Genomic DNA, 144,179 nt, shown 5'->3' with positions numbered 1-144,179 from the left:
TGGATGCTTCTTCTTAATCTGTGAGCCAGAGATGTATCCTAGGCAGCCTCTACAGGGGGCCCAAGTCAAAATTTGCAAAAGAGAAGGGGGACCTCACTGCACACTATCAGCGCTAAAATGCCAGCATTCTCAGGGGAAGCCTGGGCCCTCAGGACTCGGACTCTGCCGGTGCTGCAAGCTCATTTCATTCTAAGCCACGGCGAGCAGGCACCATATGCAATTAGGCCATGCACAGATACTTGTGTAATTAGCTTAGGACCACGTTTTTGTGGTTTTTATATGTTTTTATTACTTTCACTGTGCTAAGGCAGTCAATGTGTAGTAATATAGCTATATGAATGCTTGTGCCTATAATATGGGGAAAATAACTGTTAGTGCTTTGCTTGTAAGGATGCTTGTTTGCAGATTAACAGCCTCACATGCAATAAAAGAAGGTCCCAGTGCTGCAAACAATACTCTTGCTTGTGATTTTGAGGCATCAGTGATGAACTCTGAGCATGTATACTTCTATTTCAGTTATAAGTATTGCAGTTGCATGTATGCACACCTAGCACATGCTTGGAAGCTTAAGGAATGAGATGTCGCACTCTTTGCATTGTTACTGTTAAGGTGGCAAATGCTTAGCATGGGTCATTAAACGATTTCCAAGGATCGATCTGTCCAAGATCTGGCAACAATGCTCTTAACATGCATTGTGAATGGCAGTCTGCATGTTGGCCATGTAAATAGCTCAGAGTATTTGACATGCCATATACTACAGTGTGGCAACAGGGTTCAGAATCTGAGTGAATGTTAGCATGAGGCTACTAAGTGGCGCACTTGACTCGGGATGCAGAGGTTGAGGGAGTAGAAGGGAGGTGGGGCGGGGTCGGGGCTTTGCCAGCCACATACAGACATCTTGGGGAAGGGGGGATGTGTCCTTCGTGCCCCCCCTCTGTATATGCCACTGGCGTTGCTACAGGAGTTGAGCACTTGGGGCACATTTCTTAGTCAGCTTTAGGTGATCCCTAAGCCCAAGTGATGGATTGTCTAAGGGCTGCTCCAGGACAAAATCTCTGAAGAGATATCTCCTGTGTCCGGGTAAGGTCACAGGCAAGGAGCAGACTTATCGGGGAAGTAAGGCACATATATACGTGTCCCTCCAGAGGCAAGATTCCTGTGCGTGGTGAAGAGCATGGGGATTACAGTTAGGTTAGGTGGAGGAATACAGTTAGGTGTCACAAATGAGGCAGTTGATTGAGCCAATTGGTCTGCCCAAATGGTTGAACTAATTCCATCTGTGCCCTTGTACTCAGTGCACCTCAATACTGAGATGTAAGGAAGTGTCGAGTCTGAATTTATTGACAGATTTGTAGCATTCCTAACTGTAACTTGTTTGAGCGGCTTCACTGCAGTAAGTGACTGAATCTTTTATCGTAAGTGATAGAGAGGGACTTGCACTATTATGATGTGGGGTGCTAGATGGACTAGATGGCATCATGAGAGGCTTTCAATGCAATTCAAGTAGTATGGTGAGTTGGGTGTTTCTGCCTTGTACGTGACGAAAAAACCAATAGCGGGGTGAGATGGGCTCACATAGTTTTGTTATGCTCAGCATGTCACAGATGCTTATTTCAGGTAAGCCTCACAAGATTCCATAGCACCATGTTGTGTAACAAGATTTTTTTATATCTGGAAATATGTAGTTAGAAAGAACCTGATGGGCTCAGTGTATACCGATTGTCATTGATCGTCAACTTGCCCTCCCTAAAGCCGCATTGATACGACTTATTTAGCTTTCTAGAAAGTGTAGGAGATGATGCGATCTATCATTTTGCATAGACAGCTACAGTAAGTATCACAGACCTGTTGCTAGCTGCCATAGATGGATCCTAATCTTGCTCCATGAGAAGAGGAATTACAATGGCTTTCTTTTTTATGCAGAACAAAGATGCCTGAAATGACAGATTTTGTTTTATAATTTAAAGAATCATTAGTGTTTCAGGATGCAAGTGTTTTAATATCTTGTGTATCTACAATTCCATCAAGTGCCAGGGGCAGACTTATTACAGAAATTTAAGGAGGCTTTAAGTTCAGAATGATAATAGCTATAATGTGGAGCATATTTGAAGTTTACTTGTTTTCGTTCAGCAATTTCACATAAAAGAATCTTAATAATATGCATCGCTATAGGAAATAGGTTCAAAATGTGAAGCTCCCACCCTCCCCAGGTGCATTCTTCCCATTGGACCACGAATATCCTCTGGACATCCCGATAAGATCCGAACGTCCAAGTCCCGGTCAGGATGTCCAGTGGATAACATGTGGACATTAATTTCGGGATGTCCTATTTAAGACATCCTTCAGACATCCATACGATTAAACTTCTGGGATCTAAACAAAATCCCAAAACTTTAATCCTATGGATGTCCGAAGGATGTGTTCAACGGGATGTCCCGTATCGGCCTTATGTGGGACCAACACACAGTCCAACACGTACTATGTGATCATATCGCGGCATATAAATCTCTACCACGGCTGCCTTCAGCGCACGCTCTTCCGAAAAGACATGTCAGCCAGCAATATGAAGTTGCTGCACTCATAATCAAACTTCCAATGCAGACGATAAATGGAGAAGTTGAAATGAACGACCGAAACTGCACAAGCATATCGGGAGGAAACGTCACAAAGCGGCAGGTAGAACGCCGGAACAGCTGCGCATTACCACCTACCGCAAAGCGTAACCCGCGTAACCGAATCAATCGTGTCCTATGCTCCCACGCTCTCCGAACATGTCGAGAAAGAGGAGTACGGCAAGCTCTGCAACGCCTGCAACCCCTGCCGTTGTACAGAGCAGTGACTGTCTTTACCCAGTCGAATCACCACTGTCTGTTGCATGCACACGCACGCTTTGCGCTGATTTGCGCGTAGTCGGTCACATGACTTAACGACGTGGTCTTATTGGATCTGTTCACCCTTCTTTGCAAGCTCGGAATGCCTGAAGGCTTGCAAAGGTTGCTGGGTTGGTGTGCTCCGCTCTCTCACAAGCTCAGTTCGCGCGCTCTCTTTGAACGTGGCGGTTGTATCGTTGTGCCATGTGCTCATGAGTTCCGGGGTGAGCGTTGGTCAGCTCCAGGTGAACGTTTTTGTCATGCGCTTTGGAGCTCCATTTCTGCGGCTCCTGTACGTCTTACGCCTATCAAGAGGTAAGTGACAGTTCATGAAATCAATGTTTTTCTATTAGCAGCCCCGCAAGTGTCGTGTCTGCGCATAATCGAAGGACGGGCATTGTAGTACATCCCCATCTTTTCATCAATCAGCGATTGACCATGCGTTGTGTCGCGTTTGATCGCATCGTACTACTTTTCCGCAAACTTCTGAGCTTACTTTGTCCTATATTTCTGCGCAGCGCTGATATCCGCTAAAAAAAATTCTGAATTCGAAACTTTAGATACGTTAACTCCCCTGTAGCACACAAGATGAGCCCACGAAAGTTATCGTTGTTTTTACTGAACATGCAGTGGCGAATAATAAGAAAATGAATATTAATTATAATAGCTTCCCGACACACACTGTCCAGAATAGCCTTGTTTCAGCTTCGTTTGCGTTTTCTTTGCGCAACCGTGATTGCGATAGCAATCAATCGTACAACTGCGTAAGCTTGAAATAGCTGAAATTTTGTACGCATTTGTATCGCGGTCGGGGTACATTTCTGCACGTTATGGCCGGCAGCGCTGATGAATTTTAAAACGCCTGTCTTTAGGGCTGCTATATTCTTACTAACAGTGCATGCACTTTTCTTGGAATAACTAAACTTTAGGGCGACTTGTTAGACTGTTAGACTTAATGGCTTGTTCGCAAGAGGTCGTATTTTTTAGTACGTAACAGTGAAACTTTTTCTTACTTGACTGATTCCTTCGCGTGCTCGTAGTGATAACCGTGTCGCTTAAACTTCAGTACGTGTGCTGTTGGCGTTTTGTTTGCGTAACAGGGATTTCCAAAGTAATAGTAAAACTGCGTTCGTTCGGGATAATAGAACTTTGTTGTCGTTTGTATCGCGATTTCAGAATTTGCAGCCCGTGATGGCCGGTCGCGCTGCTGATAACAGCTCGTGTATTTACGGCTGGTATTGTTTTTTGGCTAACAGTGTCGTGCACGTTGTCGCGATAACGAGACACCTGGGCGACTTGTTAGGTTTCTGCTTATTTACACGTGAACGGATGCATGCTAGTATGGTGTTACGGTCAAATTCACGTCTCAGCTCTGTAACGACGAAACGTGCGCGCTGATGAGCTCGTTCGCACGTGGTCGCTATTTCTTTATTATAAGAGTTAGTGAGGGTTGACTCCATCACACGCTCGTAGTGAGTAACCGTGTTGCTTAAGCTTCGTCTGCCATTGCTGTTTTGTTTGCTTAACGATCGCGATAGCAATCGTAAAAACTGCGTAAAGATGGATCAACTGAATTTACTTACTTCAATACTCTTAATGTCACGCAGGGCATTATAAAGAAGGGTGGGATCCTACACAATAAGTGGAAATCGTGGTTTTGAAGTATGATGGGACAGCTTGTCGCTGACCTCAGAAGAAGGCATAACCGTGCACGTTTGTACGTGAACTTGGGACGTGGAATACAGATGTAGGCATCTGTATCACGATTGGAGCACTTGCTGCGCGTGATGGCTAATTGGGCCGGCCGCACTGCTGAACTTTACCACGCTTGTCCTTACGGCTGGTATACCAACCGTAAAGACAAGCGTGATAAAGTTCAGCAGTGCGGCCGGCCACTTCACCATTACGTACAGCATACATATATGTGCCAAACAGTGACATGCACATTTTTCGAAATAACGAAACTTTGGGACAACTTGTTAGGCTGCTGCCTATTTGCATGTGGTCGGATGCATGCTATTATTAGGGTAATAAGATCAAGCTTAGGCCTCAGCTTCCTGTAACGATTGACACATTTATGCTACTTATACTATAGCTCGTTCGCACGTGGTCGTATTGTTTCGTATTAATAATGGGGAACGTTTGTCGATCTTCGTTAACTGCTAAATTTGCGTCACGCTACCGCCCTCACTGATTCACCGTGTCGCCAATTGAGCTTCGTCTGCCATTTGAGTTTTCTTTGCGTAACTGCGACTAATTGATTGATGACTAATTGACTAATTGAAAATAATTGACGATGGTCTATTTGCAGGCTCAGTTTTCATTGATCTAACAAAGGCATTCGACTGCTTAAACCACATTATCCTTTTTACTAAACTTGAGGCTATCGGTGTTCGTGGTCCTGCGCTCTCATTATTAAAAAGTTACTTATCAAATAGGGTTCAAATAGTGTCTGTATCTAACGTCTACTCCAGAGAACAAACCACTAACATTGGCGTCCCTCAAGGATCTATCTTAGGACCACTTCTGTTTTTGATTTATATTAATGACCTACCTAACTGTTTGTCCTCTACTAAGTGCATTCTATACGCTGATGATACTACCATATTTTCCTCTGATAAACACATGTCACTTCTTATTAACAAGCTAAATACTGATCTACAAAATGTTTTAAGTTGGTGTAATGCCAACCTATTATCCATTAATGCCACTAAGACTAAATTTGTTGTATTTTCCTCACATCAACAACATTCTGCATTCTCCCCTTCTTTAACTTTCGGCTCACACTCCATCTCTCCCAGTCCATGTTCATCTTTTCTTGGGATTTCTCTTGACTGCAGCTTGAAATATAAAGATCACATTTCTCACATCAAAAAGAAAATAGCATACGGTATTCGCGTTCTAATTAAAACTCGTCCCTACTTTACACATAATACATTAATCTCGCTATACTACTCATTCATTCACTCTCATATTAACTACGGCATACTATGCTGGGGTAACACTTATAACACTCACTTGGCATCCCTCCAGGTAATCCAGAACCAATCCATAAGAATAATTACAAGCAGTTCACGCTTTGCTAATGGAAAATCCTTACTACATGAAAACAACATCCTAACCATTTCAGAACTGACCAAATATAATCTAGGAATTTTATTCTACAAATATATGACCAAGGAACTACCATCAATCTGCTTCTCACCTTGTGACCTAATAGCTCATAGTCACACTAGATTTGCACTCAATAATAATTTTCTTCTACCTAAAGTGCGAACTAACTATGGTAAACAGACTGCGGAATTTTCCGCAATATCGCTTTGGAACACTTTACCCCCTATCATCAAAAATGCAAAAACTTTATACCAATTTAAAAAAGAACTAAAATCATTCATAATAAACACCTACTGAAACTCTCCTCATTTTTTTATTCCGTTTTTTTATATTGTCCTGCTGTTAACAAGTGTTCTTATTACTCATATGCTATAATCATGTTTCGATATTACTCTTAGTTCTCATCTATACTACTGTTTCTTTAAACTTTGTATAACATCATAAGTGTCTTTAGCAGGAGGTCCCGATACAGTCTCTGACTTTGGGACCTCCTTATGTATACTACGCACATGCAATTCTCTGTATTTTTACTAATAAATAAATAAATTGTGAAATTGTGAAAATTGCGAGAGCGATCGTAAAATAGCATGCGGTTGAAATAACTACACATTTGTGGGCATTTTTACCGCGATCCCAGCACTTGTTGCACGTGGTGGTTGGCCTGCCGCGCTGCTGAATTTTCCCACGCGTTTCTGTCATGCAATGCCCTACACGTTCGCTTCTGGGAATAGCGAAATTTTGGGCGACATCTTTTACACGTTCTCAGGTGCATGCTAGTATGCTGGTGAGGTCAAGATTACGTCTCAGATGTCTGTAACGATCGAATCGTTTACGCCTATTAGGCTATCGCTCCGAATTCGCACGTTGTCCTATTTTTAGTAGTGGAGTCCCGGCCGCGGCGCCCGCATTTTGATGAGGGCGATATGCGAAAACACCCGTGTACTTAGATTTAGGTGCATGTTAAGAACCTCAGGTGGTCGAAATTTCCGGAGTCCTCCACTACGGCGTGCCTCATAATCAGAAAGTGGTTTTGGCACGTAAAAACCCCATAATTTAATTTGACTGTTAATAAAATTTCTGTCGGGTGCGCGTTTTATCGCGTTTTGCTGGACACGTACATTAAGAGTTTGTTCACTCACTCTGTCAGGTGATTTACCGTGTCGCCTAAGTTTTGTCTATTGTTGGAGTTTTATTCGCATAATCGCGTTTGCAAGACCAATACAATCGTGGAAGTTCCAAATAACGGAACTATATTGTAGGCATTTGTAATTCAATGGCAGCACCTCGCACACAGGGCGGTTGACCAACCGTGCTGCTTCAGTTTTCTCGCATTTGCTATCATTTGGGCCAGCGTTTGTGCTGACATGCGTGCGCGACGCGCTGGACAAGATTACGAGCCTGTTGCATCCCCATGTTGTCATTGTATATTTACTGGAGTTATATAGTCGACAATCGCCTAATTTTTGTGTTATTATTGTGATAGGAATTGTACGGACACTCCTGATGAAATTCCGCTGACGCGGACGTGCGCCGCGATGGGTAGTGGCTTCGTGGGCGTTGTTCCCGCGCAGCTTAGTGTCGAAGTTCGCGTAAATTTGGCTCTGGAAAGGCATTGTGGCTGGAAGCAGCAGGAAGCGATCGCGTGTTGCTTCACACCAGCGTTCATACAGCGTGTTTACCGTCAGGGAGATGTGTTCATGCTTGGCTTTGCGCACGACAATGTTTGTTAATTTAACAAGGAAGCGAAGGTTTACTGTAACTTAAAGTGGCGATAACACGTACAGCTGCTTAAGTATAGCCGTTTGGTAATTTGCTGTTCCAATCGCTGCTTCGCTTTTCGGACGAAACTATGCTATGCTGACGTAGTGACTAGGAGAATTCCTTTTATCTTTGTACAGAAATGAAATCATTACTTTTCTGATAACTGTTCGCTCAACGAGTTTGTATTAAGCCACAAAGAAGCAAAGTTGCTGTCAGAACCTGTTAAATGTGCAGGTTGTTAAATAGCAATTTTCGTAAACATTTCTAACACGTTTTTATTGCATACTTTACAGCCATGCTGTGTTCCTGCCAAGAGCCTGGTGTCACTTTGAGTCGACATAATTCTTCGTTGATGACCAGCACAGAAACAAGCCCACGGAAATCTGCTAACCTTCTTAGTACCTCTGGTCTCAGCAATGTATTTTCTTGTTTGCGACCACTGGAACCGATCCTTCAGGATTACTAGTAAATTGTGTAGCGTACCCCGGATCTCTTCTGTTCTGCATCTGAAACTATGGACGAAAGACTTCACCCAGCGTGTGGCGACTTCCTTATGGGCTGATATACCTGTGAACTCTGGGTTACTTTTTGTCTCTGGGACTGTTCAAGCAAGCCCACAGAAATGCCCCACTAAATTTCTTAGTACACGTGAACTGCAATGTAGTTGTCTTCGACCGCTGAGCCAGCCTGCAGTGAGCCTTAGTAAAATGTTTAGTCGCCAAGATACCTGCAATCTTTTCACAAGTATTTGTATCTGCTGCCATGGAAGAACAGCCACGCTCTGCCTCTGGTAACTTCCATCGAGGCTGTCTGACACCCGTGAATTTTTAGGATTAAATTGTGTTTTTGTGTGGCCGCTGAAGCAAGCCCACACAAATCCTCTATTAGCTTTTCATATGAGTGAATTCATATAATGCTGAAGCGATCATGCTGCAAGCTTTTAGTTAATTGTGTAGTCGCCAGGGTACCTGTGACGTTTCAGCAATATTTGGCTGTGGCCACGGAGAGGTCACAGTCAGCTTCTGTTTACTTGCTTAGAGGCCTTCAAGCCTCTAAGCAAGTAAACAGAAGCAGAAGAAACAAACACAAATTCACTTATGGTGAATTTATGTTTGTGACCACTCAAGTGCAGCAAGTGTCTTGTAACTCTAGTACTTGTGACATCAGTTTGGTATTGTGTTGAAGCAAGTGCCTTGTAACTGCTTTTGTATCTGTGAACTCTCCAGTAATGTTCGTGTTTGCAACTGCTTAAGTGATCCTTGAGTAATTTTTTTAATGCCCAGTGTGTCTATAAAATATGTAGTACTTCTACTGTGTGCAACCGCTGAAGGAGGCCTGCAGAAAGTGGAGTAGCTTCCGTCATGGCTAAGACACCTCTGAACTTTCCAGTAAATATTGTACTTATGGGCCCGCGACCGTTGGAGTGAGCCAGCCCACAGTAGCCCTCCTACTAACTTCCTTTGTACACCCCACCCTTGCATAGGGCTTTTGAAGTTCTTTTACTGGCCGAGGTGCATCTGCGAATTATTAGCTCAACTGAAATGGTCTTGTCACTACACACGAAAGTGTCGATGTTTGCTCTGGTTACCTTTGCCAGAACTTGTTATGGATGCACAGTGCATTTGCTCTACACTCTAAGAACAGTTGCACCCTTTGGGGTGTAAATTTGCGACAGAACAATAATTGTCATCTGTCTTGCCTTTCCTTTCTTGAAAACCCTGCGCTCATTACTTTCCTGTCGAGAATGCTCTGTCATGCTGATAATGCGCACGCCGTTCGTGACATGGAAGTACTGGGCTTGCAGCGTTAAAGAAAGGAAATGCAGGCAAGTCAGATGACGATTATTGTTCTGTGGAAAATATACACCCCAAAGGGTGCAACTGTTTTTAGAGTGTAAATGGATGATCATACAGCAGCTGTTTGACTATATATGACCACTGAACTAGCCTCGAGTAATTTTGTTAATTGCCTAATGTAGTTGTGACATATTAATTTAGCATACCTCGTGTTTGTGTATGTAACTACTGAATATGGCTTAGGGAAAGGCTCTGGCAACATAAAGTGGCTAACATATCTAAACATTTCAGCAAATTTTTCATTGATGTGCCCGCGACCACGACAGTGAGCCCACAGCAAGCCTAGTGATAAGTTCCATAGTGGCCCCACTGCGAATTCTTAAATTTTCTTGCTACCCAAACTGCATTTGTAAAGAGTTTGAATAATGTGCACGTTTACTAACCATGGTGCGGTATAAATAACTCCTAATAGCTGAACTTGTATGATGAAATTATCGAGTTTTATTTGCATTGATGGGTTTTACTAAAAACTGTTAGTGCATTTTAGAGTTCAACGAGTGATCTTCCTGCAACTGTTCTATTGAAATAAATGCTGTATTTTTAATGAGATTGTCAAATGATTCAGCAGCCTGCAGAGCTTAAGTTCTGTAGCTTCGTCCCTGTTAGCACAAAGAAGTATAGGTTGCATGTCTATATGTTTTGAATTAATGCATTTTTATCAAGTTGTATGTAATGTATTTGCTTAGCGTAGCAGGGAACCATGTGCACAATGCTTAGTTGCACTGCAGCCTTCATTTAACGTGCTTTGAGATGCGGTGGGCTGCATTCAGTACTTCAGCTTTTGCATGACAAAAATATTTGGTTGACTTATTGGCTTCCTGGATTTTTTGTGTTGCTCTGGTATACACTGACGCCATGAATGCTTAACCAATTTTCTCTGCTTTCATATAGCTTACTATTTATAGGTGTGAATTTCAAGGCTGTATTATTTGTATCATTTTATACTATTCACTGTCTGTAATATAATTTCTTGCAGCATTCTATTGTTCATTTTTTACCCTTATGCATTTCTGTTATACAATGTTCACTAATGTTCACCTTTTTTTTCTCGTTCATCCATTATGTTATGTTTGTGTTCTCTTTATTGTGCACGGTGCCATTTCTGTAGGGGGTACAGACCTTGTCAAGCCGAATTCCTTTGGCTTTTTGTCTGTACTCCTGTCATCTGTACATGTATAGATGCAAAATAAACTTGAATTGAAATTCACCGCTGGGATGGATCTTCAAGAGCCATGCAGTTCCTTTTCATCATTGCCTACAAGTCATCACAAAACCAGCTTACTTTGTTAATGGTATGTAAATTGCAGCAGGCTTGCTGCACTGTAGGGCCCATTCTGAGGAAAGTCCCAATTATGGTAATTTGTAATCAATATGGACGCCCTGTGGATATTCTCAATCCCCAACCAAATGTCCCAGAAGCGTACTACATCCTCGCAAAAATGTCCTTGGGATGTACTCCGGGTTATGCAATAAGAATAATCCATATTTAAACATCTCTTGGACGTCCGAATATCCCATTATGACGTTCGGGGGACGTTTCTATGAACGTCAATCCCAGGGACGTCCGAATGTCCCGTTTTCGATCTCTGCTGGGCATCTGTAGGACGCTGGTGCTCCAATGGAATTATCTTCAAAGGTCCTGCGGACGTCCGAAAATTTGATTTTGATGTACGATGGACGTTCGTGGGATGTGCAATTCTCTTGCGTCGGACGATCCTATGGACATCCGTAGTACATCATCGGGACTTCTAGGGATGTCCGACGGACATCAAAATATCCTTTGTAGGACGTCCTTTGGACATTCACTGGAGATCTGTGATCCAGTGGGTTTGCCTGACCTCGTAATGTGTTCCCTTAATTGATAATTGGCCAATGGCAAAGCATGGGTTTGCTTCTGTTTAAGCCTTCCAAACTCAACAAGCAACCACGACTGGGTCACCGTACCTTTCATTATACATTATCTTGAATACATATTCAAGGTCTTCGGGACCGGCCCAGTTTACTATTACTCTTTCAAGGATCCGCTCAACTTACTCGAGGATAAGCACGAGGACGCGGCTAATCCCGGGAACGCAAGAAAAGAAAGCTTCTGTTTATAATCGAGCACAATTGTGGCGGCCACATCGGTTTCTCCGCGATCCGAGTCAGTAATATTTGCGCAGCTATGATGACATTAATACGCACGGCGCTGCCGGAAAAGGGGTGTCAAAACTGGTTCACTGGTTGCTCCGATCTCGAAAACGAATCGTAGTGACCGACTTTTGTGGTAGACAGCTAGCAAAGAACTCGTATGGGCCCGACCCTTTGAGGAAACGTTCGAGTGACAGTGCGAAGACTGCAGTTTCACGCATCTGTCACACTGTATATAAATCCACATTGCGGCGTTCGGAGATTGCTGTAAACACAGCGTGTGGCGACGTAAACGTGGGCATGTACGCTTGCAGCGCTTGTCGTCTGCTGCTCCAGAGAGGAAGCGGGGGAGAAGCGTGCGTGTGCTTGTGGCCCCAAGACATTCCTCGGGCTCTCGGGTGACGCACGAGACGCTCAAAAAAATTGCTTTCCATCTCTGCAGGCACCTGATAGATAGCATAATATTTTTCTGCCTTGTAATATTGAACGCTGACTATTATTATAGCGAAACGCATGACAGTATAGTTGAAATAATTTTGCGTTGATGTCTTTAGTCAAAATGTGTACATTAATGAACGCATAAGACAATTTTCTTTCATATCTTTGTAAGTTAAACGCATTGTTTAGTAAGATTTGATATATTTCAATTGTTTTTAGTTTAATTTATTAAAGTGACGTCACTTCCGTGCGTTGCAGGAGTCGATTGTGCGTGGAGTCGTCTGGGGAGCACCGCGTTACACGAGTCGCTGCCCACTATTTTGAGGTATAGTAGCGGTGCCTGGTGGCGGCTCGGGAAACGAAATCTGGGTCGTACCAGCTTGGGTCGTATTGAGCCCTGGCTGCGGCGAAGCACGTTTGTGGCCGAGTTTTGCGTCGATTCGCACTTTTTTTCTGCCCTGTTGCGAGTACGAAAAGGCTCGTCACTTCTCACAGACCACGCCGACCACGCTGCGAGCTCGTCGCAGCCTATAGTTTAACGAAAACGGACTCTCCATGAGACGTAATGCTGGAAGCAGAAGGAATCGGCGACGCCGATCCGGAGAGACCTAGCTCAGCCTCGAAAAAGCGTCACCGTCGTTACTTCTGCGTCGTCGGCTGCCATGAACAAGAAGGCCTGAATTCCAACATCAGATTCTGCCGTTTTCCTTCAAGGCCTCACGAAGCGGAGCGTCGGGCGCGCTGGTTTGCTGCAGTTCGTCGCGCCATGCTGACAGCTTCGCCTGTCTTGAACCTTGCTTATCTGCGTTCTAAAATTCGGTCTTTTGCACCTACAGTCCTGACGGCAGACCGACATAACAGCAGGCATGGCTGGTGATTCACGATTGGAGACCCGGCCACAGCGACAATTAACAATTCGACCCGTACGAAGTGGTGCGTGCAAATGAGAACAAATGGTCGGGCTGATATTCGGTGACAATTCACCACCCCACTACGAGCAGCAAAGGTTAGTTAAATGTGCTTATCCTTGACCTCAAGCCAGCACGTTGAGGCAGCGCAGCAAGGTAGTATTGATTGCAGCACATCGATGTTCGAGCGCTGTCATTAAAATCTACATCAAGCGAGGAGCGCACGAGCTCGCGCGATTCGCACGTACGTTACTGCGAGCTCATAGCATTGTATCAGTTATTTATCAATTGCTAAAGGCACAGATGGCCGCTACTACAGTGCAGCAGGCATAACTACTTGTCTAGCGGCATGCAGTCAACAAATATTGCAGGAGGCCCGCCGTATCGCGGCATGTCGAAAGACCGCTGCCGTCGCGGCGCGTACGATCGTGCGCTCGAACAGTTCCGTACACATGATGGCAGCTTACGCTGCTGTGAATTCATTTATAGCAAGCATTTCCTCGCGTTTGTGCGCCTGAATCTATCAGCGTGCAAACCTTACCTGAAGTTCAACTTCGTACGCAACTCGCTTCACTTGCGATTGACACCGCGCTAAAACTTCGCCGCTTATTTCTTGAACGGCGTACACGTATTCGGCGTTGCATAAGTTATTGCCTTTACGCAGCGTGCCATCCCTGAAAAAATCTTCAGCGCCCGATATTCGCTGCAAGCCGCAGTACAAAAAAAACCGAAAGTGGCGGGTCCATATATTGTAAACGTGCTTTCTGAAGCGGACGACCGAGCTTGGTACTACCCAGTTGAGGACAGAAGGCGCTTTTTGGATGGATGGATGGATGGATGGATGGATGGATGGATGGATGGATGATTTAGGCTCAACCCTTTGAATCGGGCGGCGGCGGCGCGCGCCTACTAGCCTTTAATGGTTCTATATGCATGCATACCTGTGTATTTACTCATTTACTTTTGCGTTGATATTATCCACCAATCAGATAGTCTCCGTTTAGTTATTTCTACCTGTTCAAAGTCTATTCTACTTTCACTGTCTTTAAAATCCAAAGCTTTGAATAGTTCCCCGTTAGATTCAACTGCAGGGTGAAGTTGTTTACAAGCAAGTATCAGGTGTTCAACCGTTTCCTCCTCCTCTCCACACGCCTCGCACACCAAATCTATCTCCTGGTATCTGGCTCGGTACGTTTTAGTCCGCAGTACACCTGTCCTGGCTTCAAACAACAATGAGCTTCCCTTAGAGTTATCGTAAATATTTTCTTTGGCTATTTCTTGCTTAAACGTCCTGTATGCCTCCCATGGCGGACAGGCCGCCATTGGAATCTGAACCTGGCAACGTTTAACGTTAGAACGTTATCTAGTGAGGCGAGTCTAGCAGTGTTATTGGAAGAATTAGAGGGTAGTAAATGGGATATAATAGGGCTCAGTGAGGTTAGGAGGAAAAAAGAAGCATATACAGTGCTAAAAAGCGGGCACGTACTGTGCTACCGGGGCTTAGCGGAGAGACGAGAACTAGGAGTCGGATTCCTGATTAATAAGGAAATAGCTGGTAACATACAGGAATTCTATAGCATTAACGAGAGGGTGGCAAGTCTTGTTGCGAAACTTAATAAGAGGTACAAATTGAAGGTGGTACAAGTCTATGCCCCGACATGCAGTCATGATGACCAGGAAGTCGAAAGCTTTTATGAAGACGTGGAATCGGCGATGGGTAAAGTCAAAACAATATACACCGTACTGATGGGCGACTTCAATGCCAAGGTAGGCAAGAAGCAGGCTTGAGACAAGTCAGTGGGGGAATATGGCATAGGCTCTAGGAATAGCAGAGGAGAGTTATTAGTAGAGTTTGCAGAACAGAATAATATGCGGATAATGAATACCTTTTTCCGCAAGCGGGTTAGCCGAAAGTGGACGTGGAGGAGCCCGAATGGTGAGACTAGAAATGAAATCGACTTCTTACTCTGCGCGAACCCTGGCATCATACAAGATGTAGACGTGCTCGGCAAGGTACGCTGCAGAGACCATAGGATGGTAAGAACTCGAATTAGCCTAGACTTGAGGAGGGAACGGAAGAAACTGGTACACAAGAAGCCAATCAATGAGTTAGCGTTAAGAGGGAAACTAGAGGAATTCCGGATCAAGCTACAAAACAGGTATTCGGCTTTAACTCAGGAAAAAGACCTTAGTGTTGAAGCAATGAACGACAATCTCATGGGCATCATTAAGGAGTGCGCAATAGAAGTCGGTGGTAACGCCGTTAGACAGGAAACCAGTAAGCTATCGCAGGAGACGAAAGATCTGATCAAGAAACGCCAATGTATGAAAGCCTCTAACCCTACAGCTGGAATAGAACTGGCAGAACTTTCTAAGTTAATCAACAAGCGTAAGACAGCGGACATCAGCAACTATAATATGGATGGAATTGAACAGGCTCTCAGGAACGGAGGAAGCCTAAAAACAGTGAAGAAGAAACTAGGAATAGGCAAGAATCAGATGTGTGCGTTAAGAGACAAAGTCGGCAATATCGTTACTAATATGGATGAGATAGTTCAAGTGGCTGAGGAGTTCTATAGAGATTTATACAGTACCAGTGGCACCCACGACGATAGTGGAAGAGAGAATAGCCTAGAGGAATTCGAAATCCCACAGGTAACGCCAGAAGAAGTAAAGAAAGCCTTAGGAGCTATGCAAAGGGGGAAGGCAGCTGGGGAGGATCAGGTATCAGCATATTTGTTGAAGGATGGTGGTCAGATTGTTCTAGAGAAACTGGCCAGCCTGTATACGCAATGCCTGATAACCTCGAGCGTACCGGAATCTTGGAAGAACGCTAACATAATCCTAATCCATAAGAAAGGGGACGACAAAGACTTGAAAAATTATAGACCGGTCAGCTTACTGTCCGTTGCCTACAAAGTATTTACTAAGGTAATCGCAAATAGAATCAGGAACACCTTAGACTTCTGTCAACCAAAGGACCAGGCAGGATTCCGTAAAGGCTATTCAACAATAGACCATATTCACACTATCAATCGAGTGATAGAGAAATGTGCAGAATATAACCAACCCTTATATATAGCTTTCATTGATTACGAGAAAGCGTTTGATTCAGTCGAAACCTCAGCAGTCATGGAGGCATTACGGAATTAGGGTGTAGATGGGCCATATGTAAAAATACTGGAAGATATCTATAGCGGCTCCACAGCCACCCTAGTCCTCCACAAAGAAAGCAACAAAATACCAATAAAGAAAGGCGTCAGACAGGGAGATACGATCTCTCCAATGCTATTCACAGCATGTTTACAGGAGGTATTCAGAGATCTGGAGTGGGAAGAATTGGGGATAAAAGTTGATGGAGAATACCTTAGCAACTTGCGATTCGCTAATGATATTGCCTTGCTTAGCAACTGAGGAGACCAAATGCAATGCATGCATGCTCACTGACCTGGAGAGGCAAAGCAGAAGGGTGGGTCTAAAAATTAATCTGCAGAAAACTAAAGTAATGTTTAACAGTCTCGGAAGAGAACAGCAGTTTACGATAGGTAGCGAGGCACTGGAAGTGGTAAGGGAATACATCTACTTAGGGCAGGTAGTGACCACGGATCCGGATCATGAGACTGAAATAACCAGCAGAATAAGAATGGGCTGGAGTGCGTTTGGCAGGCATTCTCAAATCATGAACAGCAGGTTGCCACTATCCCTCATAAGGAAAGTGTATAACAGCTGTGTGTTACCAGTACTCACATATGGGGCAGACACCTGGAGGCTTACGAAAAGGGTTCTGCTGAAATTGAGGACGACGCAAGGAGCTATGTAAAGAAGAATGGTGGGTGTAACGTTAAGGGATAAGAAAAGAGCAGATTGGGTGAGGCAACAAACGCGGGTAAATGACATCTTAGTTGAAATCAAGAAAAAGAAATGGGCATGGGCCGGAAATGTTATGAGGAGGGAAGATAACCGATGGTCATTAAGGGTTACCGACTGGATTCCAAGGGAAGGGAAGCGTAGCAGGGGGCGGCAGAAAGTTAGGTGGGCGGATGACATTAAGACGTTTGCAGTGACAACATGGCCACAATTAGTACATGACCGGGGTAGTTGGAGAAGTATGGGAGAGGCCTTTGCCCTGCAGTGGGCTTAACTAGGCTGATGATGATGATGATGTCTCCAATGCTGATTTCGTTTCCATCTCTGTACTCCACATACCCCTCTCTGTCTCCTTAACCTTTTTCTTGACAGATGATTCCTTACTTGTCCCCCCGGTACGGCCCATGTATTTGCTTGTCAATTTTCTAGTTCGCTTCCTCCACCTCGTGTCAACATTCCTCGTGTATAAGTAACTGAAAACCTTCCTATCCCACCGAATTTCCCCCATTTTTATCAATCGCTCCTCAAATGCTACCTTGCTACTAGCCTCTCTGCCCTCGAAAGAAGACCATACCAGATCCCCCTGCACTCCAAGATTTGGTGTCTTGCCATGTGCTCCCAGAGCGAGCCTACCCACACCACGTTGCCGAATTTCCAACTGTTGCCGGATCTCTGTTCTAATACATGGAACTGCATTGGCAAAAGCCAGGCCTGGTACCATTACCCCCTTCCATAGAGTTTCCTACAAAAATTACTAGAGGGAACTCCGCGCTAGTCGTTGTCCTGCCATGGGAATGATGGGAAGTACATGGATTTGTCTGATCTTCGTGCTTGTGGATTCAGACGTTCTTGTGGCTTTGTATATTACGCTATATTAATCTTATTGTCGTACATTTCAGCGCAATATATATTCTTCGAAGTGCAAAAGACGCCGAGAACGCGTACAATTGCTGTTAACTGCAACGATTGAGCTTGTCCAGGTGGCCAAATCGAAACGCGCCAAGCGTCTCAAGGCACTGGCATGCCCGCGACAAATTCCTAAGGGCGTTTCATTCGCTTGTCGATACATGCGTCCGTGGCTTAATGGTTTCAATATCAGGCTTCTGTGCTAGAGTCTCTGTGTTCGAATTCTACCGTCGGGCAATTTTAATGATGTTTATATAATTATTTATTACACAATACACTATTGAACATGACGAGTTTACAAATTCACAAAGCCGTTTGAAGGCAAAAAGGCGAAGTTTAGGCAAATCCATGTACTTCCAATAATTCCCATGCTGAGACAACTGCTCCCATTGCAGCTCCCGTAGACGCTAGCGTCAGAGTTCCCTCTAGTAATTTTTGTAGGAAACTCTATGCCCCCTTCCATATCCCTCGTACTACCTCGTACCTATTGTAGTTCCACAGTGCCCTACTCTTCATAATCGCTGCACTTCTGTTACCTTTAATCGTTAGATATTTTTCGTACTCTGTCAGATACTCAATGCCATTATTTATCCACACCCCAAGGTCCTTGTATTTATCGACTATCTCCAGCGTGGCCTCCTGTATCTTATGCTCGCCGCAAATGTTTTCATTAAAAATCATGACTTCTGATTTTTCTTTGCTAAACTTCAAGCCTAATCTGTCTCCTTCTGTACCACATATTTCCATTAATTCCTGCAGATCTTCTGCATTGTCAGCCATTAATACAATATCATCCGCGTACATCAGTCCTGGTAATGACTGTTCAATCAATTTTCCTTGTTTGCAAAATGATAGGTTGAAGCCGAGTCCGCTTTGCTGTATTTTGGCCTCTAAACCTTGTAGGTACAGCATAAACATCAGAGGTGACAATGGGCACCCCTGCGTAAGTCCCCGCCGAATCAGTACAGGCTCCGAAACCTGCTTTTCCCATTGTATAATCACCGGGTTACCTTTATAGATATCTTTTAAGAAATTGGTTACTCCATCTTGCACTCCTAAAGTTTCCTGAATGCCCCACAAGCCCTCTTGAAGTACACTGTCATAGGCTCCCTTTATGTCCAAAAAAGCCAGCCATAGGGGTCTGTGTTCCTTTTCGGCTATTTCAATGCACTGTGTTAACGAGAACAGATTGTCTTCTAGCCTCCTATGCTTCCGGAACCCATTTTGTAGCTCTCCAAGTCCCTCTTTCTCTACCCATGCCTGCAGTCTGTCCTTTATAATCTGCATAACCACCCTGTAAACCACTGACGTCACTGTTATAAGCCGGCAGTTATTTATGTCAGCTTTGTACCCCTTTCCCTTATATATCATTCTCATCCTACTTAGCCTCCATTCGTCAGGTACTTTACCATCCACTAGCATTTTGCTCACCACCTTCCTCAATGCTTTCTTAGATTTCGGGCCCAATTTCTTTATTAACGTAATTGGAATACCATCGGGGCCTGCCGATGTGCTACTTGGTACCCTCTTCTCAGCCCTTTCCCACTCTTTTTGTCCAAGCGAAAGCAGTGGGTTGACCGGGCTATCCCTCTCCGACGTACTGCATGTACCATTTCTCTGTTTTGTAAATTTTTCCCTCATCATTGTTCCTATACGCTCCATTGCCTCCTCTCCTTCTAACCGAGTACCTTCAGCTGTTACTATATACCTCTGCTCTAGGCTTGTCCTATTACCCAAGGAGTTCAGATGTTGCCAGAATTTTCTAGCTACCTGTTTTTCTTTTTTTTTTTGCTTATTTTTGACAGCCATTGGGACCCTTTTGTTTTGATTTTCTCGTTGATCAAATAGGATGCTTCCCTTTTGCATTTTATGTAGTTTACCCATTTCCTCTCCACTTATGCTTCAGGTTCTCCCTTACTTTTGGAATACCTGTGTTCCCTGGAGGCTTCCTGACGGTTCTCTATGGCCTTAACCTCTTCATCCCACCAGCTCTTGAGTTTTCGTATCCCTTGCCTTGTTTTCCTGACTCAGCACCATTTTCGCAGCGCCCCCAGGGCAATGCAAGAACCCCTATGCGGCTTTATGCGACTGGCGGCCGCGCATCGTTACGTAACTTCCCAAGTAACAATACGAGTCGGGTGTGGCGCTTAACTTGTTAGAGCAGTAACGTGCTAGAGCAGTTAGAGCAGGGTTTTTGGGAAGCGGTGTTGGGTGGATGCCGCGGACGCTCCTGTGTCGAGGCTTCACGACTTCGTTCGTAGCTAAGTACTCTTTTTTCTTTTTATTAGCCGATGTTTTTGAAGTGTTTTCTTTTTCATGGAGCAGGAGCGCAAATTTTGAGTTCGTGGTAAGCGTGGTAAACGTACCGGCTTTGTCTAGGTCTGGCGGTTTCCCTCGTTAGGCCTAGGTGCTAGACGGGACCTATTTGGTAGGCTTATTTAACTATCTCAGCTAGCTCTTCGATGTGATTTGGCGGACGTGCTCGTTGAGCCTAAGGACATAGGCCTAGCGATGAAACCAAAGAAAGGGAAGGCCGCGGGGGACGCGGAGCAAGTGCAGTGCGACGAGTGCCTGCGCTGCTGCTCCCTCGACGAGACCAGTTTGGTAACACTGAGCTTATGTCGTTTTTTACTGGTCGATTCGGAGCAGGATTTCTTGCTCCGTGGCAACGAATCCGAATTTCACTGGTCGATCTCGAGCGGGTTCGCGCGTTCCACTGGTCGTTTCGGATCAACTCGCTCCGCGCCGGATCGCTCTCACTTGCTCCGCCGCCGAGGCGCGGATTCGGGCGGAAATAGCTCGCGTCACTTCCGTCTTCAAGCAAAATCGGTTGGTACGCACAACATTGGTAGCACAACATTGTGTTGCTTCGCAAAATGGCTGCGTTCGGTGCTGCCGCAGCGCTCGCGTTTAGCGATGAGAGCGCGGACGACAGCGATTACGAAGCGACGGACGCGCTGTACGAAGACTTTTATGCACGTTGTCCATGCACAATCCTTGCGGGCGCGACATGGAAATGACGGACTATGCGGCTGCCACGGTCAAATTACACAAGGGGGACGGCGAGTTTGGTTGCCGTGGAAACGTAAAGAACGGAAGTAGGGCATGGTTACAGTGGCCACTGTAGCCTGGTTTTCGGAACCGGTTCGTGCGACGTGTACGCAGACTTCCTGTCTGATCCACCGCGGAGCGTTTTTGCGCTCCGCTGGGCGATTCGGATTTGTGAAACCCGAGCGCTCGCTCGAGGATTTCGGGGCCGCCGTTCTTGCGACCCGGTCGCAGGAGTGGAAAGGGGGGGTAACCGTTATAGTGCCCTGGTCGTTCGAACGCTTAGGGCCCGAAAGCGTTAGGTTCACCCAAATAGACGCTAAATAATGGTTTGGCTTGGCTCCGTATATTATATTTAAATAGGTGGTGCTAAAGCGATGAACGCGACGATCGAGCCCTGAATCGGTGCTTCCGTTCTGCCCATGCGGTCTTCACCTGTGTCAGTGGCTGTGGAGAAGTGATTGTAGCTGTTTGATGTCGTTAAATGTGAGAGCTTGTGGCGAAGTGATTGAGTATGTCCGTAGTAGTTCTGCCCATGTAGTGTTTTGCGGACTTCACCTGTGCCTGTGACTGATCGTGTTGCCCAATAGCTTTGTGGAAAGCGACGTGGTTTGTGTGGATGTCATCGCAGCGTTTGCCAGCTCCTGGGTGGCCCGTGTGCCAGTTATTGATGGCGTTGCCCAGTAGCTTTGCGGAAGTTGATGTACCTTGTGCGGATTTCGTTGCTGCTTATGACTGCCTTAATTATAGGTGGTCCGCTGCCTTTTGAAGCGCGTCCGAGCGCGAGAAACTTCACCGATGTTTTTTGTAAACAACGTGGACGTCTCGAAATGTTAGCTAGAAATCAACCAGCAGCAAGCCAAGTCTTTATTTTGTGGTTTTTCGAGCTTATGCTCATGCGAGCAGCAGAAGAACAAAAGATCCGTTACATAATGTCAGTTCCATAAAATTAGCTTTGCCGCAATATAGTCATGTTATGCGGTGAAGCATACGTAATGTATTGCGGTAAAGTATATGAAAAAGTAGGCAGGGACCACTGCGTTACTGGGGCGATTTTCTTGTATTATGGTCATGGCCGTGCGCGAACAAGGAAAAATCACGGTCGAAGCGCATGGCACAAACATTGCCAATGCTTCAATTGGAAAAAGAAAGAAAACGAATTGGAGTGGGTGATGCCAAAAACAAAGCCTTGACTTTTGTATTATCAAAGCAGTTCCGAGAATAGCCAATCATATTCCAAGCTCCTGCATTATTTATGATTGTTTAAAGTATATGCATATATTGTGCACCAGCCTTAGCACCAATTCTAACTTACTTTAATGATGTAAGTTTAATAACACGTGGCAAATATATAATTTGTGCTGTATTGTGTTGTACTGTTTGTAAGCTGCTGCTTTCGTGTGGTAATATGTACATTGGCTGGAAGAGTTGATGCATCCTCCTTATAGAACTCATTGAAAGGTAAAGCACCTGTCAAGCCATCATTGTTCTTGCAGTTTTACACCAGATTTCACAAACATGGGGACAGTTATGATATAGAAAGAGTAGCTGAGGCTTAACATATCCACATGCATGCACAGGAGTGCGGGAGTCGACCATCTGTCTCTCTAACTCAGGTTGAATGTGCATACTTGAGTAACATGTAACACTTGCTGGGTGTCAGGTTTCTTTTATTGTTAGCCTAGTTTGTGTTTTTTCTCCCATTTGTAGGTTTTAGTGTGTGTTGCTGTGTATGTATATAATTGCTTCCAGAGTGGCTTTCTTGTTGCTAATAAATTTAGAGAAGGCAGCGTTCTTCATTTTGTGCATCAGACAGCAAGTGAGCATGTTTCAAAGGATGTTGGATTTTGTTGCCATAAACAACAGAAAGGCATAAGCATATAGACTGCTTGCTGGAGGTACTCATTATAGCATTAAGGATGTTATCATGCTGATAACTCTGTGCACAATAATTAGAAAGATCACATCAGGTCCAACATGTCCTCTTGCCACCATGAAATCTTGTCAGATGCATAACACGGGACATACACCACAGATCTTGGCCAGCCATTCTCATTTGTGGTCTCGACCTCCTACCACTGAGCAGACTGGTCCAAGAGACAAAACATGCAACTTTTATCTGACTAAATGTAGTGCATGTTGCACAAAATTAGATGTCAGGTGTTATTGTTGACACAGATACATATCTGTGAGCCTCACAAACTAATGTCACAAGAAAGAGAGTAATACCCATGAAATGCACTCTTGGTAGGATGGCAGGACCATTCTCTTGCAGAGTTAAATAACAACCATGCAGCAGTATCATGATATCAAGCTGAACAATAATTCACTCCAATAATAGGTTTCTTCATGCAACATTGCACTGATAGTTTTGAAATACAATACCCATTGCTAACAGAAGGCCTTCCAAATTATGCATGACAGGAGGGCATATTTTAGGAAAAAAGTATGAAAACGGAGCCAGTTAACTATGAAAGTTGTGAATGCAACTCTGCAGAAGTTAGAAAAATGAACCAAACGGAATAGTTTGAAAGTAAGTGGTTTAGGGACAAAAGGTCGTTTTATTCCATGCCAGAAAAGCAAGCAGAGGTTGAAATGCTTTCCACATACATACCTTCAAAGTGCATGTACAGGGTCTGTCCTGAGAGTAATGTCAGTGGGGCGATTAAAAATCATTTATTGAATTTGTTGTTACAAAAAATTTTAAAATCTTCAAAATACTCTCCTTTTGCGTCAATACATCGGCTCCAGCGAGACTTCCAGCTCTCGAATGCGTTGCGGTAGTCCTCCTCCGGAATGGCCTTTAATGCTGTGGTGCTAGCTGCTTTAATCACGTCTGCTGTCCCAAAATGATTGCCTTTCAGGGGTGTTTTGAGGCATGGAAACAGAAAAAAGTCAGGGGGGAGCCAAGCCCAGGCTGTACGGGGGCTGGGGGATCGTTGGCCCCACTGCATTAACCAGGTAGTCCGTGACGATGAAGGCACTGTGGGCCAGCACATTATCGTGGTGCAACTTCCAGTTGTGTGCAATGTCCGGCCGGATATGTTGAACCCTGCGTTTCAGTCTTTCAAGGACATCCACATAAAATTTGGAGTTCACAGTGGTTCCAGGCTCTTCAAACTCATGATGAACCAGACCGTCGATGTTAAAAAAAACAATGAGCATGATCTTGATCTTTGATTTGCTCACCCTGGCTTTCTTCAGGGGAGGGGACAAGTGTGTGTGCCACTCAGATGATTGCCTTTTGGTCTCCAGGTCATATTCAAATACCCAAGTCTCGTCTTTTGTAATGACGTTGTTCAAACATTTTCGCTCACGTTTGCACATGTTGAGATTTTCTTGGCATGTTTCAACGCGGCGTGACTTTTCGTTGTCAGTGAGCACTTTTTGAACCATTTTTGTGCACGCCTTCCGCATGCCGATATTGTTTGTAACAATTTCATGAACTTGAGTTTTCGAAACGTTTAACATGTCGGCCATTAAACGAACACTTAATCGTTGGTCTGAGTTCAACAGTTCTCTTGCTCGTGTCACATTGTCAGTCGTAGTGGTCGTGGATGGCCATCCAGCGCAGTCCTTGTCGTCGCCCCCTTTCCGGCCTTCCAAAAGGCCTTGTGCCACCGAAACACTTGCCGATCTGACCAGGCATGTTCTTTATAAGCAGTCTTGAGCATAGTAACAGTTTCCGCAGCGGTATTGCCAAGTTTCACACAAAACTTGATCGCAAATCTTTGTTCTAATGAGCGCTGCATTTTCACTTGCACAAGAATAAAAAGCAGCTCACGGATGGGCCCATCCGACACTCTCCGATGTTCGGAGCACACTGACTGACGGAGCGCTGCTTAGCTGGATTCCGTCACCACTAGTTTCAACCAGTTAGACCGCTCTGACATACAGTCACATCACAATAAATTTACTGACATTACTTTCAGGACAGACCCTGTATGTGATGATAGACAAGCGTTTTAGATATAAATGTTGGGAACCTGGATGGAGGTGAAGGACATGTACAGTAAAAACAAGATGTATAAGGTCAAAAATTAATTCTTTTAGTCAAAAATTGGTCATTGGTGTCTGGCTTCTCTTGTTCCCTGGCCCTGGATGGTGAATACAAAGTTATATATATATATATATATATATATATATATATATATATATATATATATATATATATATATATATATATATATATATATATATATAATTTTGTACAATCAAGCATAGAATCATTGCCTTAATTCTACCTGAGCTAACGTATGGGGCAGAAACTTGGAGGTTTCTTGGAGACAAAAAAGGGCATTGTGTTGTCATGTTGGAAAGCACTCTTCCGTAGGAGGGTGTGTCAGCCACTGACATCAATTTTAATGAAATTTATACCAATATAGCTGACATAAAATGTTGAGCTGTCACGAAGTTGAATCAGTTTGGTTTGACAACAGTCTCAAATGATGTTAAGGTGGAAAAAAGTTTTCTTTTATGCGCCTTCTTCAGTGCAAAACACACAAGCTTAAGGAATCCATTTCAGAACCATTGTGTCGGAATATAAATCATAGCTTCATGTTTCAGAATTTCTGCAGACACACCTTGACAGGCTGGGAATCAACGACCAATTCCTTGCTGCCAGCTCTCAGACTGTTGTACACTTCCTGCAGGAGCATAATCTGGGAAAATGGGCAGGCTTTAGTAGAGATGCAGAAGATTTATACAATTCTTTGCCGCAGGTGCGTCTCTTGCAGTTTGTTAAGGACTGCATACACAAGCAAACAGGTTAGCTGGAATTTGCTGAAAGGTGTAAAATTCTTGCTGCAAACTTTCTGGAGCTTCTTGATTTCTATTTAAGGTCAATTTTGGTCTGGTGGGAAAGTAAAATATTTGTCCAGAATGCTGGCATCTGCATAGGTTCCGGTGTTGCACCAGTGCTCAGTAATATTTTAAGTTATGTTGACCAGAAGATAATCAAAACCTGAGTGGGCTTGCTCTTAAAATTTTCAGATACGTGGATGATTATTTGTTTTTCATGAGCAAATGATAACTTTCACAGAGCTGTCATCGAAGTACTGAAGCTATATAGAGAACAATAGCAAGGTTTCAACTTCACTTTAGAAGTTCCAGAAAAAAAATGTGCTGCAACTTCTTATGTCGGGCTTACTTTTATGTGGGATCACGTATGCTGGGGATATCAGTTGAGAACTTCTAAGCTCCTTCTTGATTATAGGTCTAGCCATTCAAAACTTATTAGGTACAGTATTGCCACTCACGCAATTACAGATCCCCCAACCAAGAGCTATCCTCACCTTATCCTTGAAAGTGTAAGGAATCTGGTGACAAGGCTTAATGAGGCAGGTTATTCAGTTTCAGTGGTTTTTTTATCTTGAAGCACGTTAATTAAGGAACTTAAGGTGCGACCAGGGTGGAAGAAGCTTAAGGAGCAAGAGCGGAACAAAGTTGCCATTATCCCCTCTATTAATTGTCGCACAGGCAGAAAAAGGTGGCTTCTAAGTTCCAGGAGAGGATTGGGTTTTCATTTAAAGATAAGCTGAAGGGAATATGTGAAGCAATAAACAAGCACATTCTTCACAACGGGTGTCTGAGCAGAGAGGAGTGCAAAGTGAAATATAGCATACAGTTTGTCTCTTGCACACGAAATAATGTTTATTCGGTTCCTTTTTCTTGAAGCCTACAAAATATATATCAGTCAGACTGGAAGGTGCTTAAACATTCGACTAAGGAAGTACCATAGTTTTTTTAAGGGTTTTTGCGCATCCACACCTTTCTGTGCATTGTTGCAGCATTGGGCGTCATCCAGTTTTTGAAAGTACTATTCTGCTGTTCACACACTGTGAAAAGCTCTCACATGAATTAATGGAGGCTTATCACATTAGAAAGAAAGGCCCACTATGTGTTAGCCAGCCATCCATCTCGCTGTAAGATAGCGAGGTTGCCGTGTTAGATCTTAAGTAAAGCCACTGAGTTGCATTGTGCCTTAGTAATTGTTTTTTTACATTGATTAATCAGCCGTGACATGTGTGTTGCCGTCAAAACATGTGCATTCAGTGATGTGAAGGTTGTTTTGGTATGTATCTGCATATGCTAGGGGGCCGGGTGTTGGTCACGTGATGTGTGTTATATATTGGTTGTTTTCTTTCAATAAACATCATATGATAGTGCTGTATCCTGTCCCATGTTATTACTTTTGTCGGCATCTGTCATGCAGTAGCTGCCATGAAGCTTCAACAACTTGCCCAATTTTCTATCGTATTTTCTATCGTATGGGGCATTAGAGTTACGGAATGGATGCCATGGTATATATATATATATATATATATATATATATATATATATATATATATATATATATATATATATATATATATATATATATATATATATATATATATTTGTGTGTGTGTGTGTGTGTAAAGGTAAAATGGTGGTAAGGTGGGGTGGTAAAAGTAACATGAAGAGATTTTCACATCATGACTGGTCCTTTTAACACATTTACCTACAAAATTAAACACTCTGTTCTTATTAAGCACCTTGTACATAGGTAATCATATTACTAATAATCTTTCAATGCAAATGCATATCAACTTTCTAAGTAATGCTAATAACTGAACACATGGCTTTTTGTGCTGCAAGTTTTCTTGGGACTCTGGCTTCCCTTAAACTTATACTGTATAATATGCTTGTAAGATCAAAACTGGAGTATGCTTCAGCAATCCGGGATATACCTACAAAAAACACAACTCTCATATTTAGTTAAAGCCATACAAAACCAACCTGTACATTTTATTGTAGCTGCTTATTCCCATGCCGCAAGCATATCAACAATTAAAAGTTGCCTTGATTGGCTAGGCAACAAGAAAACTTGCCTGTTTATTTCACAAATTCTCAATTGAAACATGTTTTTATTACCTCCTTGTAGCTCATTGATATATATGTGTGTGCGTGTGTGTGTTCTGAGGCTGCCTTTTACAGGAATAGTAAAGATTGATTTGGCAAGTTGGCACCTATACCTTGAGGTTGTAGTTCATTCTCAATGAGATACAAGGAGGTAATAACATATGTTTCAATTGAGAATTTGTGAAATAAATGGGTAGGTTTTTTTGTTGACAAGCCTGGCCAATCAAGGCAAGTTGTAATTGTTGATATGCTTGCGGTATTGGAATAAGCAGCTACAATGAAATGTACAGGTTGGTTTTGTATGGCTTCAACTAAATATGAGAGTTGTGTTTTTTGTCCGTGTATCCCGGATTGATGAAGCCTACTCCAGTTTTGATCTTGCAAGCATATTATACAGTATAAGTTTAAGGGAAGCAGGAGTCCAAGAAAACTTGCAGCAAAAAAAGCCATGTGTTCAGGTATTAGCATTAGTCAAAAAGTTGATATGCATTTACACTGAAAGATCACTAGCGAAAAATCTGATAGGGCAACCTAATAAAAATTATATCAGTTTGATTCTATTGCATTATGAAACGATACAACTGATACACTGATAAAATTACGTTTAGTTCTATTCTGGACGTATCTGTGCTATTCTGCTTGTACAAGTCTACTAGTGTATTCTTTTTATTAGTGTAATAGTGTATTCATATTAGTTTGCCAGATCTATAGTCTATCAGTATCTATGTGTGTTGTATAGGTGTAATGTGCCTCAAGGAGAAGCAAGCTTCCTCATTTGCCCAAAAAATGAGTCAGAAATAATGCATTTATATTATCAGAAAAGACAATACATATAAATCAAATATGAAGCCCAGGATTCAGAAAGGAAAGATTGTTGGAACAAATATACACCATACAACAGCTTAAAAAGAATAAAAATGTGATCACATTTAAAAGAGAAAAGACGTTTAGATTGGTTCACAACAAAGTTTAGCCTCTTTAAACAGGAGGTAATTGGCAATCAAGCCACCGAATTGGTTCACACGTACACCACAAAGATTATTAGACTTCACAATCTGGAAAGCTAGTGAATGGAAGTGGTAGGTTCTTCATTATTCATTACCATGCCTTCATGGCTTTTTGCCAGATAAGTAAGTCAGACATTCCAGTTTGCTTGTGGAGGGTGTCTATATACTTCTACTAGACACCGTCACTTCAGATGACCATAATGAGATCATCTGATCTTCTCTCGGAGTTTGTTGTGAGAGCACAGTCTTTGTTTGGATTGGGTGCAATGACATACAATGTACACCAAATCCTGCATCTTCCTAAATGTGCGGCTAAACCAGGACTATTTGAAGGCGGAAATGAACTTCTTGTGAAATCGGTCAGCGGAGCTAATGATGTTCCTTTACAAATATTGGAATATTATGTACTTGCTCTAAAGTTACAGGCAGCTAAAGCTAGTTTAAATATTTCACCAGGAGCAGTGAGTTTTTTTGGTGTACAGTAGAGGAGAGCTGGTCAGCAGACAGTTTTGTTAGGCACTGGAAAGCTGTGCCTGAACTTGGATGAAAGTGAAAAACAGGCTGTAGTCCACAACCGTGGCTGTGACTCAACAAGTGTCACCGAATATTAGCGAATGGTCATCAACCAACAAACATTCCACTTCCTCCAGTACACTTGAACTATAAAGACTAAAAACAGTCCATTTGTCAGCTTCTCAAGTGCGTTTTCTTTCATTTGTAGATTCTTACCAGAGTGAATTCTTGTATAATTCTGAAATGCAAGAAACTATTTCCTGTTGAAATTCTCCATGCAAAGCACCTTTCAGTCTGCGTCAGAATTAAGAGAGGAGCCACTAGTTAACGTAACACCCAGCGAAGTTATGCGCCTTTATGTGTTTATAGAAAAAGACAACAATATTTTTGAATGGATAATACGAAACCTTTATGAAAGAGACTAATTCCCATGCTCAAGACATGGCAACGATGAACAGTATGTCTTCAGCCATGGTACATGAATGTCTGGTAATAACAGGTTATAGCTTTAAAAAAAAACAGTTGGTAACAGTGCACCACACTTTATGGCATTCTGTAATAATCAGCTTTTTGAAGTTTGAATATATTAACCAAGCCAGAGCCATCAAAATTCTAGAGTGTTTATTTTTTCTTGCGTTAGCTTCTTGTTTTCCTAATGAACCAGCTAGCCCAATTTGCCACTCTTCATTATTGTACTCTTGTTGATTAAGTGCTTGGGGAATTGCATGGTCTGCATGTTGGCAGTATATAGTGATGCAGCTGCTGATGAACAGCTGCAGTAGCCAAAAAATGACAATATTTTACAGGACTTATGCACAGTTTCGGGTCGGTGTCCTTACATGTAGCGAAGGGCCCTACTTAACCACGTGACTGCCTTGAGTGGGTGATCACAGTGAACAAACAGTGCTTCACTAGCAGATGGTGAAGAGGTAAAGCTTCTCAGTCTGTATGCAGAGCATTGGAAAGCAGCTGAATGTTAAGTGAGCAGTTATGCCACTTGATACAACAGCATCATTTTCACACCATGCATCTGTCTGCCTCACTTTATTTTCTCCTTTGCCTCAATGTAGCTGGTGCAAGTTATCCATTAACTGTGGCGGCATGACTAAGACACTGTCTTTTTTCTGAATGAAACAAGCAAACTCTGAAATTGTATTTTAACAGTGTATTACGGTTTGAATTAAAGACTCCAAACACTATATATGAAGCCTGTTCTGATAGTCTTCTTTGCTTTCGCATGCTGAAGGCTACACAGGTTAAACTACTTTTACACATTTCGAGGTGCGGTGGTTGAACTAGCACCCAGTGAAGAATTGTGTCTTCTGATTTTTCAATATGTGCACTGATGTTTAGCTGTTTTTGTTCATGATTATGTGGTTTTAAAAATGGTAAATCCATGTTCTTACTTGAATAAGTTCTCAGATCTGTACTCACTTTTGCTTAAATAATATTGCTGTATTGTCATGTTCTGATATATTGCTGTAGATCTTGTACCAATAGCGATGCTTGTCCTGTTTCCTTGCTTCCTGTCAGTGTGCCATGACAGTTTGTTCTTTTTGCACAAGCTCACTTGTGTTCTGTCACATATCACAACACTTTTGGGATGAATGCTGTGGGGATGCGCGACCCTCGCGCCTCCCCTGATAGCTTGTTTTCCCGCATAGCCCCGTCTCCGTGCGGCGTCGCCGCGTGGGCCGCGGCGTTGGAGTGGTACAAGCGTGGTGCGAGAGATGGCGCGAGCGCCGCGCCGCTGCGCGGTTACTTGCGTTCGGGAAAGACAAGGCGCTCTCCCTATGCGCTCTCTCTTAGGGTTCGGGAAGCGAGCGGGTCGAACGTGCCGACCTGCGCGCCGACCGATGCTTCGGCGAGACCGTCTCGCCGAAGCATCGGCGAGACGGCCGCCTTCGAACGCGCCACGATTCGCGTGACTATACACGCGAACGACCAGGCGTTGGGATCCAGCATGGGGCGAACATATTCGCTCGCTTCCGGTCGCGGTGAGTCGGACTTCTAGATTTGTCGCGCGCCCATCGGCATGTTTTGTGGATAGCAACTCGGCTAGCAGGCATTGATCATGATGTATGAAAGGTGCAATAAATGCCCTTGTGATTGTTTGCACTACTGTGTTGTCGTTCCTTTGTCCCAAGAGTACGGTGTGAGATATCCCACTTGAGACCCCACAATGCAAAAATGCATAGTCTAGAGAAAATAGCTTCATATGAAGTTGTAATATTATAGAAGCATATGCCAATTAGACTTGGTGTTCTATACAGCATCTGTGAGCACAAATGGGCATGGTGAAGTTGGTACTTCAGTCTGTGTTCTTCCTCTTATGTGTTTGTTTATATGTGGCTAAAGTTGCTTGCTTATTCTTTAGATAGTGGAGCGTAAAATAAACCCTAGTCATGTTTGTAGTCATGTTGCTTGTGTCTTGCCCTTGTTCCTTTGTGGATGGATGCATTAGCGTTGTTTTAATTTTCAAATCAAGTATGCACAAACTAGCCCAGAAAGTAGCTTTAATGAAATCACGTTGGTAGTGTCTAATTTATGGCATTCACAAACTCAGCCGGACATGTTAGAGCTACAGTTAGTATCCACAGTCTTGAAAGTGCTTTCTTTTGCTTTTGTATATAAACTTTATTACAACAGTAGGAAGATACCTATGAACAAAGGAGTCAGACAAGTAGACACAATCTCTCCAGTGCTATTCACTGCGTGCTTGGAAGAAGTATTCGAGCTATTAAACTGGGAAGGTTTAGGAGTAGGGATTGACGGCGAATACCTCAGCAACATTCAGTTTGCCGATGACATTGTTCTATTCAGGAACACTGCGGATGAGTTACAACAAATAATTGAGGACCTTAACAGGGAGAGTGTAAGAGTGGAGCTGAAGATTAATATGCAGAAGACAAAGATAATGATAAATAACCGGGCAAAGGAACAAGAGTTCAAGATCGCTAGTCAGCCTCTAGAGTCTGTGCTTTGAAAACGTGTGCTTTAATTTATAATTTATTTAGTCTACCCAGGTCAACTAATCACAGGAAACCCTGACCATGAGAAGGAAATTCACAGAAGAATAAAAATAGGCTGGATCGCATACTGCAGACATTGTGAGCTCCTGAATGGGCGCTTACCATTATCATTGAAAAGTAAAGTATACAATCAGTGCATTTTATGGGTGCTGACATATGGCGCAGAGATTTGGAGACTGACAAAGAAGCTTGAGAACAAGTTAAGGGCCGTGCAAAGAGGGATGGAACGAAGAATGCTAAGTATAACTTTAAGAGACAGAAAGAGAGCAGTTTGGACAAGAGAGCAAACGGGTATAGATTATATTCTAATAGACGTTAAGAGAAAAAAATGGCGCTGGGCAGGTCATGTAATGCGCAGATTAGATAAGTGTTGGACCATTAGGGTGACAGAATGGGTACCAAGAGAAGGGAAGTGCAGTAGAGGATGGCAGAAGACTAGGTGGTGCGCCAAAATTAGGAAATTTGCGGGTGCTAGTTGGAATCGGTTGGCGCAGGACAGGGGTAATTAGAGATTGCAGGGAGAGGCTTTCGTCCTGCAGTGGACATAAATATAATGATGATGATGATGACAGTTATCCTGTTTTGGATATGCATTAAATGTTGCACATCCATCTCGCAAAATTTGTAAACGTAATTTTGTATTAAAAGAACTGGAGCACACCTGCTACAAAGATGGACTGATACCTTTCTCATGCAACTTCCCCAATGTAGTTTCATAGGCTAAGTAACGCTGCTGTGCTTTGAAAACGTGTGCTTTAATTTATGTTGAAACATGTTTAGGATAATATATCTGCATACAAGCTGTAAAAAGTTTTGATAATTGCACAGTTTACACACTTCATTTTTATTTGATACTCCAATATCCCAACTGTGTTTGTTAATCAGTTCACGTGACAGGCAATGCATTCAGGGTTGTATATACAGTTTATTTTAAAAACGTCTCTTCAGGCGTGTGGGCACCGGCATGGGTGCTATTTCTAACATGCTTTATCAGTGCCTCAATCAGATTTCTGTATGTCATATGATGATCTCTATCTGGGTTTTAAAAGACTGATACGTACATCATGCTATTTGGGCTTGTAGGCAGCACAGTGAGATCTATCTGCTGCCTGCCAGTCTGGTAAAGAGTTCTATGGGTCAGGTAGGAATATATATCACTCTTAGAAGGACCTGTACAACCTATACATATTCCTAAGGGACTATAGAAATTTCTATCAGTTTTTTTGCGAGGGTACTGATGTTAGGTTTTTAACTAGTGATGGCACTCCGGAGAGACATTAGTGGAGACATTGCCCCACTGGGAACGTGCAGCAGCTAAGCCCAGTGGAGGGGGGGGGGGGAGATATGGACTTTGCGCCCGCTTGCGAGAGCAAGGATGACGTGGCATTGCGGCGGCGCCCTCTCCCCTCACGCAACACCGGGTGCGCTAAAGCGACTGCAGATGTACCCTTTCACCCACTCTGCTCCGTAGAGGCACGCTCGCAATGTGGTCACAACCAATGGGATTTGAGGTTGCATTTCGCTGAGACGACAGACGCTGCCTTTTTTACTCAGGGGGCCATTTGTTTAGTCTGTTTGAACAGAAACGGACCTGCCAGAGTTTGGTTGTTTCACGACAAAACACACAGTCATCAACAGAAAGTTTAGTTTTCTACGTTAAGTTCTTTGCGAGATCTAAAATGACAAAAATCAAGGGCCTAAACACTCAGCATTGTGGCATGCCAGAAGTGACAAAAGACAGATTTGTGAATTGGAGTTGTTAACATAAAAATTGTGATTAGTCATGAAGAAAGCATTCAGTGAATTTTAGTAATTGCATGTTGATCAATATTAAGTTAGCTTATTCAGGAGAAGGAGGCAGTGGCACAAAGTAGCAGAATTTAAAACGCTAAAAGCATCCATTCAACGCAAGAACTAAGTTCAATGGAGGAGATCAAGTTAGTGAACATGACAATATAGTTGTGTTTTTTATGAGAGACAAGGTCTTATGGAAACCATGTTGACATTTGTTGTAGAAGTTTTGTGACACAATTTAGGATTATTATGGAGATTGAGATAAATGATGTTACAGGGAGGCTTGGCGATTGAGGCCAGCAATTGTTCCGCCCAAGTGTCTCTCATAATATTACTGCGGTAGATCACCACGTGCATTCTGTTCTAGAAGCTGAAAAGGTAATGCTAATCTGTGTAATGCATCTGTCGAATGCCGACAACAGTACGATGCTGATGCGGTGACAACGATGGCATGATCGACGATGGGATGACAATTCTAGAGTCATCACGATTGAGGCATAACAACTTTGGGATGATGAGTGCATGCATGGCCACGACTGCGTATTTACTACACAGCGTGAAGGCGGCAGCATCCGACGGCGTGATATTACAACTAATTTGAAATGACAATGCACTGATGACGACAGATTGAAGACTATGAATGGTGAACAATGATGCATCCACTTGGCAACTAAAGAAAAACATATGAGGACAGCTAAGCATGTCTTATCTGAGTTGTGATTGCAAAAGCATTAATGCCCAATTGAACGCCGCTGAGCAGTCCTTCGAGTTTTACGCTGCAAGTGATGCACCCTTGAGCTAAATTGGGCCCGAGCTAGCAAGCAGCAGCAGCCTGCGGTGCCAACACCGCATGCCACCGACGTGCTGCATGACCAGAGACCAGGAAACAGCAGTGGCCACCAAGGCCGGCAGGCACGCGCAGCATTAAGCCCAGTGGAGGGGGGAGATACAGACTGGGCGGCGGCTTGCGAGAGCAAGGATGACGTGGCATCGCGGCGACGCCCTCTCCCCTCACGCAACACCTGGTGCACTATAGCAACAGCAGGTGTACCCTTTCACCCGCTCTGTTTCGTCGAGGTGCGCTTGTGACGTGGTCGCAGCCAATGAGATTTGAGGTGCTATTTCGCTGAAACGACAGACGCCGGCTTTTTTGCTCAATGGGCCATTTGACGCTTTCGCATAAATAATCGCTACAGAATAATGACGATGTGGTTATGTTGAGCTCACGTTCACGCTTCATCTACACGGACCACCCTACCTGTGTACTTTTGGTACTGGGGCCAATTCTGCACCATGCAATACACTCAGCCATGGAGCACCCGCAACGATCACGCGATCGGCAAAAAACGCTGTGCTTTAAACATGCACCCATAGAGTGCCCCAATAATGCAACCAGCCGATCCGTGCATAGTGAAGCGTCCGCATGGCCGCGTTTGCCACGTGGCCGTGCTATGCGAGTGTGTGGCTGATATATTAATTGAGTAATCGAAAGACTGGTTACAAATGCATTTACTAACCAATTTGAGTCCGCGGCACTTTTATGTGCTACTTTGAATAACTGCGTGTGGTACCGCGGTTCCCGCAGTCGCCCAATGCATGTGGCGCGTACTTTAGCAGCAGCGCTCGGCATGTTTCGACTAAAGCAATTTCATTTCAATTCTGCTCGCCACTCATGGCAGCTGTAGCTGCTTATAGTTATACAGTACTTTGGTTATAAAGTACAGTAAGTCTAGTTAATAAATTTTATTGGGATGTGAGGTTTTATTTTGTTAAATCGAGAACTTCGTCAAATTGAAACCACTTGATAAGATCACGCAACATGCCATAAAATTGATGCAAGAGCCAAAAATGTCGTTTTTGCCTACGTTCACACTTATTGTAGCAGTTGAGCATGTACTGTGCCTTAACAAAGAAACGATTAAACATTCTTAAAAGCTATATGTCAGTGATACAAAAATCACCAGAACTCAATTAGACCTACTATACCCACATTTTTCTTTTTAATTATGGCAAAGCGGGCAAGATATTAGTTGATTCTAGGTTTTCAGTGCTCATGAATGTGGCAGTGAAAGTATTGAATGTCATGTAGTGTAATGCAACGAAAACAAGGACACAAGAAAAAGCAAAACACAGACATAATTAGGCGCTTGTGTCTGTGTTTAATTTCTTCTTGTGTTCTTGTTTTTGCTGCGCTACACTACATGCTGTTCCATGATGATCAACGAACAAGCCCACATGCCGCCCCCGTGTAGAGAACGGGAAATTTCGTTATACGCTTAGACTTTGATATAAGAAAGTAGGTAAAATCGGCAATTCGCTTCGTTATATAGAAATTCCCTTGTATTGAAATTCGATCTGTTATGCAAATGAGTACAGTCGCCGATCGATTTTTGTTGCATAGGAAGGGGCCGAATTTTCCGAATTATTGGGCAATAAAAAAAAGCAAGTTTGAATGGGAAAACATTTTATTTTGACGAATATAGGAGTCGGCGATGAATGATACGGTTTCATTCCACGTTGATATCTTCAGATCAGCGGTACGAATTAAGTGACGCCATATGCTTTCGCGTGCACTCCGCCCCCAAAGCGTCGCCTGGTCGCACTGCGACGACGCTATCATGAAAAGCTCCGGCAGCTGGGAGCGAATGCTTCGTCTGCTTCTCGTTCCAACGGGTCATCAAAACTCGAGATTGCGCGACCTTCAATACTAAACGTGCGGGAAAATAGCTTACATGATGCCACGCCGTCTTGGCATGCCCGCTCTATTTCTACACGCAGCAGATTACCTCTAGAGCAGGGTGCGTGGCTGCGTATGCGCTCAGCCGCGCTTACAGCCACGCGCAGTGATGGCCGAGACGCGCGCCAACTTACCCCCCCACTCCGCCCCCTCGCGCGCGCTTGATCGCGTTACCGCGAGCTCGCTTTCCTTCCCCACTTTGCCATTGCTCGCGTGGGGAAGCCGCACTTACGAAGCCACCATCTTTCTTGTCTCACCCTCGCACCTAAAGCACAAGTGCGCGGGGCGCGATGGGATCTGATCGCACTTGGACTTAATTTATACGGAACATGATGCGGCTCCAAGCTGTTGTTCTTGTCGCGCTGCACGCAGTTTGAGAGGTGCGTTTGCAAGCAGCCGCTTGTAATTCAATCATTTGACTATCTGCGTCCGCGGAAGTTACCATTGATTGTCTTGGCACTCCTGTGCGGCAGTAGCGAAATTTCGTTATATTGAAATTGCACACAAACACACTTCTTTATATTGAGGCTCTAAATGCATGGTGTTCTATGGAGAAGAGGTTATGAAAAGTTAAATACTTCGCTATATCGAGAATTTCGTTATACTGAGGCTTAACTGTATAGAGATTTGAATTTATATACCTTGTTGTGCAGCTCCTTGGGTCATGGTTTCTATGACTATGACTCATATGACTCTGTATCTGTTGCGTGGAAAATCTCTCTCGCCCCGTTTCCCTACCGTTCTCCTTTTGGAGGAGGCCCCCTCTTGATGCTATCCTTGTTCCACTCTTGGCCCACATCATTTCATAATCGAGGCATGTAAGGCCACAGTTCCTTATGCGATGCAGCTCTGACATCATGCGTACCATACCGAATTGTACGTGAGCCTGAGCCCATGCATAACCATTCTTCTGATCAAATGTTAATTTTTAGACTGACATCCTTTCCTCTTGCATGACAGTTATCTCTGATGTATTGTTGCTGCTCTCTCATGCATGTATACCAATCAATTATCTTAGTCAATTTCTTCTTGAACATTGAGTCCAATCTTTGCCAACTTAAGTGTGTGTTGAATGTTAATTTTTTAAGACCTGTCTTCACAATCTGCCTCCACCTTTTAAGACCTGTCTTCACAATCTGCCTCCATCTCATCCATTTTAGCATCCTCAATTCAGTCACTTCTCTATCCTGACTTCTAGGTGACTTTATTAAAATCGTTTAGGTTCCATACAATATTGCTGGTCATGTATTGTCTTATAAGTTTATTAGACAGTGAAAATCTTCAACTTGACTGGAACCTGTGTAACACAATTATCATAATGCATCTTTTCAGTTTTTCCAAACTATGTCAATTCTGCTGATTCTGTGGGCTGTACAAATTTTCCATGTTGGTGTTTTCAGTTATCATTGAACCAAGGTATCCGTCTTTTCTATGGTTTACCCTCAAGGCTTCCCTTTCATCTACTCTGAGAAATTGGCATGCGGCTACCAGATGTGGGCAGCTTGCCTCACAACACATGCACATGCTCAGCTACTTTTGCCAACCTTTGTGCTAGATGTCAATCAGCATGAGCGAAGCAGCGAGAATGGGGAATTATGAAATTAAGGCAGAGGTTCGAGCATTAAGGGAAGTTATACTTATGAGGTGAGTACATGTGAAGAAAAGTATTCAGAAATGTTGGGAATTTGCAGTTTCCTGTTTATTGGTCTATTAAACTCTCCCTAGCTATTTCAGTTATTTCATCATGTGCTGCAATTTTTAGTTGCAATATGTTCTTCTTAAGTGCTGCCACACTTGCTACTAGAAGTTTGAGAACTTATATTTCTTATTCACTTGGTTCATTCACACCTACAAGCAGCAGTCTTTTCACTTTACATCAGCTATTGAATGTAATGCCCAGACATGTTCTCAGTCTACTTCAGTGGGAGTCACTAACACAGTGAATGATCATGAAGCATGTGTGTTCTTAGAAAGTGCCTTCATGTGATGCAGCTGTAAGTTAAGGTAGGGGATGCTTTGGAAAGCATGTTATGTGGCTTACATGAGAATTATTTTATGCCAGAAAGCACACAAATATTTGTGTTTATTTCTGGTGTTCTTCTTCCTTAATTACTTTCTTGATTCAGCGCATATATATGAAGCAAGAGATCTTGGCTTGTTCTTTCTTTACATTAGCAAATTACATTAATCATATAATAGCACACTTTACATAATTGAGCACATTAAAAGTCACTTGGCGAGCAAAACATTTACTTATCTTTTTGAATATCCCAGTGTGCAGTTTTTATCTTTTGAATATCCCAGTGTGTGCAGTTTGGACGTGATTCTTGAGAAGCACTACATCTGCTTCAAGTATATGAGGTATAATTGCTTTTGCTTAAAAATAATCCTAATCTTCCTTGATAGCTGTCCTTTTTTTACTAGACATTATAAGCATGGTGCTTAATTCCAAGATAAATATGCCTGCTGTAACTGTATGCATCAGTGTTTGACTATTCGTTACCTACTATTCCTATTAGAAAAATGTATTTGCCAACCTCCAATTATTTGCATTGAAGTAGTGAAGAGCTTGATAGCAGCCTGTCTGGTTTGGTCAAAAGAGGCACGGTAAGTAGTTTAAAATTAGATGCTAACCATAAAAATGAAAAATAAGAACTGGTTCAACTGGAGCTTTGTTCACAATCTTTGTGAACAAGGCTTTCAAGTGGGAGCCGAAGCATCTATCTTGCATGCCCGATCTTCATTTGCTTATTATTATTATTATTATTATTTGAATTCATCTAGCACTAAAGAGGTGGCAATTTATTTCGAATACTACTCTTTGCATTTTGTTTCCATTGCTGAGGTTCTTTTTTAAAGTAACTTCATGCACCACACAAGTACAACTCAAACATTTTCATTCTTTCAAGGATGTCACACCTAGTGGAAGGTATTCTGCACTAACATAATTATTTTGAGATTTCCAGTAAATACGTAGTCCTCATAAAAAGTATTCAAATAATTTTGGCCTAAACGGTTACATTAACCATGTAGGCTTCATCAGCTTCTTACATCACTTGGTCTTGGCAAACTTGTGAGCTGACAAGTTTGAGCATGCAGTCACTTCCCTCCATATTTGTTTCGATGAAGGCTTGCCCTTTGGTGCTACTCTGGATCCACCCCCGTTTCCTGAGATTACCACTACGGGCTTCAAGGCACACACCCTCAGGAAAACTTTTCATGCACAAACCTGGTTCTTTCACACTTTTACTAAGACAGACATTGAAAGCAAGGATGGCATAGCAGGCATGTTGGTTACAGAAGTACTTTATTAAATAGCTTTGTAAGTATTCATCTTGTGGACATTTCCATATCCTCTTCTGCTGAATTAGCTGGGGGAGGATGTCTCCTTCTCGTGCATACCCCAGCCCAGCCAATCAGAACTTCAGCAGCGGATGGAATGGACATTTCCACTAGGTGGACACGGAATACATCCCCTGTGCTCTGTCCTCTTTTTCCACCCTTCTCCATGTATTTTACTCAGTAAACTACTGGTTCAGCATGTTGGCCACCTTAATCGATCTTCCAATAGCTCAGCACTTAAACGGTATACAATACAAATAAGGCACTGTAAACCCAAGCAGTTAGGCTGGCGATTGCTGCTGTTATACATCATACAGGCAGATGCAATGGCTTCACTGTAGCTTTCTAAGTTAACTTTACTGAACTTTGAATTTAGAGAAGGCAGAATATAAAAACAGACTAGCATCTTTCTTATGTGCTTCACGCGTCTGCTTTTTTGTGTTACTAAAATAAGTACGTTGAACCCTAATGAAGTACAAGGAAATTGTCACACTAATTTTATTTCACTGTGTTTTTAAAGGTATAGCAAGATTTTTTAATTGCATTAAAAGTTGTTACTTGTTTTGATCTTAATGTTCATTTCTCATACTCCAATTGGACTACAACTGTTCCCTCATCCACAGCTATCAAGGTCTTGCGGCAACTTTGGAAGCTCTCTGAACTGAGTAAATGCTATGCATTGCATTATTTCTTAATACATTTTCATGGCTGCCTTTAACCTCTATAGTTCCTCATTAAAGCCAGCATCTCTCTTGTGACCACATTTAAAGAGCTTGTGGTAATGTATGCCTAACAAGAAAGATAAATACATTGTAGTGCTAGTATGCTCTAAGTAAATTGTTTTATGCAACGATTGCTGACATAATTGTCTGACAAATACTGCATCATGTTTGCTATTTTGCCTTCTGTTTCAATTTCACTGCATCTATACATTTTACCAGTACATGAGTAGGGTTCAAGGCTGTTCTTTAAAATGCTCATGAGCACTTTTCATGATCAGTTCCCCATATAAGTGGTTTTGCCGAAGAGAATACAGCAATACAAGCATAATTAGACAACGAGGAATGTGGGTAGGAACACTTTATTTACAGCACACATTTTTTTAATGAACTGCTCTTATACTGCTAAAATCTGCGCATTGAATAACCGCTCTGCTTCACCACTCCATGCTAAGTGCAAGTATCCTGTACCAGGAAGTCATGCCAAGACATGGGATGTTCAGTCTGTGAAAGATACCCGCGAACTAACCACGACTACGTCATAAAGCCGGACCGTACCAACAGTGATACATATCGATACTCATTTTTCCTGGATGCGATAGAAATGTGGAACCAATTGCCAAACGCTATTGTTAGCCTAAAAGATGTCACCGACTTTGAAAGTGCTGCTGAGGCATATTTATGGGAGTTTTCGATTTAGTTTTGAAGTGCCAAGTGATATGTGCAACTTGATATTCATTGTACGTATTTTGATAAATGTCAGAAGTGTGCTGAACAGCGTTCAAGTGAAGATCTTATTCACTGTGAATTGACAAGTGTTAAGCAACTTTACGTACATTGACATTGTCCATATTTGATTTATGTAATTGTATTGTCCTCTCTGTTATGACCCTCTATGAGGGTTGACAGTATTAATAAATAAATAAATAAATAAATAGACAACGAGGAATGTGGGTAAGAACGCTTTATTTTCAGCACACATGTTTTTTTTAATTAACGGCTGTTATACTGCTAAAATCTGCACATTTAATAAAAGTGCACTGCTCTGCTTCATCACTCCATGCTAAGTGCAAGTATCCTGTACCAGGAAGTCAAACCAAGACGTGGGATGTTCAGTCTGTGAAAATAAAAACGAGTTTGAAACATTAACGTGCAAAAACTAAAGCACACTCAAGAAAATAAACACAGCACAGGAACATATCCAATGAATCAGAATTACCTTTGAGAGCAAACATATAGTTTCTATGGCACAGTGAAGAAACCTTATTCCTCCGGCTTTTTTTGAGCACGAGAAAATATGAAAGTGCATGCGCTCTCCCCATATTGTGTATCTGCCACTTTTTCACACACAACAAAGATGGAAGAAATCAACAGTTCAGAAAAAAATGGCCGTGTAAACATTAACTGGCTTACGAGGTCGACAAACCAACGGTTCAAAGCATCACAGCCACGTCCGAAATAGCGTTGAAGGCCGGCCAGTACACTTAGGCGCCTCGGCGCGCGTAATGTAATAGGAGACGGCAGGCGCATGCGTACACCATTAAGGAGCACATATTATATATGTCGGTGAAAACGGTCACTCTTCAGTTCTGACATGCTTCACCGCATAACACTAGTTTACTGCGGCGAAGCTGGCTTCAGGACGCCGATTTCTTCATCTAGCGAGACAGGTCCGTTTATCACGCTTGGCAGCATTTGACATTTGCTGCATTAATTTCGTTTGTTCTTTTTAATTTTATTATCACACTGACCCTGTATCACGCAGTAGCAGAGCTAGTGCAGCGTCGTAGCTGCATTAGGAAAGGTAAGCGTGTATGCAGCAGGCACGGGGGCTTTGGCTCTTGTTTGGAAACTTCAAGAGACGCTCTTCCGCGCAGCGATGCCATTTGTATTATTAAAAGAATGCAGGTGATGATTAAATGAGCCGCAGCAAAGCTATAAAAAAGCAGTAGTAATGCTGTTCTAAGATCCTCTCGCTCGAGCGAGATGGTCTTAGAAAAAAAGCGCGATGTAACGCGATCTGACGGAACAGCTCGCCATGCCAGTGTTTACTTACGTCCTCGTTCTTACGCGCACCCTCCCCTGAATCAGACTACTGAATGGTTCTGTGCACGCACTGACGATCCTGATGGAGGCAATACCACTCACATGAGCAGCTCCATATGAGATGCCACGGCCCATTCCACATGCCGGCCGCAATTTGACGCGGCCATGAGGCAAAATATGCGCACAAGGTACCTAATGGTAACGCATCAAACAGCTCACAGCCCTAATCCTTTATTACACGCATATAGCATGGAAAGATGAATTACTCACGCTCTAAGTGGGCACGGAATACGAACCGCTTCGCAGCGCAGCCGGCTCCGTAAGACAGACGCCATGAAAATGCGCGCATGTGACATCATGGGTTATAGCGGACGTGACGTCATAGGTGAACGTAGACATTTCGGGCACCTTTCGTCTGCTGTGCCCCGGGCACAGCAGACACGGCCGGATTTCGGCGGCCGCTCTAGATCGACCAGTGAAAAACGCCACAAATTACTCCCCCCCCCCCCTTTTTTCTGGCTTCTGGATAGGATTGGCTCGGCTCGCTACATGTTTGCGCGCGCTTTTCTGAGCGCAGATTGATGTGCGCTTGGTTTCTGCACTAGGCTTTTACACAATCGCTTTTCCGTGCGCGGATTTGTGTGCGTCTGGTTTTCTACTAGGCTTGTCGCTGCTTTCATTTCCTCTGGTTTGATTCGGCGCGGCTTGGTACAGGCGCGTGCAGGCTTGGTGTGCGCCTGTTTTTTGACCTATTCTTTAAACACATCGCTCACTGCTCGCGCCTATATATAGTGAGCAAAGTGAGCGTCGCTTATCGAGGAAGTGCTGCGCCGCGGGTGAACCGCGTATGTAAGCGCGCAGCAATGCCGGGAAACATTCATACAACAGCAAGCACTGCGCTTTGTATTCCATCACTTTGTCATGTACAGTCTGTTTCACACTTAGGGGAAAACTCGGAGCGCATTGCATCGGCGATGCGGCGAGCGCTGGAGTCGCGAGACGGAAGCAGCTCGCGCAGGCGCAGACGCTATAGGGGCGGAGTCATGATCTGCGTCGTCTGCTACGGCGGCGCGCGCTGGCCGCGTTGTCGTGTAGCGTGCTACGGTCAGAGGCAGTGCGCGTATTCCATTGTTACTGCGGGAACTGAGCCGATATTCCTTATTAAGCGTTGTGCGACGCCAGACTGTGAGCTTTCATTGGCTACATTCGAGTTCTACGAATTTCTTTTGACGACATGCTTCTTTCGAAAGGCCGGGGTACTTAGTGCGTGCACGTATATTTCTTCGCTGTGTGTCTTACCGTAACACGCAGCGACACGAAAGGGACACCGAACTGCGCGAGCAAAGTGCTCGGCTCTTTTACCGGAGGAACCCGACGACGACTCTTGCCGCCATGCTGCCACACGTCCCAGACAAAGAGAATTTCGACGTCATCGTCTATCTCCAGCATGCCAAAGAAAACCCACAGCTCGCCCGCATGCGCATCAAGAACCAACAGAGGACCGACAGTCGGCACTACAATCTTTGACGACGCTATGTGGAATACCAGCCCAGTAAGAGTTTGGGTCTGGACTGCGATACAATGACAAGGACTTGGCAAGAAATTGTTATGATGCTATTTCGAACCCTACAAGATCACCCGACGTATTGGTGCACTGGACTATGAGGTCTTGACAGATGGCATTTTGCGGTGACAGCAGTGTTGCACACAACTTGAAGTGGTCCACGTGGTGCGTCTTAAGCGCCTTTACGCTCGTTGACGAACTTTGTTATTTTGTGGTCTCTTTACTACAGGTGTTCTTGTTTTTCGCTTTCGTGTTTGCAGAACTGCGACGATACTGCACAACAGGGGGGTATTGACATGTGTACTTGTATCTTAAACCGGTGACTGCTTTTCACCGGCTAACAAACGTTAGACGTGATCACTTGGCGCAGGACATGCCTGCATGCATTGGAAGTTTTCCAAATGTTATGGATGGTTCTATCCGTTATCTGCTGTCACGGAACCTTGTGTAATGCGACTGTATGAGCGACGTGAATTGTGTGGTACTTTCTGGAAGACACGCGGGCACCAGCGATTACTCTGGAACCTTTGATGACTCATGTATACAAGACGACGCGCTTGACCTTCTCATCAGATTTCGATGATCGCCAACTGTGCGTGTTCGCCGTTATCATTGTGTTTTGATTGTAATTTGTTTTTGTGGGCACAGATTCACCCAATAAGACGTTAAGCTATTTACTGTTTTGCTCCTGTGTTCTTGACGTCCTGTGTTCTTGACGGTCACTACAACGTGACAATATTGTAACGATAAAGCTACAGAGCGAACGGAAGAGAATGAAGTGCGCTTGTCTTTGCAGCGGCTCGTTGTCGGTGCGGCCCCTTTTCATCAATTCATCTTTAAATAAACGCACCCCATCATAACAGTTTTGTTGGACTGTGCCGGGTAAAACGACGCCCCCGAAGCACGACGATGAACCGCCCGCAGAAGCGCAACCAGTGGAGCTTCGCCAAAATCACCGAATTGCCGGTCTGCCACCACAGATAGCTTCCCACAGCGACAACCCACCACCTTCTCCCAGCTACCCATGGCAGCCTATATAGGACCACGTACCTTCGCCAGAAAAGCTGGGAAGATGTGGATGGATGGCTCAACTTTTACCAACGCGCAAATCGGTGCAATGGCTGAGACACCACCCAGCTTCACAATGTTGCTTTCTTCCTCAAGGGAACCACGTATGTGTGGCTTGAAAACCATGAAGAAAGCATGACGATGTGGGAAAAGTTTGTAGACGAAATCAGGAAGTGCTTCGGAGATTCAGCAGCTAAAAACAAGCATGCAGAGCAAACCCTAATGCAACGAGCCCAAGTTCCCGGCGAAACCTGCACGACTACATCGAGGAAGTGCTGAAGTCGTGCAAGGCCCTGGACCCTCAGATGACAGAAGAGGACAAAGTTGGTCATCTTTTAAAAGGGATCACCGAGGGCATGTACCAGTTCCTCATCGGAAAAGACAGTCTGGACTCCGCAAGTGACGTGATTCGGCACTGCCATATATTTGAAGCCTTGAAAGCTCGACATATCACACCGAAGTTCGGCTGCCTGGCCAATGTAACTAACATTGCCAGTGTTGACGTTGTCCCAGCTCCATCCGACCTTGCGTCAATTATTTGGCAAATGGTGTGCGAGGAGCTTGACCAACGTGAGGCTGCTTCCCTCTTGACTCCGCAGGCTCGAGAGCCCTTTTCTCACTGCGACTTCTGTGAGACGTCCACCAATGCCACCTCTGTAGACGCCTATAACTTCGCTCCTCATTCAAGAGCACCAAACCGTACTATGAATGCGCATCCTTACATCAGTTCCCCGATGGTTACTCACCCAGACCACCTGCAGTTTCTCAAGAGTGGGACGGCCGTGCCAGTTATCCTGCTACTGATAATTTCGGTGCGTCCCGTGAGCGCCCTATCTGCTTCCAATGTGGTATTCGCAGTAACGGTACCAGATTTTGTCCTCATTGCTGTCGCACATCACCACCGTCTCGAGTGACCAGCACTTTTTATCGGCGTAGCAATCGGCCTGGCAATGAGACATGCTGGCCTGCTGACTCCAACCGCAGGCCAAACGCAGGGCAAACTACCAGGCGAAATTACCGTAGCGACTTGCCAGCTTCTGTGTGGAGCTTGATGCCGCCACCTTCACGCCAGCGCAGGCCTCCATCTCCCCGCCGATGTCGCACGTCACCGCCGCCGGGAAACTAGGCGGTGCGACCAATAGAGGCGATGTCGCCAGTCATCATCAACTATATGCCCCTATGCCTCCGCCAGTCACCGTGTGTCGTAACAAGATTCGTATTTTAGTGGACAATGTTGCTACGATGGCCTCGGTGGACACAGGAGCGCGTCTCCATTATCAGCCTGGATTTCAAAACCTGAGTAGGCTGTAAAGTGCTGTTTCGCTGGGATAACGCTAATGCATTTCGTGCTGCGAGTGGAGAGTTGCGCCGACCTATTGGTGTGTGCACCGCAAATGTTTATTTCTCCGATAACGCGTATCAAGCCGAATTTGCAGTGCTTGCGCAATCCACTCGTAACGCAATTCTTGGCCTCAATTTCCTACAGCAGTGCAGTGTCACTGATGACTGCGGTGATGGCGAGCTTTTCCCGTCTCCTCTTGCCAACCACCCTGCTACCTGTTCACGCGCTCTCGCAGTCATTGAAGATGCTGTCTTACCGGCATATTCTTATCCAGAGTTCGATTGCTGCTTGCAGTGTCGACACCGATACATTTGATGCAATTGTTGAGCCTAAATTTCGATGGTTGTGAAGAAAAGTGTGCTTGTACCTTGATGCGTCCTATCTTCGGCCTGCGGAACAGCTACACTGTGGGTGTCAAATTTAGTCTTCCAGTCTGTTGTGCTATCCAGCGGTGTGCGACTTGCCTCAGCATAGACGCTTTAACTGACGACACGTCACACAAATCCTGAGAGCATGGGGCTGACCACAGTGTCTTTGCAGACTCTTCGCCTTTGTTAAAAATGATCAACAAGTCACTGTCTTCAGAGAAGTGTCAAGACCTGGTCAGCATCCTTAGCAAGCATGTGTCATTATTTGATTTCGCACAGAACGGTAACAAAGTTCGCGTTCCAACTACGCGGGCTCACCACGGGATGCACAGACCCTGTGTCGATCCTATCAGGCAGAAGCGTTACCGCGTGTCCGCGTCAGAGTGCATGATCATTGCTCAACAGGTCGACGACATACTAACGAAGGGTGTCATCCAAGATTCCTTTAGCCCTTGGGCTGCACCGGTCATCTTCGTGAAAAAGAATGATGGGTCCTGGTGGTTTTGTGTCGACTACTGGCGTCTCAATTCTGTGACGAAAAAGGATGTGTATCCACTTCCCTGGATCAATGACGTTATTGACTGCCTTCATGCCGCATCCTACTTCTCATCTGTAGATCTCTGATCAGGCTACTGGCAGATATCCACGCATTCAGCTGACAAAGACAAAATGCTTTTGCAACCCCAGATGGCTTGTTTGAATTCAACGTCATGCCGTTTGGTTTGTGCAATGCGCCTGCAACATTTGAAAGGTTTATGGACACGTTACTGTGTGGCCTGAAATGGGAGCACCCGCTGTGGTTGCTCAGTGGCTATGGTGTTGGGCTGCTGAGCACGAGGTTGCACGGGGGCTGCATTTCGATGGGGGCGAAATGCGAAAACACCCGTGTACTTTGATTTAGGCACACGTTAAAGAACCCCAGGTGGTCAAAATTTCCGGAGTCCTTCACTACTGCTTGCCTCATAATCAGAAAGTTGTTTTGGCACGTAAAGCCCCATAATTTAATTTTGAAATGGGAGGTTTGTTTATGTTATCTAGACAACGTCGGCATTTCTGGCCGCACCTTGCAGAGCACAACCATCGACTGGACATTGTTCTGATGTGCCTTGAACAAGTTACCCTTACCCTAAACTCCAAGAAATGTCACTTTGGCCAACGAGAGGCGCTAGTACTTAGACATCTAGTGGACAAACGGGGTGTGGCCAGACCCACAGAAGGGCGCTGCAGTTAACGGCTTTAAGCAACTGCATTCACAACGCAAGCTGAGGAACTTCTTGGGTCTTAGCTCGTACTTCCTATGTTTTGTGCCCAACTTTGTCGATACTGCCTACGCTCTGACTTAATTGAAGCACAAGGATAACCTTTTCACCTGGACAGCAGATTGCGATTCTTCGTTTCGTCAACTGAAGCTCCTGCTCTCTCCCGGACCCATATTTCGCCGTTTTGACCCCTCTGCCACAACAGAATTGCACACCGACGCAAGTGGAATCGGCCTCGGCGCCATCCTCGTCCAGCATTTTGATGATGCCAAGCATGCCACTGCCTGTGCTAGCCATTCGTTGAGCAAGGCCGAACAGAATTACACCGTCACTAAGTAAGAGTCCCTTGCTGTTGTCTTTGCAGTTCAAAAGTTCCACCCACATCCCTATGGGTGCCTCTTCATGATCGTTACTGATCACCATTCACTATGTTGGTTGATTGGTCTCCACGACCCGTCTAGCCGCCTTGCTCGATGGGCGCTACATTTGCAGGAATTTGACTTTGCAGTCCGTTATAAGAGTGGCCGACATTATGCAGACGCAGACCGTCTTTCGAGGCTCCCTCCACCAACAAGTGCATGTGACGCTGACAATTTCGATCACTTTCTGGCCGCCATCGACGACATTCTTTTTCTCGATCTGGCCCCTTTCTGGAAAGAGCAGCGTAACGAACGCTGCCTGGATGCCCTTTTCGCCTCAGCTGCTCCAGCAACAGGTAAAAATGGCTTTGTCATCCAAGACGGCCTGCTCTACAAGAATTATGCGGCTGATGGCACCCGCCTCCTCTCACTCGTCCCTAAGAATTTGAGAGCCCCCATGCTCCGTGCTATGCACGACGACTCGACCGCTGGGTACCTAGGTTACACCAGAACATACAACCGGATTCAGGGCCAATCCTACTGGACTAGTATGTGATGGGATATAGAAAAGTATGTGGCCAGTTGTAACAAGTGCCAGCAATTCAAGCGCCCTAATACTGCTCCGGTCGGACTCCTTCACCCTGTGGTGCCACCACCATCTTTCAAAATGGTTGGAGTGGACCTTCTTGGCCCATTCCCATGCTCAACAAATGACAACCGTTGGATTATAGTCTGCTTTGACCATCTGACGAGTTATGCTGAAACTGCAGCGATGCCAACAGCGACGGCTCTTGAGGTTTCGAGCTTCCTCCTGTCCTCCGTTACACTGCGTCATGGACCCCCACCTGTTATTGCGAGTGATCGTGGTCACCAGTTCGTGGCCGACGTAGTCAAAGAGCTGTTGCGTCCCTCTGCTTGCCAGTTTCGCCATGCAACCCCATGTCACCCGCAGACAAATGGTCTCATCGAGCGCACTAACAGAACTTGGACCAACATGCTTTCGATGTACCTCGATTCCAGGCACAAAAATTGGGTTGATATCTTGCCTTCTTTTTTAATGTGAGGGTAAATGCCTCAAGGCATACAGGGGTATGGGATGGGGGTGAATAAAGATGATTAAATGAATGAAAAAAAGATTTGCTGATGTAATGAAGTCTAAGAGGGATCGATAATGTGGTCCCTGCATCCAAGCAGTGTAATCACTAAGATTATGCGGCGAAAGTCCCGCTGCTGCAAGGTGCCGGAGCCTCTTTGGTTTCAGTGCAGGGCAAACCCACAGCAGGTGGTGAATGTCGGCTTCAGCATTTCGCAACTTGATGAGTGGACACCCAGGGCAAGGATCGGGGTGATGCAGGGAAGGCAAGTGCTAACCCTCATTGCCTCGCAATTAACAGCCTCAATGCGATTCTATTGTGCCCTCGTCAAATGCTGGAATTGGGCTTGATAAACAAGGCGTGGCTGCACTACCACCTTCACCAGCTGTCGTGCAACATATGAGCAGGTGCCGCCCATTTTTGGAGCAATGCGCCTAATCAAACCGAACGTCTGAATCGCCTGCTTTTTAGCGCGGGAGAGCCAAGCAGTTCCGGTTCCCGACTCGTGGACCGTTAGACCCAGAATTTTTAAAGTTGAACATTGTTGAAGTGGGGTTCCAGATAGATGAAGACGAATGGGTGTTGCAGAGAGTTTACGGTGGCCCCAACGATTGGCGACTGACATGTAAGCAGATTTGCTGACAGAAAGCCTAAGGCCGACTGAAGAAGCGTAAGTCGATGTTATATCTACAGCTGATTCAAGGGCAGCGGCTTGAGTCTGCAGGTCACGATGAGTGCTCCAAACCGTGATGTCATCAGCATACAACAAGAACTTTATGTCGGGTACATCATGTAAGCGCCACGCAAGCAGGATGAAAGCAATATTAAATGGTGTGGTTGACAATACTGATCCCTGGCGTACCCTGCGAAAAGGGACAAATGAGCCGACCGCGTCACCACTGAGGCGAATTGCAATATGCTGGTCTTCCAGAAAAGATTTGACGAAATTCCGTACTCTAAGGGGAAAATGCAACATGTCAATTGAAGCCAAGATGGCAGCATGACTGGTGTTATCATATGCCTTTTCGACGTCCATAGTGAGCACAGTACGGACACTGTGGCTATGAGTTGACAATAAAACTGAGGATGCCAAGACAATCTTCAGTACTTATGGATGGATGGAAGCCAATTTGAGCAGGGTGGTAGAAACCGTGGTGCTCTAGCCACCTTGACAGTCATGTGGCTAGCATTTTCTCAGCAAGCTTGCACAATGTTGGCATTAGGGAAATGGGTTGGGAGTTGCTAAGGTCAGTCGGCGGCTTGCCTGGTTTCGGAATCGGGATCACAACAGCCGATTTCCAGCCTGGAGGGACAACGCCATCTAGCCATACCTTGTTAATGGTGTCGAGGAGTTGAGGCAGCACAGCACAACTCAGGTTCTTGTAATCCTCATAAGTAATAGAGTCTGGACCAGGTGCTGTCTTGCGACTGGTACCATCTATCGCTGCAAGCAACTCAAGCATGGTGAAAGAGCTTGGAAACCCCTTGGAGTCTGGTGTAGATGGTAACTTGTCGATATGTGCCGGAATGCCTGCCAAGGAAGCACCATTGGCTGTTTGATGCAACACGTTGTACTGAGGGAAAAAACTTCCGGGCTGCTTTTCTGGTGAAATAATCCGGCGACAAGCCAGCAGCAAAGAAGGCTGTGGCCACCGTCCGAACGGAATGTTTGCTAGAGAGAAGCATTCTATGTCTTGGATGAAAACTGCTCACACCACGTATGTCAGTGCCACCACGAGAGGTTGCGTTCATATGTTCGAGCCTTAGCAGTAAGGAAATTCTGTCTTGTACGTGCTTGTGCAGAAGTGGTGTCTTGGGATGCTGCCAGCTCAGCTTGTCTGCGAGCAGCCCCCAAATTGAGCAGGCTCACATCCGGTGTCTGTTGATCGACGTCTACCCAGCTGATGGTTGTAGCTTCATTGAGTGCGTTTTGTATGCGGACAACAAATAGTGGTGACGAGTCCACAGACGTATCTTGGAAAATGGAGCGAAAGGTGTCCCAGTTGACCACAGCACGCTTGAAGCGCACTCGGCGGGCCTGCGACGGGTGAAGGCCGAAGACGATAGGGTGGTGGTCACTACCCCAGCAGTCGAGCTCCAAGTGCCAAGTGGGAGTGCCGGGACCCTACCACCATGTAAGATCCGGTGCGTATGTTGTAGGTCGAGCTTGAGGCACAGCCCGCATTGCTGTATCGGGATGGTTCAGTAGTACAAACAACGCATCCACGAAGGTGCCCCGCCCCGCACACGCCTACCTCGGGGGCTAGAAGCGGGGTACCCCCAATCTGGGTACCACCACCCAGTGGCTCCTCAAGAAGCCACCGGCTGGTCTTATGTAGTATGACACTACCACAACAGTTGCCTTAGGTAACTTCACAGCTACTGCCACTACCTCCCGAAATGAGCTACACCAGTTTTCAAGAGAAAGACAGACCTGTGGATAGCACGTATCAACATACACTGCCGCCTCTCCTGGAGGGGCAGCTGCGGCACACGACGGTCACTCATCGAAGGAGACAAGTATCCGCTGAAGCCCAGAATGGCAGGCAAGGCGTTGGTCTCCTGTAGTAATGGGCCCACACCTGCAGCTTATTCATATGTAGATGCGATTTAAGCTCCCGCACTTTCGTGGAGAGACCTCTACAGTTCCACTGCAGCACATCACAAACACCTGCACCCGCCATTTGATTACGAGTCCAGGCGTTGTAAAATCACAGGTGTCAGGTTGGGTAACTGGCTGACCATGAACCGCAACAGGGATGTTGTAGAGCTATCCGGCAATGGAGACGAAGACCTGGTAGACTCCGAACGATACAGCAGGGCGTGACAGAGACGATGATGTAGCCGAATCGATAGTTGTAGTGGTGCGAGATTCCATTGCACGTTGGCGAAGTGCAAGTAGTTCACGCTGCTATCGGAGCTTGGAAACCTCAGCTAAAAGGTGGGCAATTTATTTATTTATTTTGAATACCCTAAACACCCCGAAAGGCATTACATAGTGGGGGATACAATCACACATATGTCAATGCAATAAAAACGACTGAAGACAACAATCAAGCACAGATTCAATCAGCACAAAAGATAGTTTGTAATAAAAAAGAAAAAGAATGAAAAGAAATTAGGGTGAGAGTACAGGGTACATATCATATTTGCTATACATGGAACGCTTCAACAAGGCACACGCAACAGGTGGGTGTTCGAAAAATGCACATTTAGAAAATGTATATTGTCACGTGGAGTGACATATGAAGAACACAGTAGCAATACTGTGAAAGATGAAACTAACTTTTATTGGGCAAACCTGTGCCCACAAAATGTGGCTACACTTAAAGAACGGCGAACATTCGGCGATCGTCAAAATCTGATCAGCGGGTCAAGCGTGTCGACTTTTATAGATCAGTAGTCGAATGTTCCAGAGTAACTGCTGGGACCCGCGTGCCTTCCAGAAAGTTCTACACCATTCACGTCACGGATACATGCAATCAGATTACACAAGGTTCGGCAACAACAGACAGCAGATAGAAGCATCGATAGCATTCTAGAAACTTCCGATATATGTAGACACATCCTGCGGGGAGCGATAACATTTCTTGGACTTTAAAAGCGCTCACCTGTGAAAGATAAACGAGCTCATGTGTCAATTCCCCCCCGTCTCAAAGGGCATTGTCCCGATGCTACAAACATAACAGGAGAGTGAAACACAAAAGGTCACTTATTAAAAAAAAAGAACAAAACAAAAAACAAAGCCAAAAGTGACACAATCTAAAAAAAGTCCAAAGTTCAGCTATGCGACTTCCCCAAAGTTCATTAGCGTTGGTGGAACGGCTTAAGTCGCACCACATGAACTGCTTCAGGTCATGAGCGGCGCTGCTGTAATAGTGAAATGCTGTCTGGCACGACCTCATAGTCGAGTGCGCCAATGCATCGGATGATCTTGTATGCTCCAAAATAACTAATAAATAAATGAATAAAAAATGAAAAATAAACAAATAACATCATTATTATATATTAGGAATAATAACGAGCCTAACACAGACCCTTGAGGCACCCCTGACCTAATGCGTATGTTGATTGTCAACTGCTGCCATATCATCATGCGGGTGTTCCGACACGCTCTACTTCTGTGTAACCAGTGGGTGACGGCGGTCTTTCCGAACTCTGACACTAAGTCTATTGGGAATGGGGTGCAGGCGGGCCGGGCTCGAAAAGCTCTGGCCAGTCATCGTCATCCCACTGGAGCGCCGCAAACTTGTTAGATGTCAGCACTGGTTGTGTGGCAGCATGCTGAGGCTATTGCTTATAAATCCCGCGACGAACCTTCCGAGTGGCCTTTTGCTTTGTGGGACAAGTTCGACAAGTGATCTCGCGGTCATCGCTCTTGCAGAGTCCACATCGGTAAGGCACTGTGCCAGCTAGTACAGCTTAATCTGGCGCTGTAAACGGACAGGATCGGCGCATGTGTGGCCAGGTCGGAAACAGTTGTAACAATGACGACGCTGGGTTTATAAGGCTGAGGTTGTAGAATGCAGCCATAGTAGTACAGGCGGGCTGGGGGAGTTGGTGGATGCTGCAAGGCGACGATGCAAGAGCGCCCCTTTCCTGTGTAACGCGCTTGAATGACACGGTGAATAGGACAGCAGAGCTCACACTGGAGAGCAGTCTGGTCCTCGCCAATTTCAACATTGTAAACAACACAGCGCTGCAAGTCCGAGCTTTCTACCAGGTACACCTGGAACGGCACGGTGACTTCGCTTGTGATCGAGAGACGCTGAAGGGTTTGCAAACGCTCGACAGCAGCCAATGTCGGGAGCCACACAGCAAATGTATTTGACTTCTTCCTGGCCGTGAAGCCACGGAAGCCTGTGGTGCCAAGACAAGCATCTAGGTTTGCCTGAATAATCCTGTTGGGATCTCCGCGAGGCTTGTGGGGGCCAGAGCTTTAACTCATTCGCTTCCAAAGCCGGCGATCCGCCGGCCACTTTGCCCAAGGCCAAACTACAATAAGCTGGCAATTCGCCGGCCTCTGGAAGAAATGCATTTTTAAAAGGCCCTGACAGATAGCGCTTCCCTCTGCGCTGTTGTTGGGTTGTTTCGTCTTTTTAACACCAGATGGACATTGTTGTCAACTATTTTTGAGCTTGGTTCGGAAAAAAAAAAAGTTGGCGTTTCCTCTTTTTCTGTTGAATCGTTCGCTGCGTCTCGAGAATCGAGCATGACGTCGCGAAGGAAAACAGCTCTCACATGTGAGGAAATTCTCGAGCTGGTGTTCCAAAGTGACGATGAAGAAGCTACCTTGGACCAAGAAAGTGGCGACGATGAGACTGACGGTGAGAGCAGCAGTGGTTGTGAAAGCGATCTGTGTGTATTTGAAGGCACTTCGCTCTCCTCCCCACCGCCTTCCAAGAAGCCAAGAAATGAAGATTGGCAGTGGGAGGAAAAAGACCGTTCAGATAATGTCTCGAAACTGTCTTTTACCGGAAGTCCTGGAGTCAAGCAAGCGATCCAGCTCAAAGTAGGTGACAGTCCTAGTGCTTTGGGTTTGTTAAACGCTCTACTTGGAGATGATTTTTGGGACATGATTGCAAGGCACAGCAACGCTTATGCAAGGCAGAAACAGGCTTTTAAGCCAGACCCCACATGGCATGAAACAACACCAGGAGAGATGAAAGTTTTCTTCGCGCTGTGTGTGCTAATGAGCCAGGTACGAAAGAGCAGCATCCAGGCATATTGGTCACAAAGAAGTGTGATCTGCACACCATTTTTTGCGACGGTGATGCCCAGGTGTTTCTGGGCACTCTCCCAATATCTACCTCTCTACGACAGCAACCTTGCAGCATCTGATGACAAGCTGTGGAAGCTACGACCTGTATTGGACTATATCATCAAGTCTATAGGTAGTGCCTACTCTCCAGAAGAAGGTCTCGCTATGGATGAGAGTTTGATGAAATTTCGTGGTCATCTCGCATAAGTGCAATTCAACCCCTCAAAACGAGCCCGTTTTGGGGTAAAGTTCTACAAGCTGTGTGAATCTGCTAGTGGCTACTGCTTGAACTTCTCTGTCTATACAGGAAAATGTGAGCAAACTACCGCTACCATTGGAATGTTGTGTAGCGAGGCCGTCGTCATCAACCTTGTCGGCGATCGTTTCGCGGACGATCACACAATCTACATGGACAATTGCAATTCTTCACCACACCTTTTCCTTCACATAAACCAAGCAGGATCAAACGCTGTGGGTGCTGTTAGGGTGCACCGTAAGAACATGCCCAAGGAGCTAAAAAAGATGAAGCTAAAAAAAGGCAAGTGCAAGGCCTTCTTCTCGCAAGGCATCATGGCTTTGACATGGCAGGACAAGAAGCCTGTCAATATGCTCTCTATGTGTCACAACACAGCCAGTGTGACTGACACCAGCAAGAAAAATCGCCAAAGTGGCCTGCCTGTTTTGAAGCCACAGGTTGTGCAGGACTACAACCGTGGAATGGGAGGTGTGGATCGAGAAAATCAACAGCTCACTTCCTTTCCTATAATGCGAAGGCATGCAAAAGGATACAAGAAGATATCTCTTTACATCATGGATATCGTTGTTTATAATGCTACATGTACATCCTATCGGGCAAGATTACAGGAAAGCGAGTGAGCCACACGGACTGGAAAGTCGACCTGGCAGAACAGCTGATCGAAGAGGCTGTGCTACCGCGTTACCGGCGACGAGGCAAATTGCCTGTTGGTGCTTCACCGAGGTGGCTAGAAGCCTGTGAGTGGGCTCACTTCCCTCACCAAATATCACCAAATGCAACCAAGCAAAATCCATCCAGGCAATGTCATGTCTGTAAAGCTCAGGGGAAGAGCAAGAGCTGGTGGGAGTGCGAGAAATGTGGAGTGGCACTTCACATGCCTGTCTGCTTCAAGACCTCCCACACTCACAAGGTACTCTGAGTGCAGCGCTTCTAGAAAATACTTTTAAACAAAATAAAACAAAAAAAATGTTCATTTGGGGTGCAATAGCCAGTGCTATGGAGGTTTCTTTACGACGCCATACACGGCAGTACGTGGCGCCGAAAAGCTCGTGGGAACGCCCGTCGAAGCCGCGGAAGCGAATGGGTTAATGATTGCTTTATAGAAAACCGAGCCTAGTGTCGACACAACTGGGTAGTCAGTCGTGAGGCAGGAACGCTTGCCTTGGGAGCCGCTGTTGGCCGAAGACGAATCTGGTACAGAGTGTTCCGAAGGACACTTCTGAGAACCTCGGGGGCCGACGGCACAGATGGTAGCGCAGAAGACAAGTCCACAGGGGTACTCGGTTCGTCATGCACAATAATTGGAGCCCCATCCCCTATCGGTGTCTGGGAAGCCATCGCCGGGCTCTGCCCTGAGGGCAGATCACTCACGGTCTGATGTGCATTTTGTGAAGGCAGTGGGTGGGCTGTAGCCGAAGGTCTTGGAGCAGCAACCATGAGCTGGGATCCAGACTCGGGGTGTCAATTGTGCGGCTGGTAATGCCATCGTGGCGAGCGGCACCGGCGAATCTACCACCGCCAGCGTGTTACCGAAGGCACTAGGCCTAGTCCCGGTGCACAAATCAGCTGCAGGGCCGATCAAGTGACATTCGCGGAATGCCAGGAAACTAGACTGTGCATGAGCGTCCGGAGCGTCCTCAGATGACTTGTGGTCTAATCTCTTGAAGTATGGAATATATTTAAGCTGAAGGCGAGATTTTCCACAGGAGCGATTTTTCACCGGGACACTTCGTCGTCTTCCCTCATCTTGCCTTTTATCACGTACGCCTAAACACTACAAAGCATGAAACTACCGGCTACAGTCCTTTCTATCTTCTTTATGTTATACCACCTCGCAGCTTCCTTGACACCATTCTACCTTTTATTCCTCATGCGGACTCTTCTATTGCCGAGACTCTCTGCTGCACTGAGGAAGCACGCCGCATAGCTCAGCTCCGTACGTTGGCATCCCAGGACCACTCCAAGATCAGCTACGATTCACGCCATAAGAATGTGTCCTACAACAACGGGAACAAAGTTTCTGGCTCGTTACACCGGTCCTTTCGTCATCACCAATCACCTAAGTGATGTGACCTATTCAATTGCTCGTCTCGTTTCCAATGGCTACTGGTCTAAGACGACACAGCTTGTTCACGTCGCCCGCCTGAAACACTGTCATCTCCGTGACTCAAGAGTGGACGTAACGGTTACTCACCCAGCAGGCTTCGTATGCGAAGGAAGGAGTGTTACGCTAAAGCTACAGAGAGAATGGAAGAAGAGAACGAAGTGTGCTTGTCTTTGGAGCGGCTCGATGTCGGCGCAGCCCCTTTTCATCAATTCATCTTTAAATAAACCCACCCCATCGTGACAGTTTCATCTTAGGGTTGTTGTGAACAAGCAGAAGCCAGCAAGCACTTTTGTGAGTCCAGTGCAACTCAGCTCATTCAAGCACAATACAATATTCTTTCCTTGTTGGCTATCTGATAGAACAGAAACAAACATGAAAATGTTTTTCACATGCATTATTACAAACAACTACGGTATAGCAGTTATAACAGCTGGTAGCTGCCGATTTTCCAGCCTTAAAAAGGAAATCAAACAGTGATGGTGTTAGTACATCCACATTGGCGTCTCTTTTTAGCACCAATGTATGTGCTTCGACACTTCAGCACCTAGTTCTATGCTGTGACCTTAAAGGGGGTGCCAATCTCAATAGATTTACAGTGACATCTTTCCAAGGCTCTATTTGCAGTAATATTGTGGAAAGAGCTGGATCACTAATGAAAAAAAAGGAAATGAAGGCCAAATGTTTTCTGAGTAAGTTTTCCACCTATACCACACAGCCATCACACAGTATGAGATCATGGAATGTTTCCCTGCTTGAGCCATCATGTGCAAAAGGTTATTAAAACTTGTTTGTTTACAATGCAGTGTAAATCGGTAAGCAATTAAACAGCTTCACACAGATCCGGTCAATGCATTTTTGACACTACAACGGTTCTTGTACCTCTACCAACTCACAAAGCACAGCAGTGTGGCCATTTTATTATGAAGGGGTGTCGGTGTAGTAGCGCTTCTTGAGCGTACGGTACTTCTTGAGCATGTAGAGTGCCTCGAGCTCCTTGATGATGTACTGGCCCCTGGCAAGCAGCATGGTCAACTGCTCAGGGTCCTTGACATCGCGGTTCTTGAGGAAGGCCGCCTTCAGCCGACTCCGGAAGTAGTCGTAGCCTTTTGGGTAGTCACGCCCAAGGTGCAGGAGCTGCGGGCACCCAGTACAGGTAGAGTCACAACATTACTTTCAGCACAATAGGTGTTAAATGCGAAGTAAAGTTACTTATATCACCAGCTCAAGTATGTTTAACAATGTTAGCCTTTGTTACACTGGTGCCTGCAACCATGAACCACACTTGCTCATTTGTATGTAAATCAGGATTGCACAACTGATTGTGCAGTCTTGATTTCTACTTAACTCCTGAGACCAGTTACTTTCTACTTTAGTAGACAGTAAGCTATTTACTTACTAAGTAAGTGAACTACTAGGTACTATGTACTAAGTCACCACTTATTTTCTACTTTATTAGAAAGTAAGTGGTCTGAAGTAAATGCAACAGCATTCATAAAAATAATTTGCTGGATGTGTTGGCAATCTGTACTTGAGACTAAAGTACAAAATTACAGAATGCGAAAGGGAAGACAGGCCGAACGAAGTGCTGAACTATCAACAAAGAAATTTTATTAAAATCACATGATTGAATACTCTTTAAAAAATTCACCAACGATTACGATACTCCCTAATGCAAAATTTGAGCGCAGCTCTATACGTGTTTTCATTGTGCGATATATTGGCTGGATGTCGGAGCGATTACGGCGAATTGTGTCTGCCTGTGGCGAATTGTGTCGTTACGGCGAATTGCGTCTGCCTGCCAGTGGTCAATTTTGGCTTGACGACACAAGTGCTGCCGCGCAGGATGTCTCTGGCCCAGCTTTGCTCATTCGAGGATCACTCAATAGCGTCTATTGCAGTAGACGACAATTCAGCCGATCCTCCTCTAGCATCGCAGTCGGCAACTTGGGCCATCGCCTACTTACAGAAAATGATTGCGCCCGACATACTGTCCGAGCACGCTCGTGAGCTCTACCGCGTTCTGTTTACCTACCACGATATTTTTTACTTTCACGATCGTCCTTTGGCTCATGCTACAGCTGTTAAACATCGCATTGATACTGGCGATGCCCGTCCTATTCATCGCAGCCCGTATCGTGTGTCACCGGCTGAGTGTCAAGTTATTCACGCCGAAGTGCACAAAATGCTTGCCAAGAACATTATTGAACCATCTGTAGTCCATGGGCGTCACCTGTTGTACTGGTCAAAAAGACGGATGGCTCAGGGCGCTTTTGCGTGGATTATCGGCACCTTAACAGGGTTACCAAAAAGGACGTGTATCCCCTACTTCGGATTGATGACGCCTTTGACTGCCTCCACAGTGCTCGCTGCTTCTCCTCTATTGACCTTTGCTCCGGCTACTGGCAGATTGCCGTGGATGATCTCAACAGCGAGAAGACTGCTTTTGTAACACCAGATAGTCTTTATCAATTCAAAGTGATGCCGTTCGGTCTATGTAACGCTCCTGCCACTTTGAATGCATGACTCCCTTCTTCACTGTTTCAAATGTTCCACGTGCCTGTGCTATTTTGACAATGTTATAGTATTCTCCCCAACTGTCCCCAATGTCCCCAAATGTCCAGGACTGCTGAGAGGCACCTCGAGTGCCTCTCAGCAGTCCTGGACATTTTTCGTTCAGCCGGTCTGCAGCTCAACGCATCGAAGTGCCAGTTCGGCCGTCGCCAGATTACCGTCCTTGGGCATCTCGTTGGCATGAACGGAGTGCAACCGGAACCAGGAAAGATCCATGCTGTCATGCACTTCCCTGTTCCGAAGTGTGTAAAGGATGTGCACAGCTTCATTGGCCTTTGTTCGTACTTCTGCAGTTTTGTGAGAAATTTCGCCGCCATAGCATGACCGCCAACCGAGCTTTTGAAAAAAGACGCCCCTTACCGGTGGGGCGATGGCAAGGCCTCTGCATTCTCGCATCTAATTGACCTTCTCGCAATGCCTACTGTTCTGGCCCATTTCAATCTTTCTGCGCCTGCCAAAGTCCGTACTGATACCAGCGGTCACGGAATTGGCGCAGTACTGGCCCAACGCCAGCGTGGCTACGACTGTGTTATTGCTTGCGCCAGCAGGCTCCTCTCACCTGCGGAGCGCAACTATTCCATCACTGAGCATGAGTGTCTGGCCCCAGTTTGGGCGGTTGCGCGTGTGACTTGCACGTGTGGAACGCGGGACTTGCACGTGTGGAAAGCGAATTACGAAGGAGTTTTTGGAACATCACCGTGGAACTTTTGTGTTTCAAAAATGTGAAGGAAGTACAAGAGCAATCGCACGTGCTCTGTGCCACAACGCTCAAACCACACCGTAAAAGGCATCGTCAGACATTGTTTTCCTTCAGACAAACAACAAAAAAGGGCAATGGGCTGTGAAACGGCACATCGGAAAGCCTGTTTTGGCACGTAAACCCCCGGAATTAACCTCACTCGATCACCCATTGGACAGTCTCGCATTCACATATGTGTAAACAGGGCATTTGCGAAAGAAGAATGGTCACGAATGTTTGTATTCTGCGTTTGTATAATTCACACTCTTTATGGTGGCTGTTTTGGTGAACCAGTCGCAATCGAAGAATGCTTTATCGATCAGTCTCAGTCTCAATGGGAAGTGCCCCATTAGATTGGTGTCATACGGGCACTTAGGATCACAATGAAACCCGGTGGAGATCAAATTCGTCGACCGGGACTGGCTTGTTTGTGAAAGCTGCAGAAGGGAGCCATTTGGGATATAAATTAGATCCAGGTTGGACTCAAGGGAGATCAAAAGTGAACAAGTGCATGGCTCAATATGTTACTGATGTCCCCTGATATATTGACTACGAGGCAGCGCATTTGTGACCGTGTGGCAGCTTATATGTGTGACATTATGCACTTAACCGTGAGCTGCTTCCTGAACAGGAAGTGCATCATCATCATCAGCCTGGTTAAGCCCACTGAAGGGAAAGGCCTCTCCCATACTTCTCAAACAACCCCGAACATGTGCTAATTCTGGCCATGTCGTCCCTGCAAACTTCTTAATCTCATCCGCCCACCTAAATTTCTGCCGCCCATGCTACGCTTCCCTTCCCTTGGAATCAAGTCCGTTACCTTTAATGACCATCGGTTATCTTCCCTCCTCATTACATGTCCTGCCCATGCTCATTTCGTTCTCTTGATTTCAACTAAGATGTCATTAACTCGCGTTTGTTCCCTCACCCAATCTGCTCTTTTCTTATCCCTTAACGTTACACCTATCATTCTTCTTTCCATAGCTCGTTGCGTCGTCCTCAATTTAAGTAGAACCCTTTTCGTAAGCCTCCAGGTTTCTGCCCCGTAGGTGAGTACTGGTAATACACAGCTATTATACACTTTTCGCTTGAGGGATAATGGCAACGTGCTGTTCATGATCTGAGAATGCCTGCAAACGCATCCCAGCCCATTCTTATTCTTCTGATTATTTCTGTCTCATCATCCGGATCCGCCGTCACTACCTGCCCTATGTAGATGTATTCCCTTACCACTTCCAGTGTCTCGCTACCTATTGTGAATTGCTGTTCTCTTCGGAGACTGTTAACCATTACTTTAGTTTTCTGCAGATTAATTTTTAGACCCACTCTTCTGCTTTGTCTCTCCAGGTCAGTGTGCATGCATTGCAATTGGTCCCCTGAGTTACTAAGCAAGGCAATATCATCTGCGAATCGCAAGTTACTAAGGTATTCTTCATTAACTTTTATCTTCAATTCTTCCCAGTCCAGGTCTCTGCATACCTCCTGTAAACACGCTGTGAATAGCATTGGAGAGATTGTATATCCCTGCCTGACGCCTTTCTTTATTGGGATCTTGTTGCTTTCTTTATGGAGGACTACGGTGGCTGTGGAGCCGCTATAGATATCTTTCAGTATTTTTACATACGGCTCGTCTACACCCCGATTCCGTAATGCCTCCATGACTGCTGAGGTTTCGACAGAATCAAACGCTTTCTCGTAATCAATAAAAGCTATATATAAGGGTTGGTTATATTCCGCACATTTCTCTATCACCTGATTGATAGTGTGAATATGGTCTATTGTTGAGTAGCCTTTACGGAATCCTGCCTGGTCCTTTGGTTGACAGAAGTCTAAGGTGTTCCCGATTCTATTTGCGATTACCTTAGTAAATACTTTGTAGGCAACGGACAGTAAGCTGATCGGTCTATAATTTTTCAAGTCTTTGGCATCCCCTTTCTTATGGATTAGGATTATGTTAGCGTTCTTCCAAGATTCCGGTACGCTCGAGGTTATGAGGCATTGCGTATGCAGGGTGGCCAGTTTCTCTTGAACAATCTGACCACCATCTTTCAACAAATCTGCCGTTACCTGATCCTCCCCAGCTGCCTTCCCCCTTTGCATAGCTCCTAAGGGTTTCTTTACTTCTTCTGGCGTTACCTGTGGGATTTCGAATTCCTCTAGGCTATTCTCTCTTCCACTATCGTCGTGGGTGCCACTGGTACTGTATAAATCTCTATAGAACTCCTCAGCCACTTCGTAACAATATTGCCAGCGTTGTCTCTTAACGCATACATCTGATTCTTGCCAATTCCTAGTTTCTTCTGCACTGCTTTTAGGCTTCCTCCGTTCCTGAGAGCATGTTCAATTCTATCCATATTATACTTTCTTATGACTGGAAGTGCAATGCCATGCAAAATTATTCTATCATTAGCAAGTGGCGGCAACCAGTAAGCAAAACAACACAGGCGGCGATGTCTCTGTGAAGGTGATCACCGGATCGACAGCCATTTTGGATAAGTGGTGGCGCCCCTTATAGACGGTGAAAGTTGCGATTAGCAAATACAGTACTAAAGCTAAAGCCCTCTGTACTCTGTTCGTGAACTCACTGTTTTCCTTCAGCTGCAGGAACATTGGACCAACATGACACGCCTAGGTAAATTATTTACTTTACACTAGCTTATATTAGTGTTTTAAAACAGCTACATTGTTAAAATCCACTTGACAGTTATAAACAAGAATTTTAGTGACTTCTTTTGTCTCACTTGAGTGACACGCTTCCTGAAATGTTGGCAAAAAACACTAGAGTGTAACGATTCATAAAGTACGATTGAAAAGCAAATCTGTCGATGACAAAGATAACATTCACCGACTCATTTTTCAGCCTTTTTTATTGCAATGCAATAGAGTAGTCGCAAGGGAGGCGAACTTTACAGTATACGTGCCACCTGAACCTGCTTCTAGTATGCATACTCCGCCCAGTCAGGAACATGAACTTCTGCATAATCTCCAATGAGTATTTTACAACAAATCAACATGTTACTAACACAATAACAGAATATATTGTTACGTGTGGAAAGACCCAGACGGAAATGGCTATTTATACGCTATTTACACTGGAGCCAGGCAGCCAGCCCTGGGTCGCGATGTGGGGCGACCGTGACGATTGGAGCAGTGGGACAAGCCGAAGCCGTTGCAGAGGTGGGCGCGTCACCGGGAGGCATGGTGGCAAGCTCAGTGTGCCGACCACTTCGGAGTTCTGTGGTGAGGACGGGGATCGCTGACCTCCATCAGAACGTTACGTGTGGAAAGACCCAGACAAAAAAGGCTATTTATGCGCTATTTACACTGGAGCCAGGCAGCCAGGCTGATGCTTGCTCATGCCCAGGGCACCGACCAACTTCTTCGTCGTTTTCACGGCGGCTCGTCCCTTGAGCACCGCTCAATGATATCGTAATACGACCCCCCAGCGGCAAAAGCGCCGTCACGGTGCTGTTAAATATCCAAAGTGCATGGAGAATTGTAGGGCTTCAGTCGGACAATGTGGACAATGTCACTGGTTGTCAAAGCGGAGGGTGTAGTGGGCGTGGCTAGAACGACTTCATAGGTGACAAGAGTCACTTTTCGGAGCACGCGATATGGGTCTGTGTAACAGGAAAGCAGTTTTTCACAAAGGCCGACTTTACGCGATGGTGACCAAAGCAACATGAGGGCGCCGGGCACAACATGGACATCACAGTGACGGAGGTCGTAGTGTTGTTTCTGCTTGTCTTGAGACACTTGTGGACGAGCGCGCGCAAGTTGGCGAGCATGGTCAGCATGGGTGATTGCAACCCAGACGTAATCGCTAGTTGAAGCTGTGGTGTACGGAAGCACAGTGTCCAGTGGTAGCGTTGGTTCGCGGCCATACAAGAGGTCAAACGGGGAAAAGCCAGCAGTTTCGAGATGGGAAGACTTGTATGCAAAGGTAATGCAAGGTAGAGCCAGGTCCCAGTCAAGGTGGTCGTCTGAAACTTATTTGGATAGCATGTCTGTAAGGGTGTGGTTCAAACGCTCAGTGAGGCCGTTTGTTTGGGGGTGGTAGGAGGTGGTAAATTTATGCTGCATTGAGCAGGCACGCATGATGTCGTCAATGACTTTGGCCAAAAACGTACGGCCGCGGTCTGTAAGCAATTGACACGGAGCACCATGCATCAAAATGATATCATGTAGGAGGAAGTCCGCAACATCAGTTGCGCAACTGGTCAGAAAAGCACGGGTTACGGCATAGCGGGTTGCATAGTCTGCCGCGACTGCAACCCATTTGTTTCCTGATGTGGATTCTCGAAATGGGCCGAGAAGGTCCAAGCCGACATGATGGAAAGGCTCGGCAGGGATGTCGAGCGGCTGCAGGTAACCACCGGGGAGCTGGGAAGGCTTCTTGCGTTGTTGGCAAAGTTCACAAGCGGTGACGTAACGTTGTACGGTACAGGCAAGGCCCTGCCAGAAAAAACAGCAACATACATGGTCATAGGTTCAAGATACGCCGAGGTGTCCTGCCATTGGTACGTCATGAAGCTCTTCTAGAACAGTGGAGCGCAGGTGTTTAGGTATTACAAGTAGAAACTCAGAGCCGCCCAGATGAAGGTTACGATGGTACAGAGTACCGTCGCGGATGACGAAAAGGTGTAGAGCAGCATCGGCCGGAGAGTGTTCAAAATGGTCGATGAGTGCTCTGATGTAGGCGTCACGGCGTTGCTCGTCGGCAAAATGAAGCAGCTGGGATACAGAGAATACGCAAGAAGCACTTGCAATATTGCAGGAGTCAGAGTTGTCAACAGGGTAACACGACAAACTGTCAGCGTCTTGGTGCAGGCGGCTAGATTTGTACACCACGAAATATGAAAATTCTTGTAGCCTCAAAGCCCATCGACCAAGCCGGCCTGTAGGATCTTTTAGCGATGAGAGCCAGCAGAGAGCATGATGGTCAGTGAATACGGGAAAAGGGCGACCGTAAAGGTAAGGACGGAACATCACAACCGCCCAGACAACAGCAAGACATTCTCGTTCCATAATGAAATAGTTGCACTCCGATGGTGCTAGGAGGCGGCTCGCATAAGCAATAACGCGATGCTTGCCATGCTGACACTGGGCTAAGATGGTACTTACGCCATGACCGCTGGCATCTGTACGTAATTCTGTAGGGGCATCAGGGTCGAAGTGGGCATGAATGGGTGGTGAGGTTAGAATAGTGACGAGACGAGAGAAGGCGGCGGCTCCTGCAGTGCCCCACGAGAATTGTACGCCTTTCTTCAAAAGATTAGTTAGGGTCCTAGCAATGGTCGCAAAATCTGGAAAAAAACGATGAAAGTACGAGCACAGCCCTACAAAACTTCGAACGTCTGCGGCTGTCTTCGGAACCGGAAACTCTCGGACAGCACGAGTTTTGTTGGGATCAGGCTGTACTCCGGAAGCGTCAACAAGATAGCCCAGAAGAGCAATTTGTCGGTGGCCAGAACGACATTTGGACGAGTTAAGTTGTAGCTTCACCTTTCTAAATACATCAAGTACACTTGTGAGACGCTCAAGATGAGTGTCAAACGTTGGCGACAAGACAATGATGTCGTCGAGGTAGCAGAGGCATGTGGACCATTTGAAACCTTGGAGCAAAGAGTCAATCATACGCTCAAAGTTCGCAGGGGCGTTGCATAATCCAAACAGCATTATTTTAAATTGGTATAGGCCATCAGGTGTGATTAACGCAGTTTTTTCTCTGTCCATATCATCAACAGCAATCTGCCAGTATCCTGAACGAAGATCAATACACGAGAAATAGCTGGAACCATGCAGGCAGTCAAGGGCATCGTCAATACATGGGAGCGGGTAGACGTCCTTCTATGTAATGTTGTTCAGATGACGGCAGTCTACACAGAAGCGCCACGTGTCATCCTTCTTTTTAACCACCACCACAGGTGATGCCCAGGGACTCGATGAAGGTTCAATGATATTTTTATCGAGCATTTTGTTCACTTGATCTTGAATTACTCGGCGTTCGGACGCAGAAACTCTATACGGTCGTCGGTGAATAGGCGCAGCATCACCAGTAAGAATTCGATGCTTGACCGCGAGCGTCTGGCCTAAAGGGCGATTGTCGAAGTAGAAAATATTGCAGTAGGACGATAATACTTCGCAAAGTTCTTCAGCCAGTGTAGAGGACAGGTCCGTCGCAACCATTTTCTTTATGTTGGTATCGACGCCCGAGGCTGGTGCATGGGGCATGCTAAGCTCGCGAGAACCGTTGGTCGATAACGCTGCCACGTATTGGTCGCCGAGACAATCAATGGTGGCAAGGCAAATACCTTGCGGTAGAATATGCTTTGCCAATCCCAAGTTAGACAGGCATGCGAGTGGGGTTCGCAGTAATAGTAAGTATGCTGTAAGGCATGGTGACGTCATACGGTACTGAGATGTCGGGCAGAGGAGTGACGAGGTACTCACCATTAGGAACTGGTGGGAAAGAGAACAGTTCAATGTAGGCTATGGACTTTGGCGGCAGGCGATGAAAGCCGGTGGGGCGTAAGCGGCAGCGGGGTGCGTCAGAAGGTTCTGCGAGCATCAGCAACTCAAGGCAAAGGGCAGTCAATAAGAGCAGAATGGGCGGAGAGAAAATCGAGGCCGAGAATGAGGTTGTGGGGGCAATGAGCAATTATGGTGAAGAGGACAGGAGTGTGGCGGCCGGCGACGCTCACGCATGCCGTACACATGGCGATGATAGGCACAGTGCCGCCATCCGCAACGCGGACGACGCGTGCCGACGCTGGGGTGAGGAGCTTGTTGACTCGTCGTTGGAACGCAGCACTCATAATAGAAAGATGTGCTCTTGTATCGATGAGTGCCGTGACACGATAGCCGTCAACGTCAAGAAGGTTTTGGCTCGTCGGTAACCTGAGCAGAGGATTTGAGGGCAGGGTCGACAACGCAGCTTCACTTCCAGAAGCTGCAGTGCCTAGTTTTCCGGCCGGATCCGGGAGGCGATAAGTGGTGAAGAGAAGCGACGGGGTTGGGGCGAACAAGACTGATGTCGTCGGGGTGGAGCAAGCGGCTGTAGCGAAGGTTCGGAGCAGGAGCATCAGCGGCAGTGGATCCATGGCAGGTGGTATAGGGAACGAAAGGTCCAAAGGTGCGGGAATAAGCGGCGACGTATGTTCAAGAAGGTGGAGGCCATCGGTTGCGGCAGTGACGAGCGACGTGGCCGATGCGACAGCAGTGGAAGCATATCGGCCGGTCATCAGGGGTACACCAATCGGACGGGTTGCGGCGAGATGTGGCGGAAAAGGACTGCCGAGGACGAGGAGGGCCGCTAGAGGACTGGGGAACGCTGGGTTGAGACATGGAACACACAGAGTTCAGACCCATGTTCTCAAATTCCTGTCGGAAGACGGCCTGAATCATCGCAATGGTGGTTGCTGGCGGATCGGAATGCGTCGTGGAGAAAGCTGGCGAACAGCCGGCCTCGAGCTCGCGGCGAACAATACGGGTGACGTCGTCACAGGTGGTGGTATGACGTGGTCGACCCTCACATGTCGACGTAGCAACAGTGTTGGGTAGCCGCGTGATGTAGTGTGTGACACGGCAGCAGGCGACGGCATTCTTTGATGATGGCGTCGATAGTCGAGACGTTGCCAAAAACAAGCAAATTGAAAGCGTCGTCGGCGATGCCTTTTAGAACAAGCGACACTTTATCTGCTTCGAACATAGCATTGTCAGCTCTGCGGCATAGAGCCAAGACATCGAGGATGTAGGAAACGTACGGCTCCATAGATTTTTATTTTATTTATTTATTTATTTAGGAATACTGTAGCCCTCACTTGAGGGCCATTACAGGAGAGGAAAAAAATAAAAATTTAAATTTCAACATTGACAATACAACGTTGTTCGGAAGAGCAAAAAAGGAATAAGGTAGGGGTAATCAAAGGGAACGGGAAACAGAGTGAGCGCTAACTTCCAACTGACAGTTTATTTCGTGACACGAGACTACTTATACACTCGGCAAACCATATGACATCAGGAGATAACAAAGACATGAAGCAACAAAACCGATAGTGACCAACTGGTAACATTCAGACAGCCTGTGGCTGCAGTCGGAGATACGCCAATTCAGTGTTTGATAATGATAATGAAGGTGAGCTTACACATGCATGGCCCAGACCAATGATAACCTTTGCTTCGATGATTTCTCTTGTGAGCTGATTACGACTGCGACCAAGAATGACGCATTCCTCTAAGACAGGTTCGCAACCACACGTTTTGCAGTGCTGCGCCAGAGGCGTGTTCCTCCTGCTGCGCCATCAAGGCGTGTTCCTCCTGTCTTAGAGGAATGCGTCATTCTTGGTCGCAGTCGTAATCAGCTCACAAGAGAAATCATCGAAGCAAAGGTTATCATTGGTCTGGGCCATGCATGTGTAAGCTCACCTTCATTATCATTATCAAACACTGAATTGGCGTATCTCCGACTGCAGCCACAGGCTGTCTGAATGTTACCAGTTGGTCACTATCGGTTTTGTTGCTTCATGTCTTTGTTATCTCCTGATGTCATATGGTTTGCCGAGTGTATAAGTAGTCTCGTGTCACGAAATAAACTGTCAGTTGGAAGTTAGCGCTCACTCTGTTTCCCGTTCCCTTTGATTACCCCTACCTTATTCCTTTTTTGCTCTTCCGAGCTGCGCTACAAGCCTAAAACAGTCATGACATACCAACTCGCCCAAACTGCTACGCTTTTGACAACGTTGTACATCATTGTCAAACAGAAATTACAGGCAGGATGAACAAATATACACAGAATAACAGTAAGCATGATCAAGTCTCAATTATCCCGTTGCCTGTAATACAATTCTAATAGACTACAAAATTCGTTAACATTTTGTGCTGTTACAGTGCAATCCGGAAGGCCATTCCATATATTAATAGACAAAGGAAAGAACGAGTATTCAAAACCATCAAGGCGTGTTTTATGAGGCTGTACACTAGCAGTGTGGTTTAAACGCGCACTGTGTTTTAAAGGGCGAATGCATGTTTCTTTGTTTATTCTTATTTGATTCCTGGTTATCTGGAAAAATAATTTCAGTCGTTTTTCTCGTCGTGTTTCTAGCAGTTCCAAGTCACAATTCAACATGTGTGTTACAGAATCGGCGCTCCGATAACGCGAACAAACAAAACGCACAGGGGTTCTCTGGATTTTTTCGAGTTTATCTCGCAAGTAGAGTTGGTGACGGCTCCAAACTGGGGCGGCGTACTCCAAAACCGGGCGAACAAATGTTTTGTATGCAATGAGCTTCAGATGTGTTGGTGCATGCTGCAACTTCTCTCAAGAAGAACAGTTTCTTGTAAGCCCTAGAGCAGACCTCCTCCACTTGGAGGCGCCAGCACAAGTCATGATTAATGTTCACCCCTAAGTACCTAAAGCTACGTACATTCAACAAAGAGTTATCACCAATTTTAGTCAAAGGAAGGCACAGTTTTCTTTCTTGTTATATGAGCAAACGTCGATTTCGAATATTTATTTCCATTCACCATTTTATGCACCAGTCATGTAAGCCTTGGAGGCACCGATTAATTTTCCTTTGGTCGGTTTTATCTGCCACAGTCGTATAAAGCAAACAATCGTCGGCAAAAAGTTTTAACAGGCGATTCCAGAACACTGGAAATAATATTGATGTAAATCAAGAACAATAGCGGCCCCAATACCGACCCTTGTGGAACCCCAGACAATACCTCTAGTGGATTAGACATGATGTTTTCAATCCGGACGGATTGTACACGACCACTCAAATAGGCTGCAATCCAGTTCACAATGTCTGGAGCAATACCTGCGTTCTGGATTTTAAAAAGCAATTTACCATGCGGTACCTTATCAAAGGCCTTTGCGAAATCTATGCAGATGACGTCAATTTGTTCGCAGGCATCCAAAGCTAGACTGAACACAAGATGCAAGGGCCTTTCTCGTGGCAGCCTTGCGCCCGATGGAGCCGCCGAACAGTTCCCATAGTTTCTGTTTCAAACTGTCCCAACTGGGGACGTATTCTGAAACGTTCGCGCCGCGAAAGTTTCGCCCTGGCCACGCCTCCGCCGTTGCGGCGCGCGCTGAATGGCTGCTTTGACAAAACCGGAAATTCACTTGCGCCACCTGAATTTCCGGTTTTGTCAAAGCAGTCATTCAGAGCGCGCCGCAACGGCGGAGGCGTAGCCAGGGCGAAACTTTCGCGGCGGCGAACGTTTCAGAATACGTCCCCTGGTTATCTCGTCGTCATGCGTGGGGTGCCACTGAGATAAAAGATGACACTGGCGAGCATAATTGTTGGGTCCCACCTGTTATTAGCACTGGTGTGTTCATAGAGCTTGATCCACTCGTCAACGTCCTCTCCCTCCAGGCCAGAGAACACACCAGGATCGTGATGTTGGGTAACCGTGATGATTGGAGCAGTCGGACAAGCCGAAGCCGTTGGAGAGGCGGTCTCGTCACCGGGAGGCATGGTGACAAGCTCGATGTACCGACCACTCCGGAGTTCCGTGGTGAGGAGGGGGATTGCCGACCTCCACCAGAATGTTACGTGTGGAAAGACACAGATTAAAGAGGCTATATACAGGCTATTTACACTGTAGACAGATCGCCAGGCCGACACTCGCTTGTGCCAAGGGCACAAACCCACTTTGTCATGGTCCTCGCAGTGGCTCGTCCCTTGAGCATCGCTCGATGATATCGTAATAATACTGACACAATGATGTCGGGCTCCCGCACCGTGGCACAGCGCACGCAAAGGTCGGCGCCGTGAAAGACGAAGCGCGTGAGCTGCACATTCTTCTCCTGGCCCACCATTAAACAGAAGCGTCTATTTTGTAAGACTCCGTCTTCAGTCTAGGTTACATTTTTCTGGTGGAGGTGCTGGGTACATGCTACCACTCCCAGATCGAACACCGCCTACAAGCCCAGTACAAAGTTCGGTTAAGCTGACTACAGTTCACGTACGGACAAGCCATCGACTTCAAGGACTGCCACCTGAGCACGAACCTCTACCCAATCGAGTCACAAGGATGAGTATCTCATTTCCGTCTTCTTCCTCAACCGCACCGACCGAGGTCATCCTTAACCAACCGCGAATTCCCACATCCTTCCATGGGGACATCTTCGAAGATGTTGAGGACTGGCCCGATCACTCTGAGCGTGTCACAGAATTCAATGGCTGGACTCCAGAGCACAAGCTACGCAACGCCTACTTTGCCCTTGAGGACTATGTGTGGACATGGTTCAAGAACCGCGAGGCAGCCCTATCTACATGGGATGAATTCCGACGGCACTTAATCAGCACATACGTCAGCCTCGATCGCAAGGAGCAAGCTGAATCTGCAACTCAGGCGAGAGTGCAGCGGCCGAACGAAAGTGTCGCAATGTTTGTGAAAGATATGCGACGACTTTTCCAACGCGCAAATCCATCCATGCCTGAAGAAAAGAAGCTCAGAAACTTGATGCGCGGTGTCAAGCAAGAGTTATTCAGTGGACTAATACGCAACCCACCAAAGACCGTTGCAGTTTCTCGCGGAAGCCATATCCATGGAATAGGCACTGCAGCAGCGAACAAGGCTGTACAACTGCGACAGGTCGACCCTATCGCGTGACCCTCTCGCTACACCCTTGGACAATACGGACGCCTTGCGGGAGCTCATTAGGCTTGTTGTCCGAGAAGAGCTTCAAAAGCTTCAGGTGGCTCCAGTATCGGTACCGTGACTCGCTCTGGCTGAGGTCGTCCGGGAGGAAATTAGGCAGGCAGTACAAGTCCCGGAGCGAAGCGAGACACCACAGCACGAGGTACGGCAGCCACAGCCTCACATGTCGTATGCGGAAGCGGCGAGAAGTTCGTTGACCCCGACTTTTTACAATGTGTGCGACGCCCCGGACTTTCATGGTGTGTGCGCCATTGAACAAGCAACTGGCGACTTGAGGACTCGCCGCACACCTTTCATGGCTGAAACACGACCATCACGCAAGAGCAACATATGGCGCACTGCAGACCGAAGACCCTTGTGTTTTCATTGCGAAGCCGATCACCTCTACAGGGCATGTCCTTACCGCCGAGCTGGGCTCCGTGGATTTTCACTGAATGCGCCGTGCCCGCGCAATGGTGAACACCCCCTGGAGATTGAAGCCTACTTCACAGACGCGAGGACCTCGTTTGCTCCACGATTTCATCTCCCCCGGTCTCCGTCACCCGCCCAAAACAGGTCTTCCAGCCCCACCTCCATGCCGAGCGCAACAAGGCGTCGCTCACCCAGCCCTGCCTCCTGGGAAAACTGAGTCCAGCGACCTGCGGAGGTGAGGTCGCTGACGTTGCGAACGATGAAGATCATCCACTAAGACGACCGCGAGATGACGTAATTGAGATGCAGAGAAAGCAGTGTAGTTCAGTGTCAGTATCTTGCGACGTACCAGTTACAATAGATGACCACGAAGTCATGGCGTTAATCGACACGGGTGCGGACGCGTGTGTTATGAGCCAGAATCTCGCACGTATCCTGAACAAAGTTTCTACGGAATGGACTAGGACTCAGATTCAAACTGCAGGAGGGCACCTCATAACTCCGATGGGCCGGTGCACGGCACGAGTCAACATTCGGGGCTTCACGTACATCGGCGACTTCGTCATTCTTCCTGAATGTTCAAAGGACCTTATACTCGGCATGGATTTCCTTCAGGCGAACGGTGTCATCATCAACCTGCAAGAGTCCAGAGTTAGCTTCGCTATTACGCAAGCCATACCGAACAGCAATGGCAACTACCATGATATTGCGCTTTGCTTTGCTGACGATCACGTCACGTTACCACCCAAGAGCAGCGTGCTTACCCTTGTCCGATGCGACATGGAGGACGCAGCCGAAGGAATTGCGGAGGCAAACATCCCTCTGCTTCTTGAGTGCCACATTTGCACAGCCAGAGGGCTTCTTCATGTGCGCAACAAATGCTCAGTCGTGTTGCTAACACACTTTAGCAACGAATATCGGCATGTACTGCGAGGAACGACAATTGCATTTCTTCGCGAAATCATTGATGTTACTGGAAATCGCATTGTCTCAGCAATCTGAGTTACCCAGACTAAAAGAACGGATTCACGTTAACGCCGCTCTGCCAGACCATCAGAAAGAGAGCGTCTACCGAGTCTCATGAATGAATTTGCGGACTGTTTTTCAATGTTGTCCAAAGTACGGCCGCACGTCCATCACAAAGCACTGCATTATAACAGACACGTCCTGTTCGTCAGCATCCTTACAGAGTGTCTCCAGTGGAAAGGGAAGCGATCAAGCATCAGCTGAAACAGATGCTCCAAGACGACGTGATCCAGCCGTCCACAAGACCGTGGGCCTCCCCATGTAGTGTTAGAAAGACAACACATTATGCTTCCGTGTAGAATATAGAAAGCTGAACCGTGTCACCAAGCGCTATGATTAGCCATTGCCACGCATCCACGACTCATTGGATCGTCTACGACATGCCAAATTCTTTTCTTCGTTGGACCTTAAATGAGGGTATTGGCAAATCGAAGTTGATCAACAGGATCGTGAAAAAACAGCGTTTGTGACACCTGACGGGCTTTATAGGATCGTGAAAAAACTGCGTTTGTGACACCTGGCGGGCTTTATGAGTTCAAAGTTCTCCTCTTCGGTATCTGTTCTGCACCTGCCACTTTTCAGCGGATGATGGATACCGTGCTTGCTGAACTCAAATGGCAAACCTGCCTCGTGTACTTGGATGACGTCGCCGTGTTCTCGAGCGCGTTTGACGAACATCTCGCACGACTCGAGAGTGTCCTCGCTGCGATCCGTACTGCCGGCCTCACCATCAAGACTGAAATGTGCTACTTTGGGTTCTAAGAGCTCAAATTTCTTGGCCATGTCGTTGGTCCTTAAGGCATCCGACCAGATCCCGACAAATTAGCTGCCGTAGCCGAGTTTTCGCCACCCACAGACAAGAAGGCTGTCCAACGCTTCCTTGGTTTGTGCGCATATTATAGGCGCTTCGTCCAGGGATTCTCGAGAATTGCTGAGCCTCTGACACGGCTCACACGCGACGATGTGCCTTTCATTTGGTCGGACGAGCAGCAGCAGTCATTCAATGAATTGTGCAAGCGTTTGCAAGCGGCCCCAATACTTGCTCATTTCAAAGAAGACACTGACACTGCAATTCATACTGACGCCAGCAATGCGGGTCTTGGCGCAGTTGTGCAGTGGCAAGCAGGTGCGGAATGCCCCATTGCTTATGCAAGCTGCAGTCTCACCAAGGCTGAGAAAAACTACTCAACCACTGAAAAAGAATGCTTAGCGGTTGTGTGGGCAATTGGTAAATTCCGACCCTACCTGTACGGTAGACCCTTAAAGGCTGTCAGCGATCACCATGCCCTGTGCTGGCTTGCTAACCTCAAAGATCCTTCAGGCAGACTAACCCGTTGGAGCCTGCGCTTACAAGAGTACGACATTACAGTTGTCTATCGATCTGGAAGAAAGCACATCGACGCCGACTGTATGTCACGCGCACCACTCCCTATGACGTCTTCTGACCCTGACCATGACTTGCCATTTGTCGGCGTTATCGACGCCATAAAGATGGCTGAGCACCAGTGCGCTGACTGTGAGCTGCTGCCGCTGATCGAGCACCTTCAAGGAGCTGAAGGTGTCTCACCTCGGTCGCTCGTGTGCGGCTTATCATCGTACTCTTTGCGCAACAACATCCTTTACAAGAAAAATTGCGGAGCGGTCCAAATACGTACCTCCTTGTCACGTCATCGGCGCTGCACCAAGACATTTTGCAAGCATGCCATGATAAGCCATGTGCGGGACACCTGGGATTCGCTAAGACATTAGCAAGGATACGCCAGAAGTATTACTGGCCCCGGCTTTTTTCTTCTATGCAACGGTACGTCAAGACGTGCCGTGATTATCAGCGCCGCAAGAAACCACCAGTTAAACCAGCTGGCTTTCTCCGCCCTGTGGACCCTCCTCAAGCACCATTCCAACAAATAGGAATGGATATACTTGGGCCATTCCCAGTGACCTCTTCGCGCGACAAATGGATAGTCGTCGCTACCGACTACTTAACCCGGTATGCCGAAACCGAAGCTATTCTGCAAGCAAACTCGTATGCAGTCTTTGCAGAGTTCAACACTTCCAGACGACTGGAGGACGGCGAAGGTGATTCCAGTCTACAAATCCAGTGATACACATAACCCCTTAAACTTCTATTCCATGCAAATTATTAGAGCACATAATCTACTGCAACCTGATTAGCTTTCTCGAGTCTAATAATTTTTTTGCGCCACAGCAGCATGGTTTTCGCAAAAATTATTCTTGTGAGACGCAATTATTAACCTTTACTAATGATTTGTCTTCCGCATTAGATCGAGCTTCAGTTATTGACTGCATCTTCCTTGACTTCGCGAAAGCTTTCGATACCGTCTCACATCGACTACTATTACTGAAACTTAGCACACTCCATCTTGATTGCAACCTGCTTAAGTGGGTTGGATGTTTCTTGCAGAATAGAACATAGTACGTTTCTGTTAATGATCATGACTCCAAAACATGCAATGTAACATCCGGTGTTCCTCAGGGGTCAGTCCTAGGGCCTCTTCTTTTTCTAATCTATATTAATGACCAGCCTGACTGTTACTTCTAACATTAGGCTCTTTGCAGACGACTCCGTTCTGTACCGCATAATTTCTAATGAGTCTGACTTCTCCGTTCTTCAATCTGACTTAAATAATATTTCTTCTTGGTTTGATGCATGGCTTACGAAACTAAACATTAACAAATGTAAAGCAATGAGGGTGTCTCAAAAGATTAACCAGTCCATTTCTCAGGGCTATGATCTTAACAGTTGCCCTCTTCAGTTCGTCGACAGCTACAAGTATCTAGGCGTCCATATCACTAATAATCTGTCATGGCAGAAGCATATCCACCATGTTATTAACAAAGCCTACAGTTCCCTTGGTTTTCTTAGGCGCAATTTCCGCCTCGCTCCCGTTCTGCTGAAACTACTACTATATAAAACACGTGCGTTCTAAACTCGAGTACGCTTCATCGATATGGGACCCGTACACTAGCTCAGTAACACAGTCCATAGAATCGGTTCAGAACCGCTCAGTTAGGTTTATCCTCTCTAACTACTATCGCTTAGCCAGCATGAAGCAAATGCTTGAACTACCTCTCCTTTCTACTAGACGTTGAATTTCCCAGTTGTGCCAGTTTCACAAAATATACTACACTAATAATGAGCTAAAAATGACACTTTTTTCGTCACCGAGCCATTTGTCATTCCGTATTGATCATCAAATGAAGGTTGGGGTGCCTCAGTGTAAAAGCAATGTATACCTCGAAGCCTTCATCCCGAAAACAAGTCAAGACTGGAATTGCCTTCCCGCATCCATCGTCACTATCACAGACCATGATGTGTTCAAGTCGGCTATCTGTGACCATGTGCTGCCTCATTAGCTATATTTTTTTCTTTTTCTATTGCCACTCCTCTCTGTAATGCCTGTACGGCCTTGAGAGTAAATGAATGAAATGAAATGAAAGTGGCCAAGTTCTTTGTACGCAACAGCGTCCTATGACATGGAGCACCGTCTGTTCTCATCACCGACCGCGGCGCAGCATTTACAGCCGAACTTAAGGAGGACATTCTCCAGCTGACGCATTGCTCTCACCGCAAGAGCACTGCGTATCACCCTCGAACCAATGGGTTAACTGAACGTCTGAACAGAACGCTGGCTAATATGCTCTCCATGTATATCGACGTAGAGCACAAGACGTGGGATGAGATTTTACCCAATGTAACCTTCGCGTATAACACTGCTGTACAGGAGACTAAACGGTTTACGCCGTTTGAACTTGTATATGGGCACCACGCCATGTCAACACCTGACGCCAGGCTACCTCTGGTTGATAATAGCCCGCCCAGCGAACATGCGGAAGAATTCATACAAAGAGCTGAAGAAGCACGCCAGCTTGCTCGGCATCATATCTGGAGCCAACAGCATGCCAACACCCTTCGCTACAACCAGGGTTGACGCGACGTCCGTTACAATACCGGCGCCTTCATATGGGTCTGGACGCCCATGTGTCGCCGTGGACTCTCGGCAAAGTTGCTCCGCCGGTATTTTGGCCCCTACAAGGTTACACGCCGCCTCAGTGACGTGACCTACGAAGTCGTCCCTTGCAGTTCTGACTCCGGTTCGCTCTGTCGTCGTCCTCGCGTGGAAGTTGTTCATGTAGTGCGCATGTAACACTACTATGCACGTACGTGAACGCTGAGATGCACCTGAGGAGCTCCATTTCTTGTCGCCGAAAGAACTTTTTGACGTGACCGAGACAGTCGCTTTTCGCAAGGGGGGGGCAATTGACACAATGATTTGGGGCTCCTGCACTGCGGGACGGCGCTCGCAAAGGTCAGTGCCATGAAAGACGATGAAGCGCGCGAGCTGCAAGTTCTTCTCCTGGTCCTCCATTAATCAGAAGCGTCTATTTTGTAAGTCTCCGTCTTCAGTCTACGTTATAATATCATAGTTTATTTGTCTGTGGAGCACCATCTGCCAACCCCCCATTTCTCCCATGCTGCGCGCTGGCTGGCTCCGCTCCCGTTGGAAGGCGCTCTCCTCCGTGTCAGGCTTTGTAGTAAAGCATGCGAAAAACAAACATGTACTGCAGAGAAGTCAAAGGGGAAACTGTATGCAGGGTAGTGCAGCTGCCGTTGTTGGCATGGCGCCAATGCGCACAGAGTAGCGGGGGCAAAGCAATCCCAGGTGGCACATACTGCAAAGAGCACTTTCAAATATATATATATTTCAAGGAAAAGTTCTGTAGGTCCGGTGCATAGGTAGTTGAATAAACGAAGGAGCACACTTACGAAAATTGCATTTCTAATGCAACGTTCCGGCCGTGCCACGGCCGAAATGTTACAACGTTAAAAATGCAATTTTCGTAAGTGTGCTCCTTCATAATCTGATGAAGCCATGCCACGGCCGAAACGTTACAACTTTAAAAATGCAATTTTCCTAAGTGTGCTCCTTCGTTTACTCAAATATATATATATATATATATATATATATATATATATATATATATATATATATATATATATATATATTTCTATATATATATCGAGAGAGAGAGAGAGATGACTTGCCCCTCTACTCGAAAAATAGTTGGTACGCCACTGGTGGTGTATGTCACACAAGAAGGGAATGTCATAAGCGACACCCCGATTACACGGGGCATTACATTCCCAAACTAGGATGAATTTTTCTTCAACTGCCAAGCTTTTCTGTCGAGGAACCCGTAGGGGTTCCTTTTCTAGCAACTGCTGCGACTGGGTAGATGCCTCATTTTTCCTTTATTAGTAGTGCTTTACAATGCCGCCGTGCTTTCCTGCTCTGCACCCTCAGTCCTGTCTACGAAAGCACCTATCTTGCTTAACTTATTCTTGGGTGAAAAAACAACATTGAGGCTGTATCTCGTGCTGACCTTCTTGAGTCGGAGGGACACTCATTGTAGACAAAGAAGGCCGAACACCTGAGCATCTTTATCTTCATTCCTACCTGCAATTAGCTGTGTTTAGCTTCTAGCTTAAGCTTCCTCAGTCATTTTGCTTGAACATACCAAATTACTTTCAGGGTATCGCAACTTTTTCAGTCTGCCTGATTGCCTTCTGAAGCTGTCCTCCATCAAGTGTGGGCACGAGTTTTTCAGTGCAGCGGTTGATCACCAGGGGGGCTATGGCAGTCTTGACTACATTAGAATGCCCTTAACGGAAGTGACAAAAGGGCTTTACAGAACGTGAATACATGCAACAATCCTGTGGTTCTCGAAATTGGATACTGTGCTCAAAAAATTACATACAGCCTTCCTTCGGTACTTCACACAAAGTTTAGCTCAGAGCCCTCTTCCTTCAATTTTTTAAGAACATCCACCCTAGAGGTCACAGACCCATTGGCGTTCACCAGAAGGTAATCAACATACCTATGACATTCTTAATGCAATGCCATCTAAAGAAGACTGCGCTCCCAGTCTACCCTATTCAAAATACGTCACTATGCAAAGGTGCAACTTTTACTTCTGTAGACACTCCCGACTTAATGCGAGAGCATCACATGCCTCATTATGCCAAAATCTGGCGGCGGCAAGGTGACTGAACAATGGTACCAAAAATGGCCGATGGCGCTAGGAGTAAAATCACGTGAAATTTGCCCCACTACAGCTCTATGGTTCTGGGGGATTAAAGGTGTGCCTAGTGCGTGGGTCATTGGGCACGTGATGGCAACACCAACAAGGAGGAGGTAGCACACGTCCCGCATGTATAAAATGAGCGCACTGCCTCATGCGCATCACTTGCGCTTCGGATTTCATAGGTGCTGTGCCTACTGTAGTGGACTCTCAAAGCCACGTCGCGAGAGTACAAAATGAGCTGGTCTATGGCAAATGTATATGCAAATGCACACACCAAAAGCAGACAAAACTTTAATCCATGTCGAAAACATCAATAGAAAATATTTCACCAGAAGGACTATAACGCTTTCGCATTCCTGCACGTAAGCAGGCTTATGTGTGCCTGCAAATTTTTTTGTGCAAACATCACCTCTCTACAAAATGATAGTCAAAGATAAATAAGTAGCAGGCAACAGCTTTGTTTGTAGTTATCTTCCTTAATGGAGACCCTCACGCATGTCAAAAGCCTTTGGTGTGGCAATGAGTAGAACAAATCTACATGAATGCTGACCTTGACAAAGGAAGAGATGTCTCAGTTGCCAGGTACTGCAACACGTGACCTACGTTCTTAACATGAAATGGATCCACAACGTTAAGAGACGAAAGGGTCTCCCGAAATGTTGAAACCACGTAATTCGAAGTCCATTTGCTGTGACACTATTATACAGAAGGGCACACAGACCATGCTATTCTTAATGGTAAAGATTCAAAGCAAGGCATCCTTCTCTTTCTTCACTGCAGCACACAACTTTTCGAGCTTAAGCTCTTGCATCAAGAAAACAGCCTTTTTCACCACATTAGCAGGATATTCTTTCACTCTCTTTGGTTTTTTCACTTTGCTTGTACAACGTCCTCAGAAAAAAAAACTTCAGGCACAACCACAAAGCTTCCATCCTTAACAGCCACCGAAGGTCTCATGCCATTCGCTAGGTCAAGGCGTTTATTAGTCACCAGCATTTGGGCCAATCGTTAGAGCAGGGCATGGACTCTCAGCATGAGCAGCATTCCTCGAGCAAAGCACTGGAGAGGATGGCCCAGTATAGCACTCTTCTTCGCTACAGCAATTAAAAAATCCGCCACGCGGTGAACATCAACCTTCAGGTTTGGCCTATCTTTGGGTGCAGACATGACTTCCCCATACTGGGTGACACATCGTGCTTTCCCGACTCCAGAACCTGGTTTGTGGAACATGGGAGTAGTGTTGTACTTCTGGAAGGTATGCGAGCCCCAGCAATTGCACTGAACCTTTGACGAGTCATGTATAAAAGCCGACACATTTGACTCGCAGGCCAGATTTGACTGTACTGGCTGCTATCATTGTGCTTTGAGTGTCACTTGCTTTCGTGGGTACAGGTTAGCCCAATAAAATGTTACTTTTGCGATAGATAGTTTTGCTACTGTTCTTCACTGTCACTATGTGCCATCTGGTGGAGGTGTTGAGTAGCAAAACTGTGAATCGCGAAACTTCTTATTGGGCAAGATCATGCAAGACATTTCTGTGAAAAGTGAAAATTTACGGAAAAAAAAACATGTCTACACTGTAGTTAAGGTGAGCTCCACTGCAGACAAGTGAATCTAAGCTTCCAAATTAACTTTTCAACAGCTGCTTGCACGATCTCATGCTATTTACAAGTACAAAATAAATCTTGCCATTTGGAAGAAGTTGGAACAAAAGGAACTAAACTGTCTTCAAGCTTCCACGAAAGAAAATGAGAAAAAAAAAGGAAAACATTAGATAAGCCGGTCTCGCTGTCTGTCTTCTCAGGCGAGCTGAGTTGATCTTTCGTCCTTAAAGGGTTAACAGTGTTTTAGGTATGTTGATGATTACCTTGCTCTGGTGGACGTTAACAGGGCTGCAGCTGCTAAGATAGATGTTTCAAGGAAGAAGGCTGTATTTAATTTTTGGACCTGAGTATCCAATTTGGAGGATTACAGGCTTGTTGGATGTATTGATCACATTCTGCAAAGCACTCTCTTCACTTTCGTTCAGGGTATCCTAAAGTAGTCACAAATGGCACAGTCTCCTTGCATTTGACCGCTGCCCCGAAAAACATTGTGCATGCACTTGATGGAGGGCAGCTTCACAAACCAATTAGACAGACTGAAAAAGTTGCGATGCCTTGAAAGTAAGTTGGTGATATTCAATAAAGGAATCTTGGGGAAGCTGAAACTGGAAGCTAAAGAATTGTTTACAGTCAAGAGGAAAGATAAAAATGTACATTCAGTCAGCATTCCTCATCTGCACATCATGGCCCAATGACTCAACTAGGCCGGGGCAAGATATGGCATCAATGTTGCCTTTCTGGCCAAAAATAAGGCAAGGTATGCGCTGTTGTTGCAGAAGGACTGAGAAGCAGGAACAGCATGGGTACATTGTAAATCATCATGACAAATACACCCCATATAGTTAGCGTGTGGTTTATGGCATTCCCACTCATGAGGGGACATTGACCAGACGGAATGGTAAGTGAATATAGTGGGCTCAGTGGTTCCGACAGCATGCACATGCTCATGAGATTCTTTTTCGTCCTATATATCACTCTTTGGCTAGCCGGGCTGATTATCAGCAGCACCACACATGCTCCAACGTGTGGCTGTACTGCAGAAACCATCCAGTTGCCCTTCTGCAATGACTCTCTGGAAGCCCGGATTACAGAGGAAGGTCTGTCATGCCACCTTTACATATAAGAACATCGATAAGAAGATAAAAGAAATAAGAAGCAGGTCCCCTGCCCATTGCTTCAGAGGGCTTAGTGCCACCAATAGCAAGCACATACTCATGAAATTCTTTCTCGGCTCACAGATCAGTGATAAACGTTCTGTACCATCCATAACAGATAAAGATGTTACGCTGATGGTGCTACTAGGTGCGCAATGTCTTGTTACTGTTGTACAGTAAAACCTCATTAATTCAGCCCCCGTTAATTGTGAAATTCGGACGCACCATCTGGTTCCGTCAAACATGTACAGTCGACCAAAAAAGTTTACGGACCAAGAGACCTGACAAAAAGCGGAATATCTCCGCAGCCTCCAAATGCAGCCTGATATTCCCATTTCCAGCCTTTACTGGTATATACGAACAACATTGTGATGTGCGGTTTTACTGGCTACTTTTAAAGGCAGCTCGTATATTTAGCATTTTCTGACACCCCATGGTCCGTAAACTTTTTTGGTCGACTGTACATAACCCTATGGCACGAAACTCCCGTTAATTCGGACATATTTGGTCGTACTTCGGTTAATTTGGACAGTTCACGGAGCTCAGAGGCACGTGAGGCATATAGAATTGGGTGGCACTAGGAGGTGTTCAAATCGCACCAGCAGCGATGGCATCTCCGATTAGCGTGCGCCGATCTCAAAGGCCATGCTTGCATGTGCTGGGAGCATAGCGTTTTATATTAGTATAACTAGAGAGAAATCTGGCGCTGTGATCATGGCAATGATGAGAAGTACAGGCTACAGAGTGGCATTCTGTTGACTGGCGAACTGGTCTACAAGTATTTTTTAGCAGTTTTGGTTTCGCTCAAGCGCAATCTCTATAACCTGCAGTGGCACAGTGAAACGCAATGCTCTCTGCCTTTGTTCTGTTGCTCGAAGTGGCGATAGCGTGCTGGGCCAGTGACTGAGACAATGCTCGTGTTGCGGTGTGGTGTCAAAGCCCTAACGAGAAAGCGACGGCATCGTAAACGTTGAAAGAATGTGTTTTGACCGTTTGGACTTTGGTTTGCCAAGTATGTTAGGTTGGCGCTGTACCGTTACGTGCTTTATGAAACTTCAGTATATAGGAAAAAGAAGGCACTATTGATACAAGACAGACAGTTGTTGGCTTGACAATCAAATTTTTTTGAGGGCTTCATTATGCATTGCTTGTTTATGTGCTCATTGAAATGCGTGCTTGTGGCAGGAAAGATTGCTGCTTCCTGGCTGTAGTCTAGTGTCGCAAAGTGGGTAAGTGCAAAGCCACGCTGTAATGCTTCGGAAGCGGTACGTCAATGTAAAATAATATAAAGCATACTCAGGAGGCCTCAAGCATCCCTGCTAGCAGGGCAGCAGATGTGCTTAAAAGTACTTGAAGACGGTCAGCAATCGTGACAGTTGACGCAGCGTTTCGAAAGAGCAAGAAAGTTCGCAAGTGCCTGTCTGCAAGAAAAGTCTCGCATTCACAGCGAGCCAGTGTCATAGCAGATGACACTTGTAGCATTCCTCTCAAGGGTCACCACTTTCTCACAATACAAAATTTTTATTTCCATAAAAAGTTTATGAGTATTTTTATATAAGTACATGTGTGGTTGTTATTGCTGTTGTAAAAATAAATATTTATTTTCTGCCGTTAAATCAGGAACAGAATTGCACAAGAATACATACCCTGGTGTGTCCTGGTGTAAACCATGGTAAACCAGGCTTCAATCTCAGTCATCTCAAAGTTTATGTAACGTGTTGCACATTATATAAGACACTGCAGAACTAAAATTACATTTTACATGAGAATATTTAAGGATAGCTTCATTTACATCGCCGCAAGCAAACGCCGCTGGTCTAAAGATCGAAGTTAATCCGAAGCCTGTACTTCCCATCATTCCAATGTCTATTGAGGCAACACTCAGGAGAGCCCCCTGTCAAGAATGGCGAGTTGCGCAACAAGATTGCCACCTTGCCACCCGATTACGACAAGGGGTGCAAGACGCGCACCTCCCCCTCTCCGTCGCTGCAGCTGCGAGGCGTTCAAAGGAGCGACCTTTGCGCTGGAATCCGCCGCCTTCCTCCAGCCCCTTCGACATTGTGACGGGACGAGTTTGGTGTGTGGACAATGATTCCAGAGTTCCCCAACGCGGAGCTGATCTGACACGCCTGGAGAAGCTACCGTGGGAACGACTTATTTTTGCGCTTCTCACGGTTCTGCATGACGCAAAACAACGAGCGACCCTCGAGCGGCGTCGATACTTTCCGGAACGGCACCCCCTTCAACGCCGTCGCTTGGGCTTCGGAATGTGTGTGCCTTTGTGTCTGTAAACTGGTCTTCAGAGCAGCTGCGAGTTGGTGATGTGTAAACGAACAGCCGCCGCGTCGTAGGACCGGCGGATCGAGTGTATAAAAACTGTGGTTGTGCGAATGTTGGACACACTTCTCTTGAGCAGTCATGTTAGACTGAGACACTTCTCTTGAGCAGTCATGTTAGACTGAGTCACTTCTCTTGAGCAGTCATGTTAGACTGAGTCACTTCTCTCATGCAGTCATGTTGGACTGTTACTCTTTTCTCAAGCAGTCATGTTAGACTGAGTTAATTTCTGTAAATAAACCCTTTTTCCTCGTTCTCGTTGAGAAGCAGTTCTTCACTTCATCAACGATCTCAGCGTAAATAAGTTGGACGACGGCATGGGCCAGCTACCTTCGAATTCATGCCGTACTCCAATCTTGGCAAAGGACCACGGACGATGGGATTGAGCCCCCAATCCTGACAACTGGTGGCAGCGGTGGGATGGACTTTGCGACATGGTGCTGTATCTGCGGTGAGTGCTTGGTTTTTGCTTTGACTCTCTAGGCTTCATTTTGTGGTTGTTCTGTTTAGAACAGTAGCGAAGCTAGATTGTTGTGTGTTAGCTAGGTTGCGTTTTCCTAGCTAGATTTAGAGAGCAGAATCAAGGCAGTAAAGCAGCAGTCATGGAGTTAAGGACATTGCTGAGAGACGAGTTGTTGATTGTTGGTGAGGAACTGGGCCTAGATGTACGCAAGGAAATGCTCAAATCGGAATTATTGGAGCTAATTTCCAATCAGGCCAGTGAGGAAGATATTGAAATGGGAATGGAACTTCTCAAAAAGAGAGAGAAACGGGAAAGAGAAAGAGAAGAACGGGACCGAGAAAGAGAAGAAAGGGACAGAGAAAAGCAAGAGAGAGAGGAACGCGATAAAGATCGCGAGTTTCAGTTAAGGAAAATGCAACTGGAACTTGAAAGCAAACGCTTTGAGAATGCCCGGTCGCAGGAAGGAAGTGAGGATATATCACTGTAATTTGATGAAGCCGTATGTAGAGCGGAGCGGAGTCGTTAACTATACTGTCAAAGAGCCGGATGGCATCGGTACCAAGTTTAAGGAGGATAGGGCAACCTCCAACTCTGAAATCGGCCTAGAAGAAGTAGTAGAACACTCGGTAAGCTCGCATGCTCTAAGACCCGAGCAGCTAGATGAGCTAAAAGGGGTGTTAGGGGAATATCTCGACAGATTCAGCGATCGGCCGGGTAGAACCGAACTGATAACGCATGAAATTGAGCTGACCTCTACCGAACCAGTAAGATCAAAACCTTACAGGGTGTCTCCAAGACAGAGAGAGATTATGGAGGCAGAGATACAGCGCATGCTAGAGTTGGGAGTTATTGAGCCCGCTGAGAGTGACTACACGTCACCGCTAATACTCGTCGAAACCCCTAACAAGGACCCTCGTCCGTGTGTTGACTACAGGAAGTTAAATGCGATCACTAGGGATCAGCTGTACCCGATACCCAACATTGAGGAACGAATTGAAAGAGTTAGCGCTGCTAAATACATTTCAACTATAGATCTCGTGCGGGGGTACTGGCAAGTTCCCCTTTCAGAAAGTGCCAGCCGCTATGCTGCATTCATCTCGCCTGTAGGCACTTTTCGCCCTCTCGCACTCAGCTTCGGGCTGAAGAACGCGCCGTTTAGCTTCTCTAAGTTAATGGATATTGTCCTAAAGGACTTGCAGGAGTTCGCCTTACCTTATCTTGATGATGTAGCCATTTTTTCGGACAGCTGGGAACAACACGTATCGCACCTCAAACAGGTGTTCTCACGGTTGAGGGAAGCCGGCTTAACGATGAAAGCGGAAAAGTGTAGGTTTGGTTGTTCGCAGGTTACTTATCTGGGCCATGTTGTTGGTCAGGGCATGAGACGGCCGGCTGAGCTGAAAATAGCTACGATTGGAGATTTTTCTCAGCCGCGCACGAAAACGGACGTTCGTTCATTTTTGGGACTTGTGGGGTACTATCAACGGTACATTCCGAATTACTCGCAATTGGCAAGTCCATTAACAGACGCCCTCCGAAAGGGAGCACCGAGTAACGTACACTGGGATAAGGACAAAGAGAACGCTTTTCAAAGTTTGAAAACGCTATTGGTTTCTCGCCCTGTGCTTCGCGCGCCAGACTACACAAAGGAATTCATAGTTCAATGCGACGCAAGCGACAGAGGTATGGGCGTGGTACTTAGTCAAGTCGGCGACGATAACGAGGAGCATCCTATCCTCTACGCCAGCCGTAAACTAAATGTAAGAGAGGAAGCCTACAGCGCTTCAGAGAAGGAATGCGCTTGTTTGGTTTGGGCCGCCCAGAAGTTGTCGTGTTACTTGTACGGAGCGAAGTTCATCTTCGAGACCGACCACTGTCCTCTGACGTGGCTCAATCAAATGTCACACAAAAACGGCCGCTTGCTCCGATGGAGCCTCACTCTCCAAGAGTACAACTTCTCCGTTAGATATAAGAAGGGAAAGTTGCATAGCAATGCGGATGGTTTGAGCAGGCTAATTTGAATTCTGCGTTTGGGGGTCCCGCCTAAATTTTAGGGTTACTAGTGTTAATTTTATTAAGCGAAAAAGATCCCCTCTCATTCAGCAGATTTCCCTCCATTGATTGCTGAATTTGTCAGCAGGAATTTGCTTCAGAAATTGGCATAGTGAAATGCAGCATTTTTTTTTGTTTCTGCACTTATGTTGTTTTTTTGAAGCCTAGTGAGTCTAAAGTGAGAGCCAATGCACGTCATCTCGGCGCAGAGCCGTGTTGTGGGGTTCATTTTGCAGTTGCCTGTCCTTGTTGGATGTTTTGGGGCGGTGACATCAATGCACAAGTGGTCGCTGCGAGCCAAGACATCAATCCCCCCCTGACCAGCAGCCGTTCTCTTCCTGCCTAGCGGTTGTCAGCGCTAGACAGTCGAGACTTTTCGGGCCATGGAGGCGCTGTCAAGAATGGCGAGTTGCGCAACAAGATTGCCACCTTGCCACCCGATTACGACAAGGGGTGCAAGACGCGCACCTCCCCCTCTCCGTCGCTGCAGCTGCGAGGCGTTCAAAGGAGCGACCTTTGCGCTGGAATCCGCCGCCTTCCTCCAGCCCCTTCGACATTGTGACGGGACGAGTTTGGTGTGTGGACAATGATTCCAGAGTTCCCCAACGCGGAGCTGATCTGACACGCCTGGAGAAGCTACCGCGGGAACGACTTATTTTTGCGCTTCTCACGGTTCTGCATGACGCAAAACAACGAGCGACCCTCGAGCGGCGTCGATACTTTCCGGAACGGCACCCCCTTCAACGCCGTCGCTTGGGCTTCGGAATGTGTGTGCCTTTGTGTCTGTAAACTGGTCTTCAGAGCAGCTGCGAGTTGGTGATGTGTAAACGAACAGCCGCCGCGTCGTAGGACCGGCGGATCGAGTGTATAAAAACTGTGGTTGTGCGAATGTTGGACACACTTCTCTTGAGCAGTCATGTTAGACTGAGACACTTCTCTTGAGCAGTCATGTTAGACTGAGTCACTTCTCTTGAGCAGTCATGTTAGACTGAGTCACTTCTCTCATGCAGTCATGTTGGACTGTTACTCTTTTCTCAAGCAGTCATGTTAGACTGAGTTAATTTCTGTAAATAAACCCTTTTTCCTCGTTCTCGTTGAGAAGCAGTTCTTCACTCCATCAACGATCTCAGCGTAAATAAGTTGGACGACGGCATGGGCCAGCTACCTTCGAATTCATGCCGTACTCCAATCTTGGCAAAGGACCACGGACGATGGGATTGAGCCCCCAATCCTGACACCCCATAGACACTAGCACCACATTTTCCTCTAGGGTATTTATTTAGAAACTCTATGGCTGGAAGTGCCGAAAGGCCAGAAATACGTCAAGGCCGCCATGCTTATTTTATTGCTACATAATAGACAAACCTACGGCTCAAAAAACAAGGCGGCAATGACATACTTCTGGCTATGCAGTAGCTTTTGGCACTTGGCACTACCTCTGCATCACTATGGTTATCGGCACCGTGATTATTGGTCTATGCTAGAACCCTAAACTATACATACATGTTTTTGCTTTGTATTGCTGTCTGCAATTTCTGACTGTCTTTTGCTTGTGGTGTTGTGTGGTTGCGGAGCTGCGCAGTTTTTTTTTTTAGTTGTCGTTTTTATCGTGTTTATCAGCTTGCGTCAGGTGCATGTGCGAGGACGGCGGAACTTTTTTTTTGCGTGTGTTAAATTTTGTTTGCGCTTTTCTTTTTTCCATTGATACTTAGTTTTTTGTTGACATTGTGCATGTATCCGTCGCTTCGTTGCCGCGCCGTGCAAGCCACGCTACCATGTGCTCTCATGCCTCACCATAGCGGGCAAAGTATGAGGCGAAGGATTTGGCAGCGAAAGTAGAAATATTGAAAGCCATAAAGGTAAGGGTGCCTCGGCAGGTCATAATGAATAAATTCAACATGAAAAGAAGCACGCTCAGTGCGCATGTGAAAAATGAAGCGGAGGTTCTTCAGGTGTACGAAAGCAACAAGTTCGCTGACAACAGGAAGAGACTGAACGGCAGTGCACCAGAAACTTGAAGCGTTGTTAAGATGGATTGCCGATTCGTGCAATGCACAGCTGCCTTTGAGTGGCCCCCTTATCTGTGCGCAGGACAAAAAGTATGTGCTGAAGCGCAGCACCGAAGACTTCAAGGCATCGAAAGGCTGGATCGACCGATTCAAGAAAAGACACAGCCTGGTCTTCCGAAGCGTGTGAGGCAAGAAAGGGGCTGTCAATGAAGGCGTTGTCAAAGATTGGAAAGCCGGATTACCCGCACGCCTAGCCGATTATGATGCCTGCAACATTTTTAACGCAGATGAGACGGCCCTCTACTACAAAGCTTTGCTGAAAAAAAACGTCACATTTAAGGGGGACCCTTGTGTTGGCGGTAAACGAAGCAAGCAATAACAGTTTTGCTGGTGCCAACATGACTGGCAGGGAGAGGCTACCGCTTTTGATAATTGGCAAAGCAGAAAAGCCAAGATGCTTCAAAAGCATAAAGAAACTTCCCTTAGACTGTCACTCAAATCGAAAGGCGTGGATGACCTCAGTGATATTTCAGGCCTGGCTGTGCGAACTGGACTGCCACTTTTGTGCAACATCACGCAAAGCGCTAATTGTTCTAGATAACTGTAGTGTGCACACTTATGTGTCGGGGCTGACATACAGCTGCTTTTTTTTGCCGCCTAACATGATCAGGAAATTATTCAGTATGTGAAAGGCCAATACAGAAGACAAGTGCATGTTGCTCTGTATGGAGGCAAAGAAAAAATATGATGTAACTCTGCTCAGTGCAGTGCACATGGTGGCGCATGTGTGGAGCAACACGCCGCCCCCAGTAATTGTGAACTGCTTCCGACAACGAGGCTTTGTCCGCGACGGTGATTCTTTGGAAGCCAAGGATGCGGATGTTAACCAAAACGCCGAGGAAGATGACAGCCGCTTCGACAGACTTCTGCCTCCGGACGTCCCGCTGGACGAATATATCCACATTGATAGTGACGTTGCCGTTGCCTGTCGCCTCAACGACAAAAAAACTGGATGTCCTAGGCAACCAAGAGCCCGACTCTGATAGCGAAAATGTGCCCATCATGGATGCTTGTGAAGTGCCATGCTGCACTGCTAAAGAGGCCGATGACACCCTTAAAGTTTTGGAGGACATCTGTGTCATTTCTCCCGACAGCCTGCGCAGACTGCATCACCCACAAGAACTCTGAAAAATTGTGCTTCCCATGCAAATTTCTCGCGCACAGCAAGCAACAATAGCCAATTATTTCATGAAGTAAAGGTATGTTGATGTTTTAGGCAACCCCGCTATAGCCTGGTACAACCTAAATATTGTTGACAGGAGAGGCCCCACCCAGATGTGATCGATGCGTGGCAACCAATTGCCTCCGCAACTACAGGAATAGTCTCTGACACGACTCAGGTCTGTTCAAAGCACAGGCTGCCATGTTCTTCGTCGGCGGAGTCACCGGCCATCGGGCTCATGATATCAGTCTAGAGGGCGCGCCGATTGGTGGAGGCTCAGGTGTATCCACCTTTGAGAGGCAAATGCCACTGCCTTCTAAAGTTGTACACGACTATAGGTTTGCTTCTAATTATATGAACTTTTTATCACCATTTCTTCACACTAACTGTGGTAGAAAAACATCTACATTTGCTACCATTAAACTCTAGAATCGTTTTCCTGCTTCACTTTAAATACTGCCTACATTTTGGTGTTTCAAAGCTTTGCTGAAAGATTTTCTGCAAGCCTCTGATATCTTTCCCATATAAATATTTGTATATTTAAGCAGGTACTATTCTGCTTTGTAAAAACATCTAACTGTTCTTTTTTATTTGTTTGCTCTTCTACCTTTAAAATCAGTGTGTTATTTTTCACACTTCCATTGTTACTTCTGTTACACTACATCGGACAAGAGCATTATTTTCTGGGGTTTCTTTCTCTACTAACATTTGGTTTTCATGTATCTAATAATATACCGTTATATCATCCACTGTTATGCTGCCAACAATTGTACAATTCTGTTGCAGTTTCTAACCAAGGGTCACATTATTGTGGGACCCTCATCTGTACACTAGATTGATGTATTTAGGTTTGTGTATGAATAAACTCTAACTTCAAGTTCAATCATCGGTGTTGGGATTATCGGTCAGCAACTGTATCTATGTAGCCAAAAGTCAAGGTATGTCAAGTAGGCCCACAATGCAGTGCAACGTCGATGAGAACACATTGCTTTTTGCTAGTTTCTCACCAGATTATTACTGATATAAACTGAACACTTGGCACAAGAACTGCCTTCTGCATTGGGAATTTCTTGAATGTTGTTGCAAATGACAAAGCGAAGAGTTTTGACAAATAGGACTGCACACGATGCAAATATCGTATTTACTCGCACAATGATCACACTTGCGTAATGATCGCACCCCTGAATTTTGTCGTCAAAATTATATATTTTTTTCCCATGTAATGATCGCACCCCGAACTTGTCGCAGCGATATGTGATGCGCCAAGTCTAGCTAATGATGAGTGCGCTTACAATTTGTCGAATGCTGTCAAATGCTACGCGAACGACTCTTGAAGACATACCAAGTGGTCTGCACGCACCAAACATTCTGAAGCAGATGCCCCATTTCATTCCTTTCATCACTTTCCACACTTACATGAAAAAAAAACAAAGCTACAACCAAACTTGCCTTAGCTTTATTACTTGTAGGCTTCATGATGGTTTTGGCCAACAACAACGACAAAAAAGGTGCCTTTTGATTCTTCTCGACTGCACTTGTGGGCACGCAACAAATTGCGAGCAGGAATGATAGTGACCACGTTTACACTGACACGTTAGGAGTCTACCCTATTCATATGCCAACGTTTGTAACACAGCTAAGATATTTGCCCACCCTCAGCGGAAACATGCCGTATTAGGGTAGCAGTGAAGACAAATGCCGCAGTTTGCACAGCATGCCCACCATGTGTTTCTATGTTACTAGCAGCTAAGCCCACCCATCTCTGTTTCTGTCACCTCAAAGTGGACATGGGTATGTTATTGTCGCAAACTTGCCGATATTAACGATATTACTCATTACTGATATGGAAGAAACTGTTTTAATGCGCATTATGTACTCAACAGAAGAAAAATCACGTTCAGCGTGTTTGGTTTGCTCCGCCGGCAGCCATTTTTGTTTTGGTGTTTCGCACTATTACAGCACAATTGTACTAGGGTGGTTGCTTGGGCTAGTTGGTAATTCATGATCAAAAATAACGTACAGCGCGAAGGGCAAGGAGAGCGATAGACGACATACACAGCGCTGTGTATGTCGCCTATCGCTGTCCTTGGCCTTCGCGCTGTACGTTATTTTTGAACAATTGTACAGCGGCAGCCACCTGCTTGACTTGCTGTAATCCCGCAGCAAATGCGGGATGAAAAAAAATTATTTTCACGGGAAACTTAACCCGTGTAATGATCGCACCCCTTAATTTGCGTCAATTTTTTTTTACAAAAAAAGTGTGAATATTCTTGGCAGCAGACAAGCCCCATGGTTCCCTCTGGAATGCACATGCAAAAGTAGTGGATGCCCAGCAATTGAGATTTCACAACCACTGCTATCATTGCGATTTCAGAGTTGCTCATCTTACTGGGCACAACAACAAGATTTTTTTAAGGAGTCTCAAACCACCCCTTTAGCTTGATGAAAAAATGGAGTGCACAGCTGGCACACACTGCTTCAAATATCTAAGCCAAATATTGTAGTCATGTACAGTGTGTGGAGCTTACAAACAGATTGCAGTCACCTTTTTCACTCTTTTCAAACAAAGGCCTTCTCCTCACCTGTTTTGAAGCTGCCATATTTGGGAATATGGCAGCTTATGGCAGTTGGGAATATGGCAGCAGTAGCAGCCACGTATGGGAATCTTGCAGATTCCCATACATGGCTGCTGCTGGCCAATAGCTGACATCAATCAAGAAAAGTGTTTGGACGAGTGCACGTCTTCCTACAGTCACTCTGTACACTTTTCCGACGCAGTTTACTAAACAGGCTTAAGTAAGCGAAAATCATTTCCGATTTTGATAATAATTAAGGACTTCCTGAAGAATCCAACCATTGTCTCCTGCTCACACTCAGCTGCACCTGCCTGCATAGGAATTTTGGCAACACTCGCTGCACATCAGTAGGAAGCCTTATAGCGCACAAAAGGATGGGACACAGAAAGACATGGTACACAAAGGCACTGTGTTAGCGCCTATGCGTACCACGCCTTTCTGTGTCCTCATCCATTTGTGTGCTATAAGCCTCACCATGTCATACAACACACCCAAAACGCTGCGTCACTGCACATGAGTGTGGCAGCCATCAGGTCTTGCTAATTTCAGTGAGCACTCCTCACTTAGGCTCAAACCACATAATACTTAAGAGTCTAACCACACGTGCTCTAGCCAGCATGCGTTAACTCCTGGCTGCTTCTGGCTAGACACCTTGGCAAAGACTGCTTTGTAATGATCTATTGATAGTGCTTCCAACTGCACAATCTGGACATGCCTACTATCTGTCAGTCCAGGATGTCTACCAAGTTGACATTTTCAAATTCCCTGAGCTTTCCAGGTTTTCCCCGAGTGTCTTTGCAAAATTCCCTGAGTGACGCAGAATCATGTTTTATGTCGAGACGGGCTGAAACCATGTCATCCGATGCTGTCACTCTCTAGTAAGCATGTGAAAAATCTTTAAAAAAAATTACTTGATCCAGTTTAATACTAAGCAGTAGTGTTTATTTTCTTCAAAAAGAGAATAGAAGGGAGGGGTTAGTAAAATGCACAGCAAATAAAATGCCTTCAAAAGAAATTGCAAATCGTGTCGGACATTCTAAAATACGAATAAAAAGGAGATGCATAAAGAAGCATATATTTTCGAATATGAGCTATTTCTATCAACTGATAGCAAGCTCAGTGGTATGAGGCCAGAACTTTGTCACAATGGAGATTCTCTCTCAACAGCTGGTAAGTCAACCTCAACAGCCCTGACATACTCTCAAGCCTGCGCACTATGCCTCAGTGTTGTGTTTCACTGCTTTAAAGAGTTTGTTTTCGTTTGGATGAGGGACACCTGCATCTTGGCATCGGCGAACTTTGTTTTTTGAGCTCAAGCTCCTTCAGAACGGTGGCAGCACGCTTCCTTTCCCGTTCATTCCTCAATGCGTAGGTCCTTTCTGTTCTCATCCTCCTTCCCCAACTTGTTTGCCCCACAGACCATTTGAAGCATCTTTTTGGTTAGTTGTACAGTCAACGTTCGATTTTTCGAACTCCCTAGGGGCCAAGAAAATGTCCGAAAAATCAGCCAGTTGGAAAAGAACGCACGTCTTTTACTTCCTTTAAGGACTCAAACTGCCACAGGCACATTCAAAAAAGCTCTGAAGGCCTGTCGGTACATGTATTAGTCGTATCAGTGCTCGGACTGTGACAGTAGATACCGGGTGCATGCATGTATAATTAAGGAATACAGTCAACGACTGAATTTTCGGACGCCCAAATTTTTGGACATACCAGATATTTCGGACGTCTTCGTGGCACTGCCACGAGCCCCATAGAATCAATGTATAAGGACATCTGAAGTTTCGGACGCTGAAACTTCCCACCGTCCAATTTTCCGGACTTTTTCACGTGACGAAGGTCCTTTGGCTCCTTGCGCAGTGTCCTTGCGCAGGAAATCGACTTGCAGCCAAAGCATATCCCCGCTTTGAACCACAACTAGCCAAATCTGGCCCTCACACACCGATTTGGTCAGGCCACGCTGGTTCTGTTCATCGCCGCACTTCCGCTACCGCCTCCGGCGGAGTTTCTGGAGCGGCGCCATTTCATTTGTTTCCGTAGGCCACGTTTTGGCTAGTGTGGTGTGTGGTTGTGCTGCTGTGTCAAGTGTGCTCTGCGACGCTAGGCGTAGGTGCTTCGACGCTCGTCTGCGAACTCCACTGCTCGCAGCTTGAGGATTTCGCTTGCCTTTGACGGCCCCCCACTCCGTCTTCGTCGTCCTCGCTGATAGCATCGAAGCGCGGAAAGCAGTGCCGTCAGTTAACAATGGAGAAGAAAGCCGCCATTATTAAGCAAGTCGTGAGCGGCCCATCGCAGGCTGACGTGAGCAAGGAGTTCGGCATAAGCAAGGAGTCAGGTTGTGGGGGATTCAGAAGACTCCGATGTTGAAAATGAGGAGCCAATGCCTGCGCCACCTACAAGCGCCGCGTTGACGCGAGCACTGTTGACTCTTTCATCGGTGTACAGTGCTGACATGACCCTTGCTCAGATCGAGGTGAATATGATGGCATGCAACCGGAACGCCGTCCAAACAACAATCAACAAGTTCTTCAAGCCACTGCAGCAATAAAACCGGCTGCTGGCTGCATACAGAGTTTTTGAATGCTTTTTATAGCCACTCCACTGATGCTTTGGCAGGGTTTCAGAAACGTGGTACTTCGCCCTTTACCTCTAGATCTAGAGTGCGATCTTTACCTCTAGAGTGCGTTTTTTGCATGCATTCATTTTTTCGAACTGCCTGAATTTTTGGACGTTTTTACTTTCCCTAGGGTCCGAAAAATCGGTCGTTGACTGTACATACTGTGTCCCGTGGCAATAGACCCTTCACACGCTTGTTATGCTTCACTGCAATACATTTGCGTATGCTTTACAAAGTAACATTTCTGCGCAGAGGCGAAGCTAACTTTCGGGAACCGGCATTATGCAATGCATCGTTTTTTCCGAGCTTCGAAGCCCATCGTGAGGACCAGAAATGCAGAGTCAGTGCCATTGCCGACAGCGGCAAATTCTTTCAATGAAAAACACTGCACCCAACAGAAAGAAGCTTAATAGCAAACGTTGAAGCAGCTAAGCCTAGTGTTGCCGCAGAATCTGTGTGCGAAAGCGCCAGTTCGAGGCGGCGTGGTAATCAAAACGGCTGCGGTGGTAGCTTTGATTAATGCTGTTTCGGACTGGCGGTCCCGGCAAAAAACTCGGGAAAATCGAACGGCAAAGGGTTCTTGTGTCCGAAATTTCAGACCTTCTGATACGTTGACTCTATGGGGTATGTGGTGGTACTGCGAAGCCATCTGAAAAGTCGGTTGTTCACTGTACACTGGCAAGTCCTCCAGCCGATGATCGGGCGTCAAAGACAATTCGTTACGATTCCTGTCTGTTACTCGAGCCAGCATTACCGCGACTTTCGTTCCCTTTTAGTAAAATTACAGCTAATTTTCCCTGATATAGAAGCATAAATTCCCTGAGTTTCCCCCAAGTTTTTCAAGACTACTCAATATCCCTGAGAAGTCCCGGTTTTACTGGTTGGTAGACACCCTGCAGTCAAGCTGGTGCCAGGCAAAGCCAATCCACACCACATAGCGCGGCTAGAATAGAACACGTGAGCACGAGCGGACACTCTAGCACTGTTGCACTCCTAGCAAATGTTACACTATACTGGCTATACACACATACATGCTATATTTTAACAAAACAAGCACGAAAAAGACGTGAGAAGCAAAGAAATGATAGAAAGCATAAGAGCTGGGCGAGATGGTGTGCTTTCATCTTCTTTGCTCGTCCACGTCTTTTTCACACTTGTTTTTTGTTAAGATGGGGCAACACCAACTTGCCTAGCTCTCAGTTATGATGAAATACACACTACAGTTAGGCACTACAGTTGCATGTAGCAGCGTCGGTTCGCTGCATAGCATAGATACCAAGGCTGGCGCGTGATGTCATGATGAGCCTGCTCACTGTGGCTCGCTGAAGACAACCATGTGCTCTGACTGGCTCTCTTTGAATCAGCATGGAAAATGATGGCAACACAAAAAGGGAGGAACACAGGACAAGTGATGCAGCCTTTGTGGGTGACGTGGCTCCAAGCACATGGTGAGCTGGCCCGAGCGCCCGCATCTGATTGGTAAAGGTCGTCTGCTTCCTGAGTTGCACACCTTCAAGGTGTGTAGCCATCATGGTCCAGCAACGCAAGTCCAGAGTGCAGCAGCATCCATCGCTTAGCCGATGTGCACAGTGCTGACGTACTCGCACAAGCGAACCCAAACATGTTTCGTTTGACACTCGGACATTATGCGATTGCTGCAGAGATAAGTGAGAAAGAAAATGTGCTACCCATGTCACTCAGCGTGAGAAAATGCAGACATAGTACACTGTAGCACAGCAAAGGCATGAGACACCATGAACCTAACTGTAAGTTGTGTTGGGCGCATCGTAGGCCCCTTATACAGAAGTAATGGCATCTACATGAACATCCAAATCAAACTTGAACTGCGTGCCACAGAGACATTCAGTACTCTGAGCATTGTGGACACCATTCCACTCCACCGTAGCCTTTGCAGTGCAAGGCATTGAAGAAGGACAGGCAGCACTGTGAAGGGGATCAAAGACTATCTTTTACTGCCAAAAACACTACTTCTGCTGAATGTACTTGCTGCTGCAAAGTATTTCTGAAAAGAGTATTTTAACATCAAATGCATTTCTCAACTTCGATAAAGTGTTTTGGTTAGTTATGGTCATGTGACAGTACTTTCACTCAAGGCATTCTCCCTTATTTCGCAAACAGCATTTGGAGTGCTATGAAACAGGGCATGAGATTTGCCTTCACATCTGCCAGCTACATGTGAGGGAGGCTGCAAAATGAGAAGCTACAATAACCTCAAAAATCGTTGGTGACCCAGAATGGCTGTCATGCCACCATTCAAGCTACATTGTCAACAAATGCTTCCTCTTCCAATCGCAAGGCTCACGTGAAGTCTAATATTCGAGCTCAGTGGTGATGAATTATTCAACGAAAATTCAGTACAAAATATGCACTCACATTTTTGTACAGCTGAACGACTTGGCCTCGCACGGATGTCATGGTGATTCTGCACGAGAAAGGCAAATGTCAAAACTGGGTCTGCACTGCATCAGTGCAGCTTCATGTCACCACAGGCCTTGTATACAAAAACTGCCCAAGTTGAAGCTAAAGTGACAACAGTCATTACATGACGATGATTGATGTTTAATGGCGCAAGGGCATCTAAGGCCAAAGAGCGCCAGGACATGTGTTTTTGTTTAGTAAAATTGTGGGTTTGGTGCTACGACTTTAAAATAGAGGTTGTATAGAGGCCTACATGTAAGACAAATCTATAAATACTAGTGAATGAATTCTAAAATTATGAAGAGAAATATAAAGTCTTAAATGCATTGGTTATAGGCACACATGGTAAATTGTTGCGGATTGACCGAGTCCCTTGCTGTAAAATTCTTGCTCATCCAAGAAGTGCAAGAGAGCTCAGACATACTTATGTGCATCAGATTGTACTTCATCTGTGAGGCACAATCTGATGGTTAGCATGGAATGAGATGATATCTAGAAAGTTAGCTTGAGCAAGATAATTAAGCACTCTTTTAAAGTTAAAAAGAGCCTCCTCTGATAAGAACATCGAGGGATGGGGTGGTATATGGTGTGTGTAGAGTTCCCTAAAATGAGTTACTCACTCTCGGTGAAGTTCGGGACATTGAATGAGGACATGTCCGACGGTTAAGTTCTCACCGCAGTGTGTGCACGTCGGTGGGTCAGTTGCAGTCGATAGGTGTTTGTGTGTGCCACAAGTGTGTCCTATTCTGAGTCGTGCTAGGGTGACTTCGGTGTGTCTATCAAGCTTCAGTGGGAAAGGTTTGGTTAATCGCGGTTTAAGCAGGTGCAGCTTATTTTCCACTTGCTTGTCCCACTCATCTTGCCAATGGTTATGAAGCACCTTTCGTACCGCAGGTTTCATATCTACACCAGGTACCCAGCTTACATCAATGATATCCCGATGAGCCGCTTCTCCAGCATTTTGGTCTGCCATTTCATTGCCTGCGATCCCAGAGTGTCCTGGCACCCAGCATACAACAAGAGCAAGGTTTTGTTTATATGCTACATGAATCTGTTTAAGGAGCATGTTTAATACAGGTTTTCGGCTTGCTTTGCCACAGGACAGGGCTGTGACAACACTTAAGGAATCTGTGTATATTATGGACTTTTGTATCTTGTGCTGCACTATGTATTCAACAGTGATCAGGATACCGTATGCTTTGGCTGTAAAAATGCTGCTATGGTTATGTAAGGTTTTAGTGTTGGAGAAGTTTGGGCCATGCACTGCACATGATACCGAAGTTGCCGACTTCGAAGCATCAGTGAAAAATGCCATCGATCTATACTTGTCTTCAAGGGCCAAGAAATGTTGCTGGATGAGGGCACTTGGACAACTCTTTTTGTTCAGTTCTCTAAAGGACAAGTCACAGGTAACTGTACACTGCTCCCAAGGTGGGATGGGTTCAGCATTGTCGCTTTCCTGTAGATCTGTGAAAACTACTCCAAGTTTTTCCGCAACAGATTTTACTGCCAACGGGAACGGCGGGGCGTGTGAAGGCCTGTTTAAGTACAACTGATTTGTGGACTGATCACTTATGAGTGCTTTGCATGGATGTTGCTTTAGTGACATAATTCTTATTGCATAGGTGACTCCCAGATATGCACGTTGATAATCCAGCGGCCACTCATCCGATTCTGCATATAGACTTTGGACGGGGCTCGTCCGAAAGGCACCAAACGCTAGATGGATACCTAAGCGATATACAGGATCGAGTACTTCAGGTGTTGTCATTGAAGCCGACTGGTATACAATACATCCGTAGTCTATGCGTGACAACAAAAGGCTTTTAACCCTTTGAGGGTCGACGCCGTAAATATACGGCGCTGCGAACAGGTCCGAAAATGGTCGAAGCTGTATATTTACGGCGCCGTCTGTATGTTTAAAACGCGCTAATTTCCAAACTTTCTCTTGCCTGCCATGTGCTGCCACTATGTCGGAATACATGGAATTTTTTTCTCGTGTCTCTCTCTTTCGGTTTTCGTTGTATAGTTGTTTTTTTGCTCCGGAGCGTCTGCTACCGCTCGCGCATTGGCGCTCTGGCGGCGGTTAGTTTTGGTTTTGTTCCGCAGGCGGTTTCAGCTTCTTTCACTCGCAAAACTGTTGGCTCTCTCGACTCAAAGGGTGACCGCCTGTTACTCGCTCGTTTGTTGCTCACAGGAATCCGCATAGACAAATGCCGCCATGTATGCGTTTCCTTTTTTGGCACTTTATTCTGAAGTTGCCTTCCATGGCTGCTCAGGGAAGCAGTACCCAAGGAGGTGCCACACCTGCACCAACACCACTCGGCAGCAAAAATATCGCAAGGACACAGGGTACATGTGCGCTGAGTGCAACAAACCGCTCTGTGTGGACCCATGCTTCAAGGACTACCACACGCTGAAGAAATATTAGTGCAAGAGGAACATTTGAGACTTGCAAAAAATTTTCATGTGCGCATTCTTCTTGTGTATTTTTCTCGTGTGGACATTGTGTATAACAATGCGCCAATTTTTTGTTTTCTTATAACTTTATTTGCTATTCTTTATTGTTTTTGATGAATAAAGAGCACATATCTGCCAACGCAAAACATCTTTTTCTCCCTTTACGGTCACTCTAGAAAAATGACCGTTAATTTTTTTCGAAATAGGTCCCTCTGAAGAATTTAAATGTGCAATAAAGAAAATCGACCCTGGGTGGTCGCATATGGCGAAAAAAATCGACCCTCAAAGGGTTAAAAAGAGATAGGAGGCAATACCTATCTGTTCCCAACGACTGATGAGATAAAATCTTTAAAAGGTTCATGGTTTTAAGGCATTTCAGTTTCAACTGTTTTATATGCTGCATGAAGGTTAGCTTACTATCGAAGATTAAACCTAGAAATTTTTGTTCTTTTCTATTTATCAGGTTTTTCCCATGCATCGTAATACAAAGGTCAGGACATACCCCTCTACGTCTGGAAAACAGCACACAGGTAGTCTTCTCTGCACTGAATCTAAACCCGTTTCCGTCTGCCCATTTCGCGAGCCAGTTAACACTTAACTGTATCTGGCGTTCACATATGGACAGGTTGCAAGATTTAAAGCTGATGTGGATGTCGTCCACATAGACAAAATAAGACACCATTGGTGGTATAACAGAGCGGAGAGAGTTCATTTTGATTATAAAAAGTGTGCAACTTAGCACACCTCCCTGTGGTACACCGTTTTCTTGAATAAAAGTGCGCGATAATACATTGCCAATTCTTACACAGAACTTCCTTTCAGATAAGTAATCTTGCAAAATGTTCAGCATACTACCACAAATTCCATAGGACGACAGGTCTTGCAGAATACCATATCGCCAGGCAGTATCATATGCCTTTTCAAGATCAAAGAATACAGATAGACAGTATTGGCTGTGTACAAATGCATCACGTATATATGACTCAAGCAGAACAAGATTATCGGTTGTCGACCTCTCTTCGGAAGCCAGATTGGTGAGGGTTGAATATATCGTTATATTCGAAAAAGAACACAAGGCGGCGGTTAATAATTTTTTCAAATACCTTAAGTAGACAGCTGGTCAGTGCAATTGGTCTATAGCTATTAACTAAGGAAGGGTCTTTGCCGTGTTTGAGTATTGGTAGGACTATTGCTTCTTTCCAAGATGAAGGTATGTGACCAGTTGCAAAAATCTTCTTGTAAAGACCTAAGATGCAGTTTAGGGTCTCATAAGGCAGATTCTTGATTATTTCATACATTATTGTGTCAGAACCTGGAGCCGAGCTACCACAAGAGCCTAGGGCAAGCTTGAGTTCATGGAACGTTAATGGTCTATTCTACCCTTCTGATGACTTTTTTGGATGTAGAGGAATATTTTCAGCTATTCTTTTATGCTTTAAGAAAATTTCGGAATAATTTTCCGATCTTGATACTCTCTCAAAGTGCTCGCCAAGAGTGTTTGCTTATTCTTCTATTGACTCACCAGAGCCATTGACGAGAGGAAAAGGATTTGGACGTTGTCCTTTTAGTTTCAAACCCCGTTATATACCTTGCTAACATCCGTGTATGAGTTTATGGAGGATACGTAGCGTGTCCAGCTTTCTCATTTCGACACTCGGCGAATACGGCGGCCATTTGCCTTGTACCGCTTAAATTCTATTAGATTTTCCGTGGTTGGGTAGCGTGAAAATCTACTCCACGCTTTGTTCTGAAGTTTCTTTGCAGTTTCACAGTCTTTGTTCCACCACGGGTTTTTGGATTTACTTTATCTGTGCAGGATTGAGGTATGCAGTTTCGAGCAGAACAGAGGATGTGTTCAGTGATGTAGCTAGCCAGTTCCTCTACACCTAGATGGTCCACTTCTTCTAGGCACAGTTTACTTATGTTTCTAAATTTTGACCAGTCTGCTGCATGAAGTCTCCATTTTGGGGGCTAAGCTGGTCCATCGTGCCACTTTGTTGTTTCTAGGAGTGTTGGGAAATGATCGCTTCCATATGGATTAGTGATAACTCTCTATTCCAGGTGTGGGAGAAGTGATGTTGACCCTATGGCTAAATCTATACATGAATACGTGTTGTGTGTAGGACTGTAGAAAGTTGGCTCTGTCTTGTTAAAGAGACAGGCTCCAGATGAAAGAAGGAACTTTTCTATTGCCCGTCCTCTCGCATCACATCTTGAATCACCCCAAAATGGGCTGTGAGCATTAATATCTCCGATTACTACATAGGGTTCAGGAAGCTGGTCAATCAGCTTTCCAAATTCTGCAATGTCTAACCGCTCATCAGGCGATATATATATGGAGAAAATCGTTATAAGATGATTGAACAATATAGCCCGAACAGCCACTGCTTCAAATGAACTCTGGAGTGATACATGCTGGCATGCTATGACTTTTGGGCTATGACTGCCACACCACTGAAGAAGAATTACCATTATTTCTATCTTTACAGAAAACTATGCACTGTTTTAAGAAGGTCTGGTGTGTAGACTTTAAATGTGTTTCTTGAACACAGAACAGTCGTGGCTGATATTCCGCTACTAGATCTTTGATATCATCTAGATTGCGAAGTAGGCCCCTGGCATTCCACTGAATTATTTGTGTAGCCATATCGAGGAAGATTTTCGTTGTCTGTGTTCAAGAGCATGTGGTAAAGATAGGTAAATATGCATACAAGGACGGTAACCGTTTAGGTTACCGGTCCCTTTTTTTGAGCAGTTAGAGGTATTTTATCTCTTCTAGCGCGCTCTTGAGAGCGCTGATCTTTCGGCGTCGATGACGCCGGGGATTTCTGATTGACCTCCATAACCTTCTCGGAGGCGCTGGAGGATCGTGAACTAGGCACTGAAACTCGCATCCCAGGTCGTGGAGTTCGGATTAGCTTTGGGACCTGCGGAAGGGAAGTCTGCAGGCCCACCTTTGATTTTGATGGAGCAGCACTTGCTGCTGCCACCAGGGGGGCAGGCGTAGTGATTACCGGACCACTATCGGTGACTGCGGTAGACTCCCGAGGGATTAGTGACGCTGCCCCCCGTCGCGCCACCTCGGAAAAGCTTGTGTGATCCAAGTACGAAAGACGTTTCCTTGCTTCGTGAAATGTAATATTTTCTTTGACGTTTAGTGCAATTTCTTTTTCTTTCTTCCATCTAGGGCATGTCCTGGAGTAGGCTGGATGGCTTCCTGCACAATTCACACACTGTGCAGATGAGTCGCAAGTGTCTGATTGATGTTCATTGGAGCTGCATTTCGCGCAAGTCTGCCTTCCTCGGCATGTCTGGGATCCATGCCCATACCTCTGGCACTTAAAGCACCGTCGAGGATTTGGAATGTACGGCCTAACACGTACTTTGATATAGCCTGCATTCACTGTACTAGGCAACACACTGGTACCAAAGGTTAGTACAATGTGCTTTGTTCGAAGTTGTTCGTTATTCCTGCGGATTAGAATTCATTCTACCATGATGACATTTGGTCCTAAAACCTTCAAGCAACTCTTCATTACTAAGGTCCATGAAGTCGTCTTCAGAGATTACTCCACGGCTTGTGTTCATGGTTCGATGTGCGGACATAGTGACTGCTACATCGCCTATGCATTTCAAGTCATTCATTTTCTCATACTGGGTTTTGTCTTTCAATTCAAGGAGCAGATCTCCATTGGACATCTTTGTGGCTTTGTAGCCAGGTCCTATCGTGTTGCCAAGGCATTTCGCCACCAAGAACGGGGAGAATTTACGTACGCTTGTGTTGCTTTCACTATGGATTACATGGTACTTAGGGAAATTTTCTTCATTGTTTTTCAAAAAGAATTGAAAGGTTGCATCGGTGCGCCCTCTTTTTAGAGGGCGATCAAGGGAAAGTGGTTTGCTGGAAGCCATATAGAGGTCATGAGTTCGGCAGCGGCGCCAACCGCCCACCACTGAGCCCAACATGGGGACGGAGCAGGTCTTACGAGTAAGACAAGCCCTCGCCAGTTGTACGGTGCCGCTATAACCCAATCTGGTGTACCCAAGGTTGGCCACCCACACAAGGTTAACCCTCGCTGCCACGAAATTCGGAAGTAAGTAGAAGAGACGAGAAGACAGGAAAGATTGAAAGGAAGAGAAAAAGACACAAAACGGAGAGGGGGACAGGAAAAGGGAACTACCGATTTCCCCTGGGTGGGTCAGTCCAGGGGTGCCGTCTACGGGAAGCCGAGGCCAAAGGGGTGTGTTGCCACCGCCGAGGGGCCGTAAAGGCCCAAACACCCGACATTGGCTCAACCCCCAAGATCCCCTTTTCCCCGGACACGGCTAAGCCGCGCATTCGGAAGCAATACAGCCTTGTCCACTCCACGGCTTGTGTTCATGGTTCGATGTGCGGACATAGTGACTGCTACATCGCCTATCCATTTCAAGTCATTCATTTTCTCATACTGGGTTTTGTCTTTCAATTCAAGGAGCAGATCTCCATTGGACATCTTTGTGGCTTTGTAGCCAGGTCCTATCGTGTTGCCAAGGCATTTCGCCACCAAGAACGGGGAGAATTTACGTACGCTTGTGTTGCTTTCACTATGGATTACAGGGTACTTAGGGAAATTTTCTTCATTGTTTTTCAAAAAGAATTGAAAGGTTGCATCGGTGCGCCCTCTTTTTAGAGGGCGATCAAGGGAAAGTGGTTTGCTGGAAGCCATATAGAGGTCATGAGTTCGGCAGCGGCGCCAACCGCCCACCACTGAGCCCAACATGGGGACGGAGCAGGTCTTACGAGTAAGACAAGCCCTCGCCAGTTGTACGGTGCCGCTATAACCCAATCTGGTGTACCCAAGGTTGGCCACCCACACAAGGTTAACCCTCGCTGCCACGAAATTCGGAAGTAAGTAGAAGAGACGAGAAGACAGGAAAGATTGAAAGGAAGAGAAAAAGACACAAAACGGAGAGGGGGACAGGAAAAGGGAACTACCGATTTCCCCTGGGTGGGTCAGTCCAGGGGTGCCGTCTACGGGAAGCCGAGGCCAAAGGGGTGTGTTGCCACCGCCGAGGGGCCGTAAAGGCCCAAACACCCGACATTGGCTCAACCCCCAAGATCCCCTTTTCCCCAGACACGGCTAAGCCGCGCATTCGGAAGCAATACAGCCTTGTGTGTAGGCAGTAGGCGCGTTTCTCTGGCTATGTGGCAGGCGAGCGTAGTTCGAATTATCCGTGAGGGAACCTTCTCGCGTTCGAATTAACGGACTTTTTTATACATAGACTTCTGTGGAGCTTGGCCGGACCAAATCGTACAGTTCGAATTATCCATAAATTCGAATTATTGAAGTTCGAATTAACGAGCTTTCACTGTATTAAGCTCTTGAAGATCAATAACAGCTCTGTGCTCATGATTAAAACCCATCCCAAGGATGACTCTCTGGGAGCACTAGTACAACACTATGAAGGGGCAACGTACACTGACAAACTTGGAGCCTGGCTGTGCATCTCCCAATCGGCGTCAAGAGATGACTGCCAGCTGTTTGGAGGCTTGGTTTGTGCCGTTGCATTGTGACTTTTCTCAGTTCAGCACCTAGTTCAGCACTTATAACAGAATAGGCACCAGCGTCGACGAAGGCAGTGACCGGTTGGCTGTGAACATGAATGGGGATGTCAGTGGAAGCACCTTTGTCGACGGCATGCGGTTGTGAAAGGGAATCATCATCGGCAGGCCGGCATTCAGGGGAAGCAGGCATTTTATAGATCAGTCAAGAGCAGCCCCACCCCTGGAAGTTGTTCCTAGTTTACCAAGCAGGAGCTTGCAGACGTAGTGGATCTGCTCCCAAGGCACTGAGCGAACGCTGAGTGTTAGCCAGGTGATGCAGAGCGTCGAGAAGATGGAGAGCAGGACTGACACCCTGGATGAATCGGGGGCTAGTGGCTCACCCAGCACTCAGCAATAGCTTGGGGACACTCACCATCCCCAAGTCAATGTTCATATGGGTGCCCAGGAGTGCCCATTTGTTGGTATGTGCACTCTTGGTATAAGTGACCTGTTACACCACCATGGTAGCAGAGTGGCCGATGGTCAGCAGCAAGCCACACTGGATTTTCATACATTTAGACTTGGGGTTGCGGAAGGCAGAGAACTTGGGAAGTATAGTGCCGTCTGTTGCATAGTTGGACGGGACGGATAGCCAACGACCGGCGCAGGAGCTCTTAGGGCTTTGGCGTGTATCAGGAGAGGGACCACGGCTGGCAGCACGACCATCGTTGTACCACCTGCATGACCTCTTGGCAAACTGTATCACTTAGAGCAGTCACGTGGGGTGGAGGAGACACTGCATTAATTTTTGCAGCTCCTCACATACAATACTGTGCACAAGTTACATGAGGGTTGTCAAATCAGAGGCTACCATGGAAGACAAGAGATATCTAAATTTGCTTGGGCACTGGTACTTCAACGACCGCTGCCATAGTACACATTCCATTGTTGTTGCTTCATTGAGGAATTCGGCTACGGTACCCGATGTGTTGCACACAAGACCTGTGAAGAACTGCTCCTTCACACCCCGCGTCAACAAGCATACTTTCTTTTCTTCTGCCATTCCGGGATCAATTCGATGGAACAGCTGTGACATGTCCTCAACAACCATGGCAGCACTCTCATTTCGTCTCCGATTCCTAGAATTGAGGGCACGTGCTTGCTCATTCCTGTCCAAACTTCCGCAAGTATTTTGTAGCTGGCTACAAAATTCCTGCCAGGTCACCAAGGACCAAGCTTGGTGACCTGGTCACCAAGCTTCATGGTTTTCAAAGCCAGGTGCACACCAAGCCGTCACAGGTGAAGTAGACATACTGGAGCTTCCGGTGGTCATTCCATTTGTTGACACTGGTAACTCTATTGTAGTGGTTCAGGCAGTCGTCAACATAGTCGAAAGCACCGCCGTGAAACGACCTTGGAGTCCATGGTGTGTTGAAAATCCACGGAGCAATCGGAGTTGGTGGCCTCTCAAGTCTGGCTGGCCGTTGAATTGGTTGTCATCTTTCTCAACTGGACTGAGAGAGGGGCCACTTCTGGTGGCAGCCCTAGTTGTCACCGGCTGCGCTGCAGAGCAGCGTCAAAGGTGCCCCAATCGATGGTGGGAGCTTCCCGTTGGTTGCAGTGAATGGAACAGAGTACCCCACACTTCCACCAGCCACATTACGATATATGGCAAGAACTTTAATATAAAGGAATTGCAGACTTTCAGTCCAACACCTTCACTGAATGTGCGTCTTTGTCATCGTTGAACCCGACTCACTTAGTCGTCCTCAGTTTCCGCAGAAGTGGCAAACCCACAAAACAGCCAACTGTTATGCACATGGCAATATTGTCACGTGGTAGTGACGGTAAAGAATGACACAGTGTCAAAAGTGTGACTTACAAATTTAACTAGTTGTTGGGTGAACCTGTGCACAGCAAAACAAGTAACACTCCAGCACAGTGATAGAGGCGAGCAAAGTCAACGATTAACAAAAACTTTTACAGTAGGTCAAGCGCGTCAGCTTTTATAAATAAGTTTTCAAAGGTTCCAGTCTAATCACTGGTGCCCGCGTGTCTTCCAGCAAGTACTACACAATTTGTGTCATGCATACAATCAGATTACACAAGGTTTGGTGACAGACAGATAACAGATAGAATCATCAATACCATTCGAGAACCTTCAGATAAATACAGGCGCGTCCTGCGCTGAGTGTTTAACATTAAGTGGTCACCTAAGAAAGATAAACAACTACACGTGTGTCATCCCGATGCTGCCAACAAACACAATAGCAAAAAACAAGAGTACCTGCATTAAAGAAAAAAAAACTAGGAAACATTGTCCCAAAGTTTGTCAGCAGGTGTAGAAGGGCTTAATATGCACAACACAGACTAGTCCAGGATGCGAGCAGTGCCACTGTGATTGCATAATGCCATGTACCCCACTGTGCCCACCAATACATCCATGCACCAATACGTTGCATAATTTTGTAGGGTCCGAAATAGCGTCGCAGAAGTTTGTCACTAAGTCCTCATCAGCGTATCAATGTCAATACCAAAACACGGTCACCGGGCTGGCATTTCACGTAGTGTGGTCGAAGATTGTAGTGTCGGGTGTCCGTCCTTTGCTTGCTTTTGATGTGCAGGCGGGCAAGTTGTCGTGCTTCTTTGGCGCACTGCAAATAGGCAGCGATGTCAAGATTTCTCTTCGTTGGTAATGTGGGGCAGCATGGCATCAAGAGACATTGTCATCCTTTCGTAAACCAGCTTGGATGATGTGATCTGCGTTGTTTCCTGTACTGCCGTGCTATAAGTGAAGGTTGCCAGGTCTTGCGTACCAGGTCTTGTGTCTTGTGTTCGACGTCGACATGTCGACAAAGGTCTTGTTCAGCTACTCGGTAGAACCATTTGTCTGCTGGTAGTAGGCAGTTGTCCTCCTGTGTCTTGTCTCGCGGTATTGCAGAATGGCTTGGGTTAGTTCAGCTGTAAAAGCCTTCCTCTGTTGGTGATCGGGACTTTTGGGGCATCACGTTGGAACAGGATGGCCTCGAAAAAGTATTTTGCTCTTTCAGCAGCACTACCTTTGGTTAGGGCTTTCGTTTTGGTATGATGGATAACGTAATCGGTAGCCACAATGATCGATTTGTTCCCGTATGGTGACATGACAAATGGCGCCAACAAGTTACCGTATTTACACGATTGTAAGTCGACCCCTTTTTTTAAATTTGAAAGTCTGAAGTTGGGGGGTCGACTTACAATCGAAACCAAAACATGGCGCCGCCAAAAAAAATGATACCAACGGGAGCTACAATGTAGTTACAATTTTATGGTTCCTCTATGGCCCTACCTGTATCTTTTCGCTATCCCGCGTGTTTGTTCGCTTTTCGGAAGGGTTTTTCAACATTTTTGAGAGTTTTACAGTGCATGCAACAATGATGGGTGAGGGGGTGTCGATAGTTGATGGAAGCGCCGCTGTTCCCATTTGCGGCGGCACCCTCAGAACGGCGGCGCTTGCGGGGAGCATCGGTAGTTCATGGAAGAGCAGACAGCGCTTGCGGGTTTCTCTTTTCTGTTAAAAGGCTAGACGCGTTCCACTTGACTGCCGGCTACGTGCTACTTCTATGCTTCCCCAGTAGTCATGAGTGCTCCAGGCCCACTAATCGTTCGGGACTCGTTCACAGCAGCGTTCAAGAGGGCTGCCATCCTTTACGCCGAAGAAACAAATCGCTGCGCAGCGGGCCGCAATTTCGATGTTTCTAAACGGGTGGTGCGAGAGTGGCGACTGCAGCGAAGCGAAATTTTCACCTGTGACGGCAAGTGAGAAATTTCCCACGTGCCGAAGTCTGGACGCTTTCCGGAGCTGTATGCTAAGCTCGCGGCGTACGTCGCTGAAATGCGTGATCGGTCCCTGCCAGTGAAGTGCGACGTGGTCATGAAACAAGCCCGGACCTTCGCCTTAATTTTAAGGTTCTGCTCCGCCGTGAGTACAACGAGTGGCTGGCGGCAGAAGACTGAGAAATTACGCTAACCGGACCTGTCAAAAGAGCCTCCCTGACGGCTGCGTGTGGTTAGGTGCATTTGGCGTGGGCTGCTGTTCTGCAAGATGTTTGCCAAATTTGAAATTTCGCTGGACCACGACGCGCTGTGGGACCGCAGCAACGATGACGATGGCAGCACTAGTGAAGACGAGTAGTCCAGTGACCATGTCAGCTACTAATAAATTTTCGTTATCGAATGCGCCCTCGGGTATGCACTCTTATTTTTTTTTTTCGGTCACGCGATATGGGGGGGTCGACTTACATTCGAGTCGACTTACAATCGTGTAAATACGGTAATTGTTATTTGCTGGAATTGTCGTCAATGTAGCTCGATCGGCTACAACAATCTCGCTGGCCTTGTTTGTGGTCTCTTGCATCACTGCAAGTCTCGGCATGTCTCAATGTCGTGGGCAACGTCGGTATCAGGCACAGCCAGTAATACCTCTCTTGTATCCTCAATAACATACAGGAAAATTCGAGGTGCCCAGTGATCAGATCTTCATGTAGGGCACCTGGTACCTTTGGACACAGTGCTGAGGGAACATCAAGGAAGTAGTTGGCGTGAACTGGTGAGAAGTTTTTTACAAGTGTGTCATTTTGTAGGAAAAATGAAGACAATCCTTGCCTAAATGGCCTAAGGACAACGTCAGTGTAGCCTTTCAAGTACTCAATGAGATTTTTCAACTCTAGGTCTGCTCGTTGCTGTTCAGCGAAGCCTTTCATGCTTATTGTTCCCAAAAAGGTGTCGTCACCCTAGTTGTCTTGTGGTCATGGGTCAATGGGTGTGCGTGATAGGCAGTTGGTGTCAAGGTGCTTCCATCCCGACTCGTAGGCAGTGATGATGTCAAATTCCTGGAGCTCACTGTGTGAGGCGTCCTTGCTAGTTGCTTTTCCAGAAGTTAAGTGATGTAATGCGAAGCAGAACAGAGGGATGCAGAAAAAACAAGTATTAGTGCTTACTGCCAACTGAATTTTATTGTTTAACACAGAAGTTTATATAGGAAAACAGAAGAAAAAAGATGCAGCAATGTGATACAAAACAAAGATACCATCATCCCCACTGTTTGCGTCAATGTTCGAGCAAACAGAAGTAATTTTTACGCACATGGATGACCACACGCGCACATCACTGTCGAAGCAGCTGGCATGGCACTTGAAGGATACCTATGCATATGTAATGAATCTCTGGCCTTATCGCACAGAGAGTTGGCATTTCTAGATGTCAGCGCAAACAGTGGGGGATAATGGTATATAGTTTATGCCACATTTTTGCTTCTTTTTTTCTGTTTTTCTACATAAACTTCTGTGTCCAACAATAAAATTCAGTTGGCAGTAAGCACTGGTCCTCATATTTTCTGTGTCCCTCTGCCCTGCTTCGCACTGTACCAGTTAACATTATGGTCCTTTAAATTTGCCAGCCAACACAAGGCACCATATGGTGGTTGTTTACAACACTGAAGGGCCTGCCATATAGGTTTTTCTGTCGTCAAATAACTGATTTCTGCTTTCGACAGCGACCAGCTAGCATAAGTTATGACCTTTTCAAATCTGTCTTTCCTTTGCGCTAGGAAGGCACCAAGGCCTGGGCTACTTGTGTCGGTGTGGATTTCAGTGTCGGCGTCTTCACCGAGGTGGATAAGTCCTGGTGGTGACTACTGCAGGCATTGTTTAAGCTCTTCGAGTGTTTCTGTCTGCGACATTTCACACTTGAACTCAATGCCATATTTTAAAAGATATGCCAATGGCTCAGCAATGCGTGAAAAGTCAAATGAAACACCTCTGATAAGCACACAGGCCGAGCAATCTGCACACTCACTTTCTTCTTGTCCATGGGAGGTTAGCGATGGCAGATGTCTTCTGCGGATCATGATGGACTTCAGATTTGCTAATAACGTGACCCATCGTAAGCAAATCGGCACTTTTCTGGCTTCAGAATGAGCACTGATGACTTGATGGCCTGATGACTTGAGTACCAAGCCGCCTAAGGTGATGGTCGAAATTCCCAGCGAAAACAATCCCATCATCCAAGTAAACAAGACAGGTCTGCCACTTCAACCCTGCTAATACATTATCCATCATGCCCTGGAACGCTGCAAGTGCTGAGCACAATCTGAATGGCATCACCTTGAGGCTGTCCGCCAAGATGAAAACGTTTTTTTCGCCATACCTCTTGTCGACTTCAATTTGCCAGTAGCCAGCCTTGAGATCCATCGACAAGAAGTATTTAGCATTGCAGAGTCGATCTAATGTGTCTATCCGTGGGAGGTGGTATACATACTTTTTCATGATCATGTTCATTCCACAATAATTGATGCAGAAATGTCAAGTTCCATACATTTTGTTCACCAAGACTACAGGAGCTGCCCACGGGCTTTTCGACAGGTGGATGATGTCGTCCTGCAGCATTTTGTCGACTTTTTGCCTTATAGCATCACATTATAGCGTTGAAACTTGCCAAGTTCTCTGGCAAAGTGGTCGAGCACGCTCTTCGGTTATTATGAGATGCTTTGCAACTGGTGTTTGTCGAATCCTCGATGAGGTCAAAAAGCAGTCCTTGTATTATCGGAGAAAACCTCTGAACTGTTGCTGTTTGCTCAGAGGGAAACTTAGATTTATGTCGAAGTTTGATTCAAGAACTATGGTCGTTGGGGTAGATGTGGCAGAATCCGAAAGGATGAACACATTGCTGGTTTCCACAATTTCCTCGATGTATGCGATCGTGATGCGCTTGTTGATGTGCTTGAACTCCTGGCAGAAGTTTGTCAGCATCACTTTAGCTTTCCCTCTATGCAGTCGAGCGATCCCTCTTTTCACAGGCGTGCAGCAGATGATGATCACCTTCTATAAAACCTTCTACATCTGCAGGTGTCTCGGTGTCAATAGAAATACAATTCTGGAGCAAGGCGGGGTACTGACTTGATCTTTGAGCACACTGAAGGCATGGTGACTAAGAGAACTCTCCAGTGGCATCATTTGATCTTCAGATAGTTTTATCAACTTCAACTTCAGGTCAATGATGGTGCCATGTTGGTTCAGGGATCCATGCCAAGAATGATGTCTCGTGAACACTGCTGGAGAATAACGAAGGTGGCAGGGTAGGTCTGGTCAGGAAAGGTAATTCCTGCTTTGCAGATTCCAGCCGGCGATATTAGGTGTCCTCCAGTGGTCCAGGTTAATGCCATTAAAAGTTTAAGACCTTAAGCTTCTTAATGCCATTATATTTCGGTCGCTGCTACACGCACATACTTAATGAAATTAAATGTCGCGATGGCGATAGCTGGAGTGAAACGGTTAAGTTCACGTGCCAATCGTAATACAATAGAAAACAGTTATCTAGGGAGCACATATTTAAAAAATGGCATGAGAAACATTAATAAGTGTATTTTGTGTAGTTTACTTAAGGAATGTCAATGCTGCACCTAGCCATAAACTGTTTGAAGCCGAGGGTAGCTCGACGGCCAATCCATAGCGTAGCCAAAGCATTGAAATTGGAAAAATGGCACTCACAGCTTCAAGGCTTTCAAGCAGCCAGCCTGAAGAAGTTGACAATGTGCTCAAGTTTGTTGTGGCGCATGTGCTTCTTTGTGCCAAACACCGCCGAGAAATTGAAAGTATGAAGCCAAGAAAGCAAGGAGCTGCCACCGTGAAATCAACAGCTTCTCCTGGATATTGCGCTCACGATTAGAGCTGTAGTTGTGCATAGCGGCAAGATTGCCTGCTTATCTCTATGAAAATAAATAGCTACTTTTAAAGAAGTGAACATTATATTATTTGTTTTTATCTACAAGTTTGCTTAATATCGTCAGGATGTCACCACGGCCACGGCGGGGACATGGAAACGAGAGTATGCATTCGACTGTGAAGTGAATTGTAACTAATGTAAGAATGCACTACACCGCGAGAAAGAGCACCTTTTAAAAGAAAGTGAAGAATATATTAATTCTTATTCACAAAGAATTCGTTTAGTCTCGTCGGAATGTGGGAATGAGAGTACACATTTGATGGCCAAGTGAGTTTGAGAACGCACGTTTCGAATGGCATTAAGCTTTAATGGCATTAAGCATGTCCGTGTGCACTACGCGAATGACATTAAAGTTTAATGCATTAGCCAGTTAATGTCATTTTCTGTGCCCCTGTGGCAGGGGTGTAAGAATGGGCTAGGGTGTGTTTGGCAGGCATTCTCAGATCATGAACAGCAGGTTGCCATTATCCCTCAAGAGAAAAGTGTAAAACAGCTGTGTCTTACCAGTACTCACGTACGGGACAGAAACCTGAAGGCTTACAAAAAGGGTTGTACTTAAATTGAGGACAACGCAACAAGCTATGAAAAGAAGAATGATGGATGTAATGTTAAGGGATAAGAAAAGAGCAGATTGGGTGAGGGAACAAACGCGAGTTAATGACATCTTAGTTGAAATCAAGAAAAAGAAATGGGCATGGACAGGACATGTAATGAGGAAGGAAGATAACCGATGGTCATTAAGGGTTACGGACTGGATTCCAAAGCAAGGGAAGCATAGCAGGGAACAGCGGAAAGTTAGGTGGGCAGATGAGATTAAGAAGTTTGCAGAGACAACATGGCCACAATTAGTGCATGACCGGGGTGGTTGGAGAGGTATGGGAGAGGCCTTTGCCCTGCAGTGGGCGTAACCAGGCTGATGATGATGATGTGTCAACTTGTATACAGTGTTCTCTTTCCACCGTGCTTCTTGGTTTTGCCAAGACGGGTACAAGCAACTTATTTAACTTTGCCTTCTTTACATTATGTAACAGTGTGGTGTGCAATTTTTTTTTCATTATGGTCACTTTCTAGTAATGCATTCCCTGCATTTGAAAAAAACAAAATAAGGGGAACCAAGGATATTTTGTGTCTATCATCTGTTGCTTTGAACAGGGCTGTAACATGAAGTACCTGGTTTAAAAAAAATAAGATGTCTGTGATATACAATCATACCTGCATATTCCATTACATAAAGATCTCTCTAGTAGTCTGTAAATGTGCGGGTTCTCTCACAACATTATACACTGTGTAACAATTCCTGCTTTTGTCTACATGACATTTTGCATCTTAAGTGCTCGCTTCTTCAAGCGAGGAGAAAGTTCTATTTTCTTTTAAGGGAGAAGTGATGTCGCATCCAGTGTTTTGGTTTCAAAATGCGTTGACCGCTAGTGCCACGCCACACCCAACATTGTGTTTCCATAGTGTTCCCTTTCCTCTTTGCTGAAATAAAGTCAGTCTTTGTTCGGTCCTCGTTAACGGAAGACTCCTGTTTCCTTCTGCGGCACTCCACACCCTGGCCTGTTATGCCTGTTACGTAAGCCTGCCCCTTGGCCGGCATCATCCAACGCCACTTCATAACACTACTCTAATAAATTCGTCCAGCAGCTACTTGCCTCAGATGTTATGACAGCATTCATTAATGAATAAGCAGGTTTATTTACCCTGATCAAAATGTGCTGCAAATGCTCATAATTAATTTTGTCAGACAAGTATATCAAGCAGAATCATGGTTTGAGCTAGGTTGTCACACATCTTGGTGTAAAATGGGGGCACAAGCACAAGCTTTGTGTGCATTCCATTTGAAGCATTGCAGGCCTGCAAACACTGCACATGCTTACCCATAAACTTGAGAGAATTAAAGCATTCATGCCCAAGCTGGGCCTGGGCTTGAATGCACGTTTACTGATGGGGGAGCCTATAGGGGGAGCCTTCAGGCACACATGGGCGTTCTGCATATATCCGAGGCATTCTGTGTGAAGCTAGAGTGACAAGTTCGAAAAACTGGATTTTAATTGCCTGAGCAAACAATATCAGACCTGCTAAATATAAGGTTTCAAAAATCCTACAGTTCAAGTCCATAAATACCAAATACTGGTCAGAAATACTAAAAAGCGCGATATACTTATTTTTATTTATTTATTCTTTTTATTTATACATACTGCAGCCTCGGTGAGGCTATTGCAGGAGTGGGTAGTGAAAAAAAAAGGAAAGCAAGAAAACGAGATACAGGCACAAAAAAATATGAATATCAAGTATACGTAATTGCTTTCAAAAATTCTTGCATAGGTAAAGAGCGGATGCTTCTAGACAGTGAATTCCAGAGCTCAATGGCCAGTGGAAAGAAGCTGTGCTTAAACATCTCCGTTCGGCAAAAGAAAGGGATAAGGTTGAGATTATGAGAACTCCTAGTGATAGAAGGTGGACTAAAGTTCAAATAATTATTTAGTGTATCAAGGCGCTCAGAATGAATCAGCGTGTGTAAAAATTTCATGCATTCTAAGCGGCGGCGAGATGAAAGAACTGTAGGACCCGTAGCTGTATAATGGGAAGAAGGGGAAAAATCTCGGCTATAGTTGTGAAAAATGAAGCGCACCGATTTCTTTTGGACTGATTCCAACTTTTTAATATTGGATTTCTTATGAGGATTCCATATGATGCAGCCATAATCAAGAATGCGGCGGATAAGTGTTTTATACGTATCAGTTTGGTATCCTTTGGAGCCTTACGCAATGAATGATGGAGGTAACTGAGAAGTCTAAAAGCTTTGTTACATATGATGTCAATGTGTTTCGACCATGACATGTCATGGGAGAAATGAAGACCAAGGTATTTATATTCAGTTACTCTTTTAAAATCTTGACCATGGAAAGTGTACATGAAAAGTGATGGAGATGGGCGTCTGGAGAAGGACATGGAAACAGTTTTACAGAAATTAATGTTCATTTGCCATTCCTTGCACCACCTACAAAATTTTGCAAAGGAGTCATTAAGTAAATCATGATCCATTGGTGTGTTAATACTATGATAGAGGACGCAATCATCAGCGTAAAGATGAATACTAACGGACACGCAATGCGGCAAGTCATTTAATATATAATAAGAAAAGAAGGGGGCCTGAAACGGAACCTTGTGGGACGCCGGATAAAACACTGACAGGAGAGGAAATAGAGCCATTAAATTGCATAGACTGGGAATGCTGGGTTAGGAAGCTATGTATCCAACCAACCAGAGAAGGGTTATTTAGAATGGAGTTAAGCTTGTAGAGGAGTTTTGGGTGTGGGACGGTGTCGAAAGCGTTGGTTAAGTCAACAAAAATGCCGTCAATCTGTCCGCCTAAATCTAATCACTGACAAATATCGTGCGTGAATTCGATTAGTTGGGTAGTGGTGCTATATCCGCGATGGAAACCATGTTGGTAATTGGATAGGATATTGTGGCTTTCAAGAAATTCCGTGATGTGTTTAAAAATTATATGTTCGAGTAACTTGCATGAGTGGGCAGTTAATGAGATGGGTCTGTTGTTCTGTTGAGCGTTACCGGATTTGTATATCGGAATGACCGTAGCAAGCTTCCAGGATTGGGGAACAGTGGAGGTGGATAATGATTTACGGAAGATAACGGAGAGGTATGTGCTTGTCCAAAGGGAGTAGCGAATGAGGAAAGAATTGGGTATGTCATCTGGGCCGCAGCTCTTTTTAGTATCTAAATGGAGGATCATGTTCAGAACACCTGAGCTAGAGACGACGATGTCTTCAATAGGAGGGTATGAGTCACAGCTAAAAGGTGGAAGTGAAGAGTTATCCTGTGTGAACACGGAATGAAAATAGGTGTTAAAAACGGAAGCAATCGTGAGTGAATCTGAAACTGCCACGTCCTTAACAACTAAACTGTTAGTTGTGCTGTTACTTGGCATTATCGATTTCCAGAGCATACGAGGGTTTGTTTTCATTAATTTCGGCAAAGTTACAGCATGGTAGAAATCCTTGGCAGATGTTAGTTTCTGGCGCAGTTCCTTCTTGGCATCATTGAACTCTGCAATTTTGTCAGGATTACCATTTCTTTTACATATGCGCAATCGCGAAACACGACGCGATAAATGCAGCAGTCCTCTTGTCATCCACAGTGAATTAATATTTCCTTTTTTGTTTTCAGGGGAACAAATTGGTTAATACATGTTTCAACAATATACTCAAAAAACCCTACGGCAACATTGACATCATTGTTCAAAGATAATTCATGAAAGTTCTCAAACGATTCGCTAAGTGTGTCGGTAATTGCAACATCATCGGCGCGGCTAAAATCACGAAAAGTGCAGTACTAAATCCGCGGTTTGGGAACAATACAACAAACCGAGAACAGTACGGCTTTGTGGTCAGAAATCCGGTCACTAACGCAGCACTGGAAGCTACCCTCGAAAAGACTTGAGCCAAGAAAAACTAAATCTAGGACAGCCGTTTCCCTGGTGTTCTCGTGGACAATCTGTTTAAGACCGAGTGATAGGGAAAGGCGCAATAATTTTCTTGAGAGTGACACGTCGCAGCCGGTAATGGTGAGAGAGGGCCAGTGAATGCCCGGTGCATTAAAATCTCCCATAAGTATTATATTTGATGATTTCCAATCATGCAGAATGTTGCTAAGAAAAGCGAACTGATCATCACAAGAGCGAGGAGGCCAGTAAAACACTCCAATTAGCGCGGATGACCTTTCCAAATGAATCTTGCACAAAAGCAATTCAATTTCACATGGGGTTTCAAGGACTGAAAACTTCAGGTTGGACTGTATATAGAGGGCGACACCGCCGCCTCTACCATTTGGTGTCAACTCTTACCAACGTGTATCCACTTAACGCAATTTCGGAGTCAAATATGCCGTCATGTAGCCATGTTTCCGTAATGCCTATAATATGGGGGGAATGAGCAGTTACTAGAGCGATGAAGTTGGAAAAGTTATTGAGAAGGCTTCTTGCGTTAATATTTAATACACGGAGGTCATTGGTTTTGCGACGAAGGAGTCAAGGTAGAGAGGCAGGTGCGACGCTATTTAGTGCTGTATTACGATGTACTTTCTCTAATGTATTAGAAGCGCTGTTCCAGTTATAGCGAACTATATAAATAAATATATGGCCAAACCGTATGCGGACCGTGCAACCGTTGTTTCTAAACCTCTCAGACGCTTCCCAAAGTTTCTTGCAGATATTCCGGACACATAGCGAAAAATCTTCCGAAATATGGTTGTCGGTTTCCTTTAGCTTATGACCACTTTTTAATGCCGAACCTTACTCCCGATAGTCCAGAAGTTTCATAATCACGGGTCGCAGCAATCACGTGAAGGCCTTCCAAGACGATGGCATCTTTCTATTTGAGGACAGCTCATTTTAAGTTTATCCTCAAACCATTTCGCAATGTCTGAGGACAGGTGTTCATTCTCTTCATCGGAGGATTCTTCCTTCGAGCATGGTTTTCTAATTCATCATTTTTACTTGAAAGGTTCCCAGCATTTATTCTGTGGGAACGCTGTAAAGTGGCATACTCGTCTATATTCACATCTGTTACAGACAGAAATATTTGTGAAATTCATTCGTGGAATATTCATGCCACGGCCGCCAAAAGTGTGGTTGCCTTTATACATGGCTTTGGTGGAGAGACTGGCACTGCTGCGGGTATTCCTCCAAATATTTGAGCGGGTCCAAAATTCTGAAAATCGGCTAGCATTGCATTTGCATCTTTTTAAATAGATTTTTCCATAAGCTGTATGCAAATAAAAAATCATAGCAACATAAGTCTTCAGGCAGTGGTAAACAAGCTCTAGAATCCGGGCATTTTATGATAAAATTGCATATGTTCACGGCTGTACAAAAGAAAGGGAGGGGGGGTAAATTCTTTTTCTTTTAACCTGTCAATCTATGAGCCGCTCTAGATAAGATTCAATAATTAACCATTTTTATTCCAATAGCAATTATATTCGGGCATATGGACATTCCACCCGTGATGTTCCAGATAAATGCAATATGCACTTTATTAAATAAATATAAATAAAACTGTCCAACGGGTGGATTCAAACAAAGGACCACTGCACAGAAGTCTGATACTTTAACCTGATGGGGCCTCTGCAGGTGGAACATTTCATAGCTGGCTATTCTTTCTACCCAGCAGGAGTTGCCTTGCGATGTGCCAATATGTGGCATATAGTGCCAACCCACATATAGTTTGAGGAATCATCATTGCCCATCCAATGATGATAGTCAATCAACCTGTCAATCTATGAGCCGCTCTAGATAAGATTCAATAATTAACCATTTTTATTCCAATAGCAATTATATTCGGGCATATGGACATTCCACCCGTGATGTTCCGGATAAATGCAATATGCATTTTATCAAATAAATATAAATAAAACTGTCCAACGGGTGGATTCAAACAAAGGACCACTGCACAGAAGTCTGATACTTTAACCTGATGGGGCCTCTGCAGGTGGAACATTTCATAGCTGGCTATTCTTTCTACCCAGCAGGAGTTGCCTTGCGATGTGCCAATATGTGGCATATAGTGCCAACCCACATATAGTTTGAACACTGTTTGAGGAATCATCATTGCCCATCCAACTTGTGGCTCATCCCCATTATGGGGGACTGGCCAAGAAATGGGTGGATAATTATGGGCTATAATCACAAATAAACGTTTAGGACTGCTATAAGGTAAGCGCTGTTGAAAGGTGAAACTAATGTTAAAAACAAAGCAATTGTTGTATTATATGGAATCAATAATCCTTAATCGAAAAGTAAACTAAAGAAGATCATGTGGATCCCATGCACTGAGGGAATTTATGTAAGCTAAGCTTTCTGTGCTGTATGCTTTGACCGACGACAATTAGCGGTGATGTTACTGGCGAATGTTTACTTTCTTTGGCATTTAGTGCAATACAAGGGTGGTGAGTTGATGTTAAACATTACCTAGCGAGCACCACTGCTGTATGTCTGTATAACACACAGAACGTACAGCGAGACGCGTTTGCTTGAGGCGCTGTTGTGTGTAATTGTTCATAACCACTGCAAACGTCAGCATTGTCATTGCCTCACACAGCACATCGCCTCGTCATAGAAGTGTTCATGTTTAATTAAATCATGTAGCCGTACGTGCCAAAACCACAATCGGATTATGAGGCCCGCCGTAGTGACAGACCTTGGATTAATTTTGACCCCACGGGGTTTCTCAACGTACAGCTAAATCTAAGTACAGTCGCCGTCTGATTTTTCGGACTCCAAAAATTTGGACATGCTCAATTATTCGGTCTGCTTCGCGGCACTGCCCTTCTTCCCATAGACCATAAGGTATAACAACTGCCGTAAATTCGGACACCTTGCAACCTCTCCTCTGATTTTTCGGACACTCCTTGAGCCAACTCGATCGAGAGCACCATGCACCGACTCTGACCGGTGCATGGTTCGATTTGCTGAATGCCATTTTTGTTTTGAACGGAGCCTCTTTGCTGCCCCACGAAGTGGCGCTACAGGAAATCCCCGCTCATCATCGTTTCTGCCTGGTTCGATAGAGTTGCTACAGCAGTTCCAGTCTCAGTTTAGTAAGCCATGTCAAGACAATCCAGCAGCTGATTTGTTTGTTTCTTCGTGCACGACAGTGCGAGTAGGTCACGCTTTTCATTTGTGCGACTCGTGTCGGCATGATGGTGTTTGCTTTGTGTGCTGTGTCGAGGTTGCGGTGATCCAATGTGGGAAACAGAAACATAGCGTCAAGTGTCTAATAGGGTCGACAGTGCCTGCGCAGGCTGCGCTGGGGCATGCCGGCAAGCGGGTGCCGGGAGGCCTAGGATTTGTCGCCTTCCGATGTGCTCTCTACTGGCACCAAAAATATTCTGCGAAGACCTGCGCGGCGGTTGCATTGCGATTCCAGACACTGTCATTTGACAGTTTTATAGGTGCTGACACTGCTGTACTGACATGCACAGAACTCAATGACAGCGAGATCATTCGTCAGGTTTCTGCTGTACCGCCGGACGACGACTCCGAGTCGGAAGATGACGCACCATTCGACACTGCCATCGCATGCGGAGCGTTTACAAGCAGTGACTGTGCTTTCAGCCTCTCCAAGATACAGGCTTATCTGAATGCACGTGAACAGCGTGCAAAGGCCCAATTCACAATTTCTTCAAGCCTACTTCCGAGCACGAATAAGTGCGTGGAAATAAAGGATTTCTTTTTTTCTTAATCTGCTTTTTCGGACACCTGTTTATTCGGACATTTCCGCAGTCATCATGAGGTCTGAATAAACGGTCGGCGACTGTACACTAGAAAGTGCGTAGGTTTGGGCATGTTGGTATTTCATAACTTTTAGGTTTTTAGTGCACAAAAAGGGACGAGAGACAGAGGTACGACACGGACACAGCACTGTGCCCGCATGGTACCTCTGTCTCTCGTCCCTTTTTGTGCGCCAGAAACCTAAAAGTTAAGTACACTAATGTTTTTTGTTTCACCCCAGTCGAAATGCAGCTTTTTGCGGTCGAGATTGAACCTGGGACCTCGAGCACTGCTATAGCTGCAAAGCTACCATGGCAAGTACAGAAGTGTCTGTACAGAAGTACAGACATGCGACCACTTTGACGTACAACATCCAAACAAACAAGTGACCTGAAAATAACGACAAAAGAATGCTTATACTTTGTTCTCGGCGTGAGATCAGACTAAGCGATAACCGACTTTACCATTTATTTCTTGCTCTCACGACTGAGAGGAAGTATTGCTACGGCACAATATGTGCGATCACGAAAGGCCAGCAGTGTGAAGACGACGACGACGATTTAGAAGCTAGCGCGGGCTGTTGCCTCTTGGGCAAGCGCAGCGTATTTTCCTTGTAAATATATTTGTACATAGCTTGTCGTCTGCGTCTTCCTACGTAACATATTTGGTGGAGGTGGACGTTCCCTGTACCTCGTCACGGAGCTTCGCAGTGGACGGTACGTCGAGCCTACCTTCATGGCTCCCGGCGACGCCAACCCGACTCCACCGGCTCCGACACCTGCTGCCACTTCGACGACCTACATCACCCTCTCCGCTCCCCGTGATCCTGGCGTATTCTCGGCAAAAGATGGGGAAGACGTCGAGGACTGGATCAGCCTTTACGAACACGTCAGCCGCAATAACCAGTGGGACCCAACTATCATGCTCGCCAACGTCGTCTTTTACCTCGGTGGCACACCTCGAGTTTGGTATCGGACGCACGAAGATGAGCTGACCAGTTGGGATTCGCTTAAGCAAAAGCTTCGAGACTTGTTCGGCAACCCCTACGGTCACCAACTTGCCGCGCAGAAGGCGCTTTCCGGTCGTGTGCAGACGTCAACGGAGCCCTACATCACGTACATTCAGGACGTCTTGGCTCTGTGCCGCAAAGTTGACACCCACATGACTGAGTCAGACAAGGTTTCCCACATCCTCAAAGGCATTGCCGATGACGCCTTCAACTTGCTCGTTTGCAACAACGTAGCCACGGTGGATGCTGTTATAAAAGAGTGCCGCCGCCTGGAACTCGCCAAAAGCCGACGTATTGACCAGCAGTTTGCCCGTCTGCCCAACACCCCAGCGACATCTTCCTGTGCCGACGCTCCTCGTCCCAACAACACTGCCGATGTTACCAGGATCGTCCGGCGTGAGATCGAGGCCGCCTATCCGGCTGCCTTCGACTCCAGTCCCACCCCCACATCTGCAGTCACGGTCTCACTGATCCAGGCAGTTGTCCGCCAGGAGTTTGAAAACATGGGTCTTCACACCATCTGCTCGGCCCATCGCCCTGATACCCGCCCGGCTTCTTCGATTTCGCCCCGTCCCGCATCTTCTTACCCACCACGTTTCCGCAACCCATCTGAATGGCGCACTGCTGATGACAAGCCTATTTGTTTCCACTGCCATCGCATCGGGCACATTTCTCGGCACTGTCGTAGTCGCTGGAGTTCCCCGATCCGGTCTACTTCTACTGCCTACTCTCGCCCCTCAGGTGGCCCTTCTCGTCCCTATGCCGCACGCTCCGATAATGCCGCCACTGATTCTCCTGCAACGAACCGCCCCTATTCTCGTTCGCCTTCGCCCCAACGACGACAATCTCACTCTCCCCAGCCCCGTCGCTCCTATTCGCCGACTCCCTTCGGACGCCGCTCCCAGCCGGAAAACTAGACGATGCAGCGCCTCGAGGTGACGCTGCATTGCCCCCTACGCCGCCAAATCCTCTACTGACTTTGCCCACTCATCTGAACCTTCTTGACGTGCAAGTCGACGGTGTTTCTGTTTCTGCTCTCATAGACACTGGGGCGCATTTGTCCGTAATGAGCGCTGACCTTCGTAACCGGCTCAGGAAAATTATCACGCCCGCCACGACGCCTGTTGTCCGTGTCGCCGATGGCGGAACAGCCCCCGTCATTGGTATGTGTACCGCCCGCGTCTCCTTCGCCGATCGCTCAACAATCGTGCTACTCACAGTCATCGCCCACTGTCCCCACGACATCATCCTCGGCTTAGACTTCCTCTCCGCACATTCTGCTCTCATCGATTGTTCCGCCAGTACTCTCCGCCTTGACCTGCCTGTTCTGGATCCTGCTGAACCACACCCCAGTCGCCTCAGTTCCGCCGACTTCGTTCGCTTGCCACCTTCGGCACTGACCTACGTTGACCTAGTGTCATCCCCACCAGTCCCCGACGGTCACTACATCGCGGCTCCTATGCCAGACGTCCTCCTTACACACGGGATCACAGTACCCCATACAGTTTTATCTATTACGGCGAATTGCGTCTGCCTGCCAGTGGTCAACTTTGGCTTGACGACACAAGTGCTGCCACGTGGGATGTCTTTGGCCCAGCTTTGTTCATTCGAGGATCACTCAGTAGCATCCATTGCAGTAGACGACACTTCATCCGATACTCCTCTCCCATCGCAGTCGACAAATTGTACCATCGCTGACTTCCGGAAAATGATTGCCCCCGACTTGCCCTCCGAGCACGCTCGTGAACTCTACCGCGTTCTGTTTTCCTACCACGATATTTTTGACTTTAACGATCGTCCTTTAGCCCAAACTACAGCTGTCAAACATCGCATTAATACCGGCGATGCCCCTCCTATTCATCGCCGCCCGTATCGAGTGTCACCAGCTGAGCGTCAAGTTATTCACGCAGAAGTTCGCAAAATGCTTGCCAAGAACATTATTGAACCGTCATGTAGTCCTTGGGCGTCACCGGTTGTGCTGGTGAAAAAGAAGGATGGCTCATGGCGCTTTTGCGTGGATTATCGGCACCTTAACAGGGTTACCAAAAAGGACGTGTATCCCCTACCTCGGATTGATGATGCCCTTGACTGCCTCCACGGTGCTCGCTATTTCTCCTCTATTGACCTTCGCTCCGGCTATTGGCAGATTGCCGTGGACGATCTCGACCGCGAGAAGACTGCCTTTGTAACACCCGACGGTCTTTATCAATTCAAGGTGATGCCGTTCGGCCTATGTAACGCTCCTGCCACTTTTGAACGCATGATGGACTCCCTTCTTCACGGTTTCAAATGGTCCACGTGCTTGTGCTACTTGGACGACGTTATCGTATTCTCCCCAACGTTCGCTGCGCACCTCGAGCGCCTCTCAGCAGTCCTGGACGTTTTTCAGCGAGCCGGTCTGCAACTCATCGCATCGAAGTGCCAATTCGGCCGTCGCCAGATTACCATCCTTGGACATCTCGTTGACGCGAACGGAGTGCAACCGGACCCAGGCAAGATCCATGCTGTTACGCACTTCCCTGTTCCGAAGTGTGTCAAGGATGTGCGCAGCTTCATCGGCCTTTGTTCGTACTTCCGCCGTTTCGTGAGGAATTTCGCCGCCATAGCACGACCACTAACCGACCTTTTGAAAAAAGACGCTCCTTTCCAGTGGGGCGATAACGAGGCCTCTGCATTCTCTCATCTAATCGACATTCTCACAACGCCTCCCGTTCTGGCCCATTTCGATCCTTCTGCGCCTACCGAAGTCCGTACTGATGCCAGCGGTCACGGAATTGGAGCAGTACTGGCACAACGCCAGCGTGGCCACGACCGTGTTATCACTTACGCCAGCCGGCTCCTCTCACCCGCGGAGCGCAACTATTCCATCACTGAGCGTGAGTGTCTCGCTCTAGTTTGGGCGGTTGCGAAATTCCGCCCATACTTATATGGCCGATCCTTTTCCGTTGTCACAGACCATCACGCGCTTTGTTGGTTATGCTCATTGAAAGACCCTTCAGGAAGACTTGGTCGCTGGGCCTTACGCCTCCAAGAATATTCGTTCTCTGTCACCTACAAATCTGGCCGCCTACACAAGGACGCTGACTGCCTGTCTCGCTACCCGGTTGACGAGCCTGACGACGCTGACAGTAGTACCGCCGATGGCATTTTGTCTGTGTCTGCCTTCGCTAACATCGCCGATGAGCAGTACCGAGACCTATCGCTGCGAGTACTCATCGAGCGTCTGCGCTCTACACCTACCGGCGCATCCGTTCGCCGATATGTCCTCCAGGGCGGCATTCTGTACCGAAGGAGCTTCCTCCCTGATGGCCCTGATCTTCTTCTTGTCGTGCCAAAGCATCTACAACAGACTGTGCTCTTTGAGATGCATGACGCACCCACTGCAGGACATCTTGGGGTAACCCGCACGTACGACCGCGTCCGCCGCCGCTTCTATTGGCCTGGTCTCGCTCGCTCCGTTCGACGCTATGTTGCTGCCTGTGATCCCTGCCAGCGTCGTAAGACACCTCAGGTGCTACCTGCCGGTCATCTCCAGCCGATCACCGTCCCTGTGGAACCGTTCTTTCGTGTTGGATTAGACCTGCTCGGTCCCTTTCCCACGTCATCCTCTGGGAACAAATGGGTAGCCGTCGCGACTGATTACGCCACCCGATACGCTATCACTCGAGCTCTCCCTACCAGCTGCGCCACTGACGTCGCGGACTTTCTCTTGCGTGACATTATCTTGCTTCATGGCGCCCCGCGACAGCTGCTTACTGACCGTGGTCGAAACTTCCTCTCGAAAGTTATCGCTGACATTGTGCGTTCCTGCTCCATTCAACACAAACTGACTACTTCATACCATCCTCAAACCAATGGCCTGACAGAGCGGTTAAACCGTACTCTTACCGATATGCTGGCCAAGTACGTTTCCAAGGACCACCACGACTGGGACATTGCCCTTCCTTACGTAACATTTGCGTACAATTCTTCCCGGCACGACACCGCCGGATTTTCTTCCTTTTATCTACTGTACGGTCGCGAACCTACCTTGCCCCTAGACACGGCACTTCCTCCTGCTGCGGTCTCAACAAGCGAGTATGCGCGCGACGCCATCGCCCTCGCCGACCATGCACGCCAGCTTGCCCGTGCTCGACTTACGGCCTCACAGACCACTCAGCAGTGTCAGTACAACGCCCGCCATCGTGACGTACAGTTTTCACCTGGTGCGCTCGTGCTCCTGTGGTCGCCCTCTCGTCACGTCGGACTTTCAGCGAAGCTTCTTTCGCGATACACAGGGCCCTACCGCGTGCTGCGCCAGGTGACGCCTGTGACTTACGAAATTGCTCCTGTGGGCTCAAGCTCGTCCTCTCCTGTGGCATCTAGTGATGTCGTACACGTCAGTAGGCTCAAGGCCTACTACACTGCTTCCGAGTCCGATCTTTAGTCGCTCCGGGACGGCGCTTTTGCAGCCGGGGGTAGTGCTACGGCACAATATGTGCGATCACGAAAGGCCAGCAGTGTGAAGATGACGACGACGATTTAGAAGCTAGCGCGGGCTGTTGCCTCTTGGGCAAGCGCAGCGTATTTTCCTTGTAAATATATTTGTACATAGCTTGTCGTCTGCGTCTTCCTACGTAACAGTATTACGGGTGAAGTAAGATTCAAGTGGGAAGCCTCGACGCTGCCATGCTGTTGCACAACCATGGTAGTATATGTTGGAGCACTCCAGTAAACTTGTACCACAGCTTGCTAAACTCCGTGCATGCGCAGTCGTTGCAGCCAGTATACGGTAATGCAGTGCTAAAACTGCCTAGTAATCAAAAGCCAATTAAAAAGTTTGTATACTAATCCCTATAGCTTTTTCAATGTAAAGTGTATGCAACTGCTTTAAATAAATTGCATTGCATAAAACTTTTATTCCAGCTTTTGCGTATTTTGGCTTTTCCATGTTGGCTGTACATTTGACCTGTTCAAAAAGAACATTTTTTATTGCAATTATTAATTGTCACTGCAGTCTTATTGTAACATATTTCAATATACCTCCTAAGCTACAATATGACAGGGCATGTACTATGCTCAGCAAATTCCAAACAATCACCTAGCATTCACCGGTGAGGCAAACAGCACTAGCCACCAGGTGGATTGCATTTGAATTATTGACCACTTCAAAGTGCTCAGTGATTGACGCGCATGGCTGCTGGTGCTTCTTGCGCCAAAGGTGCGTGCCGAAGGCACTCTGCTGTTCTCCAATTTTGTATCACATGAAAGTGAGAGCATGCATTGTGACTGTATACAGCTCGTCAGCGATCACCTAGTGCCAACCTGTGGCACCAGCTGCCAGGCGGTCCAAGTATCACATTTCAATTACTGAGCCTTGTACACATAAGGTTCCCTCCGCGGGCCTGAGCTTGGAGCCACGAGCTTCAAACGGTGGACCCAGGCTGGGCCAAATAAATATGGCCTGTGCAGGGCTCCACTGTAGGCATATGAGCATTCATCATCATCAGCCTGGTTACGCCCACTGCAGGGCAAAGGCCTCTCCCATACTTCTCCCACTACCCCGGTCATGCACTAATTGTGGCCATGTTGTCCCTGCAAACTTCTTAATCTCATCCACTCACCTAACTTTCTGCCGCCCTCTGCTATGCTTCCCTTCTCTTGGAATCCATTCCGTAACTCTTAATGACCATCAGTTATCTTCCCTCCTCATTACGTGTCCTGCCCATGCCCATTTATTTTTCTTGATTTCAACTAAGATACCATTAACTCGCGTTTGTTCCCTCACCCAATCTGCTCTTTTCTTATCCCCGATGTTACACCTATCATTCTTCTTTCCATAGCTTGTTACGTCGTCCTCAATTTAAGTAGAACCCTTTTCGTAAGCCTCCAGGTTTCTGCCCCGTACATGAGTACTGGTAAGACACAGCTGTTAAACTTTTCTCTTTAGGGATAATGGCAACCTGCTGTTCATGATCTGAGAATGCCTGCCAAATGCCCCCCAGCCCATTCTTATTCTTCTCATTATTTCAGTCTCATGATCCGGATCTGCAGTCACTACCTGTCCTAGGTAGATATATTCCCTTACCACATCCAGTGCCTCACTACCTATCGTAAACTGTTGCTCTCTTCCGAGACTGTTAAACATTACTTTAGTTTTCTGCAGATTAATTTTCAGACCCACCCTTCGGCTTTGCCCCTCCAGGCCAGTGAGCATGCATTGCAGTTGGTCCCCTGAGTTACTAAGCAAGGCAATATCATCAGCGAATCGCAAGTTACTAAAGTATTCTCCATTAACTCTTATCCCAATTCTTCCCAATCCAGGCCTCTGAATACCTCATGTAAACACGCTGTGAATAACATTGGAGAGATCGTATCTCCCTGCCTAACGCCTTTCTTTATTGGGATTTTGTTGCTTCCTTTAAGGAGGACTATGGTGGCTGTGAAGCCGCTATAGATATCTTTCAGTACTTTTACATACGACTCGTCTACACCCTGATTCCGCAATGCCTCCGTGACTGCTGAGGTTTCGAGTGAATCAAGCGCTTTCTCGTAATCAATGAAAGCCATATATAAAGGTTGGTTACATTACGCACATTTTTCTATCACCTGATTGATAGTGTGAATATGGTCTATTGTTGAGTAGCCTTTACGGAATCCTGCCTGGTCCTTTGGTTGACGGAAGTCTAAGGTGTTCCCGATTCTATTTGCAATTACCTTAGTAATTGAGAATTCAAACTTAGTATAAAACAAAATTGCATCTACTTTGGCAGTCTGGGTTTGGTTGTTACCAGGAGCAAAATTAAGTGGAATTATATCTGTGGAGAGGCAAGCACGAAAGCCCGCAACCCACCTACAGATGTTTTAAGCATATGTTTATTACCGTTCTTAAAGAGTAACCCCTTAATGTAAGTATACAAAACAAGTCCCGTGGTCATAGTCAAGCCCCTGGCAATAACACGAAATGTAAATACAATTTCAATCTTGGAACAGGTCTTAACAAAAACTGGCAATCAGTGGCAGCAACACACTGCCCTGACTAGATATTGTAAAGGGAGTTGACTGCTAAAAAGACAATGAATGTTTTTACTATACATGGCATTTACATACGATTATTTACAGAATGCGAGTAAGCTTTGACACAACAGAATATTTAGCGATAACGATAAAAAAAAACGTACATGCAATTTTAGAAAAAGAAACAACCTTACTTAAATATAGCACTATACACCCAAGGCACCTAACGTTATTTGCGCGCAATTGTAGCACAAGGCGGGGCCTTGCACGAGTAACATGACGGGCCATACTATGGCGCTTATCTTGTTCGCATTATCAGCAACCTCAGGAAGCACATAAAAAGCAACGAAATTAGGTACACGCCTCCATGTTCAATCGACGAATGCCGAGATTGGTCGAGCTACGTGACGCAGAGCCTTGGCTTTCGGAACATAACGTATCGGGATACGCATGAAGCTGCGCGCTGCACTGTTTGTATCTTCGACGACCCAATCCCTCTTTTCATTCCTTGCACTCTGGCGGCGAGGGGAGGCCCATCCTCGTGCTCACCTGACGATGTGGCGCTGACCCTTGCTGGAAACACTCGGGACACTGCGTGGAAGGCACGGCACGCGTCAAACATGCGGGAAACGGATGCTCCCGGCCTCGCTGGCCGGCTTCGACCGTAGCAGGGAGACCTTGAGGACTCCCCCCCACCAAGCCCGGAGAGAGCGCCTACGTGACACTACAGTGGCGGATGGACACTCACGCGTGGTCGCTGCCTCTGCTTGGAGCGACGCGGCTCGCTGGCAAGCGCGCTTGCGGCACCGGCGACGAGGAGATCGCGGGATCATCGACAGTGTGCAGTTGCGAGCGATGTCCGCACACACACGACGCAGGCACTCGCCAGGAGACAGACCCGACTGCTTGCACACGAGCTGGAATAGACACTCGAGGTAGAGTTCGCACGACTCCGATAACGAGGCGCACTCGATCGCAATCGCATGTGCAGCCCTACCGCTGGCCGGAACTGGCGCTGGGTTGTCCGTCGGGCGGCATCAGCGAGGAGGAGCAGCGCCGACGTGCGCGCCCCGGTGCGCCGGCCTCGCCAAGCACGGAGCAAAACAACCGCACGCCGAGGTCGGGCGGCAGCCATTCGGCACGTGTAGAAAGGCACGTCCTGTGCATACGTGTGTAGGCGCTATCATATTTTCTTCCTTTAGGTCAACCGCCTGCGGTCACGAGCGGGGCGCGCACAGAATAGCCGACTAGCGGGCTGCACAAGAGAAAGAAAAAAAAGGAACGAATAAATAAAAGAAAAATAGGCTCGCTAAACGACAAATATCGTTCGAAGTCAGCGCCGTGTGTGTCTCTGTCCCCTATCGTCAGCGCTGTGCTCGTTTACCGATACATCGGCGTCTGCAACAATCGCTTGGCTCCCTCTCTGTTTTCGTTAATAATGAGGCTGAAGAACAAAACTCTTGCGTGGTAGCAATCATCTACCAGAAGCATGAAGAAACACAAATAACGCTGTTACGAAGAAACCCTTTAAGGTTATAGGTGAATATTCTAAATTTAACTACCAGTGTTACGCTTAGTGTGGTAGTCATTCCACCCAGTCAACGTGGACACTGAGATATGCTGATAGTGAGACTAAATTAGAGGCCGGCGTGAGAACGAGACTATGGAAGTTTTCCAAGAACTTCAGCCATAGACGCCAGGACCTGAAGAGGCTTTAGCTTCTGACGAGGTTGGGCCTCTCCCCTCAGACCTCTCCCCTGTCGTCAGTGCAACACTGGGTCCGGTATGCTTGCTTTCTCCTTTCCAAAATCGGCTTGGCGCTATCTGTAATCCTACTCCTTCTCGGAGGCGGTGTGGGCCGTGACTGGTGCGACTCGGGCACAGCAGACGAAAGGTGCCACAAACGTCCACGTTCACCTATGACGTCACGTCCGCTTGAAGCCATGAGGTCACATCCGCCTATTTGCATGGCGTCACCCTTTCGGTGTGCGACTGTTTTCACAACAGCAGGGGCGGAGCCTCGCATCGATGACGTTTCACCATTTTCTTTTTTTTTTTCTATCTCTGTTTGGCGGCGCGGTCGGTGTGCGGCGCTTCAGTTCGGATCAGCTTAGAATTACTGTATATGCTACCGCAGGTAGCAGAGTTGTGCGTCTGTTTAATCACGCCGCTAGCGCCCCTATTGGCAGAGCGTCATCACGTGGTAGTCAAGCAACCGTGCATTACGGAGAAGCAGATGCCCGCATAGAGTTTCCTACAAAGTAATTTTTGTAGGTAGGTTCAGTTGTCCAACTCTCCGTAGGCGCCGTACATCGCGGGTGGCCCCTTGTCTTGGTTTGCCGCCAGAGGGCGGGAGCACCGCAAGTAGCTCTACGCGGGCGCAGCTCTGCGTTGGCGAAGGGGCTCGAGTCCTCAGACTTCGCAACTTACATACTCAGCAAGTGTTTTCACCGATGCGTCTTTAAATGTTTGTATAGCCTCGCGTTTAGGAGATTGATTAAAAAACTTCACGTAGCTGTGAAAATGCTGCTGCGCTGCCCCAGAGTGCGCTGTGGAGTCCTTAGTCCAGGGCCGCAGCAGCCCCGGCCGTTGCTGATGAGTAGCTGTAAGTAGCTGATTAGTAGTTGTAATCAGCTGTTACTGCTTAGTACTAACTAAATATTAACGCGAACGCATGAGGCGATGTTAGCGCGACCACACGATGGTCCAAGAAAGTCTCGGGAGCCCAAGCGAACCAATCGAGGCAGTTCACGAGGTCAGTCAAGGCCTTGGTCAAGGCACAGTGGATTAGGCGAAGTTAAATAAAATAGAGTTAAGACACTCGAACCCACGGTCGTTGAAGCCTGGACCTTTGGTGGTGGCAACGAATTGCATAAATATATGAACTAATTTTTTAATTAGTGAATTAAGAAGTACACTAACAATTGGATAATTTTTAATTAATAATGAATGAACTACGCATTACCTAACTGGGCGGATTTTCTAATAATTTGAATATCTCAAAGCTACGGCAAACATTACCTTGGTTGTGCCCAGCTACGCGGCATTCGCATATTTTAAAACTCTGGCTGAAGTTAACTTGGACACGCGGTATATACACACTCTGAGCACTTCATTTCGGGATAAAAAAAAAATGAAGCTAGCACTATTTGTTTCATCAGAACACCGCATTCACAAGTGCAATTTTTGAAACCTATGTGAGCTTTGCTCCCTTGCCAGCAGACTTGCACATTCAAAGTAAGTTATCGCTGCAGGAACGGAGCATAAATATGCATTCGCGTCACTAAATAAAATTGGATGATACGGCCCGTAAACTCTCCAAAACGCAGGCGGCATTTAAAACGCATAAGAGTGTCGCAAAAATGCACCGAGACTGCAGCAAAACACGCACCAAAACACATAAACAACGGACAGTGCTTCGTCGCCCTGTCCGCGCCGTGCTGACCGAGCAAAGTGCGACAGCAGCGCCACGAGATGCGAGGATCGGTGGTGGGCCCACGCTGTCACGGGAGTTTGAAAACTGAACCTAGTCTAGTAACGTTGGCCCGGGCCAATTTTTGTATTTCCCGACGCCGCCGCTGCAGCGAACTGGATTGAAACAAGTTATCGCCAGGGCCGGCGTTGAGCGTACCCGGTGGTTCGAACCAACGTTACGTTCGAACGGGTGCGTTGCGTTCACCCACGGAGGAAGGAAACTAAGGAGAGGCCCTGACGTCACTCTTTGTGAAGCAAAAGTGAAGCCGGAACTTGGCGTTGCTCATGGCGATGCTCTGCCGTTTGTGCCACCCTCCTCTCTTGTTTACATCTTTCGCGAAACCACGCCGCGCTGCGCGTGGTTTCGAGCGCGGAGCGCGCGCGCTCGCGCAACATCCGGCAGAGCACGGTGCAGGTAACGCCAACGTTACTAGACTAGGTTCAGTTGTCAAACTCTCCGTAGGCGCCATACATCGCGGGTGGCCCCTTGTCTTGGTTTGCCGCCAGAGGGCGGGAGCACCGCAAGTAGCTCTACGCGGGCGCAGCTCTGCGTTGGCGAAGGGGCTTGAGTCCAGACTTCGCAACTTACGTACTCAGCAAGTGTTTTCACCGATGTGTCTTTAAATGTTTGTATAGTCTCGCGTTTAGGAGATTGATTAAAAAACTTTACGTAGCTGTGAAAATGCTGCTGCGCTGCCCCAGATTGCGCTGTGGAGTCCTTAGTCCAGAGCCGCAGCAACCCCGGCCGTCCACTGCGCTCTATATTAATCAGCTGTTGCTGATGAGTAGCTGTAAGTAGCTGATTAGTAGTTGTAATCAGCTGTTGCTGCTTAGTACTAATTAAATAATAATGCGAACGCATGAGGCGATGTTAGCGCGACCACACGATGGTCCAAGAAAGTCACGGGAGCCCAAGCGAACCAATCGAGGCAGTTCACGAGGCCAGTCAAGGCTCAGTGAATTAGGCGAAGTTAATTAAGGCACAGTTAATTAAAATAGAGTTAAGGCACTCGAACCCACGGTCGTTGAAACCTGGACCTTTGGTGGTGGCAACGAATTACATAGATGAACTAATTTATTCATTAGTGAATTAACAAGTACACTAACAATTATTGGATAACTTTTAATTAATAATGAATTAACTACGCATTACCTAACTGGGCGGATTTACAATTTGAATATCTCAAAGCTACGGCAAACATTACCTTGGTTGTGCCCAGCCACGCAGCATTCGCATATTTTAAAACTCTGGCTGAAGTTAGCTGGGAAACACGGTATATACACACTCTCAGCGCTTCATTTCGGGATAAAAAAAATGAAGCTAGCACTATTTCTTTCATCAGAGCACCGCATTCACAAGTGCAATGTTGCAACCTACGTGAGATTTGCTCCCTTGCGAGCAGACTTGCACATTCAAAGTAAGTTATCGCTGCAGGAACGGTGCATAAATATGCATTCGCGTCAGTAAATAAAATTGGATGATACGGCCCGTAAACTCTTCAAAACCCACAGGGCATTTAAAACGCATAAGAGTGTCGCAAAAATGCACCGAGACTGCAGCAAAACACGCATATATACAACGCGCCAAAACGCATAAACAACGGACAGTGCTTCGTCGCCCTGTCCGCGCCGCGCTGACCGAGCAAAGTGCGACAGCAGCGCCACGAGATGGGTGGTGGGTCCACGCAGTCACGGGAGTTTGAAAACTGAACCTAGTCTAGTAACGTTGGGTAACACAGCGCAACAAGACACGGTGACTAACTACAGAGGCTAGAAGGTTTTCCTAGTGTCGTGAGCGGCCGCCATTACAAAGGGCCCCTGTGAAACCAGTTTGGATGCACTGCGTAGGGGGCGCTGCAGCTACCAGGCGAGTGGCTTTGGCCGCGCTGTTCTATGCGCGCCGTTCGCCCAGCCAGTTGGCAAGTGCGCGCGGGCTGGGATTTGTGCGTGATTTGTTTGTGCCTCTCGATGCACGTGTGATAATGACGACAAAAAGGGTCGCACGTGCTTCGTGCCGCTCTGCAAAGGTGGCTACAAGACGTCGAAAGAAAAAGTGTCGTTACACGCCCCGTCCGACTCATCGGTTGCAAGAATGGGCTCGAAACATAACGCGAGATGACAAGGCTCTCGACGAAACCTGTGGCGTGTGCTCAAGGCATTTCGACGAACGCTACGCTCAAAGGACGAGATAAATTGCTACTTTGTCCCGGCTGTTCGATTGAGCGTCTCTCACCTGGCCAACATACACAGTATGGAAAAGCGTACTTCTCGAAAACCTGCACTGTGACGACGTCCGACATACAATACTTGCCTACGATGCAAATACTCAAGAAAGCTTATCTTGAACCAGTTCAGCAGGCAGCATAAGAAACGACTAGCGACTTTGAAACAAATTAAATGCAAGGAAGCGAAAATCCCTTGACTTATTCCGCCCTCCCCCCCCCCCAAAAAAAAACTTTCAATAAGACCGTCAAAGACCTCCGGGCACTCACGCAGTCCATGCCAACTATTGTGCTGCTTTCCGAAACCAGGCAAAGAGATTTTTCTTAAATCGTGTATAAACCAGTTAGGAATTTGTTTCCTTTGTTCTTTTTTGTCAAGTGAACATATTTGTCATGTGAACATTTTTTTTATTGTCGTATAGGAGATCCAGTTAGGATTCCCTGCTTTGTTTTTCTTTTCTTGGTCAAGTGAACATGTTTGTAGGTATTACACATAATTAATTAGATTGATTTGAATGTACAGTGTATGTACATTGCTGTATGAATTATAATCTTCCTGTAAAAAAAAATTGTACTTCGCAACTTACCATGCCGAAACTGTGCCTGCGTGAATTCAGGGTGTCTAGGGCCTAGTCAGGTGACCACGTGTGTCACCTTTAGCCCTCTTCACCCGGAAAACTGTATATTGTATAAATTTCAATAAAGTCAAAGTCAAAGGAGAAAATCGAAAGCCTTGTCCCAAAGCAGCGCCTTGGTGTGAAGGCATATGTTTCGAGGCAGCTTCCAGAAAGTCAACCCGGGGCATGCGGTTCGATCAGCTGTGGGTGTTGGAATGTATCCTCATGCGGATGAGGAGCCCACAGGTCCTGATCCGCATTTGCAAAGGATACGTCAGAAACATCGACATGACAGAACGGTTTGTAAAACTAATGGAAAGACTAATTTTTATAATGTCGTCTAGAATCCCATCAAAAGGTCTTCGTGCTGATTCAAGGAAGTGCACAGTTCTTGAATGAGTTTATTGTTTTTCTCAACGAATGAGAGGAATATGCTGCACAGCATGGTGACGGCTTTTTAAGTGCAGGAACTGCCCTTGGGCTGCGTGTAACGCTGCAAAGCACACTGCCACTTGTAAAATACCTGACCACGTCCCTGCAATACACGTACTCGTTGACAGCAAACCTAAACCAAGACAGGATGGAGAATGTATTTGATATTGCGTGCCAGTGCTTCGGTTGCAATGAGCATCTAATGGTGGGGCAGTTTTCGATAATTATCAACAACCTGGCTTTCTACAGCCTCGCAAAGCCTCCAAAAGGAGCAAAGGTACCTGCAGAAGTAGTGACTGCCCTCTTGCAACCATCTTACGTCCCCAAAGAAAAAAAATGCGCGAATAACTGAACTTGTCGATAATTTACTGGATGGCGGAAACTTGGCTTCTGCTGCATGCAAAGGTGCTCGAGGAGCACAGCAGCCTGAGCGATCCTCAGGGCTGTGTTGACAAAAAAAAAAAGTGACAGCAGACTAATTTTTTTTATGTAGCTGGGTATGTTGTCAGAAAAATCCTTAAAATATTTCCTTGCCTTGAATGTGCAACTTGTTTCAGCACTTTTTCTTTGCAAGCCGAGTTAAACAACAATGCCTCGCTTACTCGAAATTTTGACCATGGAGGCTTAGTTTATCCATCAAGGCCAATTGAACAGCTCATAGCAAAGCTTGAGGACGCATTTACGGTGTTTTTCAGTCGCAATAAGCTACACGCAGATAGCATGGTCAGCTTTCTGCATTTTCTTCAGGGACGTGAGCTTCAAGGTGTGAGCTGCGAGGAGCATGGACGTCGAATTATGACAGAAGTGATAAAGTTTTACGCCTTGACTAGGATGCATTTTCTTGTAAAGTCAGTAAACAAAGAGCGCAGCGATTAAAAAAAAAAAGCTGCTGAAAATGAGGCGCTGTCGGTAGCCTCGCACAGGGCACTTCGCACAAGGAAAGGCATTAGTATATTGTTGCCATGGAACCTTGTGTAATAAAGACATTCTACCCTGCAATTTGTCCCGCTTCATTTTCTCGTTTCAGTATGATGTACAAGCTGTGTTTTTACGCTTCTTTACGGCGCAGTAGGTCGGGCCCGATGTGACGCTTGTATTTGCTCCTGCCGCGGCACGCTGTCGGTGTTACAGCTAGTCCGGGTCGAATCTAAATGACAAGAGAACCTGTGGCAGAGTTTGCGCTGTCTTTAGCACTTTAACGCCTTGTCAAGGCAGTGACAGCAGCACACACACGATCAACCGACTGAACCAGAGAGCACTACCCCCATAAGGGCTTCTTGCGCCCGCCCGCGCGCCAGCGGGCGGTAGCGCCATCTGCCTTGCGCATAGCAAGTTATTTCAGCTGCGCCGGCTCGGTCGTGTCACTAGGAAAACCTTCTAGCCTCTATAGACTAACGCAAACCCGCCCACACAGCGCCTTTGCCAGGGCACGAAACCTACCAGAGCAACACGTGTGAGCGCTCAAAACCATAACAACGCCGCCATTGTGGCCCAAAAGGCGTGGCTATACAACAAAAAAAATTAAAAAGCAGCAAAAAATGAGAACCTATACGTCATTTCCGCCACACTTTTTTCCTAGCGCGCGGAGGGGGTAGGGCCTCTCCTTAGTTTCCTTCCTCCGTGCGTTCACCCAAATAGACAACTAATACTGATTTGGCTTGGCTCCCGTTGAATTTTTAAAATGCGGCGGTAGTGCGTTTTGAACATTTCTTGGATTTCTTGTGAGCGACTATGAAACAGGGTGTAACCTTTCTCTATGGTGAAACCTTTTCGAGGTGTTGCTGCGTTGTATTTTCGATTTAAGTGGTCTTCGCTGCCGTGGTTAGTTTGTTTGGCTGGTTAGTACATGTGCAAACGGTCTTTTGTGATGTTCTGGAGTTGTGGAAGGTCGTCGCTCCTATTGCAAGTACTTGCGTTGTCGCGACGTCATTCGAACACTATACCTTCTTTATTCTATGACTATACGATCAAAGCAGAAACAAGTGCTATAACCTCCCCCGGTGGTCGTGTAGGCGTCAGCTCTCGAAGTATTGGGCAATGCACGGTGGGAGCCCGTTTTATCTGCGGATGCGTGCTTGCACCAACTCTGACGAAACTGATCATTCGGTACCTATCAAAGCAGTGCTGTCTTGTTTTTGTTCCCTGCTTAGTTCGCCTGTTTACATATATATATATATACTCGCCTGAATGTGTGCTATTGTGATTTGTCCCCGTCAGTCTGTACCAGATGCCTCGCATTCAGCTGCTTGTCACCTGTGGTCGTTTTATAACTTTGCTGCAGAATTTTGTCCTTAAGTCGAATAAACTTGGGAAGGAAATCGTGAAGCTTTACTCCCGAAAAGTGCTTGTACGTCCATAGAATTTACAGTTCAAGTGCAACACATATCCTCATTTAAATTTTAGAAGAACTTATGATTTCAGTAAATTGAAATTTCAGATAAACAGAATTCAATAAATTGAAGATTTCTCTATGCACACCAAATAAGTTCTGCAAGGTAAAACGGTTTGTTACATTAAAGTTCAATATATGGAGGTCTAATTGTACAAAACTGATTGATATAGGGGTTGATTGGATACAGGGTGTGCATATTCACACGCCTGCTTCCTCCCAAGTAACCACGGATATCCGTGGGACGTCCACCATAAGTCCCAACGTCCATCCATCCGGATATCCAACATGGACGTCCGTGGGACGTACAGGAGAAGTCCATATCCTGTTTGGATGTCCGAAGGACATCCCACCGGGATGTCCATGGGACATCCCATTTTGAACGTCCGCTGGCTGTCCATAAATAGGCATGCCCAGGATATACACTAGTGAGTTATATATAAACTAGCATAAATATATTGCCGGAAATTTTAGTTTTTTCATATTATATTTGTTTATTTTTGTTCTCTATCGGACACAGTTCATTCTTTTTTCAAAGTAAAATAAATATATTTCCAACTTGATATAAATTCTGCCCACTTTAACATCGCAGTATTAAAATACGATTTTTTTTTCTATCGGTGGGTCATACAAACAATTTGTAGTTTGCTTTAAAAAAATGCTTGTGGATGACTAGCAGAATATATAAGCGCCCATTTGAAGTCACTGTTCATATATCGGGAGCACACCAAGAAGGTGATCGAAAACCTCCAGGCATATGGTGACTTCTGTTCCAAAAGAACAAAAAGTAATAGTAATAATGTGTACAGTGGCATAGCAGAGTAAACAAACAAAAAAGCTGTCTTTTTAAGACAATGCTACATATTTTTTTTCTTTCTAATTACAGCAGCCGTGCAAGGTGTTCTAGATCAGTTACACTATTTGAAAATTCATTGTGGTGGGCCAGTCTGTTTCCCTGTTATAATGGCCTCGTATTCTTGCGAAGTTAATCATATTACTCCTGTATCCTTACTACATTGAACTCCTGAAATGTTTTATCCCGACCACTGCTCCTCACCCACCATGCTTCTTCTGCTTAATAGTTCTCAAGGCGATTATATGGCTCTCCTCTCCCTATTATTCAGGCAGAGAAACAGATCCACATGGCCATCACAAACTAATTTTTACTTGCACATGCCCTGACGTTCAAAACATTGCAGTTGAGCAAGAAGCTAGAGGGAAGCTAGAATTAGCACTAGTGAAATGTGAAGGTTGTTGGCAAAGGTGCCCACAGTGTGTGAGGCCAGAGTTTATGCGAAGGTAAAAGTTTTGAGAAAAATTATATAAATTTTCCAGTTGATATTGTTGTTTTATTAATGCTGCTCTTGCTTTAGTTATCGTTTCTTTTAGTCACCATATGTGTTAAGTGTCACAGCATTTGATATTAAAGCATTGACATATATCAGTGGGGTGGGGGGTCCTCATCTGGGTAGTTCATTTCTAATGCATACGCTTTGCATGGCTTGTTTGCATTGCCAACATCTACTGTATTGCTTTGTAATTAAAACCTTCACAATTGTTTTTCATACAAAAATAAAACAAGCAGTCTAAAAATGTTCCTTTGTATCATGCAATATAGCGCTCCTCTCACTTAAAGCTGTATGTTCTCGAGACACAAGTAAACAGCTACATGTTAGCTGCAAAACCTCTTAACTTTGCAACAATATTGAATATATTGAGACAAAAAAAATATCTTGGTGAACATATCGCTGTAGATGCTGACCAGCACATGAGTAGTGCTTCTTTTATTACAAACATTTAATCACCTTGCAGAGAGTGTGTACCACTTAAATCACAATCATTTTACTGAGATATTTTTGTGTCATTTGCATGTGGCAGAAGCAGGAAATAGTAAGCTGACTCTGCCTTAAAGCAAACATATGCATGAGAGAGCGCTTAAAGCATTACTTGTTCAAACCGAGGCTTCCTAGACTTCACGACGAAGAGAGTAAAATGTGAGGTCACTTACCCAGTATTCTGAAACCATCAAGGACTGGAAGCTTCATTCCACTGAGCTGAGTGCAGTGCCACCCCTCGACTGAAGACGACGCTGTGTTTCACAGTAATTGACATGAAGTTTAATTAAAGCTAAGCAACCGCCTCTGTCAAGGAGCGGGGCTGCTGTGCATTTGAATCCAGGTGGAGTGTTGATTGGAGAATACGGGAGTTAGTCATCTTTTCCTATCCTCGAGCCTCTTAAGAGACTTCCTACAACATTTAAGCTCAGCCTTTCTGTTTTCTTACAGCATGGTTATTACAGGTGGTACAAAATATTCCATTGTACAGTTTCTATAATTCTTTGGGAAAACATCCATCACCTCACTAAACAGGAATAGGCTCAATAGGTTCACTGGTATCATCTATAGTGTTTCCATCCAAGACCTATTGCTATTACAAGGCATTGCAGACGTTCAGTGACGTAGCCAGAAATTTATTTCAGGAAAGGATTCTCCACTGGCCACTACCACTCCCCCATCACCTCTCTCTCTCGCACTATATAAATGTGTGGAGGGTTTTACATCACACCAAGACAAACTCCTAGCACTCCCCAGACAGGAATGCTTTAGCAATGAGGATGCACATTTTTACGTTGCCAAAACAACTTTGCTTAACTTCTGACAAAAGTTTTTCATTGCTAAGGCATGCAGCCACTACGCTTAAAATTATGCTATCATCCTTGTGCTGTTTTTAAAAATGATTATATTAAAAATAACATTTAGTTTACAAATTGATCTATTTATATAATGTATATTATGACCTAGTTGGTACATTACTTAGGAAAACGAACTGTGCTAAAAACATGACAGCGCTCTGTCTTGTGTCTCCTTTTTTTTGCAGCCCAGACTTGTTGCAGCCCAAGTAACAGTGGAGGTCAGCATTATTTTCTTCCCAGATTTGCTAGTGAGTGGTTCAGCCATGGCTGTGTATGGAAGAGAGCGGGCACTATTTTGCAAGTCGCCTATTACTTAATTGCAGGCATTATGGGCATGCTTCCCTGACACCTGGCTATTTTAAAGACTGCAGAGCAGCAAGCACAGCACATGCTATGACAGGGTAGGTCAATCTCAGCAAAGGCAACTGGCCACGGCCATGTGGTGTTGAGCGATCGAGCAGTGATGAGACAATCCCCTCATGTTCCATAATTTTTCACTTAACTTCATTCATGGTGCCCTTAATGCGCATTATCAGCCTAGCCCCCTTACCGCATCCACCTCCCCACTCCCTGCAGCTCTCTGAAACTCTTTTCAGCTAATCACTGTCGCACTTTTCAACATTCACGGGGTTGTTGAATGACACAGCATTCTCTAACATTCCTATATTTATGTTTCTGTGTGGACATCGAAGCCATTCACCTAGCTCCACTAGTTTGTTGTGGCGGCTTCTTAGCTCCCCTGGTCCAGCACCCCGTCCTTGATATAAATTGGCGCGCGCAATTCAACATTCTGTAGGCCTTTCTTTCTTGTCCCATTTTCTCTCCATTCTTTCATTCTTAGCAGTGTGTACAAACTAGCCTGAGAGCAAGCTCTTCTGAAGTTTCTTAACATAATGAAAGTCAGAGTCAATGGAAAGTAAAAGAAGAAAAAAAAAGGTGGGGGGGAGTGTTTTTTATGAGTTTTCTAAACAAGCAAGTTGTAATATAAGTTGTATAATAGGAAGCAACAAGTATGGAAGAATAAAAAACGCATTTGCACTTCTCGTCTGACGAAATTTACTGTGCTTTTACTGAAATGAAAATCACTGAAAAGGAAGCAAGTGTTTACATTGAGATATGAGCACGTAATCTGTAAGCCTCGTAAGCTTA

General features: G+C 46.0%; 3 protein-coding genes and 1 pseudogene across 7 annotated transcripts; 2 read left to right on the top strand and 2 right to left on the bottom strand.

Moving 5' to 3' along the window:
- Window positions 1–23,793: 23,793 nt before the first annotated feature.
- Window positions 23,794–24,225, bottom strand: LOC139057784 (histone-lysine N-methyltransferase SETMAR-like). The gene has a single exon (XM_070536541.1). The coding sequence runs from the start codon at window positions 24,223–24,225 to the stop codon at window positions 23,794–23,796; it is 432 nt and encodes a 143-aa protein (XP_070392642.1).
- Window positions 24,226–53,018: 28,793 nt separating this feature from the next.
- On the top strand, window positions 53,019–58,918 carry LOC135920830 (piggyBac transposable element-derived protein 4-like; annotated as a pseudogene).
- Window positions 55,258–56,013, top strand: LOC139057783 (piggyBac transposable element-derived protein 4-like). Its single transcript, XM_070536540.1, has one exon. It carries the CDS (start codon window positions 55,258–55,260, stop codon window positions 56,011–56,013), a length of 756 nt encoding a protein of 251 aa, XP_070392641.1.
- A 147-nt stretch (window positions 58,919–59,065) lies between the features above and the next one.
- LOC135920831 (electron transfer flavoprotein regulatory factor 1-like) lies at window positions 59,066–132,922 on the bottom strand. 5 transcript variants are annotated; one of them, XM_065455098.2, is made up of 4 exons: window positions 131,953–132,568; window positions 131,754–131,795; window positions 99,123–99,171; window positions 59,066–59,303 (listed from the first exon to the last, which is right to left on the bottom strand). In XM_065455098.2, the coding sequence occupies exons 3-4, from the start codon at window positions 99,162–99,164 to the stop codon at window positions 59,088–59,090; spliced, it is 258 nt and encodes an 85-aa protein (XP_065311170.1). In that variant the 5' UTR covers window positions 99,165–99,171; window positions 131,754–131,795; window positions 131,953–132,568; the 3' UTR covers window positions 59,066–59,087. The 5 variants fall into 5 exon arrangements, 4 of the variants coding, with proteins under 4 accessions (XP_065311170.1, XP_065311171.1, XP_065311172.1 ...); XM_065455099.2 differs by lacking the exon at window positions 131,754–131,795 and having other exon boundaries at window positions 131,953–132,567; XM_065455100.2 differs by lacking the exon at window positions 131,953–132,568 and having other exon boundaries at window positions 131,754–131,946.
- Between the last annotated feature and the right edge of the window lie 11,257 nt (window positions 132,923–144,179).

Source organism: Dermacentor albipictus, chromosome 3, assembly GCF_038994185.2.
Source record: "Dermacentor albipictus isolate Rhodes 1998 colony chromosome 3, USDA_Dalb.pri_finalv2, whole genome shotgun sequence".
In the NCBI taxonomy this organism is placed as follows: domain Eukaryota; kingdom Metazoa; phylum Arthropoda; class Arachnida; order Ixodida; family Ixodidae; genus Dermacentor; species Dermacentor albipictus.
The sequence above is the reverse complement of the archived record's forward strand: the minus strand, read 5'-3'. Positions and strand labels throughout refer to the sequence as shown.

Excerpts from the sequence above, each read along its gene's own strand:
- LOC139057784 (XM_070536541.1), bottom strand. The coding sequence starts at position 24,225 with ATGTGCAAACGTGAGCGAAAATGTTTGAACAACGTCATTACAAAAGAC.
- LOC139057783 (XM_070536540.1), top strand. The coding sequence starts at position 55,258 with ATGACGTCGCGAAGGAAAACAGCTCTCACATGTGAGGAAATTCTCGAG.
- LOC135920831 (XM_065455098.2), bottom strand. The coding sequence starts at position 99,164 with ATGACATCCGTGCGAGGCCAAGTCGTTCAGCTGTACAAAAAT. Across the intron at positions 59,304-99,122 it reads TCGTTCAGCTGTACAAAAAT|CTCCTGCACCTTGGGCGTGA; the intron begins GTGAGTGCATAT and ends GGGTGCCCGCAG.